This window comes from Mya arenaria, chromosome 10, assembly GCF_026914265.1.
Source record: "Mya arenaria isolate MELC-2E11 chromosome 10, ASM2691426v1".
NCBI lineage: Eukaryota > Metazoa > Mollusca > Bivalvia > Myida > Myidae > Mya > Mya arenaria.
Window position 1 is genome coordinate 5,375,352 of NC_069131.1, and position 144,179 is coordinate 5,519,530.

The 144,179-nt window shown below is 34.8% G+C and overlaps 5 protein-coding genes and 1 pseudogene across 7 annotated transcripts in view; all 6 read right to left on the reverse strand.

Moving 5' to 3' along the window:
- Positions 1-27,790: 27,790 nt before the first annotated feature.
- On the reverse strand, positions 27,791-31,112 carry LOC128206009 (receptor-type tyrosine-protein phosphatase S-like). The gene is made up of 6 exons (XM_052908128.1): positions 31,044-31,112; positions 30,400-30,531; positions 30,037-30,174; positions 29,658-29,806; positions 29,374-29,509; positions 27,791-27,862 (listed from the first exon to the last, which is right to left on the reverse strand). The coding sequence occupies exons 1-6, from the start codon at positions 31,110-31,112 to the stop codon at positions 27,791-27,793; spliced, it is 696 nt and encodes a 231-aa protein (XP_052764088.1).
- Positions 31,113-31,480: 368 nt separating this feature from the next.
- Positions 31,481-43,592, reverse strand: LOC128206315 (receptor-type tyrosine-protein phosphatase mu-like). Its single transcript, XM_052908691.1, has 14 exons — positions 43,458-43,592; positions 40,954-42,060; positions 40,588-40,729; positions 40,272-40,348; positions 39,424-39,558; positions 37,012-37,178; positions 36,728-36,815; positions 36,474-36,538; positions 36,320-36,356; positions 35,941-36,044; positions 35,482-35,607; positions 32,974-33,122; positions 31,998-32,133; positions 31,481-31,607 (listed from the first exon to the last, which is right to left on the reverse strand). The coding sequence occupies exons 1-14, from the start codon at positions 43,570-43,572 to the stop codon at positions 31,560-31,562; spliced, it is 2,496 nt and encodes an 831-aa protein (XP_052764651.1). The 5' UTR covers positions 43,573-43,592; the 3' UTR covers positions 31,481-31,559.
- A 2,248-nt stretch (positions 43,593-45,840) lies between these two features.
- On the reverse strand, positions 45,841-47,241 carry LOC128206010 (uncharacterized; annotated as a pseudogene).
- Positions 47,242-55,510: 8,269 nt separating this feature from the next.
- LOC128206316 (uncharacterized) lies at positions 55,511-71,326 on the reverse strand. Its single transcript, XM_052908692.1, has 3 exons — positions 71,193-71,326; positions 56,277-56,412; positions 55,511-55,720 (listed from the first exon to the last, which is right to left on the reverse strand). Exons 1-3 carry the CDS (start codon positions 71,263-71,265, stop codon positions 55,558-55,560), a joined length of 372 nt encoding a protein of 123 aa, XP_052764652.1. The 5' UTR covers positions 71,266-71,326; the 3' UTR covers positions 55,511-55,557.
- Positions 71,327-79,416: 8,090 nt separating this feature from the next.
- Positions 79,417-87,877, reverse strand: LOC128206318 (multiple epidermal growth factor-like domains protein 10). 2 transcript variants are annotated; one of them, XM_052908694.1, is made up of 5 exons: positions 87,748-87,877; positions 84,359-85,579; positions 81,964-82,096; positions 81,290-81,375; positions 79,417-80,764 (listed from the first exon to the last, which is right to left on the reverse strand). In XM_052908694.1, the coding sequence occupies exons 1-5, from the start codon at positions 87,818-87,820 to the stop codon at positions 80,637-80,639; spliced, it is 1,641 nt and encodes a 546-aa protein (XP_052764654.1). In that variant the 5' UTR covers positions 87,821-87,877; the 3' UTR covers positions 79,417-80,636. The 2 variants fall into 2 exon arrangements, with proteins under 2 accessions (XP_052764654.1, XP_052764653.1); XM_052908693.1 differs by having other exon boundaries at positions 81,964-82,099.
- Positions 87,878-133,054: 45,177 nt separating this feature from the next.
- LOC128206319 (receptor-type tyrosine-protein phosphatase kappa-like) overlaps positions 133,055-144,179 on the reverse strand; it is a 25,219-nt gene continuing 14,094 nt past the window's right edge. For both annotated transcript variants that reach the window (XM_052908697.1, XM_052908695.1), the window contains 16 exons: positions 141,726-141,892; positions 141,441-141,528; positions 141,186-141,250; positions 141,010-141,046; positions 140,636-140,739; positions 140,194-140,319; positions 137,749-137,897; positions 136,788-136,923; positions 136,265-136,393; positions 135,835-135,937; positions 135,545-135,621; positions 135,144-135,275; positions 134,806-134,943; positions 134,418-134,566; positions 134,136-134,271; positions 133,055-133,795 (listed from right to left, as the gene is read on the reverse strand). In XM_052908697.1, coding sequence (XP_052764657.1) covers positions 133,712-133,795; positions 134,136-134,271; positions 134,418-134,566; positions 134,806-134,943; positions 135,144-135,275; positions 135,545-135,621; positions 135,835-135,937; positions 136,265-136,393; positions 136,788-136,923; positions 137,749-137,897; positions 140,194-140,319; positions 140,636-140,739; positions 141,010-141,046; positions 141,186-141,250; positions 141,441-141,528; positions 141,726-141,892 — 1,820 coding nt within the window. In that variant the 3' untranslated portion in view covers positions 133,055-133,711. The remainder of the gene's footprint in view (positions 133,796-134,135; positions 134,272-134,417; positions 134,567-134,805; positions 134,944-135,143; positions 135,276-135,544; positions 135,622-135,834; positions 135,938-136,264; positions 136,394-136,787; positions 136,924-137,748; positions 137,898-140,193; positions 140,320-140,635; positions 140,740-141,009; positions 141,047-141,185; positions 141,251-141,440; positions 141,529-141,725; positions 141,893-144,179) is intronic.

Sequence of the window (144,179 nt, forward strand, 5' to 3'; positions counted from 1 at the left end):
TGCAGAAAGTTTACCAGGATAAGAATTTGTCGATTGTTTCTATACAATAATCATTTCAATAAATTAACTTAATTTTCAAACAGTTTTGACACAATGACAACAATTAATTTATATTTTGTCACAACTAAAACTGGTTCCAAGGTCAACCGCATTGTAAATGAAAAATAGGAGGTATGTGTTGACATACGCTCGAGCAACAATTTAACAAAATGGGTATGTCATGTACAACACTGATACAATGTTCTCAGTAGTGGTGACATTATGTCATAATAATTTTTGTCACAAATAGATTTTTAGAGTTGCCGATTGTTTTATTCAAACAGTAATTTCTCGTTTGAATTTTATGGAGAAGTGTGTTTTATACACATTCACAGTTAATGTGTAATTGCATGGTGTCAGTCATTGGTTTGCAGTTCATGTTACTTTGTAGTTTCTCACTTGTATTTTGTGACATATTCTTGACATGTAAAGATGGCAAATGTATGTGATGAATGTGAGAGATTAACATTGTTCATTGCACAATGTATTCACATATGTGCTTGTAAACCTCGTTCACTATTTTATTTCCCTCTGCATGTAACCAAAAATGACTTGTATATAAAATGTCCATGATTTATTTAAAATTCCATAATCATGGCAACTCGACTCAGTCTCTGCAATATTCAAGTGTAGATCAAGGGGCAATCCCCTGGCATTATCAATTATTAAGATATTTAATTTTACTCGTTTTAATCTTCGAAAAAAGGTGACGGCTCGTTCCACGGCGCTCCTTGTTTGTTTCTTTTTAGATTATTTTTGCTCTGAAACAAAATGATGACCCCCAATTCTTTTGCTTATAATTTTTTAATGAAATATATAAAATACATGTACTTAAACGTGAAATAAATTTGCCTTAAAAGGATGCTTTGTTTTACACTGATGGTGAAGATACAAAAAGTTCCTTCACGGAGTTCCACCTACAGAATGGAATGTATACAATGTATTGAGCGATCTATATAATGGACTTGAGGAACAAAATACTGCGTCATTATCTTGATGAAACCCTGAAGTGGCTTTAAGGGGGACAGGGAACCCGCTACTGGGAATTGGCTCTTTGTGCTCTAAATGGTAGCAAAAAGTTATACTATAAGCCAGTGGCCAACACTGTTCGGGTAACCGTTTAATATTGTGGTCAGTTTGAAACGTTTGGTGTGAAATAATGAAGATTTACATTAACAAGGGGACACATTTCAAAACCAAAAGAAATTTAGACGTTTTTTATGAAGTATATTTTTTCTCTAGCACCGCTTATTAGCAGTCAACCTACAAGTCCGAGTTTCCGAATGACAAATATGTCAAATTCTCATTCGGAACTCCTCGGCCATTTTATCGAAAACAACCTCGGATGTATGCCGGTACATCTGTTGAAGTAGTTCGTAAAATTTTGAATTATATCATTAGTTAAATGTAGTGTTTTAGAGTTGTATTTATTGATCTAAGTTTAAATTTATTGTCATTGAATTGTATTATAGCAAACATGATGAAGAATCCCAAGAGTTAAGTCACAAAGTTTAACTGCTAAATAAAATTACTACGCGATCTACTTGCAGCGGACTTAAACGTACCACTTTTTGAGTGTGTAAACCATCCAAATACATCCGAGGTTGTTTTCGATAAAATGGCCGAGGAGCTCCGAATGGTCAAATTCTCTTACTCAGTTATTTCCCTTGACAATAATATCAGACATTTCTTTTGCATCAGGCTTTTAGATTTGACAGCCAACAAATTATACGCAATGTGAATAATAAGATGAAAATAAGCTCCATGGGTGCACATAAGTATAAATAAAGGAAGAAACATAAACTTAGGCAAAACTATGCAGGTATCATTTTTAGTTTTAATTTTAATTTCGTCGGCTGTGTTTGGTTAGAATAAGGCAAAGGCCGATCAAGGGTTAAGTACAAAGCTCGTCTTTGTTAATTGTGATTAAGTTGATGAAAGCAACACTACTGGAACACGTGTTACATGTCTATCCGGTCTCCGGACAGGTGAACAGTTGGTTAAATCGAAGTCTCGATGTCAAAGTAGTCTGAGGTCCGCCGATAGAAAAGAGAAAACGATTTTAGACTCCTGGCGTCCATCATGTACCATTCCAAATGACATTAATGGTGCCGCTTGTTTTTACAATTTGGTTATGAGGTTGTGCGTACGCAAACTAATTAAACCCCAGTAAAATTACATTTTGCTGACGTTCCAAGGTATTAACCCAACAATCCTTGATAAACACCCCTAGTTTTATACATATATATGTTGTGTGTCGTTTGTGCATGTTTGTGTTGTTTTTCTGTGTTTCTGGCTTTAACCCTATGCCATTGTGTTTAAACTTTCGAGTACTGAACTTGTATCTGTACTTTCAAGTCAGTATTAATATACATCAATGTAGAAATGTTTGCTATGCACCTTTTAAGTCTCAAAATGCGTTTGATATAAGAGCAATAATCAACGATATCACGGCATTGTTCCCAGGTTTGAAGTATTAGTTTAGTTTATTTACTTATTTGTTTTTGCAACGATTGTGAAACAAAGTTGTTACGATTAATCACTCAAGATGTTACTCGATAGTGTGGTGTTGTGTTGTGCGGGAAACCTGAGTGCCAAGAGAAATACTACTAGTCCAGCTTGGTGACCACAAACCAAACCAACATGCGCCCAGGCTGGGAACCAAACCCGGGAGTGCGTTAACCGAACAACCTTAAAGGCCTAGTTTAAGCCTTCTATAAGTGCCCCCCCCAAAGTACCCAACCTCTGTTAATTGATCTTAATCTAAATGCCTAATTGGCTTATCAGATCTCCAATCTGAGTATCCTGTTGCGCAGTTTTCATTGTTTTATTATAAAAATTGACCCTAAATGGCCCTGAGCCAATAAACCAATGCACAGGATATTGGCCCCTACTGTGGAACCAGTGTGATAAGCAGGAGATGCACAGCAGGGGATTATCATGCCAAACATTCCTTAAACTAGGCCTTTAAGAACTAAAGAAAGCGGATTCTGACTGGTGCGGTTACGCCGCCTCATACGACAGTAACTGGAACAAATCATACACCATGATTGAATTTTGACAAGTTTCCGTGGCAGGAAACAAAACAACGCAGTCTGTTTAAATCTCATGGTGTGCGCTCTACCCACCCTCCTGGGCAAAACACGGATAGGTGCAAATATTTTTAGAGTCATCAAACAATTCTGAAAATAATGAAGCGGGAAGAAAAAAGCCGTGTCAAATGCAGCATAATACTTGTTCAAAGTCGTTAATGCCACACACAAAGTACACAAACGCAAAATGTTATGGTTAGATGACATGAAGTAAAATCTGTATGATAAAGAATGGGCGGAGCTTACGAATGCTAAATAAATAATAATAAGAAGAAGAAGGACACAAAAGGCCCAAGTGGGATAGATTGGGGTTTGCTCTGGAGGAAGAACACTTGAGGTAAAATCCTCCTAGGGATTAAAACTTCATGATGAGTGCTAGTAAATTCGAGAATTATTGTATGATTTAACACAACGATATTTTACCACGGTGAGTAAACACGTATTCACTGATCATCAACGTTATGAGTTAAAACAAGTATTCACTAATCATCAACATTATGAGGCAGTTGTGTGTAATATGCAAACGAGGAGATGACAGACACATGTCATACCATATATGGAGATGCCTCTAAATGATGTTGAAAAGCTGAAGAACAGACTATTGATGTTATTTGAATTCTCGACAGCAATTTACAATATATGCCCCATAGTGCTTTAATTATTCAAACTCGTCTCGTCGTTTTTTTATCTGTCTGCACCATCGCCGAAATGTCTGCTCCCTACGTCATTTATTTTCAGCTGCCGTCGACCAAAGCATCCTTTGTCTGCGTCGTTTGTTCACTCCGACGGTATTGTTTGATCTTCCGTCGCCGTTGTTTGGTATTCCTTATTGTGATCCCTATTATCGTCGCTATTACATCTCCTGTCAACTAGCTGTTCCGTCGCTGTCAGTTGATATCCCGCCATTAAAACTTTCATATATTAGTGTATAGTGTACGAAACGTAAGAAAATCAATAACGTTGTCGAATGTCATGCATATCTAATATTTACAACAAGCACAAGAAGCGCAAAAACTTTATTTTTTAATTCATTATTAAAGTATGGAAACTCAAACATTAAGTTTCTTCTATCAAAAAGACATAAACGGACATTAAAGATTGATAAAAATGCGTAGGTTATACGAAGGGCCTTAACACCAAGCGATGTCTGATTATTAATTGGTTCTTACTTTAACTGGCATCTGACGCCGGACATAATAAACTTTAAAATATCGACATTACTAGTAAATGTATTTTTATAGACCCCAAATGTCTATTCATATATCATGAAGGTGTTAGCAACTCCATATCATTGTCAAACTGATCTTCGTTCGCTTACAAATTATGTCTTATAGATACAGTACGCTATTTGGCTAAGCATAACATTTAGAGCATTATACTTTTTTTGGTCTATTTTATATCCCTTGACAATATATTTAATTTGTTTAAAAGTTTTGTTTAAAACACATTTTTTGAACACGTTATTTATAGAGTTCCAAAAAACAGACAGATAGGGAAAAGGTATGAAAAAATGTTCGTAATCTTCTATTCCAATACAACTGATACACAGAGGGAATTATATTCCAAGAAAATAAAATTAAGTTGGTCGGAACGAAAATATTAAGTAATTTTATTTTAAATTGTTTTACTTTGTTGTTAACGACTGATTTGTGTGTTATACAATACCAAGATTGCCAATAAATATTCTCACGTACGCCCTAATTCAAATAGGTGTGCATATAGGGCTTTTCAAAGTTGTGTTTTACATAAACGGACATTAAAGGTTGATAAAAATGCGTAGGTTATACGAAGGGCCTTAACACCAAGCGATGTCTGATTATTAATTGGTTCTTACTTTAACTGACATCTGACGCCGAACATAATAAACTTTAAAATATATTTCAACATTACTAGTAAATGTGTATTTTTATAGACCCCCAAATGTCTATTCATATATCATGAAGGTGATAGCAACTCCATATCATTGTCTGTTGATACTGGTATAAACGAAATAGTCATCACGGGTTAGAACAGTATCTCCCTAAACTGCTCCTGATTGCTGAAAATGCGTATAATCACTGCCCCCAAAATTTGTACATAAAGAGCAAAAAGTGTGCTTAACTTGATTAAGTTGTATGGAATTTAAGATTGTTTAAAAAATTGCGACGGTTGTGAGTCTGTTAGGTTAAGCTCTCGAAAATCGTTTGTGAACTCCACTGTTTTCACTGACCGTTACAATGAGGTTCTAAAGCAAAATAATTGATTAATTAATGGTCTTTTATTGTATGTTTGTTTAGTGTCTTTCTTGTTTTTGGGTCAGTGTCTGTTTCGTTTGTTTAGAGTTTAGTATTTAATTGGTTTGTTAAGTGTCTGTTTGATTTGTTCAGTTTATATTTAATTTGTTCAATGTATATTTGATTTGTTCAGTATGTATTTCGTTTGTTCAATGTATAACGTGTTTGTTTAGTGTCTATTTGTCTTTTTCAGTATATGTGTGGTTTGTTTATTATTGGCATGGTTTGTTCAGTGACTGTGTGGTTTGTTCAGCGTCTGTCTCGTTTATTTGTGTCTATATGGTTTGCTTGGCATCTTAAGTGTGTTAAGTTTTTGTATAGTTTGTTAAAGGTCTGTTTATTTGGTTAGTTTCTGTTGGGAATGTTCAGTAACTGTTAGTTTATTTTGTGTTAGCCGCGTTGGTACAGTGAGTGATTGGTTTGTTTGTTCAATGTTTATTTCATTTGTTGAGCGCATCTTGGGTTCGTTCGGTTCATCTTTGGTTCGTTCAGTGTGTGATTTGTTCAGTGTCTGTTCAATTGGCCTAATGTCAATTTGGCCTGCTCGGGTTTTTTTGGTTTCGTTTAATGGATGTTTGTGTTGTTCAGTGTATGTTTTGTTATGTCAGTGTGTGTTGGTTTTGTAAGTCCTTGTTTAGGTTGTTCAGCATCTGTTTGGATTATTCAGTGCCTGTGTGGTCTTCTCAGTGTCATTCAAATAGAACATTTGTTCTCGTTCTTTAACTTTAGTAAGTAGTGTTGAAAATGACAATTCAGTGTATTTGTGTTGCATTATTTTTATTTAATTTAGTTAATAGATCTAATATCATATAGCTAAATGTCACAACAAGAATTTACGTACTGTATAGATAAAACAATATTATCTTCGTAAAAGAAGCAAATTAATCTATTAACCTGTGCATTTATAATGACTATGATCACTTTTAACTCCTACATGTATGTTGCTTGTTAGAACAGTATTGCATTTCATTTAATACTGATATTTCATTGAGAGAAACATTATGGAAGTTATATCAATAATGATAATTCACTAAAATTGTATAAAATGTGATTTTTAATGGAGAAAGGAAGTAAACAGCAACATCCATTTGATCTAAACAGTCGACGTTTATTTTTGACTTTCGTTTCATTTTAGTTCATCTCCAAATGTGTTCATGGAGTTTAAGTTGAATGTGACACATATGTGACTCAATGAAGAGTACATATGGTAGACTAATCACCCTTATTGGGCACATGCTGTACATATTTGTAATGCTCCATTAGAATTTTTAATATTGACTTTTCTATGTGACTGTATATAAAATGCATTTCTCCTACAAGGAGGAAATAATGATATTGAATTAAATTGAACTGAACATGTTTTGTTTCCCTAAACTTGAGTTTTACAATAGATACTGCCTTTCTATTTTAACAAAACTCAGATGTTATTTATAAATAATTATTGTAATTCATTTAAAGTTTAGACATTAACTTATATCTACCTGAATCATACATTGAATTCAATTAATAATAATAATTAACTAATTTACTGTTATACTTGCTTTTATTGCTATGTTTTACCATGTTCCATGCATTTTTTTTTTATCTGATTTACAAGTATAAATTCTGTCAGTCGTCTGCTTCTGTGTTCATGTCGGAGGGCCCTTACTTAGGGGTCACGTGACACTGTATGCGTGGCCTTATCGTAATCGGCGTGGTGTCAATTGGTACAGTGTCTGTTTGGTTTGTTCAGTGTATTGTGTTCCTCAGTTTCTGTTGTATTTGTTTAGTATCTGTTTAGTTTGTTCAGTGTTTGCTTGGTTTGTTTAGTATATGTAGGTTGTTTATGTGTACGTTTCTTTTTATAGTGTGTTTGGCTAATTCAGAGTCTGTCTGGCTTATACAGTGTCTGTTTCGTTTGGTCAACGCATTTTACAGTTTATTCAGTGTCTGGCTTGTTTAATACTTCAGCGTATTTTTGATTTGTTTAGCATATTTTTGTTTTGTTCAATGTCTGGCTTGCTTAATGTCTGATATATTGTTTTTGTGCTTTTGGTGTTAGTGGGGTCAAGATCAAGGTCATTTTGACTAAATATAGCAATTGTTATCGCTCTTTCACTTTAGTAAGCAGTGTTGAATGGTAATGCAACTTAGTTTGTATGTAGCTTATGCTAAGGCATAGTTTTGGATTGATTTTGGATTTCTGGGGTAAAGGGCAAGATCATTATTACTAAAAGAATTAAAATGATTTCCGCACAGCTTAAGTGTGGATCTATGGATAGTGATGATGAAACATAGTGTATATGTAGCGTATGTGAAATCGTAACTCGGAATTGCTTTTGATGTTCGTCTAGGTCAATGTTACTAAAATCGAAATATGGTTTCAGCTCAATAACATAAGTTACCATCGATGGTCGCAGCTTTGGATTAGGGTTCATCCAAGTATTACATACTCATAAAACATAATTACATCTACACAAACAAATGAACGGGAATTTGTTTCTAAGGCAGCAGTATCGAAATAAATGTAATAGAGGTTGGATTAAATTATTTTTGGTCTAATCCAATATATAAAAACGTAGCGTGTTTTGTTTAAACAAACTGTACGAAATACTTTAGACACAAATTTACATTGAAAAAAATATATCGGATAGGATGAAGCAGATGCAGCAGTGCCTGAGTAACGGGACACTATTTTTATATAATCTGATCTCTATTTACATTATAATAGATTGCGTTTGTCGTGTTTGGGTTAAACTGTATTTAACCAACGGATAATGTACCTAGGCTAAGATTGGATAAAAGTGTTTTTAATGTGGATATGATTCAATACATTGTTGCATGAATGTAAAATCATAACTTCATGTGTTTTGGCGCATTTAAGTAGGATATAGAAAGGCAAAATTGAAACATGTAAGTGCGTCTTTATTAAGAAAATAATAAAAACATAGCTGACAGGCGATGAAATTAACATAGAAGTATCATCTTTATTAGTCACTTATACTGCGTTTTAACAAGTGACAAATAAGAAGGTGTGTTATGATAAAATATGTTTGTGTCCATGATATATCTTTTTACTTTATTAGCGTTTATACTTGAATAAAAAAACACCGTAAAAACTAATGGAAACTACAGTGACAAGCCGAGCAGACCAAATTGGAACCAACTTCATGTTTAAAGGCAGACGTAAAGCCCAATTACCATGGCAGGTTAAGTCAAAATGTAAGCTTACTTTGTTCACGAGATATAATAGCTTATATCAATACTTAAACAAACACTATTATTTGACACGTCACCTGAAACGTGCCTCCAATATATTGTTATGTGCGTCATATAGGAAATGACGTCATCCTTTTTTTCATATATTTTGTGTGCGCACTGAATTTGATATGCATAGGAAAGCTGGTAGCAGTAACAAAGTGGATTATAATTTATAGCTGACTGATACATTTCTTAAATACATATTTTACTTTTTTAACTTTCCATGTTGGATTTGCTTCAGTGTTGTTTCTGAGGGGAAATGTTAAAAACATTATTGTTAAATTTTACTTGACCAAAACTGATCAGAAAGAACTTGTAATGGTTTCCTCCGTATTTAAACAAACTTGCCATCACACGAATATGTAAGTAAGGTCAGATGATGATAAAAACAATCACTGCGATAGTTATCGGTATTTAATTTCTTTAATTGTATGCTGTTCATGAGTTCATAAGATATACGTTTGTACTTGACTTGTCTGTGTAACATTAGTTTGAACAGAAGCAATTTAAAATAAACATTACAATGCATTTCCTCGTTTAAAGATGCACTCTTATTCCCAAATAAGAATTACCACAATTAATTATATTGTTTTATTATTCAAACAAGGATGAATAAATGTCAAAAACAATGGTTCTTATGAAGGATACCGAGTTTAATTTGAAAGAAATGATCGTAGACACGGTATTTCTACCTTATGAAACTATAGTAGACCACAGTAAACGAATCATTTAATATTTTTGCGCTTTCTGCTATTAAATACACGGTAACAATCTTATTATCAGTAGTTAATATTTTCCATAAATGTATTATTTAGTAAGTAGTTAAAGGTTTATCAATCAAAATTGATGTTTGTTGTACATATTGTTTTGAATAAGAGTGTCACTTTAACTACATTTATTTGCGAACGTAGGCCCTTCAAAATGATATGCTATATGGTATCTTGCAAACAGTAATGATACACGCATAAATAACCAAACAATATTAGCTTCATGTACGCAGAAGCATTTTTATATTTTGTATTTTTGGTTTTAAATCGCCTCCTTGTAAGCACGTTTTGAGGATTTGACAGGAAAATGTCTTAACAATCTCACCAAAGTGACAATTGATAACGATACAGAACACTTTTATTTTTATTTTTTGTTTAAGTCCAGAAAAAAACACTACCACGTTACTTATTTGGGCATGGGAGATCTTGGGTTTAGCAATGGTAAACTGAAATATAATTTATTACGGGCTTGAAGACAAACGCGAAGCGTTTGTCTGTACAAGCCCTCTTACGGTTTGTACGTGTATGCAATGGACTACTTCTTTTTTGCCGGAGTGATAGGCATTAAAAAAATTGGGCACCACTGAACCGTGAAAATGAGAACCAGAAAAGCTCGTCATACATTGTTCATATAAAGCGCGTGCATGCCGCCAAGCAAATTGTACATGTTTAGGGCGGGGTTTGACCTCCGTTAACCAATGAAAATCAATACGGAAATACCCGAGGTACATGTACAATCCACCTTCGGCACTTCCATAAAATGAGTGGAGAACACATATTATGAATACACGTCTAAAGAGTACTTCTTTTGACCGGAAGTTATATTTCATAACTCTGCAATAACAATACAAAACGAACAGGGTTTGTCATAACAATTGTTTTTTACCTTACATCTTAAAAAATACCGTCTTAACCGGATATCTAAATAATTAAGATAAATGTATTTATGCGCATTTTGCGACACTTGATGTAAACAATGATTTGCATATATCAATATCATGATGCAAAAACACTGATTTAACGTTGTTTTCACGGTGATTTGAACTTAGAATTATACTTATTATTGTAAATTCAATCGTTCATACGTTGCTGTTTGGACACCATAATGACATAACGTTGGTTTTTACGTAATGAACAAGCTAAGTTCATGCAATCGATATCCACATCATCAATCGATATGACCTTCAAGTCATAATTTATGACTCATCACTATAGATGCCAAACTAACTGTTAACTGTGCGATTGTGTACTTCGTTTATTGTATTGTAAAATTAAAGTATTGATTAATAATGTTAAAACTTAAGTAGTGAAAACTAAATCTAAAAAAACATTCATTGTGCATGATTATGGTAAACCTGAGAAGAAAAGTGAGCCTGGTGTGGGGCTCAGACTCACGACCACAGGAACACTAGCACGGCGCTCTTGCCAACTGAGTTAAACGGGCAGATGGTTCCAACTCTAGTCCAAATAATTGTACGTTGACGGATTTTATTTCGATTTTTGCTATGGCAAATCCTTCAGGTTAGGGATTGGAAGAATCCCGTATAACACGTCTATTATTTTAGACAAGTTCCAACCCACACAGACTAGACTCGTCCGCCCATTAAAGGGGCTGTCTCACAGATGATAAAATAGCAAAAAAAAAAGAAAATTGTCGAAAAATATCATAAATTTGGCATCGATCTGTGACACAGTCCCTTTAAACATTTAGGCCGACATGTAGGCACTCCTGCTCTTTTACTGCTGCCACGATTGTGGGTAACCTGAGTGTAATTATGCCCAGTTTAAAAATAAAAAAAATGTTTATTAAATTAATATTTTTGTCATGGCGGAGTGGGGCAGATAACTCGCGAATACTTTCAGTAAAGATGTATGAATGAAATTACAGAAAAACCACTTCAGCACAAACAATGAAATCAAATGTTTAGATATTCATAATTTGATTTACAGGGGAGGGTTCGGGAGGGGTTTCCCCTCCCGACAACCATCAAATTTGGCATGTTTGACCTGGTTTCAACAAGCATTATAATGTGAGTTTTATAGATTATGAACCCGGGGGAGGTTTAGCATAAAAGGCAGTGTTTCTTTTTGGCAGAATTACATGATAACACTAGAGCTTACAGCGTCTTACCGGTGATTTTTTTAACAAAGTTTTCAGAAGGATACCTTTAGGCGAGATGAAATGTATTGACATGTGTCGCTTAAACTGGCACATATTTCCGCACAGAATTTCTTTAAGTTAACCTCTTTTCAAAATTATTCAACTGAAGGCATGCAAGACAGTTTTAGACAAACTCTTTCCTACAAAGTAAAAAATGACATTTAAGTAATTAATTATTTAAATGGGGTGGGTTCGGGAGGGGTTTCCCCTCCGGACAAGCAATGTTTATAACACTTTTTTTCTCCTGCATATAATCAGAAAATGCGGGGTCATCAGTTCAGCACAAAAAACAGTGGCGGTTTTTGCAATATTTTTCAGAAGTTTTTAACAATTGCTTGTAGATCAGTGATTTTTCTTTATGCAGTGTGCAATTTACTCTTCCTAACAGCTGTTTCGACTTGAGATAGAATATGGTCGAGAAATATTTTCTTCTGAATTTGTTCTTAAAACACAGTCTATATGAATTACTTAAAAAGGGATATTGTTTATGTAAAATTAACAAAACATTTACAATGCCAGCTCTAATATAGTAAAGCATAGCAAAATTCAAAACATTTTATTATATATGCTTTGTGGTGATTTATAGACATTTATAAACAATAAAAACAATATTTCACTGTTTCAAACATATTGAGATATTTTTACTGTTTGAAATTTCAGCCAGCTCTCAAATAAATATTGGATCCCATCAATTTAAACTGGTAGGCCAGAGATGTGTTTATTGAGTACGGGTATATTGTATATACTGCCACCCCGCCGAGCTGTACTTGGTGTATGCCAACATGCCGACATGCTAAAATTTGTTAGCACTTCAAGATCATATAATGAAAAATTGTATCCAAACTGAAGTATAAAGTTAGTCATATTAGCCCATTGATACTGTTTGTTCCATTCCTAAATGAATTTCTTTCATGTTGTTTGTCAATCATTTTCTGGTGCGGCTTTTATAATAATATTATTTTCTAATGAAACTGCTGACTTGTATTAGTCTTTGGTCTGTATTGTGCATCTATTTGCACATTTTGTTTGCTTTTTTAAGCAAACATTACATTAATTGCAAATTTTATAAGCAATTAATCAACACTTACTACACATTTGATGCAGAATGACGTTTTATTTTTGCACCAGTCAATTGTAACCACGCCCCCCAGGTCCGGGGAGTAGCCGGGACTTTGACTTTTAGTCCAGCCAACCCGGGGTAAAATCCCCGCGCTGGGGACGAACTGATGTTTAAACCCCGGCCAAATTCCCCCGCACCTCCGCTAAATTTGGCGCTATGGCAAAACCACCGCTGTCACCCGGCCGAGCTGGGCCAGACGACCTGGAAAGTTAAAACACGGCCCTTTTCCCCGGTAAACCCCCGGACCTGGGGGGGGGGGCGTGGGTACAATTGACTGAAGCATTAGTGTGCATATGATTTTCAGCTTATGGACAAGAAAACATCTACCTCAACAATCACAGCAACACAATGAGATCCCTATTTTAAAGAAATAATGCCACCTTTCATTAATTCATTCATTTATTCAGTTGATACATTGAAAAACTTGACATTTCTCAAGGCAAAAGAAATAAAAAATTGAGCAGCTTTCATAAAGATTAGAGCCTTTTCCCTTCATGCATTAAAAACAACCTTAATACATTATAAATGTCTTAAAACCCCTAATTTAATGCTTATTTCAATAGCCAGCCTGGTTGCTGTAGCCACAGAGGAATTTTCAAGGACAAGAACCAGTGCTGGTCAAAATGTGGTCTCGTGTGGTTTTCCATACCGGCTCTCGGCAAGGATTTCCGAGAAAGGAATACCGTCTCCAAGTAAGAAGAAATTCTAAGCATGTCTGGTTTTAATGCTTTCAAAATGCATCTGGGTACTCAATAAGATGAGATTAAACTTTGAGTTGTTAAAAACTGATTGCAAAATGTCCAAAAGACTATATATTTCATAAAATTTGTCCTGAAAATCCTTGAATTCATGAACTTTTCTGCATATTTATCACATTTTTGACTACATAAAAGGTTGTGTATGCCTCAAATGAGTGTTTACAGGCCTTTTTCAAATTTTAACAGTAGTAGCAGATAGTTTTATTAGTGTAAAACATTGCTTTTGTGTCTTGTTTGCAGATCATGATGTGCCAATAAGCTCCAGTAAGCTGCGGCTTTTCCCCCCGGCGGTAGTCCTGCAATCTGAATCCAGGAGGTGCAGCTCTGAATCCAATATTTCAGAAGAATGAAGATGTTAGTCAACTCTGTAGTACTTGTTTGTGTGTAAATGATTCCAAAGAGTGATATTTATAGCAAATAAGCAACTTATAGACAATGGTGAAGTGCTGTACTCTGAATTAAATGCCAAATCTAGCCTTCAAAGTAAAAAGTTTTTAAAAATGGACATAATAATGCTATCTCTGCATTTTCATGTAGCCACCTCAATAATGAAAACACTAGCAGTTGTCATGAATCTTTCAGTTTTGGTGTTTTTTTTTCCATTTCCTTTGTTGCACCATTTGTCCCAAAAGCAAACAATTTGGCATATAGTGGTGTATAGACTGTCTATAAACACATGATCACTAAATTTCTTTTGTTAAACTGAACAGTTCTGTTACCTTTGTATATAATTGGACCAGAAAAGAATTTTTTTGACAAGTTGAAGCATTTCAGTTTGGCTCTATGTCTTTTTGTATATAAAATACTAAGCCGATGAAGTGGAAAAACCTAATTTTGCTTAGAAAAAAACTCTTGAAGGAGTAGGCAGGCCATTTTTTGTGGTCTGTTCTATAGACACTATTTAAAGCTACAAGGAAAACTTTACTTTGTCAAATTATTCCAATATATAAGGAAATAATGGCTCTTCAAAGGTTTGCGGCTTCCCATTTGAGGGAAATGGCTGTTTGTGCTTTTTTATGAAAATACCACAGATGCTAATACTTATCTCATTCATTTAGTGTTTAATATATCATTGCCAAACTTTCAGTATGTGTTGCATATAGCCTTAAGTTAAACTGTAGGAGTTTTGAAGTCTGTTTCTGAAAAAATGTTGCTCAAGACCACAATTATCTGCCCCCCGTTGACCAAGATCCAGATGTGAATATAGAAAAGAGTGCTTGTGTTCAAGTATCATTATTTTATTAAAGTTGAATGAAAGAGAAGAAACAGGTGGCCTTTTTGCATAGAGCTTAACATAATTTGACACTGTATTGCAAAAACTGATAGTTTTCAGTGTAAACATTGGAAAAACCATTGCCTGTGGAACTTTGTAAATTGGTTGTTTGTAGCCTTATTCCGTCTTGACCTCAGGGTCATGTCTTACTACTCACTTTTGTGAGAAAACACAATAGTCCACCCTATGTTTTCTTGTTATTAAATTTTGTGTCTTGGATTGTTCTACAGCAGCCAGTTAATTTTTTTCAATTGGGACTGTAAGTAAGAAGGCAGGTTAGTGTCTAAATGAAACATATATTAAAAATAACTGTGGTCTCACGCCACATAGCATGCGCTTCTAAAAATAGGTGTTTGCCTTATTTCTAAACGACATTGGCAACAAAATGACAGCTATTAAATGTGAACAAACAATAATTACAGAATAAATTGATTAAACTTGAAAGTTGTGTTATGGTTAAAATCTTATATATGTATATAAACTTAACTGTGTTCGGTATAATAAAATAAATATTGCATGGCTTCCAGTGTGACAGTACATATTGTCAACATTCGGGTAAATATTTATATAATGACATATTTTGGGATATTACTCAGGACAAAAACATTGTACATATATGCTTAAGAAGACTTTATATCAAAGTAATAGCACTGTTTTTGTCATAGTTTAGGGATAGAGTTTCTATCCTATTTTTATCAGAAATTAAACAGCTTTTTATGTAATGTATTTTCTGACATGTGTGATACCTGTATTTTTTCATTTATTGTGATTTCTGATGTTAAAGCTGCACTCTCACAGATTGAACGTTTTGACAACTTTTTTTTATTTTTTGTCTTCAAACGAACACGTTTTTGAAAAAAAGTTGTCAAAACAGTAAATCTGTGAGTGTGCAGCTTTAAGTAACAGCAAAACTTTTACTGCATTTTGATATTTTCCTCCATAATCAAATGTGTGCAGAAATGACAACCTCAAATAAGTGGATTTTTCTTTATTTTATATCAATGCTTTAAAGGAAAACAATCAAAAGCACTTGCTTTAGTTCATGTACAAGCAGGAAAGTTATTAACAACTTCTAAACTTGACAATCATTTACATTACACTGCTTAATTAAGACCATGTAGTAGTAACTTTCAATCCATTCTTTTTCAATAGATTATCAGTTATTCTTAGTATAAGCCTTAAATATATTTTAAGCATTAACTTATTCATTCACTTATGTTGCCCTCCACATTCAAATGATAAAACATTTGAAACTTGTAAGGCTCACTTTTGTTTTCATTTTCAATTAAAAAAAATCATGCATTTTTACTGTTACTTTTTTATACATTTATTTTTTAATTACAGACTTATTCTACAATTATACTATAAACGAAACACTTATGTGATGGAAATATATTGCAGATATTGAAATATGCTTTAAAAAATATACTAGTTACTAGTTTTTGAAAATGGAAGTAAACCCCTTAAATATTTTGGTTTGAAAAAATGAAGTTTTAATAAAAGTTGGGTAATGTTCTTATGTTTGACCCTTCCCTCAATGGGCAATTTATTGCATTCATAATTTTTATAAAAAACTTCCTTAACTTTTATTTTATTTGTATATTTTTCTGTGTAAACAATATAGTTTTTTTTTTCAAATGTGATAATGCTTTTGACATGTGATATTAAAAATAATTGTTTTATTTACTGTTAATCAGGGATTATACTCATGCATTTGGTCAAAGGAATGTTTTACTGATGTTGCAGTTATATCAACATATTTTATGAAATGGATAGTGTTGAAGTTAAATCTTCAAATATATCATTATTGAATGTTATTGTTACAAGAATATATACTCATCTTTTACTCTTTTTTTAAATGTCTTCAGTATCAGCTGAATGCTTATGTTTTATCCTCATTATAATAACCTAGTTCTTGTTTATAATAATTGACAATTTGTCTACTGCAACATAACTGTATGCATTTCACATTACTCATTTACAATGGCCATGTGCATATTTATTTCATATTTTATAGCTTTAGTTTATAAATGTATGTAGATAGTGTATCTATGTAAATTAAGGACTCATAAATAAACTGTGAAATACTTACTGCTTGCTTTATGGAAGGTGTGAAAGACCAGTACTTATAAGGATTTACATCTGGTAATAGGAACCATTTCCTTCACACTACTTGGCCGATTTCTTTCACTATGGTCTTAATTATGCACCAGTCAATTGTAACCACGCCCACGCCCCCAGGTCCAGGGGTATACCGGGGATAGCCGGGAAAATGGGCCGTGTTTTTACCTTTCGGGTGTATTTGTTCAAAGGAATGTTTTACTAATGTTGCAGTTAAATCGACATATTTTATGAAATGGATACTATAGTCTTAATTATGCACCAGTCAATTGTAAGTATAATACCGGGGATAGCCCGGGAAATGGGCCGTGCTTTTACCGGGTGGTTCCGGAGAGCCGGTCCTTACATAGGGTTCCTGGGGTACGGGGGCATTTGGCGGGAATTTTACCATATGTTCGTACCCGCAAGGCGGGGATTTTAGCCAGGGTTGCCTGGACCAAAATTCAACCTCCCCGCTATTCCCCAGACCTAGGGGAGCCGTGGTTACAATTGACTGGTGCATTACTAATCAAAATACTAAGAGACCATGCAAAGTACAGTGTTTATATACTAGTGATGGGCAATCGGCTTGGATTTTCATAATCGATTAATCGGAGACCCTGATCGATCGATTATCGGATTAATCGGGTTTCACAAAAGCATCATTTTCTGATGTATATACCAATAAGGACCTTAGTTTTCACGTGTATTTCATTTTTTATGCTTCAGTCAGAAAACAGGTATTATTTCTGGCATATTGAATAATGGGGGGGGGGCTTGGTTACAATTGACTGGTGCATTAATTAAACCGGTTTTGAAAATTAAATTGAAAAAATGAGATATAACACAATGGCTTTGGATGGCATTAGCTATTAAAAATAACGAGTAATTGGAAATTAAATAAGCAAAACTTTTCTCACATATTTTCGGAGTTGGACGGCAAACATTTCCAATTCTTCAAACAGTTTTTACATTGATCTTGACGTTCATTTCAATATGTGAGCACAGCTGGGGTCGATCAAGCCTAGTTTCATAAGAATCTGGGCTTGAATGACCCTAACAATTTCGCTGGAATAATTTGCACTTGTCAAGCACCTTGACGACCGATATCCAGGGTAATCAAATATTTTTAGATCGATGTCCCCCCTGGCCGTCCGCCATCATAAAGCTATTTGAACGCAAAGAAAACTAAATGAAAGTACTGTTGAAACTCAAAGAATCGGTTACTTCGCTTAGCTCTGAGTTACTGCTCTATATAAAGTTGGAAATTTACTGGATTCAAGCAAACTTTTTTTTTCGATTATTCGATTATGGAACGATGAGGTCGCCGATCGCCAAATTACGAATGTCTGCCGATATAATCGAATATCGGCGATCATCGGCCCATCACTAGTATATACCACGTTATAAATTATGTTATATATATATATGTGTAACGGTCCGCTGTAGGCGGATGTGCGTTCATTATATTCCGTATAAAACGGAATTACGTTCGTAGTACGTATGTTAACTTGGTAATATGCAAATTATCAAAGCCCGGGATCTGTGAGAATAGAGAAGTGGACCCCTTCAGGGTCGAGCATGCTTTTCCCTGAAAGGATCTGTTGGTGCTTGTTTCATTGGCTCCCACGTTACAAATGGTGGCAGCGGTGGGATAATGACAACTGCCAGAACGGAGTTGCCCTTACCCATAAGAGTCCCAGACCAAGACACGGGACGTGTCTTCTCGGAGGGGAAAGTAATGTAACGGACCGCTGTAGGCGGATGTGCGTTCATAATATTCCGTATAAAACGGAAGTACGTTCGTAGTACGTATGTTAACTTGGTAATATGCAAATTAGCGAAGCCCGGGATCTGTGAGAATAAAGAAGTGGACCCCTTCAGGGTCGAGCATGCTTTTCCCTGAAGGGATCTGTTGGTGTTTGTCATTACGCCAGAAAGCTCGGCTATCTGGTGTTTGTTTGTTTGTTTGGCTCGCACGTTACATATGCTTCGTCGGAAGGCAAAATTGCTTAAAATGAAGACTTAAATCAAAGATAACTTTTCATTTACAACACCATTTGAAATGAAATAAAGGGCAGTCTATGTCGCTTAAAGACCCCAGCATTTGTTTTATTTTCGAAATTTTATGAGGTCATTAATTTTATCAAACACTTCGACAAACCTGTTTCCAAAATAATGTTTTGACAGTGCTCCGTCAGACGGCTATATTGTGAAAAGGTTTGTCGAAGTGTTTTAAGAAACTAAACTCGCAATCAAAATTTGGTTAAAGAACAAAGGTAGGGCTCCGTAATCGGCGTAGACTGCGCTATGTTTCATTTACAATGGTGAAGAAATAGTAAAGTTATCTTTGTTTAAAGTATTTTTTCGAATCAAAATATTGCATTCCGATGTAGCATTTATGACGCAATTTATCACGTGGTATACACACACTGATAGTATGGACTGTACTGGACTGTAGACCCGATATCAAAATAATTATACAGCTGAAAAGCACATTCAAAAAAGCCTCTTCGTTCTTGCCATATGAATATTCATAAATTAAGGTTCTGTGCTTAACTTGAAAGAACATGTACTGTAAAGTGCGACTTGTTTATATAAAACATCTAGTTGTTCTTGATGGCCCGAGAGGCCAAAAATGCCGACCGCGATGCATTGTACAACATGTGTCATAAAAAGAACTACGATTCCGGCAATAACAGTTCAAGCCCGTAGAGGCAGCGCCTTAGTTCATAATATTTATAGCTGCAGACGGCTTGGATAGAATTGTGCAACACACTAAATCCCTGAGGCATACCCGAGGTACAAGCAGACATGTCAAAACGCGCAACTTCTCAACCGAAAAATCCATAGACTCATTACAAAACGTGGGGTTTGAGATGACACGAATATTCAGGGATTTGAAGATGTCGTCATAAACGTGATATGTAAAGATCACAGTGACCTCGTCGACGTAAGAAAATTACCATATGAATCTGCCGATTTAAGCAGGATTTAAAGAAAAACGATTAACGTTGAAGAGTTCCAGCTTTAGAGAGGGTTTGAAGATACCTAGCATTTTCGTGGCTGATTATGAAACATTCACAGCTAATGCCTTTCCAAGCTTCTTTGGGCGCTTAATCATTATGGTAGCCGAAAACCTTATAGAGGATGAGAATCGATCAAAGGCAGATGACGTTCATATTTGATATCTCGACCAAGGAAAAGCTTGTAATCTCTAATTTGCTTGAAATGTACGCACGGAGACATATCCGAGAGGGAACAGACATTTTTTCAACAATGACCAGAGGATGTAATGAACAGCCGAACTACCCTGCCTTACAAAGGTGTTTAGGCGCGCAAACAATGCAATGAATAGTCCTGTTATCCATCCTTCGACTGTAAGAGGTGACCACCCTTCCGACCGAACCCGCAGGCAATGTACGTATTTTGATCGGAGAATATGACAGAAATGTGTGTATATTTAGCGTTTGCATCTATGTTTTAATGTAAATATGAGATTGCCAATTGTTCGGTAAACTTATGGAGAGACAATCAGTAGTAAGTATTTAGTTGGGTTTCATCCGAACAAATGTTTGAGGTATCGAGTTTACTTATGAATTTGAATTAAATACAAGTTATGTGAGCTTTAATTGTTTTAGCCAAACAAAGGTATTCAAATCTATCCTTTCGGTTATCCTTTCAGACAGCCGCGATTCCACTGTGGAGGAATATCTGACGGTTTCCAAGGAGGAACATGTCCGACTTGTTGACGGAAACAAGCAGTCAATAAGAGATTTACATGGTGAAATCATAGCTATGTATGGGCGAACTAACCTACCCGATAACGAAAAGCCCAAACCAAGGGATATTGACCATAAAGTCGACAAATGCGTAAGCAATTATAAATACGCATATGACATATTCCTTTTACTTGGTTTGATTCAGTAGTTATTATATAAAAGTGTTCGAAAGTGTGTGTCAGTGGCTTAAGTACGTCCAAGTTTTTTTGTTGACATGCAGAACTATATTAATATTAATATATTAATAATACCAATACGATATTTTGCACATTCAAATATTATTTCTCTTTCCTGAATGTATATGCTATTAAATGTTCATTTCAGATCGCTGATGCTATCGTACAGGAAATTGCAGGCATTGAAGGTATAGGCTACAGATTTGGGACTCTAAATTTCTATGCAAAAAGTAACATTTTGAACGACGAAGAAAAGCGAAAACTCCCTCTTGATATCAATGCAAGCTTACAAAGGTTAAACATTAATGTAGACAATTACGTTTTAAGGTTTGGGACACATTATGAAAGCTTTTCATCAAACTGCAGAGTAGGTAGCAATGTGTTTGCAATATAAGGCAGCTTTTATACGCTTGGTTTGCTGAAAAGACAAGAGAGGGCACTACTGATGTGTGCGTTTTAACCGCCAACCATATCGTTTCAAATACAGAGAACAACGTTTCGAAAATGGTCAGACCGCTAGGAAATTTAACCTTAGAAGAATTTTTGCCTCCCCAGGATAGCCTGAAACTTTCAAATCCCATTGACATATGTGCAACAAAAGTAAGTACTAAACTGTTGAAAATTTGTGAGACAAAACAGAAAAAATCGGATGGGAATGAAAGCGAGAGTTTTTGACTTTGAAACTGAACGAATAAGTGCATTTACAGGCGAACTTGTGTATATCTGGGGCGCCACGTCATCGCCTGGAAAAGGGAAAATGGCAATGCCCGAATATTTTGAAAGACATAGAAGACATCTAGTGGGAATTGAGGACGAAGATACATCTGACGAGGAGGGATACGCCGCGAGTGACAATACAACATTTGCAACAAAAGGCGATAGCGGCGCCATCATCTGTAAAGATGATATAAATTCAGTTCATAACAAAGTTGTGGCAATTTCTATGCTGATAGGAGAACAAACGAACACGCACAAACAAACCGTAACGCTGACAGAAAGTAAAACATTCCAGCAATAGGTGTCTAAGAGTTCCACTGGAAGTCAATCAAGTGCATCAGCTCAATGTTAAGCCGAGAATCAAGTCCCTAGAGTTGATTCAACAACGGGAGGTAAAAGAGTATACCTATCATTTTAACTCCATGCAGGCCTTCAACAACTCAATCAAGTTCATGAAAGCGAATTCAAGTTATGTTAACAATAGTTCGACATCATAATTTGTCAGAATTCAACGGTTTCGATAGTGAAACAAATAAAGACTTACCGCTTTAACATCGACATAAAACACACGTTACAATATTTATGAAGACAACTTGGCTAAGATAAAATCATGGTTATTGCTTTGGACAATCATTATTTATATAAGATTCGCAGATGCAGGCCAATCAAAATGCTCTACGAAATAACTTCTTGCAAATCACGCTGAAAAAAAATGCCGACGCGATTCGTTTGCCTATTTACCGTCAATTGGCGTACACTTTATCTACGCAAGCGACGTTCAACTGACATGAAGAAGTGATGTTCCGGTATTCGGAGGATAACCGGCCTGATACAGCCCTTCATGTGTTTGATTGATTGTATTAAAAACATTAAATTTACAGTTGTGTAAAAATATCAAATTAGTAAAGATTTTATTAATTGTACTATTATATTTCACACATTCATATTGTACAGTATTCATCATTTGAATCATAATTATGTTAGGTAAGATTGTTTTGTTTGATAATTTTTCTTGGAACGTTCATTTGCAATGATTGCTTTTCAAATCCGCTTGAGTTTCGTGTTCTCTAATAGTCATGAGTTCTGAGAAAAAGAGAGTCCAAGGAATAATTTGTTTGTACACAATAGTTTAAAATTGTTCATATTTCTGGTTAACATATAAGACTGAAGAGGTCTTCAGATTTTGTTCTACAATAGATCTCGGCTGCACGGTAAAATAAATCACTGGTTACATGAACAAGTGAATATTTTACAAAATGTTATACCTTTAATAGGAAATGGCAACAAATAGAAAATATAGTTTTTAATAGCAGTTCACTCTTACATACTAGTATGCTTTCAGGCTGGTGTATCTTTATGAAATATACACATACTACTGTCATTTATAATATGAATCTTCTTTTAAGCTAGTAATATTTAATTTTACCTTACTTCTAAAAGCACCTTTCCTCTATCTTGTTACACATAATCTATTCCATCTCTTTATTGTATGTTTGTTTATAATAAGTCCAAAATATCAACCTGTTTTGATCAATTAACTGTTGTTTAATGAACTGATTCAAATGTTTCAAATTAACGCTTTGTTTTGTATAACATAGAATGTTGTGTACTTGGTTGTATAAATGTCAATTCGGGCAACACAAACATAAACCAGGCCCAAAATTCTCGAATCATCTCAAATCTTTTATAACAGGATAAAGCTATTTCTGTGTTTGAATAATGCGTGTCATATGTTTATTCTGGAGACAATAAACTTATTTGTATTTAGAAATATCAAGATAAAGTAGGAAATGGAGATGAAATAATAAAATAAGCTACTGAAGAGTGTAATGGGTAAGAACTTTCGAGAAATTTGGGTATCACATTAAAACTCGAAATATAAGAGTTCCAGATGATTTCTGCCTTTTTGTCATTTTACACTGCTATTATTCCGTCCTTTGAGGTTGATTAATACTACGAATATGTTTGAATGATATAACAAACAGATGTCATTAAACGAAGATATCGCTTGGTTTTATTTTGGGTTTCATTTTAATACAAGTGTACAATGATTCATGCGTAATTGAATTTTGTACTGAATTCTACCCCATACCAGTGTACGAAATACGAATCTGAACATAATTGAACTATTATATGAGCAAGCTTAAAGCAAATTAAGACCGTTTTCTTGATATAATATTGATTTGATAAAATTGCCTTTGATCGACACAATGCAATCATCAGGCTTAACAGATCATTCAAAAATAAAGGTTGTCACTTTAAGAGCGTTATTATTCAATTTAAAGCTGAAACACTACTCAAGCAGTTAATGCCTTCCAATGAACAAAAAATATATATTTCAATAGGTTATTCAATTTTATTTCGTATTGGATCGGTGACAGAGCATTTGTTCCGGGTTTGTATAGGGTCTCTTATTACGTTATAGTAGTAGTCCCAACCGCTTGGGTACCGAGTATACCCTGGGAGTAGGATCAAAGAAATCATATGTTAAATCACACGACAGTCTGAATATGATAACAATGACTTGATCAATATCAATGCGCGCTTATTGAATTACAGAGGTGCGGTATCGAGTGAATACAGGTGTACCTTCACGAAAATCGTCATAACTTATAAATATGGCATTTTTACAATTTATACAGCGATACAAAGCTGAAGAAATTACCTTCCATATGATATAAAATAAAACACTATCAAAACAAACAATGGCATTGAAACAGCGAGTTAAAAAGCCGTTGAATGAAAATCGTCAATATTTGACAGCCAGTTCAAGTTTTAAAAATATGAGTGATCTTCCGAAAATCGTCATAACTTAATGACTACAATTGTTACTAATGCAATTGTTACACCCATATAAAGTAAGAATCATTATCTTTCATATGATATAGATTATATCGAAACAAAAAAAAGAGGCAGTAAAGCAGCGAGTTAAAAACAAAATGTTTAGTGTTAATCGGCAACAATGGACCGATTACAGTGCCGGTGCAGGTTAATAAAAAAGCAGCATTTTGTTTAATTATCTTCATTTAATTCAAACCGATGTGAAGATAAGAGAATTCTCTGCCGAAAATTTGAAAATTGAATCCGAAAATTATATTTTATATAATTCTTTTGCGCGTTCAAAGTATATGGAAAACAAAAAATGGTATCTACGGACTGCATTCAAAATCGATAGGCGTTATTAAGAAATTGATTGAAAGTTAAGACACTTGTTTTTCGTGTGTTTTAACTATAAATAGTGTAACTAGTTTCTTAATTTTACATACAGCGAGCTTTAAAAAACTTAGATGGAAAACTCGGACGTTGTTGTTTGTAAAACACGTCTATTGTATCCATTGTTTGCATGATCTCTTCACAAAACATGAATGATTTGAAAGATTAAGAATTGTGCTTTCGTTTGGTTAAATGTTGTATTTGAAGGTTTTGTTTTCAAAACATATCCTTAACTCTGGGTAACTATTGTGCCGAACAAAAATACAACAGATTAGTATTCGCATCTTTTTGTAAAAGAGGACTCAAATCTACTTAAACATAAAATCAGACATAATAACTCGAAGCTGAGAACATCAATAATTATCCTTTTCCCAGCTCGTATGAAAAAAGAAAGAAATTTAACTAAACTTCGATTATCATTTAAAAAAAGATTGAATCTCATTGACCATTAATTGTAATCGCTTAAATGACCCACCAGCTTCCCGTGCTTATATTCTTCTTGGAATGATTATGAAGATTCACAGAGTATTTATGTTTTCATTTCGGAAGAACAGCTTAATATAAATCCAGCAATGACAAAAAATCCATGAATTAAATATATCATAATATATGTAAAGTAATCAACAAATTCCATATATCAAGCGCAATTCTTGGAACCTTTTCATGTAATGATGCTGTAACATGTATGAACAGAATGTATTAAAAACTACATGGTACAGCTCAGAAAGATAATAATTGCCATTGAAATGTCACTCTTACTTCAATGTCGCTAGGAAAAACGAAACGAGCGTGGACGAAATCACTAGGAAAATGTATTACATTGCTTGACCAGAAAAAAAATTCGAAAAACAATTACAGTAACGTTATGTCTGTGAGTTATATAAAGATGGTCACCGAAGTAATGGTCCCCCCTTTTGCCAAGTTGTTTTTAAAATCAGTTCATTGAAGATGGTAAAACCTTTCATAACAACAAGCGAAATGTTCTTTGGAAATTTTGCTCCAGGTTTGACCAACTATATTCGGATAATTGTATGGGTTAATAGTGGGTTAATAGTGGTGTAATGTTACTATATTATCACATATATTGGTTGAGATATATACCTCAACATTTGATCATTTAAATATTGCCACAGATATGTATTATAACACATGAAATGAAATACATATGTCATTACACCATCCAGTCAGCACTCATCCGATGCCTATTTTGACAATGAATCAATGGCAAACTTCAAGTCACAAATTTAGCAATATTTTTACTTAGTAAATTATTACAAAAGAATGCATTAACATTTATTAGCATGCTACTTACAAAATGATGTCAAAACTATGATGAAAGTATATTGATATACATAAACAATTTGAATGAAAATACAATGTCACCAGTGTGACGCAGAGTTTTTAGAAAAGTATCACAATTTCCAAAAACAACCACATTTCAAATTATAATTGACAATTCATATTTAGATTAAATTTGTTAAAAAGTGTACAATAATGTCAAGCTTTGTCATATTTATACAATAACTCAGATAAGTTGCACATATTTATATTCGAATGTGGAAGTATATACAATCAACCTATAAAATTTTAGCATAGCCGATATTTTGAAGAAGACGAAGACTTACATTGTCTTAAAATATGTTTACAAACCTAGAAAAACTCAAAAGTTCTATGAAAAAATAAACATAAATACTTAGAGTATATACAGTTGATGTTTTTTCAGTGTACTAAAACATAATATGCGAAATCCTTGGCGAAATCATGAACATTTTCACGGCATATTTTGTTATCAGCACGATTCGTCAATGGAGGGTAATGTGCAATGCGCATGTGCGGAACAGCATTTTCAGCCATAACAGCTTGTTTTTAATCCCTTTGTTTTTGGCCCCACGTATGCCGTAATTTTAGAAGGGTTTCATATGATGGTCATCTAACAGGGTGGTTTGAGGGATTGGATAGACAAAATAAAGAAAATTGAACAAGTAATATGTTGTTTCGCGTCTTTTTATCAATCACGTTTTGTTTCACTGTTTAATCTGATTTTCTCGGCATCATTTTCCTCGACAGGCATGATTTTGTTGATCCACGATAATGCACTGGTGATCCGGAAACAATCGTTTGCCTAACCTATTTTTCGAGATATGTTTCTTTGATCACATAACTACTAAAGTAAACGCTTAATACGTGTAAACGTGCAAGTGAATGCACTTGATTGCTGAATACATGCACGTATTTATTCGAGGGTGTATCTAATCGGTGAACGTTTATCAAATAATAGACAATACACATCTTGCATGGTCTTGTCGTGTGAACATTTCTTAATGAATCATTAAATTTCAATTATATCATTTTTATAAGAACACCTCGTTCGGAGACTAACTAAACTATTAAGTCAGTTGTATTACCTATTATATAAGTATGTGTGTCATTGCAATGTCTATATAATGTTCTTTGGTTGTCTAAATTTCTTATGAATATTTTAAGGTATCATCATAAAGGTTTAAGAGTTGCTTCCAAAATTTGAGTAATTGAAATAGTTGATAACACTAGAAAAGCAAGTGTATGTCTTACAGCCCCATATCGTGCGTGGGATGCTGCTTATTTGTCAGTTTATATGACGTTGATATTACACAGGATGTTAATTTAAACATTTACCACAAGCACTGTTTTAACAAACAATAAAATGTATTGTGCTCAATAGTGTCCCTTTTTGACTATATTTGTTAAAAAAACATAGATGATTTTATCATCATATTATTTATTTGCTGAAGTTGTTTAAAAATTTTACGTTTGGATCCCATGACCGAGTGGTAACCTTTCTATTTCATTTGTTGTATAATTACAATATAAAGAGAATATGACGTTGGTCGGTTGAACTAACCCAATGTGTCAATTCGATTAGTTTTATACAATCCTTACCACAACAGTGCGCATGCTGATGCATTAACAAGTATCTTACACAACCAATATTAAGGTTTTTTATTCAGTACAACACTCATTCAAAGCAAATGCATCACAAAGCCAAATGTAATCAATAGAAAATAGCAAAACAAAGCGGCAGTTAATAGGCGGTTTTACATTACTTATTACAATACCAGAGCCTGTCATTTGTGCGGAACCAGTCCTTGGCGTATTCGACACTGTGAACGTCCTGGGTAGTTATGAGCAATACAGAAAAGTATCTCATCTCTTCAATATAGATACATTTGTCCAAATTTCAATTAACGAAGGAACCTAATTACATGTTGAAGTAGTTCTTAAACATTCTATTAAGTTTATACAAAAAGAAAACACGCTCAGATATTTAGAATTAGAATAAAGCAGATGAATGCAGAAACGTGTATATAACTATAACACATCTTTGAATAGATAAAGCCGATCTGGTAGGGTCATAACTACAGCTTAACCAAATCCAAATAAGAAACGTTCATATGATGTACAAACGAAACAATTTGTTTGATTTTACACGTAAAATAGTAGTAGTAGTAGTAGTAGTAGTAGTAGTAATAGTAGTAGCAGCAGCAGCAGCAGCAGCACCACCACCACCACCAGCAGCACCAGCAGCAGCAGTAGCAGTAGCTGTAGTAATAGTAGTAGTAGTAGTAGTAGTAGTAGTAGTAGTAGTAGTAGTAGTAGTAGTAGTAGTGGTGGTGGTGGTGGTGGTGGTGGTGGTGGTGGTAGTAGAAGTAGTAGCAGTAGTAGTAGCAGTAGTAGTAGTAGTAGTAGTAGTAGTAGTAGTAGTAGTAGTAGTAGTAGTAGTAGTAGTAGTAGTAGTAGTAGTAGTAGTAGTAGTAGCAGCAGCAGCAGCAGCAGCAGTAGCAGCAGCAGCAGCAGCAGCAGCAGCAGCAGCAGCAGTAGCAGTAGTAGTAGTAGTAGTAGTAGTTAATATACGTGTAGATATAACTAGATTTGAAACAGTATGTTCAGAATTTTGAGTAGATACCATTTTAGCTGTCCCAGTTGGTAACGAGTTAATAAAAACAATTTTAGTTCAAGCATAAATGTGGGCTTACTGGGAGCGGTGACCCCAAATATCTGTTGGAATTATATATTCTAAATATAGCCGAGACAATTGTGTTGGCTGTTTGAACTTGGAATAATTATATTGTAGGAACCGCTGAAATTGAAGTGCCCCGAACTTTACACAATGGTATCCAATTTAAAAACAAACACAGACATATAAACAATTGACGACAAGATAACAAATCAAGATAGTTTAGTATTGTTTTCCAATCCACATTTAATTTATATATCTTCGCTGAAATTGGAGTATGTTTTGAACGAGCGGACGAACTCCAAAACACAATCATGGCAGAAGTCGAACTGTGCCTACAAATAGAATATATCAAAACACATTGGTTATATGCAGTAGAGTAAGCTATGACTCACCGTTCTTTGCATTGTTTGTAAAGGATATTAAGTTGAATATATCATATCGAACACTACTTAATTGTATCGGGGTTGTCATCGTTATTCCCTGCGAATACGTAGCTTATAGTAAGCTTACTATTTGCCAAAGAAAGAGGGTTTTAAAGAAGACCAAACATATATGTACATATATATTTAATTTAATTATGTTGACTCTTTCGTTAATGGGCATAATGTGCACTTGTATTAAGCTCAGATATATGTTAATTAAAACCAATTAAATGGTTAGCTAACCTGATTGGCCATTGCGTTGGGTCTCCTGGCTTTGACCCTCCTGACGGCATTTACCACACTGACCTCGTGCTCTACTACCATTTTCTCCAAGAGGAATGCCATAACACAGAACAACCCGCTCCTACTACCACCATCCCTGATAAATATAGCATATTAGATTGATTAAAGAGAATATAAGTTCAAACGAAATCATATTTGGTCCAAAATCCCGCAATCCAGATAGTAAAAAAAGGGTATAAAATCCAACGAGAACGCATGGGTTACAAAGCTTGAATTTGTACTACCTGCAGTGGACAAGAACAGGCCCATTGGACGATGCAATTTTGACATCTCTCAGAAATGCGACATAGTTAGCAGGGCTGCATGGAACATTTCCAGTCTGGTTCCAGTCTGTAAACTCAAAGTGTCGCAATGTGCTCTTGTCACCTTTACCCTGTAACAAAAACCAAAGCTTCAATCATATATGAAAGCATACTTTCATTAAACAAAATCAATAAAATACATTAAACTGTTCAATAAAAGCAAAGTAAGTTTCAAAACCACTCTTTGTTCTTGATGGCATTTTTACGCCAAAATTACTTTATTGTTTAAAACCCCCCACAGATAATCTTCTTACAAACGATGTAAATTCTGTTACATGTATAAAATTGATATTAAACTAACCTGTGTGCTTCCCTTGAACTCAATAGTTAGCCATTTCTGGATACTGTACTCGTTCGTGACCTTATCCCTCCCACATGAAATAGACAGTTGACCTTTCTTGAGTTCTTGATTGTCCGCTGGATAATATTCACCTATATCCTAGTGGAAATAATGTCAAGTTCTTTTTATTGTAATTCCGTTAATAAGGATTTGATTAAGGCTTGTGCAAAGAACATCTTTTACAGTAGGAGATAGTTGAAATTTATCATGTTCTTCCGCCTTGAAATGAAACAGCAGCAAGAGAGAACTTCATGTTATTTCATCGAGTCGACTCATTACAGACTTTTAACAAAATGACAGGAATATATATTTTCTTATTCGTACCTTTTTGCCGTCACTTTGCTCAAAGCTGACAATGCATGAACAATTTTCTTGGTATGCCAAAGTAAGGAAATCCTGTACAGTATTTGGCATTGGAGACTGTGCGACAATGTATTTCCGTTTCGCCTGAAACGCCTGCAACATAAATTGAATGTACGTCGATGGACAAACACGATACACGAACATATTACTGCAGTTAAAGGTATCGGTATGAATGTTTTGATTTTAGCAATCGGAATAGAATTTTCAAACGAAGGTTCTCATAACGTAAATACTTAGCCAATGTTAAATGTAAAAATGTTTGAACTTGATTATGTTCTTTGAAAATGTTGAATAATAATATTTATAAACCCTTACATGAACAAAGACAGCGTTGACATAGTCTGAATCTCCATGTCTTATTCCCAAATAAAGTCGAGGGCGGTATTCATCGCCTGAAAGTTATAACCCTTTTATTATATTCCTTTTGAGTTAACATAATTTTACATTTTGATAGCGCACTATTTCATTACCGAATGTCATCGCGCAGTTATACTGGTTATGGTATTAGGTCAGCAGAACTGAAGCGTTACGTATGGCTTGTTGATATATGTTGGGTATTTCATAAAGTGGGTTATGAGTACGCGATATTCTTTAGAAGCGTGCACCTGGAATATCTGCTTCACTTCTGTTCCTTCCTTTCTCAGTCTTGTTTCGTTCAATAGCAACGACTTCATCGTCAGTGTGAACGTGGGAAGTGTCCTTTATTTTCTACAAAGGAGAAATACTTCACACTGCCATTTCGTTTGTGTTATGAGCATATATATATATATATATATATATATAAAAATATGCATTCTGGGCATACTATGCATTTACATCTGTTTCAAAGAAACATATTACTCTTTCATTTTGAATATAACTGTCAATTTTAGCCTAATCGGTGGGACAGTTACTTTCGTTTGACTGTTTGTTTCTGGATAAATACACTTTAAATACCAAGTGAACATCGTTATGTTATTATCAGTTTACCACTACTTATTGACAGCACTGAATATTCATAAGTATACTCACTTTGGGCAAATGCAAAAGTACTTTCCGTTACCTTTAACTGCCTGATAAGATCGCCTTTGCTGGTCTCTATCATGTAGTCCTGAAACTGTTTTCCTGGTATCTGCTCACAGTTAAAAGTCAGGGTGTGAACCAGCAAGATGCAGAAACTCGTACTGTTCCTTAAATCAGGAAAAACACTGATATACTCATGGTTCGTTTGTGTGTGAATTGGTTCTATGGAAACGCATATCAGAAGTCAAGCATAAACATTGTGTAATTCCAATATGACATGTAAACGTAGAAAAACAAAATTGCAAGAAGAAAATAGACAACCGATAAGCCATTAAGGCTGCAAAGAGGACAGGAAATATCCAGCAATTATGCAATAGATATATCTTATAGACGTGCATAGCTGAGTTACAACTATATAGCACACAACTTTTAAGGTACGACAAAAAGTAAGAACGCAGTTTGTATTGATATTTTCTGAACCTTCATTTCTGCACTTCTCTATTACTTTTCACTCACGTTATGTTCTTTGTGCTTCAAGGATTCACATATCAACCTACCGCTGTCTGGACCATGGTTGGCCTGTTCTGTCTCATATTGATGATACATCCTGGAATTTCAACGGCCTTGTTCGAATTGCCTTCCTTTGTAAGAATATCTAACGCAATATATGTCCCTGTTCGACCGATTCCCGCACTAAAAGGAACATCCATATATGACATTTATCGATCATAACAAATGGTAAAAGGATATGCGTTATTAAGTAATTTATACAAATGTATTTTACACTCTATTATAAAGAGTGCTGAAAGCTGATATAAATCATTCTCGAGTCCGTTTGGAAACCAATACTGTGTGATCTGTGTCATATTTTATAGGCCAAGTAATGGTTCTGGTGGCGATCGAAAACAGGACCTCTTGTGTGAGAGGAGGACACCTTTATCACTAATTTTTACATGAGCTTTTTAAGCGACATGCAATAGAGCTTCAAATGTGTTTATTGCTGGTTCTGTTTCAACACGTACAAAGAAAACACTCACAGTATTTGTGATATCTTGCTCACTGTCTGACCTAATACTCGTGCACTTGAGAGCGATTTCAGTTCCCATAGTTCTGTGTTTTTCTTTGTAATTGTCCTTTGTAGCTTTACCAGTGTTGTAAAACATTCCCTTCAGGACAAATTCATTATAAGAACTTATAATTCATTATTTGCTTATATGCGACCAGCGTTGGTGGGACATCAACATGTACAGGGGCAATCAGTGAGTACCATCTTTCTTAACTGAATCCATGACGCTCTGGTCTTTGACGTTCATAACATGACAATTGCTCTTGAATATGCAATAAAAAAATCTCACACTTGCAATTACACGCAAACCCCGCGAGCTCGAACTAGCTTGGCTCGCATTCCTCGTTGGCACGAACTGGTACAAAGTGAGAACATATCTATATGCTTGGAATGCTCTGTAACGCTCTCAAATAGTACTTTTATAACAGGTGCAAAGGTTTAAAAAATGAACAATAAATAATCTACACCTGCAATGGACCAGTGTTAGACCTCCGGGATGAGCAGGAGAATTGAGCACTCTATGTCGGAACTCAATCAGCGCTGTGACGTCCTCTGGGATTCCCCTATCCGGCCAGGCCGTGAAGTGGAGGTGGTGCAGCTGCCTCTCAGATTCTCCCTGAAATAGTTTTTATTATGTTTTCTAGTTGATGGTCTTTGCCCCGATTATAAATAAATCATACTTGCATGTGGTATTTTGACACAAGTCAGATATTCCTATTTGTGAAATAACCTGCTTTTTGTGGACTCCATATTGTCATAATACTTTACGGAGCACCCCTCCGCTCCCGTCCTCCCTGTCTCTCTCTCTCTCTCTCTCTCTCTCTCTCTCTCTCTCTCTCTCTCTCTGTTTTCTGGTTTAATAATTACGGGCGTTCGCTTTACGCTGATTTCCATAGCATTTCGTTGTAACGCCATGAATCTGCTTTAATGAGATTGTCAAGATTGGTACATAGTTATGAATTGTATATACCTCAAACAATTGATCGTTGTTAGTGTACTTTAGTTGATGCCATGAAGCCATGATGCCGTAGTCAAGGGAAAGGCATATTGCTATCAAGTTTTAATTGATATAGGTCTTTACAATCTTATACATCACATACACCCTGACCGACCAAATTACCTGACTCCTTTTTGTTTATAAAAACTCCATTAAGTTGATTTTAACAATCTTTACATTTATGTATACTCCAAACAGAAGCATATAATTTAACTTCGTTCTTGACAGCCTTGATCCTTCTACAAAGAAAAAGTTTATGTAGAATGGTGTTGTGTAATATGTATTATTTATTTAATGCTTTATCTAGTTCACTTCTTTCTTAAGTTCGTATCAATTGTGGAAGTTTTAAAACAGCTACTCATAAGGAAGCATATAACGAGTAAAACCTGGTTATCTTTCCTTCTAAGGTTTAAACTGATATTAATATTAATAAGCAGAATCATTGGGTGCATCGATTTAAAAATGTATTATTAATACGTAAATGGAAAGAAAATACACATTTTATCGCTTCACTCTCAACTTAACGCAGGAGGATAAAAGCATTCTTCAATCAGTGTCTGTCGCTCCGTAAATCTTTAATGTTTATTCCGGTAGCGTGAAGTCAAAATAAACATTAGCATTCACGATCGCTTTAAGTTTAGTATTGCTTACTGTTTAAACTTCCGTGTATTTTGCCTATATTTCATTTAAACCTTGTCAAACTGTTAAGTTGAATGGTTATGACGTTAAAGTAATTGAACTATGTTTAAACATATCTGAATCATTGATTGATTTGATGGCTACGATTATGTGTCTTAAAATTTAAATTGGTCGTCTAAGCACACTGGTTAATATAGAAAAGACATAAGGTACACCATGGCTTAAATCTTTCATTTGCTAAAGAAAGTGTGTGGACGCAGCCCGAAAGTACCTTTTCATTGGTCAACAAATAATTGCTTACACTAAATTAATATTCTAATTCGAGTACCGAATTTTGATTCAGTTGCGTCAACGGAACTTTTATGTCATACTTCCTCGCTCTGACAGGTGCCCTTGACCGCGCTGTAGTTGACCGTAATATTTCAATTATTGTTAAGGTATGTTTTGTTTCATTAATTACCAATGTATTTTAAGAAATTTTCATAAGATACCGAGGTCATTGCTTTTAAACATTGTCCTTTAAGAGATGGACGATACTGTAGTGTGTTATTATACACAGGCACTGACATTTAGGGTTGCGGGTGTAATTTATTTAACCAAATTCTAATCGAATCGAGTACATATGTCAGTTGTCACTGTATGTTATAATTCGGTCAACTACCAAACTAAAAATAAATCTATATACAAATTAATGTGTGTTACCTTTGCAAAAAAAGTAATTGAGCAAAGGACTTTAAACGAAAATATGTAATGCTTTATATAGTATTGCTTGCACAGAAAAGGTAATGAATATTCTTCCATACAATTGCAATATTTTTGTGTTCTTTTGTGCTTATTCGTACAGCGTGAAGTGAGAATAATCATCAGCATTTACGGACGCTTTACATTTAGTTTTGAGTACTATTTAATCTTCCGGGTATTTTGCCTAATTTTCTCAAGTTATGGTGAATGTTTGTACAGTCAAGTGTTTGAATTGGAAAGTACATACATCCGACTCACTGATGTATGATAATGCATATGATAATAGTTGTTAAGATTCAAGTTCGTTAATAAGGAACAATATTTCATTCAGAAAAAATATATATGCATGGAAAACAAATATTTCAAATGCAGTCGCGGCAAAATGTTCTTATATTTCTTTTAATATATATGCAAAAAGCTACAGAAACATGCTCAGTAGCAAAAAGTTTAAACATAAACCCGGTTAAGTCACATGTGAAAACAATGCTTGATTTAGCTTGATTTAGGTACGCATTGAAATTTATATAAAATATATATAAAACAAATATTGTGTATGTCATAATAAATTTATGTTACAACAACATTGAAATACGCTTACATCATTTAGGAACAGCAATCTTCTCGTAAACTCTGCATACTCATCCTCGCTCTGACAGGTGACCTTCACCCCGCTGTAGGTTAAAGTGGTCCCAACATTGGGCCAGTACTGCTCGCATTTCTCCTTCTGAATGGTATGAAACAGGATTTAGATACCAATTATAAAATCTGTTTAAAATGGTGTTGTGTTGCCGTGTGTTATAATGTGATACTTTCAAAATCCAAACATTTTAGCGATTGCACTAATCGAATTTGACTAACAACTACTTGTATTTCGATGTCTGTTTATTTTAATGGTAGCAATGCAAATGTGCTATAAATTATAAATGACACTAACCGTTTTCAATTTATTGATAGTTTTCGAAATATTGGTGTATTTGAATATTTTAATTAAGGTTTTCCGTTTCATATACGTGTTCATATACCCGCGGGGATTAGTTTGGCAATAGTTTTTTTATACCCCTTCCTCCATTAGGTTGGTAACCATGACAATTTTCTCCACTTTCTGTTGCCAAATCATATTCCAGAACATGCCAAAATCTCCCATCTGTTTTGACATTGGACCTGGGGATAAAAAATCACCATAAAAACCGTAAGACTTGTGTTCAGTATGTTGTATATTGAATTCATGCATGCATATCATTGGTGTATTTCGTACTTTTATCTCTTTAAAGAAAGAGTGCTATAAAGTAGTCCGTCTTATTCAAAGAAATGGTACGCAGGTTACTGATTTGCAATGTTCCAGTACAATCAATTACGGCTGGATCAGTGCTAACAAAAAACGAAGGTTTCATTGACATGTAATTTCTAAACCATGTATGTGTAATGTAGTGTCTTACCAAGCGAAGCAATGTACGCATTTCTCTCATCGAATCCCTGCAAATAGAGTATCGTTTGTTTGTAAATTTTTAAAATTTCAGTTCATCACTACTTCAAAATACAAATATTTTAGTGAGCAAACTTTTAATCTTGTTTGAATATTTATTTACATACATCGATATAATTTGCATTGATGTAATCGGTATCAAAACCAGTCACTTTGACTCTTGTGGCATCATCTGGAAACACAATTAACATCGTATTACTATATACAGATGAGGTTCACAGAGCAACTGTGTATTCTTGATTACAGTTAAAAAAATAACGAATTTAAAAAAAACAACAACTACAGTATACTATATGTTAATTAGTATGAAATAAACATGTATCTGTGTATTTCGATAATCTGGCTTCAATAGTATTGTTACATGCATATAATCCCTTGTATCTGTTCTTCGCCCTGTTTTGTGGTAATTTGGCAGCGGCACAGCTCCTTGTGAGGCCGTCAGAGAATTTCTGCAGGAAAAACGGGGCAAATCAGCACAACAAAATTCGTGTCATGGTGAATATAATTTAAAAAGATTTTACAGCATTTAAAGGTATTAAATTTTGTTTAACTAGCGTAACTTATTTGGAGTATGACACTTGCAAAAATAAATGCCATTTTTAATGCTTTATATAATGTATAAATATGTAATGTACTAATATGTACATCGAATTCCTCCTCATAGTAATCCAGAGTCTTTCCAGCCACAAAAGCCGCCAATTCCTCCACTTTCACTTTCCGTTTCTCTATGTCCTGTATTCCGATGTAGTAAACGTTCTCCTCAACCTTCTTGGTCAGTTTCCTTTTCTGGGACCTACTCTCTTCGTCGAAATCTGTTATGTATTGATTTGTGGCTATATTTCAATGTGGTGTTGTCCGATTCATTTAAACAGTCACAGGTGCATGCACGAATGGTCACACGGACAATGAAACTGTCAAATGTGCATCATTACACGAGAAATAAAACTGTCACATATGCATTATTACACCGGCCATTTAACTGTCACTTGTGCATACTTACAGTGGCAATAAAACTGTCGCAGGTGCATAATTATACGGACAATTGAACTGCCACAGGTGCATTATTACGTGGGGGGGGGGGCAATGAAACTGTCACTGGTGAATATACGGGCGACAGTACTTTTACATGTACATAATTAAACGGTCAATGAGTTTGTCACATATGCTTTATTTTACGGGCAATGCAACTTAAGGCATATGCATTATTACACGGGTTATGAAACTACTTCATGTGCATTATTGCACGGGCAATAAAACAGTCACAGGTGCATGGTTACAAGAGCAAAGAAACTTTCATAGGTACATACTTACACGGGTAATGAAACTGCCAAAGGTACAAAACTGAACTGGTAATATAACTGTCACATGTGCATGACTACAAAGGCAGTTAAACGGTCACTAGTCATAAATATACGAGTGATGAACTGTCTCATATGTATTATTACACCGACAATTGAACTGTCACAGTTGCATAATTACACCAGCAATGTAACTGTAACATGTGTATAATCAAAACGGCAATTGAACCGTCACATGTGCATAATTACACGGACAATGAAACTGTCACAGATGCATTATTACCCTAGCAATAAAATTGTCATACAAGCATTAAGACAAAAAAACACACAATGGAACTGCCACTGGTGCAGAACTAAAATGGGGCAATGGAACTGTCTTAGGTGCATTTTTACACGGGTAATTCAACTGTCTAAGGTGCATAATTACAAGGGACAATTCAACTGTCTTAGGTACATTATTAAACGGGCAATTGAACTGTCTCAGGTGCAAAATGACAAGGGGTAAAGAAACTGTCTTAGGTGCATATATACACGTGCAATGAAATTGTTACACGTGCAGTATTATTCGGGCAAAGGAACTGTCTAAGGTGTATTATTACACGGGCAATTTAACTGCCACAGGTGCATTATTACACGGGCAACGGAACTGTCACACTTACATTATTACACAAGTAAAATGGAACAGTCACTGGTGCATATTTACACGGGACTGTTATAGGTGCATAATTACACTGTCAATGAAACTGTTACTGGTGTATAATTACACTGGCAATGAAACCTTAACATATGCATTATTACACGGACAATGAAACTGTTACTGGTCCATTATTACACTGGCATTGGAACTGTCACGTGTGCATAACTATAAGGGCAATAAAACTGTTACTGGTGCATAATAAAATGACAATTGAATTGCCATAGGTACATTATAACACGGGAAAATTAACTGTCAGATGTGCATAATTACACGGGCAATGAAACAGTAACTGGTGCATAATTACATTGGCAATGCTACTGTCACAGTTGTATGATTATACTGGCAATGAAACTGTTATAGTAGATAATTACACGGAAACTGCCGCAGTAGCATAGTTTTCCTGGAAACGCAATCGACATAGGCAGTGCAACTGTAACAGGTGCATAATTACACCGGCAATGTAACCGTTACAGGTGCATAATTACATGATCAATGGAACCGTTAGGGGTGCATAACTACACCGGCAATGTAACCGTTACAGGTGCATAATTACATGATCAATGGAACCGTTACAGGTGCATAACTACACCGGCAATGTAACCGTTACAGGTGCATAATTACATGATCAATGGAACCGTTACAGGTGCATAACTACACCGGCAATGTAACCGTTACAGGTGCATAATTACATGATCAATGGAACCGTTACAGGTGCAAACTTACAGGCAAATGAAACTGTCACAGGTGCACAATTACATAAAGATAGCAAGTGCACTGGCGGTGACAGTATGTACCTTTGACAGTTTAAATAAATCGACAAATGTCTTTTCAATTTCGGTAGTTTACATACAGCTGAACTCCAGCACAATATTTAACTTTGAACATACAATATAAGGCGTTAGATGCCAACAATACATTTCTATATTTATTCGGAAATATCAGCCTTTTTAAAATAGGAAACCAACTAGTAGTCGAAATTATAAAAATAAACCCCGTTCAATGGCACAGAGAAACGCCAATCACATAAAACAAAATATCATGTAAAATATGATTCAAACTAACCAATTTCTAGATCCTCATCATCCGGTGCTGTTTCAAAACCACCACCGATTATTATTGTATCCGACACGTGGTTGTAACTAGCATTTGATGTTCCTAATGAAGGGGCAGTTGCTGCTTTCGTGGAACCTTTCTCCCCTGAAATAACCGTATAACGATGTATCATAAAGATCATATAGAATGCTCGTTCGTTTTACATTTTTGTTATTTATTTATTCATCATAATTGTAGCGATTAAAACGTATTCTTTCAGCCTTTTCCAATTTAATCGAACACCATTAACAAAGAAAAGATAAGAACAATGGAATTGTTATTTCCTATATGTATGGTTTGTACACACGTATTTATGTTCAATTAGACAATTCCACAAAAGTCAGATTTTCAATGTGCTCAATCAGAAAAGTAAGGCAATTATCCTTAAGTGCTGCCTTTTCATTTGACCAACAGACATGGCTCTTGCACGCAGCCCACCGTCTTGCGATGGTTGAAATTTGTGGCAAGTTATACTAAAACCCCTCTAATGTACACACTTGGTTAACGCCATCGCGGCCACCCTTCCACACAACCGCTCTACGACAAATGTTATGACCTTGATTTACCTACCCAAGGCAGACATGGTTAAAAAAGTTAGATCAATAATATTAAGGGCGCACCATTTAGACTGATGCCATTTTTTTTTAAAAACATTATCATTCTTAACTCATTTGACTTAAATGATACTACCCCCGCCTTCCAAAAAAACCCATTTAACTTGTGTACAGTTCATTTTTACATCTGTACACACCTCATAAACCTTTTTGTATCGATCATTTAGTTAAACATGGCTAAATGTAAAGTAAATATATATTTACCTCCATGCAATGGCTCTATTGTGTGGTATTCATGATCAATTTCTTCAATTCGATCTTCATATGGCTTTCTATTTCTTCTAAATACAAATCGTTAAACTAATCACTACATAGTGAATCGAAGAAATAAAGTTAATTTCAATGATCGTCCGATCATTCTGCTAGTATACATGGTTTCACAGTAAATACTCGAGTTCACTTCTAAGTGAAGAACATATTTCAGAGCTACAAAATGAAATACACTTCCATTACCAATGATGTAAACTGAGTTTTAAATATTTACATGATATACAACTTAAGCACCTCTAGAACACCTCACCTCATTTTCAGGACAACAAAAACCAAAACGACGACCAAAGCCAACATAATCACTCCTCCCACACCTACTCCAATAGCAATGGCAGAGGTTCCTGGTTGTTCCGACATATGTTCATCACTTTTTTCGTTTTCCAATTCAGCTTCTAAAATACATTCAAACAGAAACTCACTTATCTTTTGGTACTTCTAAATGCTAGACTATATATCATATTAAATCGTTTAAACATCATGGCGGAAACTACAGGGACAATCCCAGGACCATAGCTGAAAACAAATGGAAAACAATATTTAAGCATATTCTCGTTATAACATTGTTATTTACCAATCTACTAATCTTCTGATATGCAACAAACAAATGAAAACTTACTCATTGAACAGGTATCGCCAATGAAGCCCTCAATACATCCGCTGCTGCACTTTCCTGTCGAGTCGCATTTTGAATCTGTTGTGGAATTGGCACAATTCTTAGAGCAGACATAGTCACATGTTGACCCATAATAATTAGGTAAACATCCAGTTGTGCAGTGACCGTTTATTTGTGAACACATTTGATCCTTGCAATTGGCATTGCATGACACATTACAAAGCTGTCCGAAGAAAGAGTCTTTGCATTTAGTGCATGATGCATTATCTGAACAACTTAAGCAGTTTGCAGGACAATTAAAGGTACATGATCCGTCATCCTGATTGCAGTTTGGAGTACATTTAGAAGTACATGTTAAGTTACAAAATGAGCCATAGAAACCTTGGTAGCACTTGTAGCATTCTCCGTTTTGTTTGCAATCATTATCATCACAATAATAACACTGTTGCTCACAGTTTGAACCGTAATTTGTCTTTGAACATGCATAACAAACGCCTGACGACTGGACACAACCCCCATTACAATTATTTGGACACTTGTAATCACATTTTGATCCGAACCAGCCAACAGTGCAGCCATTGCAGCGATCCTTGTTAACACATGATGTGCATGCATCTGGACACGTCGTAGCGATACAGTCACCCGTTATTATGTCACAGCCAGTCTTGTTGTTGCATTGACATACATTTTGAAAGGTTTTTCCAAATTTTCCAGACGGGCATACAGTGCAAGAAGAACCGTTAGTACATTCTTTACATGCCGAATAACATTTTGCATTACAAGTTGGTAAATAATGTCCGGCTGTACAATTGCAGTGACCATTGTCCAAGCATGTGTTACCCAAGCAGTCCTGTGAACATTGACCTTTGCATTCAGATCCATAAAATCCTTGTATGCATGTACATGACCCGTCCTTAAAATTACATTTACCATCATTACAACCAGCTCCACAGTCTTCGTTACACTTTGATCCCCATTTTCCAGGGATGCATTCGTCACATTGAAACGTATTGCTACAGCGTAAACAGTTAAGCCCAACGGTGGTACATGGAACACAGCCTCGGTTAAAGAAGAACTCTGATGAGTTGCAGTGGTACACGATATCATTTCCTGTCCAATATATATGCAAAAAGCTACAGAAACATGCTCAGTAGCAAAAAGTTTAAACATAAACTCGGTTTAGTGGCAATGGGCAACGCCAAAGACATAGAACACAAACTCACAAACAAGAAACATACAACAGCACATAACTCTACAAACAGCACAGTGTATATATATATATATATATATATATATATATATATATATATATATATATATATATATATATATATATATATATATATATATATATATATATATATATATATATATATATATATAATTGGTATGTTTATCAAGAATTGTTAAGAACCGCCTTGGAACGGTCAGTAAAATGTAAATTTACTGGGGGTTTAAACCAGTTTATGTGCACAAACCTCACTCTTATCCCAACAATTCTTAATAAAGATAAAACGCAAAACACCCTGTACACGATTCAGGACACTGGTTACCTTCGAGTGAAAAAAAAAGTATCAGTAGTATCAAACCTTTGTGCACACAGCTAATATATGCAACATTCCCAATGGGCAATCTTGATGAATACAAGTCATATTTATTTTAAAGTCATAATAACATAAACAAATATGAATATGCACGGTTTTGTATGCGTTTCAAAGACATTTCAAACATACATTGAAAGAACATCTATTGCATTTGTCAAGAGTTTTTTGTATCTCTGTCATCAATATTATGGTATTTATAACACTCGACTAAAATGTACATGATAAAATCAGTCCCGGTTCTATAGTCTGAAATTAATTAATACTTATAACTATGTTTGGATATACATAGTTTTACCATAGAACGCAGAATTGGTCAGAGATGATGAATCACATTATGTTTTTTATATAATGATTTATATCATAAACACCGCCTTTAAAAAAACTAGTGAAATACCATTTGAAGTTATAAACAAAAAGCGTAAGCAGTGAGGGCCCTATATGTCATTTTATTTTTTTCAGTTCTCTGCATTTATGATATTCACAGAATATCACATTCGTGCTCGATTAACAGTATTATGTTCAACTTGTTTAATCAATTCCGTTTTGAATAAGTGTTTATGTAATATCCTCTTATATACATAGCAGGAATGGGTCGCCATATTAAGTAATTTTAAAGAGTTATACATAATAAACAACTTTAATTTTAACCCATTAAACAGTAGTAATAAAACACGACACAGAAATCGAAATTATTTGCTGTTAAAACAACTGTTATAACAAGTTACCCAGCGGACCTGAATTATTTTTGTAAAGAAACAAAGTTCTGCTCTTCAATTTAAGAGTTTGGGCACTCAATAACTTTCGCGAAAACCATGTTATGATGTTTTGAATGTATTAATTCTTTATAATCACTTCTCAAACGACTTTATACAAAACTTATGTAGAAGAAAGAAAACCCCTTACCACCAGACATGCAAATATCCACAGTAAGGTGTAATGTAAAATTAAAAAACACAGTCCATTTAATGAGATTCATGTTTGAAAGAACACACAGTATATAAGCACATTGATAAAACATCCATTAGTTATTGAAGTCAACTCGAAGGTCCTTAACACGTAGAGAGAGTTAAACCAGGAAGTTAGGCCGTAACTTGTAAATTTTCCATGCTACACTGAATACTGGATAAGCTTAAATGAACAAAGGTTCGATACGTATAATAGGGATAATCTACTACAAACTACTTATACATACTTGTTTAACTTGCATAAAGGATTTTATCTGATACAACTCTATTTTAACTTACCGTGATTAGGCGATTCTATATATTATATCCTAGATAGAAGTCCTTCTTTTTACATACTACCATGGTACATATGACTCTCTGCCAGTGCATATTCAATGGCTTCCTTGTCAATATTTTTGATATTGTATAATGAAAGCTTGTGATAAATCATGAACATACTTCACCATTCCATTACAAGTAATCAAAAAATGTTCAATTTCATTACATGATAGCTATAAGGTTAATCGCTGCGCAAAGAAAATAACTACCCAAAAATAATGGCCCATGATTTATGGTACGTTTTCACAACAACGCACGGAATGGAGACGGAACACTTGTGTGTACGAATGGTGTTCTATATGCAATGCCCCAGTATTAAGGTCAACTGATTACATTATATTATATTGACACCTACACAAGGGTTAGGGCAAACATGTAATATAATTCCCATGCTATAAGCTGTTTAAGATAGGTCAACAAGGATATTTTATTACACAGATATTTCAATTCAAATGACACAAAGACACTGATTGATGGATGGCTTTATGTTCTTTTGCATAAAAGATTTATTGCTTCAGAACTTTTATATTTGTCAGGAACAAATGCCAGTCACATCCATCGACAAGAACATATTTTGAATTTTAACTAAAACACGAAAATTTAAAAACATCTACCTTTTTAATCACAATTGTATCAATTTCCGCGTAGGATGGAAGACTGAATATTTAACCGCTTTAAGGGAGCACCTGCGTGTTTCCGGCAAAAACCAGCAGAGGATCAAGGTTGAGGACGTTGTCCAGGTCCATAACGAGACACCGAGGTCCTCATGGAAACTAGCAGTTATGGAGGAGACCATTACCGGAAACGATGGGTTGGTTCGTGCAGCGCGGTTTCGGACACAAAATAGACATCACACTACCCGCCCTATCGTAAAACTGTATCCTCTAGAAGAGCTGTGTGACACCGTCAGTGAAAGAGACTTATATCATTCGCCGCCCCGGAGTGTCATGAATTGTTTTTGTATAACATTACGCGCGAACGTAACGTCGCGGCGTTAGGACTTAACGTCGATGTCATTTCCGTTGGTTTATATATATATATATATATATGATAGTTGAGTATAAGGATCGAACCTGACACGACGTGTTATTTATTTACTAAGTCTTACAAAGACAGGTATTTTAAAGGTGTCATCTTACTGATAAATTAAAACTGGGAAGTCTTGAGTAGAGCTTGCTTACCATTTCTGGTCATATTGCGACCTTAAAAATCTTTGTAGCCTTTGCACACAAGTCCTGAAACATATCAGAATCAAACAAAATGTGTTCAACATTTATATCAACCTCTGTCCAAACTACGAAATAACACATTTCACTTTTTGTAACTCCCATTTGTGTCTGTACCTGGTAGTAGTACTTATGTTTTGTGTCCAGACGCAAATGTCCATCCTCACATCTCACTAAATAATCGCACTCTTCAGTATGTTTATCTCTCAATGAATATGGACACTTGACCTCAACACAGCTTCTTCCACAGCAGTCACATGCGATGACTCCATCAGGGGATGCTGCTACATGGGGTAAATCAGTTGAAATACACAAATCACTGTCTTCAAGCTCTACATTTTCATGTGCACCAATAAGTATATTCAACAGTGTTGAGCGGGCTACTTTTTCCTTTGAAAGACCCTACCTTGTGGCCAAGTTTAATAATTTGTTTCTTTGAGGATAGCAAATCTCCATGGTCAGGCTCTGTGATGGGTTTGACGGGTCAGTGTGACATGCATGTATTTTATTTTTGAAGCTGTGATTCTACCTGCCCTGAAATCATACCAAAGATTTTCCTCGGATTGTTTTTTGGTAATCTTTTCAACATTGCTCACTTCTTCTTCTTTAGACACTTCAATGTTTAGGTCATTGCACCTTTTTTAAAAGTTCTGCAAAGGTGAGTGAAATAGCATCTTTTTCTCGAAGGTTAATAAGCAATATACGGTACTTTGTTGCCACAGTCTTTGGTGCATATACATTTGAATGTTCTTCACAATTGACAGTAGAGCCGGTTTCCTACCTGTTGAAGCTAAATTTGACGAACAAAAATGATTGTAACTCGTTATCAGTAGGTGCTGGAGTTTTACGTTTCATTGTTTTGGCAGATTGCGACAGAGGTGCAGTACTGACATTATCACAGTCAATGCTAAATCGCTTCTTTAAAGTCTTGGCAGCACTGAAGTCAATGTTTCGCACTTCATTATAAGTTACACCTTTCAGTGAAGTTGGTAACAGCCAATATGCAGGTTCCTGTGTTACTGTCCTTGAATTTCTTATCTGGACTGTTCCATTAACTGCAAATAGCAGGGCTGCCACATGTGTGCATGATTTGCCCAAGCCGGCCATGCAATCGCAGTGTGACGACAGCACCTTACCATTCCCTTCCGCGATGAACCTGGGGTTCAATGTTTTTTCACGAAGCCGCTGCGATTGGAGGACCTGTAAATAAATGATTGATTTCAGTAAAGATCAACTTAATTTTATTACACTTGACACAGAACCAATATATCCATCGCATGCCACACTCGATTGGTAAATAAATTGATATACAAGCAGGTCCATTATTTTCATGAATCTATGCCACAGTCAAGCATTGTAAGTTTAAAGCTGCACTCTCACATCTTGAACATTAGGACAACTTTGCTATTTTTTGTCTTGGAACGAGCCAACTTTTGCGAAAATCCATGGAAACCAATTATATAAGACTGCTGACAAAATTAGATCGCAGATTTTTATATTTAAGTTTAAAAAATGATGTTTTATGCATTTATCTGAAAATCTAAGATCTAGCTTATATCATTGGCTTGCAGATGTCCACACAAAGATTTGATCTTTCAAAGACAAAAAATAAAAATGTTGTAACATCTGGTAAATTTGTGAGAGTGCAGCTTTAAAAACAATCAAAATACCTATTTTAAAATTGTATGGCACACATGCCAACCATTGTGTAAATTGAGTATTTTGCCACCATTGTTTGTTTTAAGCAATTGAACAATAAAATCAAATTATAATTACAAACCTTTAATGAATGCATGCATTCAGATTTCCCCTATATCACTGTTCACAACAACAGACTTCAATGTAAGAGAATTTACAGGGTTCGTACCTTTGCCTTGACAACATGTTTCTTGTCGATGACTGCTGTTGAAATACCAGAAACCCATCCACAATTGAATTGGTTGTATGCTTCAAGGCCCTTGTAACATTTCAGGTCATCTAAAGTGTAGGCACTGGGAGAATACAAGGAAGTTAACAATGCCGGGATATGTCACCGCTGGTAGTAATTTAACGTCTGGCGACCATGTTGTCAGTGTGTATGTGTCCCGCTATTAGTTTCAACTTCTCGACGTATCTTGCACTTAAAACTGGCTCTAGAGTGTCTCTGTACGATATTTTCACTTGTTTTGATTTATCCATTTCCTTGTTTGACAGCCGTAACCTTTGACCTAATGGTTGAGTTTGTGAAAACTATGTGAGTCATCATTGCGTAATATGGGGAATACCTCCAAGATGGCCGTCGCGACGGTGTCATGGTAAAATCTCCCTCTGTTGCAAACGGTCTATACATATCTTTCCTATTAACAACATCAGTGTGACATGTATTTTCATTAAAAGTAATTAGAATTCTTATAATGTGATAATTGATATGTTATTTCATATAACAACAACATTACGTCGAGGAAATCCTTGTAAATGCGCTCAAGGATTTTATCAGAATAATTGTAATTCGTGCAGCGGTGGTCATGAGCGTAAGGCCTATACGATTTCGAGATAACATACCGTGTAGGACTGAAGAACGCCGAAGCAGATGGGATGAGTAAGGCGAACCATGGAGCATCTCCCTGACAAATAAATTGATATAGAAAGAACAATCGCCTAAAAATCTCGCACACTGTTTTGGGGGTGCCTAATCAAAGTACCGGAAATGCTTCTCTTTTACACCTTCTTTTCAATACTGAAAGTTTACATGCGTGTTCGGTCAGAGTAAAAAAATGACAATTGTGAACAAATGTTACATACATTTTGTATAGTATTAGTTATTTGTCCAGCGAAATGGGCAGGGTCAGTCAGGTTATTTCTAGATTAGATCGTCTCTGACCATACACACGTTCTGAAATGATCATTACATTTACTAATAGTGTAAACAAAAGAAATAACAAAGCACTTATGGTATGATTTAGTCTTAGTTTTTCCGCATAAATATTAGGTTTAAAATAAATGAAAACGTATCTCTTTAACATAAAGTTTATTTAAATTCTAGGTCGTTTACTGACATAGATAACCAGTTGTATGTTTCCGATTTTTTTTGAAAAGGTGTGTTCATCTTTTCAGTTTCTTATATGTTTTGTTTTGTTCTTGGCTTAGTTTATGCGTGTAGTTTAAAAAATTAATATGTAAGACAGGTGGGGCTTATCATTCCGGTTGCTATCCGCCATGACCTCCGACAATCTGCACTTATCAACCAGTTAAGACCAAAATAAATAAAACCATATCCAAATGACAGAGCTGTGGGACCACTCGAGAGGTCATTCATCGTAGGGTTTGAGGCATTTGGGATTCAAAATTACTAATTTGGCGATTATCCCACAAAAAGGTGGGTGTAAATCTCCCCCTTTGGCATCAAAAATATGTTTCAGTCACACTAGGGGATGTGAAGGGGTCAAGCCATAATGCAGCCACTATAGGGCGCGGGCAGACCTTTATAAATTCAACAACAACAACATTATCAACAGTAGTTTAATTACGCTTTTGTCTATACAAAAATGTTTCTCATAACCGAAACATAGTTAAGACAATTAAGGAAATCCCAAATGCTAACATTTAATACTTAATGCTGCTCAAATTATGCATTTCATTGTACTTGTTTGATAACAAAGTTAGCATTAAGTAGACATTTTAACCGTCCAGATGTATTAATAGTTAATGTAACCGTTGATATTATACGTATATTTTCGTTAGTCTTTAAATAGGAAATATCATTATAAGTTATCAGTACGTATTACTACGTAGTGTAAAATATTGACGATATCATGTAATTTATTTCTTTTTCTTTAGAAATTTGTCTCCTTTTTGTGCGTTAAATTTAAAATCCGAAGCATCTACATTTGCTTCTAACTTTGTATGGACATACTATTATCAGAAACGATAACTTGATTTAAGTTGCATAAAAACTAAAGATCAGAAAATGTATATACGAATAGAAAAAACAAAATATTAGTAAATAATGCAAATCGAATTTTAAACTTATATACGAATAAATAAAACAAAATATTTGTAAATGACGCAAATCGAATTTTAAACTTGGGATAATGACAATGTTAGAACAGTTTTGCATTTCATTAAATAAGGATACTTGTGAAATTTGATATTAATATTGGCCAAACGCATGTATTTACTGGTATTGCCAATAAACTGAAACAGAAACTGAATCTGATATTGATACATTGAGAGAAACATTAAGGTAGTTATATCAATATTTTGTCGGAGGTCCTTTACTAAGGAGTCACGTGACACTTTAGTCGTAGCCTTATCGCTATCGGCGTGGTGTCAATTCCCGAGGTAAGAAAATAGTTACACTCGGGCGATTCTCTAATAACCGGAAAAAAACGCCAATCGTTTAAGCTTTGGACACGTGTCCAATATGACATGTGTTTATATTTATTGATCTCGTATAGAATTTGTCTTTTCAAGTGTGATTCAATATTGCAACACACTCCCATCGACAATAGGTTATCTGAAATATACATATCAAATTGAGCCTTGAGCCATTTCTAGGGTTCGAGTTCGTGTATTTTGAGGTGAATAAGATATTTTCGAAGCAAATTGTTGTTTTAACCACCTTTTCAGGTCATATACAGTAATGTCTTAAACCGATACGGTGAATATTTATAAAAATACATTGGTATATTCACTCCATAACAAAGTATACAGTATTACAATTTAGAAAAAAAAACTAACAGAAATCGTCTATCAGGAGACTTGCAAACATCAGTAGTAAAGTACAATGTAAATGGAAAAAAAAATATTCATTAAAATCAAACTAGAACACTATTGATGAAACAAGAAGTCCGAGAGTTATTAACTTGTTTAAGGCAACTTAAATATCTTTAAAATTACACGAACCAGGAAGTGAATGTGTTACAGGTTAAACAGATTCAATGCTACAATCAATTTAACATCACTTAGATTATTAAACTATTAATACTTGTTTTGCATTTAAATGTTAAACCTTTGAAAGATATAATTTTCCATCTGACAAATAATATATTTTAAGGTATGTTGAGCTCTAAATTATAACGGGGTTGTCATCTGTAACCATTTCCTTAGTATGTATAAATACAAATTTAAATAAGCGATAGCTTGGTTTAAATCTTCGCAATGTACGAATGCATATATTATTTCCGTGCGAATAAACACTTATAATGCGGGATTTGTTATTACGCTTTTATTTACTATTACGGATAATTCCCATGGAATGAAAACATGTCATTCTGTTACCAAATTGAGTCACCAATGCAATATATCCTATTTGATATGTTAGTAAAGACTCCAGGTACACGACAGATAACTAACAGGACACTGATGACATCCGTGTGAAATACAAAGCTTTGAATATTTGTATAATTATTTTTGTTTCCAACACCATATGCATTATTCCAAATAGGCACACTTTGAATACGAATATATTATAATAGTTAATATAATAGATTTTCCCTTTTGATCAAATATCATTTTATTTTATCTTTGATATTTTGCAGGTCTCCTTATATATCATTCTTGGCACCTATTCGTGATATTAATTTTGTGTTTTGTCAAATGAACAACAGAAGTATTTCATAGTTGCAGATGATGCATACATACATAAAAGGATTTCCTCGCACACTTGAATGGTTTGCTGATGATGTTTTGTGCTTGTATACCCCTGTCGAACTTTGTTTCGCTTTCGATTCTGCGATTATCCGAAGACACTTCTCAAGAAAGGCGGAAAACGTAGTGGAACCAATGTTGCATTCATACACAGTACACATAAGTGGTACACTGGATGATAGAAAGACACATTTTCTTCGACTTAGGCAATTGTTTAAATGCTTCCATGTGAGTTAAAAAGTATATATAGCAATAGTTGGATGGCCACGCTTATTACTGGATATAAACAGTGGAGATATATACACGTACTCACAGGAATCTATATCTGTTTATTGATATGGTTGTATAAGGTCCAAATGTAAAAAAGAAAGAAATTGGAATTGAGGATCACACAACTCTCTGAAATTGTTCCAAAATCAAACAGATCGTGGGCTTTGCGTGTAAATACAGTACATAACATAAGAAATATGGGCATTTTTAAGCCTGTTACGCTTAGCTGCTCTTTAACACTGCTTTAATCTATGTTGAATTCCTACGTATTCATTGTCTGCTTTGTTAGTAGAGTTTGTTTCGTTCGAGTTGCGTTCAGTGTCCGTATGGTTTGTTAAGAGTCTATTTTGTATTTTAAGTTTGTTCAATATTTGTATGATTTGTTGAGTATCTATCTGGTTTGCCGAGTAAGTATTTGGTTTCGTAAGTGTCTGTATTATTGTTTAGTGTATGTTTGGTTTGTTCAGTATCAGCTTTGTATGATAAGTGAATATTGGTTTGTTCAGTGTATGTCTGTTGAATTACTTTATGTTTTAATGTCAGATTGGTTTGTTAAGTGCATGTTTAATTTGTTCAGCGTATAGTGTGTTCCGTATATGTTTGATTTGTTCTGTGTCTTGTTGACGTGTTCAGTGTCAGTTTGAACATAAAGTGTATGTTTGGTTCATTGTCGTTATGATTTTAGCGTCAGTTTGCTTTGCTTAGTACCGTAATTTATGTGGTGTTTTCCGTGTCCGTTTGGTTTGTTCTGTGTGTGATTTGTTTTAGTGTATATTTGGTTTGATTGATGTCAGTTTGAATATGGCAGTGGTGTCTGTACGTTTGATTTCTGTTTGTATGGATTGTTTAGTATAAATGTGGTTTAATCAATGTTAATTTGGTATGTTCAGTGTTGATTCGGCATTTTCAGCTCATATTCTTTTGTTTAGTTTGTGTTATTGTTTTCGGCGTCTGTTCATTTGTTTAATGTCTGTACGCTGTTTATTTGTTCAGTATCTCTATTTGTCTGTTCAGTGTATGTTTGGTTTCTTTAGTATATGTTTGGTTTGTTGCAGTGTATGTTTGGTTTGTTGCAGTGTATGTTTGGTTTGTTAAATGTATATTTGGTTTGTTCAAGGTAAGCTTTGATCACCGACCTTTTGCTTTTTTCAGTGATGTTTGGTTTGATCAGTGTCTGTTTGTTTTGTAGAATGCTTGTCTGTTTTTTTTCAGTAACTATAGTGTTCTTTCAGTACCAGTTCTGTTTGAGGTGTCTTTGATCGGTTAATACTCTGTTTGTTTTTTGTTAAGTGTAGGTTTGGTTTCTTCAGTGTCTCTTTGGTTTATTATCCTTCTATTGGGATAATTTAATGTAAGCTTAATTTTATTAGCGATTATTTGGTCCGTTCAGTGTTTGTTTTGTTCAGTGTTTGCTTGTTTTTTTTAATGTTGTTATGATTTGATTAGTTATTGCAGTGTTAAGTACCAGTTTTTTTCATTGTTTGACTGGTTAATCCTTTGTCTGTTTTGTTTGTTTATTGTTTGTTTGTTTGATTCAGTGTATGTTTGGAATGTTCAGTGTCTGCGAGTCTTATTTAGTGTATATCTGATTTGATTAGTGTCTGTTTTACGGTGTATGTTTATTTTTTAGTTAGTATCTGGAATGTCAAGTGATTGTGTGGTTTGTTCAGTGTCTGTTGCATGTGTTCAGTGTCTGTTTCATTCGTTCAGTGTCCGTTTGCTTTGTTTAGTGTATGTTTCGTTTGCTTAGTGTCTGTTTGGTTTGTTTAATGTATGTTTGGTTTATCCAGTGTCTGTCTCATTTGTCCGTGTCTGTTTCGTTTGCTCAGTGTCAGTTTATTTTGTTTATTGTATGTTTGTTCTCTTTTGTGTCTGTTTCGTATGTTTAGTGTCTATAAGTGTTTGGTCTGTTTCGTGTATTCATGGTTTGCTCAGTGTCGGTATGCTATATCCATTGTCTTTTATTCATGTAAACAGTTATTGTTCTAGTATATATTTGTGTACTTTTTATAAACCAACATATTAGTCAAACATAATATCATTTCATTTTCATTCTGACATGACCACCATATTGTAAAATGTTCGAAAAGTTAGCTATACATGAAACAAGCTTGGTATACATGTATATATATATACACCTCAACTTCCATTCCTTAAATGAACTGCCTTTCGGCAATATCGTTCATGAATCGATGAACGCAACATCTTCGGATATGTTCGGACCGCAATTCATTGCATAACAATATACAAGAAAAATATGATACTGTTATTGTATGTATTGTGTCAGCAGATACCGTAAAATAAAAACAACATTTTAGAAAGTATTTTGTTTTAAATTGTAATTGAATAGTCGCCTTTAGTGTTTGAGTTTTAGGTTTAAAAATGATTTCAAGTGGCTGATCTTTTCCCGCGTTATTGTGACGTCATTTGAAAAAAAAATGATTTCGGTTAAAGTGGGGTCGTTCTATTTACAGAATGGAAGGGAAGGAGTTACTGAAAGGTTTTCTTAAATGAAATGAAGTATTATTTTTACAATTATTGAATGAAATAATGAAGTATTGGTGTAAATATAAGTAATGAATTGCGGGCTTGATGTCATTATCGGGGATATGAACGCAATTGGGCTGGTCAAAGTACGCGTGGAGTCCTTCGGATTCAACACACTTTGACCAGTCCAATTGCTTTCATACCCCGATAATGACATCAAGCCCGCAATTCATTCCTTAATTAATCCCTAAACTTTGATACAATACAAACACAAGTAAAAAAAAAAGAATTCGTCTTCCACAATAAATTCACATTTTTGACAATAACTATATACTTGCTCGGCTTTATAATGCCTTCCCTTTTAAATAATTAGGTTATGACACGAACTTCTAAATTTAGCAAAACAATTTCCTATTTTTGTAATATCTTTGATACATATACAATTTTTGACTTCATAGTGATTCTTTTTTCACAATGAAACAATTTGCTATTTATGACACATTTTCAAACAAGGTTTTAATAATCTGGTCTTTAAACCGTTGAACATACTGATATGAAAACAGTTTTTTATGAACATCAATTGTATTGGTCCCATATATATCTAATCCCATTGGTATACAAATTATTTTTATGCTTGACACTCACGATCAAAAACGAATGTCATAATAGTACAAACTCATACTTTTAGGTCTTTAAACATATCTAGTATTCTTTATACTTAAAAGTTTTATCTAATATTTCATACAACGCATAGAAGACATAATATTCATAGGGTATATCTCTGAAGTCAGATAACACTGCACCATAAGAAACACTGGGATGATAAATACTATATATTATCTTACAAGCATCAACATCTACAGCTTCAATACATTGCATACATTTCAGTCCCCATATCTCGGCTCCATACAGAAGAATGAGACTATGTTTAGCATAAAACAAAGCATTAGGTATATAACACAAATGCTGTAACAAGACTAGTACTTAAATAAGTACACATTTTGCATTGATACGCACTTACTCTGCCATATTATACATTGATTATCTATTTGAAAAACATAAGAGAAGCCATTTAAAAGTTATAAGAGATAATTATCAAAGCACCATATTCACCTATTTGCAATCATACCGTCATTCTTAAAGACGATATTCAGTCTATATTTACGGTGAGATTCATATCGGAATAAGTTCTAAGAGTAATTTAATTTGCCTTTGTCTTAACAGTGAGTTTGCGGCTTCGATGTTTGATAATTTGTTTCATTTTAAGAAAATCAGAGTAGTATTTTGCATTAAAAAGACTGAATTTAACACCGTTTCCATTTTTGTTCTACGTACGTTCTTGTAGACTTATACAATTATTTTGATGACATGATACAATTTATAATTATACTGTGCAGCTTACATGGATTACCTCATAATGCATTTAAAAATTAACCAAACATAGTGTTGATATAAAAAGCAAGCGTTTGTATAAATGTACATCGCTGAAAACATACTACAAACAACTTGTTTGTGTACATTTTCATGTCTTATGAACATTTTCCCCGACATTCTTGTAGTAGGTCCTTTCATCATTGTAATACACCCGGTTGTCTTCACCTTCGATGGTCAGCTCGGACCTTGGCTCCGAGTCGGGTATTTCGTACTCGGATTTAACGGAAATGATTCTGATTATTAGCTGAACATCGAATACAATTTAATGTGGAATGACGCAAGTATGAACAATACTTGCGATCTCATACATTTTTGTATCTTTTCTCTGAATTTGTTTAATAATTATTTTCGATAGTAAGTACTACCGCGTATTTTGATAAGATTTTTTATATAATACTAGGAACTATTACCTATGCAATATAATCATTATTTTGTGTCCGAAACATTTTTGAATACTCTCTGTACTATTTTAAACAGAAAGATGCAGGCGCCAAAATGAGCACCTTCAAATCATCAATGTTACTGAACAATGTATATAAAAATGATGTTGCCTGTGATATTCGTAGGCAAGGCTTTGTTATATACCAAGAAACTCAACTGCAGTCACAGTTAGCATTGCTCTTGATATAAGTTCAAATAATAAGAAATAACATATTTTCACTGAAACACTTAGTACTATGATGTATTAATGGGACTCTGACAAATGGAACTCTGACAGTATAACAAAAATACAAGGAACAAAATGTGTATACTCGTGCTCGCAACAGCCAATGTTGTGTACGGTTCATCTTGGCTTCTTCCAGGTGATATATCCTCATAGGTATTCTTGCTCTCCTTCCTGTGTGGAAAAAGAACAGGAAGACGTTAAACTATCAATTGCAAGGGCATTCCGGCGTTTTTGCTCTCATTTGATATTCAACAACGATGAAATACAGAAAAGAGTAACGCTTCAAATTATTAAACAGCTTTTAACGCAAACCGTCGGCAACATGATAACGTTGTTCTAAAGAACTGAATACTCAATTTGCCTACACAAGAAAATGCAACTTGACAAATTCCGCCGCCATTAAGGCATGTGTTTAACATATTCACGTAGTATAAGTCCCAAGTAGTGTAGACGATACATATTGATTCCAGAACCAGAGGTAACGAGTTCACCGATTTGCCTTCTTTTTATTTGACTTTTGCACATCCGTATCCTTATATCATAAACAAATATTGATTCTTTACCGTCGAACCTAAACATATTTTAAAATTATTAGAAACAAGAAATAACACTCGTAAAATAAAAAATAAATGATTAAACACAGCGCTGTAGTTCAGTATTACGAGAAAAATAACATATTGTAATTCTTTATCGCTTCTACACTAACTTTTCATGAGGAAATATTTACCAAATAATCCCTTTTTCCTTCAATACCAGGACGACCACCACTAGCTCTACGACAGCACACACGCCAAGCACACCACCAACCGCTCCACCGATCACAGAATCAGAAGTAGTTTCTTCAGTGTGTTGGTTACGGCCGTCTAAAACCCATGATGAAATCATTAATAATCTAGAATAATGAGACGTTGTTATAACGTTTCCTGGTACAATGTAATCGACGGCTGCTGCAATGGAAGAATAATATTTGTTCTTAACATAACAGGTATTTTATACCCACCGCTACATCTTTACTATCCTAAACTGGTTTATACAAAGATACGTAATCGAATATGGATCAAGTGAGTAATAAAACGACCAATGCTGTGCTGGAAACATAATATGGGTGATAAGAGGTTTCCTTTTTTAAATAATTTCCATATAACGAATGTAAAGTGTCTATGACAAATGAACATAAAACATATTTTAGTATTGGTTTTCGTATTTTAACATGCGTAAATGCGACTTATAGAATACCACAATGCACGACAACTGCAGTCTGTTGCGTGAAAATGAGAACCGCTAAAATATATAAATGTAATACGCTTTGGCTAACTTCATGTAAAAACCACTGTCACAGTATTAGTTCGTCTACACGGAAATAAATCATCGCATGTTTTCTTTATTAACAATTGAATAAGAAATTAAATTAAGTTCCTTATTCCTTATATGAAGCGCCATATGTATAATTGCACGGTTAGACCCAAGTGACGCTTAAAAGGACTTGTGTAAACAGTCGGTGTAGATTAATGTTGCATAGTCATTTTGTCAAATATTGATGCATGTTTAAAGCACTCTAAACACTGAGCATTAATTTAATAGATAATGCATTCTTACAAAAGTTATGTGAAGATTAATGCTGCATAACTATTGTCAAAAAGTTAAAGAAAAAAAGAAAAAAGGAATGTTCACCGTTTATATTCATAGTTCGCGTATTGAATACGGAAAGAATAACCAGATCCTTATTCCTTATTCAGAGTTCGCTGCGTTAAGTAAACACTTTAAGAACTATACAACGCTTGGATAGAAAATGCCTTTGAGCAAACAATTTATGTTGCCCAATCTTGTGTAGTTTTCTCGTAAACAAAAAGGACATTGAAATCATGATGTCCATCATTTATGTCCATTATTCACCTTTGAATAAAGAATAAGGTAGTACGAGTAGTTCTATATCCCTATTTGGGCTTTTGCTATTTTCATTCCTTTGGATCAATGGCCCTGTGTGTTTAAAAAAAGAGGTTATACGTTTTTGCTTGTTTCAATTAATCCTTTTTCATTTTAAATGTCTTTAAACTCTTATCAAAAATGATTTACGGTTATAATTTATTTTTTTAGTTCTTAATTTCTTATTCTACTAGTTGTCTACTATATTTACTATTTTTGAAATTTTTGTATTCCATAAGTTGCCTAATTGCGTGTTTAAACATATATCAGTAATCAAGTACAATCTAAAGGAAACAACCGCTATTATTTGAATGCAATTCATCTTTTAAAAAGCAAAGCTAGAACACTTTATGAAACAAGAAGTTTGAATACATTATTTTTTTAAGGCAACTTTAAACTTAAACCAGGAAATCAAACTGAAACAGGTGAAACACAACCTACGCCACAGACAACTGCACAACGCTGAATTTAGACCAGTTAGATATTGAATTTTGTTTAGCATCTGATATATAATATAAGTTAAGTTGAGCTATAAATTATTAAGGGGTTGTCATTTGCAACCATTCAATGGTTATATATTCAAATTTAAAGCCGATACTTTCTTTTAAGCGCGAAATCCATATCCAAGAGTTTAAACCTTATAATTCGAAACTGTTACAAATTAGTTTTCTACCCTTTCATCAAGTAATGCGTTTTAAAACTTCTTAAACTCGCAGTGAACTAGGTCTTATTAGGTACGCCTTATATCACTTTGACGGTAATACCATTAAACGAATATATAAATGTTGTTACCAATAATGGCGTCTATATCGATATGTCCATTTTATTCTAGTTTTATATTTTATCAAAGTATAAACAATTCACCATTTTCGTCGTACACGGGATTAGAACCGATCCCGAAACACTATTAACAACTATTAGGACACTGGTTACCTCCGTATTAAATACAAAACATTGATAATTAACAAAATTACGTGTGTTTCCAACACTGCATGCAATATTCCAAATACGTACACATTGAGTAAGAATATAATTTATGGAATAGTCAATACATTACATGTTCCTTTTTATGCTTTTCAATCAGGTACCATGTTTTAGCACTGTGTTATTTTCCGTTCAGTGGATTTTGCAGTTTTGATATCTGTATTTTCGATATATTGCAAGTTAATTTTTTTTAACCAAATATTTGAAGTTTGTACCTGATTTGCATAGTTTGCCGAAGTATCCATCAGCGCATCCTCTTAGACATGATCCTTCTAGATCACATATTAATCCTGAACCATTTCGGCATCCTTTAGAACATTCCTGATCACATATTGTTCCAAAGTATCCATCTCTGCATCCGTTTGCAAAAATACTACTCTCTCGTTTACATTCGTTACCAAGACAAAACGGACTACATCTTTAATTACAAAACATTCCAAACACTGAGTTATTTTTACAGTCACTGCAAGCACCTGTGTATCTATCACATTTAGACAAATAACAATTATGACGGCACGTTAAATTGCAGTAACTACCAAAAGCAAATAACGCAGAACAATTGTAACGTACTCCTTTGATATTACACATTTTATCTGTAAACTCGTCGTTGCAAGATAAATGGCAGAATTGTCCATAACTTTAAACAGTTTTTTTCCATGTTGCAACAGCTACCATTGGTATAACAACGTGAATGAGCACATTTACCAGGACACGTTAAGTCGCAACATGGTCCGTGATAACCACGATTACATGAATAACATTTATGTAAATAATCATTACAGGTACCATTACAGTTTATTGGACAAGCCTCATTCAAACAGATGCCTTGAATTTGATCGCAGCCGAATGTGCAATTGCATCCAAATTGACATTGATGACCATAATACCCTGACTTACACGATTGACATTGCCCTTGAATGTCACACACATCATTGCAAGTAGATGAGCACGTATGCTCACATCGACTTCCATATTTTCCTCTTATACATGAAGTGCAATCGTTATTATTGCAAGACAAACAGTCTGTTCCACAAGGGAGACACATTCCGGTCACAATATCGCATTCTGCATTGACATCGCATTTACAATTAATATGACACGAACTACCTAACTTTCCAGTTTCACACAATGAGCATGACGTGGTATTTATACAATCGGCGCAATAATTCCCACATTGTGAGCGACACGCTGCCCCAAAATAACCTTGTTTACATACACAATAACCACTATCTCCAAAGCAAGTTGAAGGTTCGCAGTGGTCTGAACATTGTCCATCGTATTTATTTCCGTAATAGTTCGTAAGACAAGAACAAAAACCGTTAGTAGTATTGCATTTTCTATCAACACACCCTTCTGCACATTTTGCCTCACATTTTTCACCCAAAAAACCGTCTTTGCAGGAGTCACAATTTGACGCATTAAAACATGTTTTGCAATTTGGATAAGTACACTGATGACAATCAAACTTGATTGGATAGAAGCCGTCTCGGCAGTTACGACATGATCCAGAGGACTCACTGCTGTCACAGTCAGTGCAGTTGGAATTGCACTGGGTACCTTATGATAATATAAAACATAAGTATGACTTACAAAAGTCGAAACGAAAAATGTAAACAATTTAATTGTTTCAACGATATCAACCTTATATACTTAGGGGAAAATAAATAACAATAAGGTTAACTTACTATTTTATTTCATTAATTGCTTTTCTTTTCTTTTTTTTCTTCTGTTTGTAATTGCCAAGCATGATAATCCGTTTATTTATTACAAATAATCACAAAAGAAGTATGAATATACATAGATCACATGTCGTATCTCTAAATTAAATATGAAAAGTACCTTTAGTACATTTCACAAAATCATTCAAAATACGAGATGACACCTTTTTGTTTAAATAATGACTTTGAAGAACAATTAGATCGTAGTACAAATAATTTAGGACATTAACATCAACTGATCTTCGTTCGCTTACAAATTATGTCTTATAGATACAGTACGCTATTTGGCTAAGGACAACATTTAGAGCATTATACTCTTTTTGAACACGTCATTTATAGAGTTCCAAAAAACAGACAGGTAGGGCCCAGGTATGAATAAAATGTTCGTAATCTTCTACTCCAGTACAACTGATACACAGAGGGGATTCTTTTATATTCCAAGAAAATAATTTTATGTTGGTCGGAAAGAAAATAGTTAGTAATTTTATTTTAAATTGTTTTACTTTGTTGTCAACGACTGAATTATGTGTTATATACCAAGATTTCCAATTAATATTCTCAAGTATGACCTAATTCAAATAGGTGTGCTTTAAAGGCTTTTCAAAATTGTGTTTTATGTAGATCTGGTAAATGTCTTTATTCGTAATATCATTAAGTGGTATGTTTTTGCATGATAGTAATAATTTTGTATTTTTACTTTTGTATTTATTGATGTGTAAATTGTATGTATCTGCCTTGTAGGTCAAAAGTTGTGTATACAATATTAGTTTGTGATTCATTTTAATTAGTACTGAGCAACCTTTACTGTTCGAATTTTCTTAACAATTATTTAGTGTCCAATTGATAAAATCATGTTTAATAATTTGTTCAATATCTTCTGCAAAATGCGTTTCTTGTAAGAATGCAATGTCGGTTATCTGGGCTTTTAACCATTCAATTAAACATACACGTTTGTTTTTTCTCGTAATTCTTGAACATTAAGCCTTAACAAATGTACAGTATAAGCACGAATCATTTTAAATTAGTGATGCTGAATTATTATGTAGCCTTGTATAAAAAGAATGTCAATATAATGCCACTTTGCATTTTGAAAGAATTATAAAGTACTTATTGCGGTCTGTCCTATAGAAAAAATAAATGCTTCTTAATGATCATTAATTGGCCATTTAGTTCCCGGAGAGAGATTAACTTCAGCATGTATGTAACAGTATGCCTGGAAAGGAGAGAGTTATAATTATGCTGTAACCAAAGAAAAAATACAGTCGAGCTCAAGCTCAAGTGCTTTCGATTCTGGTAAACACATTTTGCATAATTTCAAAAAAATATTAGTCAATCTGGCGCGACCAAAAATGGTTTTCCAATAATATTCACATATTCACCAGTTTCCCATACTTTTGGAGAAAAGCCATTATAAAAGTACGGTATGTGCTTTCTTGTGGTGTAAGAAGAAAGTGAATGTGCTCTTGGGTGTATAAGTGTGGACTGTTTAGTCAGATGTGGTGTGGCGAAGAATAATTAAACAACTACTCTACGACACATTGATAACAGAACAACTTTTAATTTTAACATTTTTATTTTACCACTTTTTCTTTTTCCACAAGCAGTTTACACTTTTAACAATTACTCCGTTTTAATATTCCGTTATAACTTTCAATAACACATTTCATGTTAATACACCTTTCACTTTTTAGCTCCTCCAATAATATAACATTCAGCCTATTTATACTAAGCTAAGTTCCCGCCAATAAAAAGCATGAAACACGTGGCATACCTTATGTAAGTATTTTCCCGCCAATATCTGAACGGAGCATGCTTACATAAAGTTATTTGCCGCCAAAAGTAACGGAGAATGAAACAGTTTACTGACAAAGGAGTTTAAAGACTTATGTATCAATATCAACCAATCAAATGTTGACACATATGTAATCCAAGGCTAATCGTGCTTGCACGTGTTAGACTTAGAGCACTTATGCAATAACTTTGAGGCCCTGGAAGGGATATTAACAAATGAATAATGTTATTTGTATAATGCAAGATGTCAGCTATTACAAATAAGATTTCAATATAATGATAATATTTGTAGTAAATATAACTACTACAACAGTCTTTAAAACTCGTACATATATTTCAACAATTATCATATTCCAAAATCGTGAAGTTTCACGACACTCCCCACTTATTAACGGTTAGATATGTTCATTACTCATGAACTAAGGTAACTGTAATGTCACAAAAATATGAAATCAGTTTATCTTAATTGAGAAAAAATAAAGCAAATAGTTTATGAGTTTACCTTAACAGTATATAATGTTTCCGTTTAATTATTCTCCACCCACGAGTCATGTACTTTAAAGTCCTCTGTGGAAATGATTTCCTCATTTCGATAAACATAGGTACGTTCACACCTAAATGTTACATACTGTGTCACTCGAGAGATTTCAGAATCGGGTCTGGCGACTATATCATCATCACTGATATAAACAACACTGTCAACATCACTGTTAACTATACTTTTTGTATCACGAACACTGTCGACATCGTCAGGAATAACATCCTCACTTTCATGAACTTCACAACTTTCGGCAGATACACTTATATCATCAATCTCACCGATTTCACTTAACTCTGCAGAAATACTTACTTCACTACACTCACCAATTTCACTTATGTCTGCTGAAACACTAACTTCATCATGTATATCACTAAAATGAGCGTCTACACTGCTCACATCACTATACACAACATCACGTAATCCACAAGATACACTTTTACTGTTAGCATTTACATCATTGCTGCTACCACTGCTGCTGCTGACGTTGCTGACGTCATCACAACCGTTACTGATGACGTCATCTCTGTTGGTACTGCTGCAACTGCTTACGGAATCACTGCTGCTACTGCTACTACTGCTTACGGAATCACTGCTGCTACTGCTTTCAACGTCATTCATAGTCAGCAAGTCTAAAATCGAGTCGTCCTCACTCACATCATCATAATAACTTGCTGTAGCTTTATCATCATTGCCCCTTTTCGCCAACAAAGCCCGGCGTCTTGCAACGTTGCTGCCAAAACCATGGACTCGTTGTAGATGGGAATATAAATAACTCCTTCTTTTAAATGTCACTTTACATTTGTCAACTACACAGTTCCATAGTTCTATGTCTGAGTGTTTTTCTTCAATGTGTCTTTTTAAGTTTCTTTTATATTTGTAACTCCTGTTACAAATGTCACAAATGCAGGTCACCATTTTTACAACTCAAAAACACACGTCTTCTCTCAGTAAACTCTGGTTACGAAATGACACTACACACGTGGATTTGCTAATCCTTGCTGCACGAGAAAAGCGAAATAAAAGATACGATAATCCTTTGATCCGTCGGTGATAAACCGTGTAGTGTGTAGCACGTGGTCACAACACAGCTATTTAACTCTTTTAACCCTTTGCGGCGCTAAATTGTTATTTAATTACAGAAGTTAATACGTTTGGAGAATACAGTACTGATATTTAACATTTTATTTCAGACAGCATTCACAGCATACTTCCACACATTACACTAAAGTTTTTATCTTCCGCTTTGCAGCCTCCGCAGCTAGCCTAACAGGTCGTTTTGTACACTGTTTGGTTATCTTGTCTCTTTGCTCCGGTGGCCTATCTGTACCCGGTGTCTGCTTGAATATGTCGTTGCACTCAACTGGATACAGCAAATTCAAAGGTCTACCTAGAACTTTCTTTGACGATAACTGAACTTTTGCTGATCTGATTTCATTGTCTCTACTATGAACAAGTTCTTGTACTCTTCCAATTTTCCAACTACCTCTTGGTGTGTTGTCTTTTATTAACACTGTATCTCCTATTCTGGGTACATTGTGTGATACAACCCTCCCCGCCTTGAGAATCGTCTGGGTCCTCTCACGAAGACTACATAGATACTCATCTCTCCGAATTCTCCAAAAGTCATCTAGTAGCTTCTGACCTTTTTTCCATATATTCAACAATCTTTCACAAGAACTGTCATAAGGACTATAGTCTGTATCATCACTTTCAACACTTATTTCTGGTATTCCTGTTTTAGGATTAGGTGTTAAAAAATGACTGGGGGTAAGAGTGATATTTGAGCTCAGGTCATCTGTGATGTACACAAGTGGTCGGGAATTCACGACTGATTCTATTTCTTTTAACAAAGTTTGCAATTGAATTGTAGTGAGCAACTTTCGTCCAAGAGACTTTCTTAATGATCTTTTCACTAATCCGACAAGTCGCTCATAAAAACCACCCATCCAAGGTGCTAGTTCTACAAGGAAGTGCCAATTTATTCCTGAAGATGATGTATACGATTGAACTTCACTGCTGTTTGTCACATTCTTCCATATTTCATCGAGTGTTTTATTTGCAAGTTTGAATTGATTAGCGTTATCACTAAGAATTTCACTTGGAACATCACATTGAGACACAAATCGTTTGAGAGCAAGAAGAAATTCTTCTGTTGTCATATCTTGCACTAATTCCAAGTGAATAGCTCTTGTCACCATGCACGAAAAAAGACACACCCACACTTTCTTTGATCCTTCAGGAGCTTTCACGTACAGTGGTCCAAGATAGTCTACACCTGTTCTGGCAAAAGCATTTGACTCTTGAACTCTGGATGCAGGTAAAGGTGCCATTTTTGGCATTCTGTACGGTCCACCTTCATGTCGTCGACATACTTGACACAAACGTAAAACTAACTTTACTGTAGCACGACCATGTGGTATCCAATACTTGTACCTAAGTTTTGCAAGTGTCTGTGACACACCAGAATGTAATATATTTCTTTGTGTTTTTTCAATGATAAGTTGTGTGAACCGTTCTCTTGGTGGTAATAGAATAGGTCGTCTTGCTCCTTTTTCTAAATTTGAATTTTCCAGTCTGCCTGTACATCGAAGGAGGCCATCACCATCTACATACAACCCTAGTTGTCTTTCCAAGTTAGTTGCTTTGTTAGTCTTGAGGCCGTGTAGTTCTTTGGAATAAACTTTCCTCTGATCATAGTTTGTCCAAATCAATTCTGCCTCTTTGATATCATCACTGTTTAGATCAGAATCAACTTCTTTCCTCCTCAGTTTTCTGATGAATTTGTTAACATATGCTGTAACACGTAATAGTTTGGTAAGTGAGGAATATCTTTCACAATCCATTTCAAATGGAGCACAAATTTTCTTTTCACTATGACTGTCAGAACTCTGACTATTTTCTCGAGAACTTTCCTCTACTAAACAACTTTCCTCACACATCACTGTTGGGTTTTTACCTGACAATGACTGCTGACCAGTTATCCATGTGTTTGATGGGTCTCTCAGCCATGTTGGTCCATTCCACCATAGTTGATTCTCAGATAGCATGGCTGTAGTAGAACCTCTCGTTGCTATGTCAGCAGGGTTTTCCTTTGTGTTTATATAACTGATCTCTATGTCTTTGTTAACTTTAATTTCATCAACTCGGTTCTTCACAAAAACCGGTAACTTTTTATTACTGTTCAACCAACCAAGTACAACTTGTGAGTCACTCCACAAATAATCTTTTGATATTTCCATATTGAGTTGTTCTTTCACAAACTTCAGACATCTTACTCCGATCAACACAGCCATTAGTTCAAGCTTAGGTATAGTCATCTCTTTGACCGGAGCAAGTCTTGTCTTTGCAAATAACAGATCTGTTCTTGATTCTTGTTGACCCTCTTGATGAAGGTACACAGCTGCCGCATATGAAGATTTTGAAGCGTCACAGAAACACAAGAGACTGCAAGACATATTCTTTTGATCACTGTTTGCAAGGCACCGATTAACTTTGAACTTTGGAATGTCTTTCAACTCTGAATCTATTTCACTCCAACACTGTCTCACTTTTTCATCATCGATTGAATCATCCCAGTCAAACCCTCTAGACCACAATTCTTGAAGAAGCACTTTCCCTTGTAACACAACAGGAGAAAATAACCCCATAGGGTCAAACACAGACGCTACTCTTTTCAATATGTTGCGTTTGGTTGTGGGACAATCGTCGTCCATGACCTTTGGTTCTTTCACAGAAATTTTGTCAGATTTGTGATCCCAGATGTGACCGAGAACCTTCATTTCCTTTGGCTCTGCGAGATCGGCTGTTGGAATGCACTTATTGACTTCTTCACTGTTAGTAAGCCATTCGCGTAAATTCATGGACGCATCATTGAAAATTGACTTTGCTGTTTTGTATAGATCAATAGCCTCTTTGTCACTGTTTGCTCCGGTAACAATGTTGTCAACATATATGTCACCTTTCAATTTCTGTGACACGTCTGACTCATATGAATCCAGATGGTTTTCCACAGTAGCACCTAACATGAAAGGACTCGATATCACACCAAACGGTACTCTGCAGAAACGAAACACTTGTAGATTCTCAGATGTGACTTCTGGTTTTTGAACATCTTTTATCCAAAAGAATCGGGTAACATCTCTTTGGCTAGTCTGCAATCCCACTTGTAAAAATGCCTTTTCAATGTCAGATACCATTGCGACTTTGTGTAGACGAAATCTCATCAAAAGTCCACACAAATCATGAAGTAGAACAGGTCCTCTGTATAAACAATCGTTGAGGCTGTTGCTGTCTTTGGTAAGTTTTGCCGAAGCATCAAAAACGACTCTAACCTTTGTACTAGTTCTGTGTAGGCTGACAACAGCATGATGGGGTAAGTAGTGCTGAAGACCATCTGATTCGGCTTCCTCAACTTTCTCGATAATGCCTTTCTGAAATTGATCTTGGATGACAGAGTTATACTTCTGTAAAAAGTCTGGTTTTCCTTTCAGTTTCTTCACACATGATTTGAGTCGACCATATGCTAGCTTTCGGTTCTTCGGGAGTTCTTGAATTTCATTTTTCCATGGCCAAGTGACCTGATAGCGTCCATCCTGGAATTTGATGTTTTTCTTAAACATTTGCATGGCCGTATCATCATCTGAATAATCTGGCTTGTCCTTTACACCAATGGCTTCAATACTCCAGAAATCCTCCAATTCAGGTTTACTTTCAAGAACACTATCGACACATTGAAACACATTGGTTTTTGTGAACGTAGATCCATGTGTTGGAATTAACATATTTGATACACTGTCGTCTGTTTCTTCAGAGGTGGTACGTCCAGCTAGGATCCAACCAAGTTTTGAACTTAACAAATACAGTCCTGGTGTCACTTCCAACTTCTGAGAAAGTACAATATCCAGGTAATAGTCATTACCCAGAAGAAGTTCCACATTTGCCATTTCACAATTCCTCGGAATAGTATCTGCCAGTTCCACACTGTTCACTAAGTGATCTAAGTCACTCATGGCTTTAATGGTAAGTGTTTTCCTTTGAATGTTACCACTGATCACTGGGACAATGTTTGCTTTGATTTCAATGTACTGTCCATTCTTCAACTTCAAATACAATGTAGTCAACTCTGTTTTGATGTTCTTTGAATGAGTGCTACCAAATGTAACAACTTTTAATTCTTCAGTTTTCTTTGGCTTTAAACCGAGCTTATCTGCTAAACACTTGGTTATGTAAGTTCGTTGAGAGCCACAGTCTAGAAGAATTCTTGTTTTGACATAATCTGTGTTTGTAAGATCTTTTTTCACTTCTGTTGTTGCAGTTTGCATGAACACTGTTTCTCCGACAGAAACCATAACATTCTCTCCAGAATTTGTCATGTCCTCTACACAAGCTCCTACCTCTTCAGTAAGATTGACGTTGGTTTTTGTTGAAGCACCTTTTGTAGAGAACTTCTTGAGGCATAGGCTTCTATGATGTTGATTGAATTCACCACAGTACACGCACGCTTTACTTGTTTTACACTCATTGGCCATATGTGTTTAGATTTCAAACATTTGAAGCAACAACCTTTGATTTTTCTCTTTCTCTCGTCTACTGTTCTATATTCTGTGCACTCGTCGCTCCAATGTGACCTTGAACAATATTTACACACATATGGTTTATTTTCAGATTTCACTCTTTGTGCTTTTTCACTAGCAAACAATGACTCAGCTGAACTTTGTTTCATTACTGTGTTGGAATATCGATTCCCACCAGTAGTAGGAGGATAACGGTAAGGTGGTTTAAATCCATTCACATGGCTTAGAGGGTTCACTTTTGTAACACTTTGATACTCTACTTTTTTCTTATCTGCTCTTTCACAAGCAACAACATAGTTTTTCAACTGTTCTCTCAACTTCGTTAGTGTCCATTCAGCCTTTGCTTCTTTGTTGAACTCGAGTTGACGTAGTACTTCCTCCGGCAACTTGGTTCGAATCATAGACACAAACACGTGTTGATTGACATTTTCTCCAAGTACCTCTAAGCTTCTGAGGTGTTTTTCTGTGGTGTCTATGAAACTTCTAAGGCTCTCCACCTTATTCAAAGGAGAATGTACGTTCATCAGAGCTTTGTAATGTAAATCTACAATTTCTTGTTGATTTCCGTATCTCTCATGAAGGAGTCTCAATGCAATCTCATAGTTTTCGTTTGACCTTGCCAATCCAGCAACGGCACGTTTTGCTTCACCTCCAAGTTTGGTTTGAAGATAGCTGAATTTCTCCACGTTGGATAAATTAGAATTCGTATGCACGGTGCATTCAACGACATCCCAAAACTCACGCCACTGTAACTTGTTTCCATAAAACATGTATAATTCTATTTTTTGAAGTTTCACTGAGTTTGGGTTCACTTTCCCTTTACGGTCTAAATTCTTTAAAAGTTCCAGTTGTTGGTCTATTTGTGTACGCATCAGATCTTTCATTGATTCTTGAATATCTACATGCCTTGTTGCATTTGAAGGTTCATCTTGAGAGGCAGCTCGAACATCACTAGGACACAGGCTTTCATTAAACTGGTCCAGCTCTATTAAACAATCTTCAACTAAGAAATTTAATTGGCAATCTTCATCTAAAGCCTTTTCTAGAAAATCTGCTTCATCTTCATCTAATATCTGAGACAGCTTGTCAACTTGGAGCATTAACTTTTCGGAATATGTTTTCAACAAACATTTTGATTTTTGAATCTGTTTAAGCATGTCAGATAATTCAAATCTACTCACGTCTTGTTTCAGTAAATCCTTTGCGACTCCAGTTCCTTGTCCAAAGTATTCCTATACCTTGTCCTCACTCCTTTGGTGGATGCAACTGTCGCCATTTTGAAATTACACTGTGTCACAACAAGGCACTACACAAAAACACAACACACTTTTAAAACACTTCTTCTAAACATCCGGCTCACGGGACCATTTCAATGTGGCGAAGAATAATTAAACAACTACTCTACGACACATTGATAACAGAACAACTTTTAATTTTAACATTTTTATTTTACCACTTTTTCTTTTTCCACAAGCAGTTTACACTTTTAACAATTACTCCGTTTTAATACTCCGTTATAACTTTCAATAACTCATTTCATGTTAATACACCTTTCACTTTTTAGCTCCTCCAATAATATAACATTCAGCCTATTTATACTAAGCTAAGTTCCCGCCAATATGTGAACGGAGCATGCTTACATAAAGTTATTTGCCGCCAAAAGTAACGGAGAATGAAACAGTTTACTGACAAAGGAGTTTAAAGACTTATGTATCAATATCAACCAATCAAATGTTGACACATATGTAATCCAAGGCTAATCGTGCTTGCACGTGTTAGACTTAGAGCACTTATGCAATAACTTTGAGGCCCTGGAAGGGATATTAACAAATGAATAATGTTATTTGTATAATGCAAGATGTCAGCTATTACAAATAAGATTTCAATATAATGATAATATTTGTAGTAAATATAACTACTACAACAGTCTTTAAAACTCGTACATATATTTCAACAATTATTATATTCCAAAATTGTGAAGTTTCACGACATGTGGTATGTTCGTGTCTCAGCCCAACAATACGTCTGCAGGAAACAAAAGTAGTTTAACTATAGACGGCGACTTCGAAAATTCATAGATGATAACCTGAACAAATACTTGTTTAGAATGACAAAATTCACTATATAAAACCAGCATTTTCATTTTGATATAGGAATTTTTAATGGTTTATTACTGTGATGGTATATCCAATCGTGCTCAGTGTATCTCGGTATGATATAAAACAACCTAATAAAACACAGTCTGTAAAAACTTACGAAGCAGACGAAATATATTGTGTAATTGATATTGATCCATATTAGAATAAAACACAACAATGAATTAATATTTTTTTAAGATGAGCTCTATGTATAGTTAGATGAATAGAGTTAGGTTAAAAAATATCGGAATTTGATAACTGTGTTGGTTTAATCAAACTCGGTATGTTTTACATTAAGATTTTTATAAAAGACACCTTCCTTAAAGTTAATACACAAAGTATTAGCAGTAATGACGGAGTGAATTATTTATCCCTCCTGTGAAGCTCTGCCTTATTACCAAGCTAGAAAGTAAGCACAGAAAGAGAAGATGCCTGATATCAGAAGATGTAGAAAGAGACGAGGAAGAAATAGGACCTCGTGTTTTTATGGGGGTGATTTTTCGAGAGAGGATTAAAATAGTTACACCATTTTTTGCATTGACCACAATATATGTACACCGCTTTACACACGAGAATTCGTAGAAGAGCTATCATGAACTATGACTTAAACGAATCACTTGCAAAGGAATCATAGTAACATGAAAACATATCGTCAAAATACGTATTATTATCGAATAAACGTAACAAATAAGGAGTCACTGCCGCATAAGTAAATGCGTTAACATGTCATTAGACTTAGATGTACATCATGGGCATCTTTATATTGGCAGCAGAGCGATTGATAAGTAAATCACTGTTTACACTTTACCGAACTAAGTCAAAGAGATGACTGTCTGTGATATATAAGATGATTTAAAGATTACTTAAAGTGAAATTTCAACATACTATTAAAGTCTAAACATATCTATTAATTATAAAACCGATGGACAAATTGTATCAATTTTAAAATAATGTACAATATATTATTCAGCTTACCACCGCACAGATAAAATCCGAAGGAAACGAATGATACTATTTTCAAAAGGACGTTTTTAGCCTTTGACTCCATTATTCAGCTTTAAACTGAACACACTTTGTATAATTAATATGTCCATAATGTTAAATTCAAACCAGGAAGTTCGCTACAGCGTAGTTTAAATTAATGATGCGGGTGGCAATTAATTGATCCTAAATACTGGTTTGGTAAACGATACGCTTTAGTGATATTTACAATAATTTAAAGTTTTTGCAGCTACTAATTGATTGTATTACAAATATACACCGACAGGTCTTTATGTTCGACATGATGCGTTGAAAATTAATAAGTGAAATGACTTGTTCTATGTATTTTGTGCAATCCTGAAACGTCTTATTTGGGGCAACTACGGCAGAGGTTTACTTTCATGTACAGCAGCGGAGGATTAAACATTTAAATACTCCCGGTTTTATATTGCGGCAAAGTAATATGTCGGCCAGCTCCATACAAAAACAGCAATGAAGCGTGTCAAAACATAGCCACTGTTACGGAAGCAATTAAGGGGGTGGGGTGGGGGGGGGGCTTAGCAACGCCTGGACCAACAGTGGATACCCTGAGGTTCTCAGAAACGTTAAAACTAAAACTATTAACAATCAGTATGTGACTAATAGCATTTCAAATTCAAAAAAGAGGCGAATCCCTACTGTCCCCGTGACATAAATGCCACCCACAACAAGGCTTGTTACATGCAAAGACTGTGGACTGAAGAAGGGCGCCCAGGAAATATTCAGCATACATTTCTCCGCAACTAAATAGCCGCAAATAGTGACTGTTGACGAACACACAGAACAACGCGAAGATATTATAAAACGAAAGATGGTGATGGCTTACATTCTGCGGCTGAGCTTGATTAAAATTTATTCTGGAAGCTGCTGAGAAACAAAAGAACTATAACCCCAGATATTTGCAATGGGATTGTCGCGGTTTCAAATTCATTAAACCGCGGGATCTGCTTTTTCACATAATAAACCGGAACTCGTTGTAATATACTCGTTCACATTTATTCCATACAATCAAACAGTCAATCAGTCAGCATAACAGTACGTAATGGAACTCATCTTAACGCTATTGTACGTATAGGAACGTAAATGAACGCTAAGGAACGTATGAACGTATGAACGTATGAACGGTTATCTGAAATAACCCAAACACAATAATCAAGACACATACATCATATACACAATAATAATCCAAAGAATGCAATTAACATAGCAAATAGATGTTCACCGAGTATTTTCAGGACATTCAAAAATACTTATTTACGAAAATGCTCTGAAGTTTTGTAGCTATCAAAAATTGCCTTAACTAACCTTTCCGTTATATATTGTAGATTAACTTCATTTATAAAAAACAAAATGTTACAAAATATAACTTACTAAACATTGGTACGTATTCCGATTTATTTAACCAAAGCCCAAACATTCGTTCATGTCTTTTCACTCGCACCTCACTTACTGACCAAATTTACTTTTGCCCAGAGCCCTCGCAGCTGCCAGCCAATAAAAACACAAAACATTCTCATGGTAACCACGCTAAATATATTTTGTATACGTATCTTGCATATTCCAAGCAAATAATCTAAACAATGGGTCTGATTAATTTGTTCTATTATTACTACAATGAATCATACTCGTTAGCGACCTACAAAGCTGATGAATTTAATAAACATATTCCTAGCTGCGGCACATAGATGATAGTTAAAATGATAACATATTCGGATGAAAATCTCGTTCGCAAACTTTATTTTATGAAAGCCTTTATGCCGAATAATGATTCAATTACAGTGGAAGGGTTAAGACAGATATTTAAATTACTGTGATCAAAATAAAGATATCAATGACTGGACTACTATGCTGAGCAGGTACAGTGCGCGATCAAATCATTAAAGTGGGTTAAAGCCCGGGAATAGAAAAAAAAATAGAATGTAGTGCATGGCGGCGAGGGTATGTTATCTGCTCTACTTAATTTCATTCTGGAACAGGATAAGTATCCTGCTTATTGGAAAGCCAGTTTACTAATCCCGCTTTACAGGTAAGACGAAATTTAAAACCCAACCGCGTATCGATAGATCTGTCTCCTTATTGCCATATTTTAGTTCAATAATGGAAATGATCTATATAACCTTTTATCAGCAGTATTTCTTTTAAACCAATATACAGGGCTTTTAGATAAAATTAAGTTGTGACACTGCTGCATTGAACCTGCATGAGACAATTCATCATTGATTTATTAGAAGCAATAGCTATCATAAAATCCGTCATACAACGAGGAATGTTGTCAGCTGTATATAACCGTCTATTAACTGGACCATTGCAACCTAGGGTGCTCGGTCCTTTTAACCATGGGAGTTTATTCCTCATTTGCAGATGATATTTTACTTGTATCATTATCTCCCTCAAAACTTGCAATGCATGGTTGAAGTAGTGTATCACAACTGCATTGGGTGGAAAAATGACAATTATATCCACTTATTTGCATAAGGAAACAATTATGACATAGCCTCATATGGCATCGAATTGTTGAATTATATATCTTACCATGATTTTTTAATAACATTTTTTTTGTCAAAACGATACAAGGTTTTCATATAAGAGCGAAAGTTGGATTTGTGTTGTCATTACATGTAACTTTTCAAGTATATGCAAACCTCTGTGTACTTTTTGGTGGCCGAAATATCTGCTCCCTACGTCATTTCTGATCAAATGCCGTCGACGTCAACATCCCCAGTAGGCGTCATTTGTTCACTTTGCCGATTTTTATTAATTTCCCGTCGCTGTTGTTTGAACTTCATTATTGTAACCCTTGTAAATGTCATTATTACCGCTCTTGTCAACAAATACTGAATACCCGTCCCGTCGATATCCCGCCAATAAAACATTAAAATAACAGTCGATCTTTGCGCAGCCAATGATTTCACCGTGGTATAGAATAAGATGCAGACGAATATTATAAAGGTATCGGCAACGACCACCACCCCGACAGAACGGTGTGGCGTGGCACAAATGTACAACGATTTCAATTTTATGTAAGTGTTTGACAAATTTCTTTTTTCCTTGCAATGTTATCGTATGGTGTCTAGTCCCTTAAACCTTATTCCAATTGAACTGATAGTTATGTTTTTTTTCACTAAAGTGTATGAGTTTGTTAAAGGGTCGTATTGTTGTGATAGTTTGTTTCGATAAGTGTATGTCAAACTGATATGTTAAACTATCTCAATGTACCCAATGTGGATCCAACTGCCTTGACCATGACATTAACGCGGCCTTAGGATCATACCGTCAAAGCAATGACGGCTTCTATTCTAGCGGAATTTATTGTACACCATGTATAGAATATGCAAAACATGGCCTCACCCGTAACATTTTGTCACATGCCTGCCCGGTTGGGTTTTAGGGTGATATGTGTGGTGCAAGATGAGCAAATGGGTGTGTTAATGATAAATGTGCTTGTGAATTTCCGACTTGTTTTGGTGATATCGGTAAATATATACGCAAACAAGGCTCTTATGTGGCTTCAAATGTGGCAATTATTTTTCCGATTGTACTAAAAAAAACGTCATGCTCATTGTATGAAACTGGAAAGTTTGGTAGTTCGTGTGGATATGATTGTCAATGCGTAACAGGAGTGTGTCGCACGTTACGTGTTATATGTGAATATGAAAGTTGCTGTGAGTAAACGTGTTGTCCTACTTGCTTTGATATTTGTGGTCTTCAAGGGCATTCTCAGTTGTGTGTGTCAGGGTATTATGGTAATCAATGTCGTTCGATGCAATCAACCTCATGGCAAATGTTTGAATGAAGCTTGACTATTAAATTGTAATGGTACCTGTGATGATATTTTACATGCATGCTATTCATGTTATTGTGGGAAGGGAATTAAACATGCAATCACGATTGTTGTTTGTGTACTTGTGATAGCTACTCGATATAGGTGCCTGTAGTAGCTGTGAAAATAGCTCAGTGTTTGAAATGTTTTGTGATTGAACATGTTGTCCGTACTGTTCTGGTAACGAATGTAAACACGAGAGAGAGAGAGAGAGAGAGAGAGAGAGAGAGAGAGCGAGAGAGAGACGTTTGCTTAGAGATGCACACTTTCTCCCAAATAAGATTTACCACAATTAATACTATTATGAAGGATACCGAGTTGAGTTTGAAAGAAATGAGCGTTAAACATGTTTTTTTTCTACTTATGAGACTATAGCAGATCTCAGTAAATCTTTTAGCTTTCATCATTCATGTACTATTTTTACGCTTTCTGTTATTAAATACACGGCTACAATCTTGTTATCAGTAATTAATATTTTCAAAAAATGCATTATTTAGCAAGTAGTTAAAGGTTTATCAGTCAAAATTTATGTTTGATATACATGTGTATGTGTTGATTTTGAAGAAGAGAGTCACTTTAAACGGGTGCAGAGATGGTTTCGATTGAACAATATGTGTTCAGAAATGTTATCAAGGATGCCAAAATACTTAAGTATCAGCATGTGATATAGAATGTAAATGTTTTCGAGGCTGTGCTGGTAAATAATGCAAATTCGGTCGGTTTGATCAAAAAGGGAAATGTATTATATTAACTCAAACTTTTGTATTTCACACAGTGGTAACCAATGCCCCGATAGTAATCAATTGTTTACCGGGATCGAGTCTTCAATAAGATATCAAATTAGAATAGTATGGATATAGTGTATTGGTGAATTATATTGATATAGACACTATCTTTGGTAACAAACTCATATGTATTCGTTCAATGGAAGCTACCCGTCATAAGAAATAAAAGCGTAATAACAAAATCCCGCAAAATAAGTTTTTAATCACACGGAAATATATAACCAATATATGCATTCGCACATTACGAAGCTTTACAAAATAAAAAAAAAATAATAACATTGCTTGATTGAAGGTATTGAGTAAAAAGCTAGTTTTTTAAAAGCAAAGTTTCGAATTGAAGGCCTTAAAACTCTTCGATATAAATGTCACGCTTAAACAAAGGTTTCGGCAATTTAAATTTGTATTTATACTCAGAAAATGCTTACAGATGGCAATCCCATGATTTATAGCTCAAGTTACCTTAAAATATATTTTTATCAGATGATCAATTGTCAACATATCTTTCAAAGGTTTAACATTTAAATGCAATACAAGTATCCATAATGTACTCGTTTAAGCTAAGAGATGTGGATTTGGCTGTAGTATACACTTTGTTTCACCTGTAACTGCCTGACTTCCTGGTTCGTGTAATTTTAAAGATATCTAAGTTACCTTAAACACCTAAGTTATTCGGGCTTCTTGTTTATCATCAAATGTGTTCAAGTTGTATTTTAATAGATGAATTTTATCCATTTAATGGCGGTTGTTTCGTTTACATTGTACTTGACTACTGATGTGAGTAAGATTTATGGTAGACGTTTCCTCTATTTATTCTAAATTGTAAAACTGTATAACTCATAATGGAGTTAATATAAAATATATGTTTATAAATTTACACCGTAAGATTATAAGTAAAGAATAAGGAATATAATGGTATTAATAAGGTGATTTCATATTGGCCCCGTTATTTGTCCGATGTTAGCTGTATTTGCCTGAGCCCGAAAGACGAGGGCAAATACTGCTGACCGAGGACAAATAATTTGGCCAATATTAAATCAACTAATTTATTAGTGTTTTATTAATTAACTGTTAGGTACGGTACGGCATTCTGGTTATATATTTAAACTTAAGTTCATACTGCAGCTTATTTATCCCTTATTCATTCATTGTGTCAGCTCTTCTAGATGTGACTTTGCTGATTTTGACATGCATCCTTTTGTGACATTGCACATCCTTATGAATGAAGAACTATACTGTATAAGGAAGCCTGTGTTTCGTCTTTATTTCGTGAATCGTTTACCAAAAGTTTAATATTTTCCCTTTACACGGCCAGCTTGTCGGTTTTCAAAAAGATAATTATCATAATATCAACCAACAGGTCAAATGCTATTGTAATATCAAACCATACAAAGTAGTTAGAGTTTTTAAAAGGCTTGTAATTCCCAATATGTTTTAAAGGAGGCACACATTGTTCAAACCAGTCGGTATTTCTTATATTAGGGCGAGTTTCGACAGCCAATAAAGATGGTTCATTTCTCTTATCCTGTTTTTGGAAGGTTATGTAGCCAATCAAAGCGGCGGAAACTCATATTGGCCGACTTTAGTCGGTATTTGGCGAGTTTTGGCATATATTGTCGTCAATGATCTAGTATTAGTACTAGGATTTGATTGTCCCCGTATCGAGTCAAATACGTAATAGTTATTTAATAATAATTATAAATACACTGTTGTCCAAATTGTTGTCTAAATTGTCCATTTGTTTAGTGTCTGTATGCTGTTTGTTTGTATAGTATCTATTTTCTTCTGTTGAGTGTCTGTGTGGTTTATTCTGCTTGATTGTCTGTTTGTTTTGTTTGATGTATGTATGGTTAGTTCAGTTACTATAGAGTTTTCGTTCAATACCAGTTCTGTTTGTGCACTGTAACTGTTTTCCGTTTGATGTCTGTGTGGTTGGTTAAGTGTTTGTTTTGTCCATAAACTGTATATTTGGTTTTATCAGTTTATGCTTCCTTTGATCAGCGACAATTGGTTGGTTCAGTGTTTGTTTGGTTTGCTGAGTGTTTGCTTGTTGTTGTTTTACATTTTTTATGATTTGATCAGTAACTGTAATGATTGTTCAGTTCCAGCTTTGTTTCTCCATTATTTAATTGGTTAATTCATTGTCTGTTTTGCTTGTTTAGAGTTTGTTTCGTTTGTTTAGTGTCCGTTTGCTTTGTTCAATGTCAGTCTCATTTGATCAGTGTTTGTTTCGTTTGTTTAGTGTCTGTTTCATTTGTTCAGTGTATGTTTGGTTTGTTTATTGTTTGTTCGTTTGGTTCGTGTATGGTTCTTATGTTCAGTGTCTGTTTCGATTACTCATTGTCCGTTTGTTTTGTTTAGTGTCCGTTTGTTTCGTTCCGTGTCTGTTTCGTTTGTTCAGTGTCTGTTCGGTTTGTTCTGTGTCTATTTCGTTTGGTCAGTGTCTGTTTTGTTTGATCAGTGTCTGTTTGGTTTGTTCAATGTCCGTTTATTTTGTTCCGTATCTGTTTCATTTGTTCACTGCCTGTTTCGTTTGTTCAGTGTCTGTTTAGTTTGTTCAGTGTCCATTTGTTTTCTTCCGTGTTTGTTTCGTTTGTTCAGTGTCTGTTTTGTTTGATCAGTGTGTGTTTGGTTTGTTCATTGCCTGTTTAATTTGTTCAGTGTTATTTTGTTTTGCTCCGTTTCTGTTTCGTGTGTTTAGTCCCTGTTTGGTTTTTGCAGTGATTGTTTGGTATGTTCAGTGTTTATTTCGTTTGTTCAGTGTCCGTTTTGTTTGATCAGTGTCTTTTTAGTTTGTTCACTGCCTGTTTCGTTTGTTCAGTGTCCGTTTGTTTGGTTCCTTGTCTGTTTCGTTTGTTCAGTGTCTATTTGATTTGTTATGTGTCTTTTTCGTTTGGTCAGCGTCTGTTTTGTTTGATCAGTGTATGTTTAGTTTGTTCAGTGTCCGTTTGTTTTGTTTCGTGTCTGTTCCGTTTGTTCAGTGTCGTTTTTGATTGATTAGTGTCTGTTTAGTTTGTTCAGTGTCCGTTTTTTTATTCCGTTTCTGTTTCGTGTGTTCACTGCCTGTTTCGTGTGTTCAGTGCCTGTTTTGTTTGATCAGTGTCTGTTAAGTTTGTTCAGTGTCCGTTTTTTTTTTGTTCACTGTCTGTTTCGTGTGTTTACTGCCTGTTTCGTTTGTTCAGAGTCTGTTATGTTTGATCGGTGAATGTTTAGTTTGTTCAGTGACCGTTTGTTTTTTTCCGTGTCTGTTTCGTTTGTTCACTGCCTGTTGCTTCTGTTCACTGCCTGTTTCGTTTGTTCACTGCATGTTTCGTTTGTTCACTGCATGTTTCGTTTGTTCACTGTCTGTTTCGTTTGTTCACTGCCTGTTTCGTTTGTTCACTGCCTGTTTAATTTGTTCACTGTCTGTTTCGTTTGTTCACTGCCAGTTTGTTCAGTTTCCGTTTGTTTTGTTTCGTGTCTGTTCCGTTGTTCAGTGTCTGTTTCGATCGTTCAGTGTCTGTTTTTTTTAGTGTCTATATATGTTTGGGCTGTTTGGTTTATACATGTATTGCTTATTGTTGGTATGGTATATACACTGTCTTTTATTCATGTAAACAAGTATATGTTTATTATTATAATATATATTGCCCCGGCTTAATCATTTATAAAGAGCATACAACATTGTAACATGTATAACAGGTATAACAGGTTCGACAATATCAAAATTATGTACTTCAGGATAGAATACATAAACATAATGCAATTGTATAATATTGTTACCTTGATAAATGATTCTAGTACATATTTTATGTTATTCTAATATAAGAGAATATTAGTCAGATATATAATCGTTTCGCAAGTAAAATGCATAATAAACAAATAAAGCAGTGTTTTCAAATCAATTAATTCTGTCATGACAACAAATTGTTGAATGTTCGAAAAGTTCATATTTCAAGCTTGGTATATATGTATAACCCGTACGCGTCCATACAATTGACACACAGGTAAAACATGGAATTCGTCTTCAACAATAAATTCACAATATTGACAATACCGATATTCTCGGTAGATTTTATAATGCCTTCCCCTTAAAATGGCTAGGTACTGACTGGAACTTCTACCTTTGGCAAAACAAGTTCTAAATTTGATAATATCTATCATACCTTTGCACTTTCGACTTCATCGTTATTCTTAAGATTTTCATAATGAAAAAAATGGTATTTATGAAACATTTCCAACCAGGTCCGTTTAAACTGGTCTTATATTGATATGCAAACAGTTTTTATATAACAAACATTTTGTCTTTCCTATAGATATCCAAACCCATTGGTATACAAGTTATTTTTATGCTTGGCCATCACGATTAAAAAGCCAATGCTATCATAGTCAAACAACATATCTTAACGTTTTTAATATATCTATCATTCTTCATATTTATAATATTTGATATTAATAGGGTATCTGTCTAAGTCAGCTAAAACTGCATCGTTATAACCACTAGCAGGAACCAATAGATGTCTTGTTGAAGCATAAACATGCACAACTTCAATACTTTGAATTTTTGCATCAAAAACTTAAAAACACATAGCATGGGGTATATGATACAAATGTTGGAACGAGACGTTTTTGTAGACCTACAAAATTATTTTAATGACTCGAAACATTTTTATAATTTGTGCAGTGTTCATGGATACCCTCGTAATGCAGTTAAATCTGAACCAAACATAGCGCTGATGTAATTAGTAAGCAGTTGTAAAATGTACTCCGGTGGAAACATACTTTAGACACGTGTGCACTATCTGTTTGTGTACATTTTCATGTTTTATGAACATTTCCCCCGACGTTCTTGTAGTAGGCCCTCTCATCATTGTAATACACCCCGTTGTCTTCACCTTCGATGGTCAGCTCGGACCTTGGCTCCGAATCGGGTAGTTCGTACTCGGCTGTAACGGAAATGATGCAGGTTATTAAATAAGCATCTAAAACATTTAGTGTGGAATGATGCTATTATTAACAATGCTCTCGATCTCATATATTTTGGCCAACAAAAATAGTTTGAATTGGTTTAATATTTGTTTTTATTAGTTTGTACTACTGCGTAATTTGATTTAAGATTGGTTTATATAGAAACTATCATATATGCATATGGTCATTATTTTGTTGTCCACAACATTTTTGAATACTCTCTGTAACATTTTAACTTGAACAATTCAGGCGCCAAAATGAGCACCTTCAGATCATCAATGTATCTGAAAAAGGTATATAAAAATGATGTCTTGTTACCTGTGGTATTCGAAGGCAATGCTTTAAAATGTAGCAGGAAACTCAATTGTAGTCACAATGTGTATTGCTTTTGATAATTGTTAAATTATAAGGAATAACATGTTGTCACTAAAACACTTATTACTATGATGTATTAAATTTACACTGACAGTATGACAAAAATACAAGGAACAAAATAGGTATACTCGTGCTTGCAGCTGCCAATGTTGTGTAGGGTTCATCTTTGCTTCTTTCTGGTGTTATATCCTCATACGTCTTCTTGCTCTCCTTCCTGTATGGAAAATGAAAATGAAAACGTTAAACTATCAATGTCATTGGCATTCCGACTTATTCGCTCTCATTTGATATTTAAAAACGATGTAATACAGAAAAGGGTAAAATGGACCTGTTTAAAACACATCTAATTACCAAACAGCTTTTAACGGAAACCGCCGGCAACATGATAAATTTGTTCTAAAGTGCTGAAGATTCAATTTGCCTAAAAATAACGCAACGTTGACAAATTCCGCTGCCATTAATGCATGTGTTTATATTCTAATATCCACCTCGTTTAAGTCCCAAGTAGTATAGTCGATAAAGTTATTGACTCCAGAACCAGAGATAATGAGTTCAACGATTTGCTTTCTTTTCTATTTCAATTTTTCACATCCGTATGTTTATATCATACAAATATATTGATTCTTAAGTGTCGTACCTAAACATATTTTAAAACATTATTAGTAACAAGAACATAATAATAACAATCGTAAAATAAAATTGATAATAATACAGCGCATAAGTTCAAATTACGAGTTAAACATATTGTGATTATTTATTGTATTTAAGGTATCTATAGGTACGTTTATAAGGACAGATTTACCAAAGAATCCCTTTTTTCTTCAATACCAGGACAACCACCACTAGCGCTACGACAGCACACACGCCAAGCACACCACCAACCGCTCCACCGATCACAGAACCAGAGTTAGTTTCTTCAGTTTGTTGGCTACGGCCTTCTAAAACCCATGATGTATAATTATTTGTTTAGAATTATGAGACGTTGTATTCACGTTTCTATAAACAACGTGATCATTGACTGCTGCAAGGGATGCATAATTATTAAATTATTACTACAGTTATTCAATACTTACCAGTCTAGTCTTACTCGAGTGTGTTACAACTGAGTAATACAACGCCCTCTGCTGTTCTGGTAACTTAATATTCTACTGGTAATAATGTGTCCTTTTGCCTTTTTCCTTTTATGAATAAACTTCTTAAACCTCATTCAAAATTTACATTAGCAAGTGAACATGAAACCGGATATTAGTCAAATCAACAACAGCCTTTTGCATGAGAATTGAGCAATGCTTTAAGGGACTGTAAACCAGATTGGCACCAAAAAAAGTTTTTTTTCTGTAACGAATCTCAGGACAATTATTTAATAAAATGTTCTACTCTTTGATATCATAAATGTACAAAAATACCAAAATGTGAAAAAAGAGTCGGAGACCGGGTTCGAACTTGTGTCGCCAAAATTGCAGTCCAGTGTTGTATCTACTGTGCTACGAAGGCTTACCCAAAACAGTTGGAATATTTAAGCTATATACTTAACTTGGTAATATCACGTGATAACATCGACTAGCCAATCACGCATGAGGAATGAATTCTACTAGGTAGACATACCTAGTAATCTTTTTAAATGGAAAAATACGAAAAAACTGCGAAAAATAAATTAATTGTAAACCATGTGGTACTTCAGTAAGTTTCAACGCATTGTACACGTTGATTCAAAGTTTATGTCAGTTTTCGACAATATTTTTTTCGCTATTTCATCATACGGAGTACAATCCCTTTAAATATACAATTATACATTTGTGCTAACCTCATATGTGACGTCTTCACATAGCTATTTCGTCAAATTAAATAAATCAGCGTATTTATTCTGTATTCGCGTTTGAATAAAAAATCAATGCGAATCAGTGCGTTATCTCTTATAGGGAGCTTGATGCGTTTTTAAATCACGTTTAGAACAAGAACTGTTTGAAAATACAATCCATTTGTGCAGATGTTGAAGATCAGTGTTGCACAGTTGTTTCTTCAAAACATAATTAAATAAACATGCTGAAATTGTACGTTTGTTTCTGTTTTGTTTTCAGAGCATAATGCTTATTAAGCAATGTATGTACTGAGACCGCTTTAAGAGATAATGAATTTGTACAAACGTTCTGTGTAGACCAATGCTGCGTAGTTATTTTGTCAAAACACTTTACAAAAGGAACACAGGACATTTGACCGTTTATTTAAGCTATAAGCTATAAGCGTTTGAATAAGGAATAAAAGTTCCTTATTACATATTCGGAGCCTGGTGCGTTTGTTTAGCACTTTAGAAATAAGTAGCGCTTGAATAGAAAACGCGTTTGTGTAAACTGTTTGTTTAGAAACTTTGCATAGATATTGCGGCAACAATAGAAATTGAAACAAATGAATGTAGCTCCTAACTCCGTATTGAACTTTTGCTTTTTCTTTCCTTAAGATTGATGGCATTACTTTTTCTTTAAAAATTAAAGAGATTTCATGTTCACTTTCGATACCATATTTTGAATAATTATTAAAGAACCAGTTCCTTATTTAAGGAACCAGTTCCTTATTTAAGGAACCAGTTCCTTACTAGTTTTTTTATAGTCTTTGACTATACTTGACAGAAATTCAATTAGATGTTAGAAATAAGCTGTAATGCGTTGTTGGGACACTTTAAATACATAACAATTTTTAAGTCTTAATTTAAAATTTTGCGATCTTTGAAAAATAAAACGGGACTGGTTGCTTAATTCTTATTCGAATTTTGCTATTTTTGAACATTGTAGTATTCCATGAATTACCTAAATGCGTTTTGAAAGACCCAAAAATAATAATATTATATTTATTTGCAATAATTCATTTTTGAATAAGAAACCAACTTATTACCCATATATTGTCATCCTTTCAAGTTGATAACCAGTTATGAGAGTACTCCCCATTCAAGGTATCTATGAAACAAGCCAGAAACTAACACAAAATATTTCAAGTTCATAAACAAAATTTATCTCTTTTGTAGAAAAGCGAGCTTCTAGTCTATATCATAAATGCATACTTAAGTGATAATGTATAGTATGTGAATACGGATCCTGCTAATTTTGTATGGAAGATAAAGGTTAAGTAATATATAGAGAATATAGTGGAAATCTGACAGACATAGATGAAACACGTTAATACACACATGCAAATTCTGTACATACCAGTTGTACACGTATCGCCAGTAAACCCATCAATACATCCGCTAATGCACTTTCCCTTTGAGTCACATTTTGATTCTGTTGTGGAATTTGCACAATTTTCAGAGCAGACGTTTTCACACGTTGACCCATAATAATTAGGTATACATCCAAAACAGCTACCAGTTTGTCTTTCGCATCCATTTGTTGAACATGCAGAGCTACAGGTTGTGTTGCAAAAGTCGCCGTAGTACGATGACGAAGAGCATTCCATACAACGCCCTGATTGTATGTCACACTTTCCCTCTTCACATGTAGTGCTACACGCTGAACTACAGTAATGTCCGTAGTATCCGTCTTTGCATTTAGTGCATGCTGTTTTATCTGAACACCTTATGCAATTCGAAGGACATGTTAAAGTACATGATCCGTCTGTTTGATTGCAATTTGCAGAACATGTAGAAGAACATGTTAAATTACAAAATGTACCATAATATCCTGGGTAGCAATTGTTACATTCTCCATTTTGTGTACAATCACTTTCACCACAATAGTTACATGCTTGTTCACAATTTGATCCGTAATATCCCCGTGGACATGCGTTACAAACACCTGACGACTGGATACAGCCACCGAAACAGTTAGCGGAGCACTTGTTGTTACAGGTTGATCCAAATCTGCCAACATTGCAGCCATTACAGTGTTCACTGTCAACACATGATGTGCATGCCTGTGGACAGTTCATATCAATACAATCCTTAATCATTATGTCACAGCTCTTATCACAAAACTGTCCAAATTTTCCAGACGGACATAAAGAGCAGGAACTACTGTTCGTGCATTCTTTACAAGCGGAGTAACATTTTGCAGTACACATTGGTAAATAATATCCTGAGGTGCAATTGCAGTGGCCATTGTTCAGGCAAGTGTTACCCAGGCAATATGATGAACATTGAGATTTGCAGTCATACCCGGTATATCCTTGAATGCAAGTACACGATCCGTCTAAAGAATTGCATATTCCATCTTTACAACCCGCTCCACAGTCCTGGTAACACCGTAAACCCCATTTCCCAATATCGCATTCTTCACACCGAGACACATTGCTACAGCTTGTACAGTTTATCCCAACAATACGACATTGAGCACACGCGTCGTTAAAATAAAACTCTCCTGATTTGCAATAGCACACTAGGTTACTTCCGACCCCGTTACATGATTCGCAAAATACAGGACAGTGGCTGTCTACATGAAAAACAAAACAAAACAAAATTGTAATAAAACATGCTTATTTCTTAATGAGTACACATCTCTTTTTCTCATTTTATTGGTTTATTGGTGGTGATATGCTCATTTGTGATTTAACTTTAATTTGTATACCGGAGCCAGTCATTATTTATAATATTAATGTTAATAACTCTTCGACTTTAGGTGGACAATCTTTTCACGGCAATCAAATTTCATTACATAAGATAGTCTGGAAGAAATAAGAATCAAGTTCATTTAGCCTGTATGCAATATGATGCCAGTAAATAATGCATTTAAGGCGGTTAATTAAACCAGGAGAAAGTAACACGACGTCAGGGTATAAAGCCTTTTTGTATTAAAACAACATGTTATTAAGCTTAGAAGTAATCAGGCGCCAGGCTTTATGAAATGGTTTCGTATTACATCAAGGCTTTAAAATCTTGCTTCTTTTAACTTACTTATTACATGTATGCCGACGTATTAAGCAAAGTAGTATTAAGAAACCATGTTATAAGGCCTGTAAGTGAAAAGCCAGGTTATAAATACAATAAGAATTAGAAATCAAGGTTATAAAGCCCGTAAGTTATAAGAAGCCAAGTTATATAGACTGTAAGTATTAGAAAGCAAGGTTATAAAGTATGTAAGTAATGAAAAGTCAGGTTATATAGACTGTAAGTACTACAGAGCCAGGTTATAAGGCATGTAAGTAATAAGAAACCAGGTTCTTTAGACTGTAAGTAATCAGAGACAGGGTTATAAAGCATATAAGTATTAGGAAGCCAGTTAACAAAGCCTTGAAGTAAAAGAAATCTAGCTTATAAAGCCTGTAAGTAAATATAAGCCACGTTACGAGTACAAAGTAACTGTGCGGAACTGAATCATAGTTTTTAGTTGAACATTTTAACTTTATCCCTTGTGTCTTCTTTAACGCTTTTAAGTAGTTTATACGAAGCGCGAATTTCTTTTCTACGCGCTGCCGTTTTTAAGGAATCTGGTCTACGTTCTGCCCGTTGTATGGTTGCTTTTATCATTGAGATAACCATACACGTGTTAATTCTCATTGATCAAAATTAACCAAGCAAACTGGAGGCCTTGGCTTGGCAACGTAACTTTCAATACCATTTTCTTTTGTTAACTTTCAATTTACAGGTATCATTTGAAGACTACGATCGATTAATCAGAATCCATATGTTTTACTCGTTATAACCCATGTCAGAGGACGGAAAACCTCGGAAAATTAATGTCTGTTACTGAATAGTCTAAACTACGTGGACACGAAAGTTGAGTTTTTAATTGACTGGCTTCCGCTGCATCGCCATTTTCTATTTTAATACCGAAAGCTAGTACCAAGGGAAGCAACTTCAACGAGAATAACAACGCCAAGGGAAACAAATCAGTCGTGTGTTTTGGAAAATGCGGAACATGGACTGGTTTGTAACAAAACTACCAGCTCATTAAAATGATTTGTTTTTAATATCTATAGTGTATTAAATTAAAAGTTATCAATATTTTACATCCTTATGTCATTATTAGATGTCAAATATGATTCAGTTCTAATAATGTACATTTAGAATGAGTCTCATTTTACAAAAAATGCTGAGGTCTGATGTGTACGTATATCACTAAATATTAAAAGTTAATCATAGAAATATGGTGTTGTTCCAAGTTGAGATACTGTTTATGATATATCAATATGATGCACTTTTGTCATCCTTTCGATATATTCATATAAATTTGAAAAAAAAATACCTAAGAAAGTTTGCAGTTTATTAATAACTAATTCGTGTTTATTTATATAAAAATGACTAACGGTATAAGTTTTCAGCATTTAAATGACTGAATTGTGTTTCAAATAAGAGCATAAAACCATAAAATTGAACTGCGACAGGTATACCTTATCAAGGTGGTTTAAAAGTTTACCTTTAAGATCATGATCGTCATTTTATCCTTAGACCCTTATTAAGGTATTGCATAAATATCCGATTAACAATAATGTATATCATCATACCTTAGTTATCTAAATTTTGTTTTAAGTGGAACAGTCGAGACGTTATTTTTAATAATTCCTTATAAATATTTAGAAATGTAATTAAAACGATTAGTTATTAAGAGATTTTCGCTCCATGACTAGCTTATACTATCGTAGTAAAAAGAAAAGTTCTTACCAGTAGACTCGCAAACATCCAACGGCAGATATAATGTAACAAAAAAGAACACCGTGAGTAAAATGATATTCATATTATAGACGAAAGAAAAATAATTATAAGACACATACAGTCCCAAAATATTCCTTCTTGCAAGTAGCTTATAGATAATTTAAGGCGACCTGAACAAGGAAGTTCACTAAAGTATTTGCTATGCTACACTGCATTCGTTTAAACGGGTGAAGGCTCTCACGTCAGAAAGAATACCGCGATCCACACGATATTATTTTAACTATTTGAGCAACCGATTCTTACAAAAATAAATGAAATATTTCAAGGGACTGTCCCACAGATGATAAAATAGCGATTTTTTTTTGTCGAATAATGACATAAACTTGGCATCGATAAGTACAATGCATTGAAACTTACTAATTGAAGTATCACATAGTTTACAATTTATTTTAGTTTTGCAGTTATTTCGTATTTTTCCATAAAAAAAGATAATGTCTAAGGTATGTCTACCAGGTAGATTTCATTCCTTATGCGTGATTAGCTAGTCGGTGTTATCACGTGTTATAACCGAGGTAGGTTTATAGCTTAACTATGTCACCCGTATAGTGTAAGCCTAGCTCAGTAAGGAAGACGCTGGACTTCAATTTTGGCGACGCGGATTCGAACAGGTCTCCGACACAATCTTTTTTTACATTTGAAACATCAAAGCGTAACACATTCTTTTAGATAAATGTCCTAAGATTCGTAACAGAAAACAACTTTTTTTGGTGCAACTCTGTGACACAGTCCCTTTAACCTTCGATAATTTGAGGCTATGGATCTGATAGTACCTCCCCAAACACACTCAAGGGGCATTCTCATCTTTAAACTGAAATTACTACGTTTGCTAAATATTTTTTTTAAATATTTGGCCGTCAATTATTTAATAAAACCTAGCGCGTATCATATCTTACTACTTGATTTCAAAACTTAAAAATCAGTTTTGCTGTTTACATTTGTAAATTCCTTAACTGATACTGTGTACTTGTCTGTATTGTTGTAGACTGACTGTACGTTACCATGCGTTTTACACGTTTGGATATAATCGATGTTACTGGATTTTTTAATTACTTTAAAGTTATTTGTGTTTTCAATCTATTTTCAGTCTTGTTTTATTGTTATATACAAAGTGTTTATTTGTCTTTCACACACATCATGTTTGTATCGTAACGTTTGATATTGTTTTGATGGGAAATGTGTAGTGCGCATTCGTGTATATAACATTTAGATTATAATTAGGTCGCCGAAATAACTACGCCGGTGATTCGTTAGGGGCTTGCTGCCAAAATGAAGGTTACTTTATTTGAATAGGGAAGGACCAGATAATAAATATTATAGTTTTAAAATTGTCTGAAATAAGTTAAGACAAATTTGCCTTATTGAAGATCAACACATTTTTGTTTTAATTCTTATAATATAATACCATTTTATATTCAATTTGCATTTTGCTACTAGAATAGACATTAAAAAAAGAAACTATCGGGATTGCAAACGAACCCATTCTAAACATAACCATACCGTTACCGTTGGCAATATATTTGTCAATATTTTATGTCATTATATCAACCTTTCTTCACCTTTCATCGACTAGAATAATGCCCATCGCTTGAAATCATGACTATACTATGTATCGCTGTCGCAATGCTTTGTTAACCGTTAGGAGACCCTTCGGTAGACCCTCCTTTATGCAGTCCGTTTGACATTTTCCTTGTCCTCAATAGCTAGGATGGAATACATGCTAACAATGTTAAATGGAAACGGGTATATGAATTAATGTTTTGATTGAAAAAAAATACTTATCAATAATTCATTTCTTTCAATTTTCCTTAATTATTCTAGTAAAGAAAGTCAGAAAGACAGCCGTCCACGCTATTTGGAGAGCTGCAGAGAGGGCATCCAGTTGGCTCTGGCTACGACGCAGTTATTCAGTACGACTTTGAATCCAACATGGACGAGGTAGTGACCGACCATCACAACATACCCCGTCATATAGAGGGTGTACCGAGATAAAGGGCGAAACACCCAATGGCAGATGGACACACTGCTAAGGACGGCTGTGTTAAGCAGAACAGCTGTATCTGCACAACAATAAAGGTATCGTTTGATGTCTGTGGATAGTTAAACAATCGATATATAACATGTTTTATGTAGAAATGTAAGAAAGACGGCTATAACGTAATCTACAAACACTGTCTTTTCATTTATAAAATTCGCTGGTCAGACGCAATAGATATTTCCCTTTACCATAGGCAAACACTTCCCTTGAAAAATCGCAATTTATTCACACGCTTAACTATCGGAAATGTTAGCGATTAGAAACACAGGGTCTACGCCCTAAGTTTACCACATTGCTACGATGATTTAAACCGGGCCATTACGCAAATACATCATAATGAAGACTGTGTTCATATGTGTTTAGATAATATGAAATAAGGCACTGCCTTAGACGGGCTCTAGGTATGTTATCAACTGCAGGAACTGCTAATGCAGTACATTTTTTCTTAGGTAAACAAGTGTCAAAGGCAAAATTCATTTTATATGACATACTATGACTTTGACTACACCAGTTAGATTATTAAGGTGCATAACAAGTAAGGTTAAGGCAATGCAAAGCAAATTTAATATTTTAATGTTTGAAAAAACTCATAATAACAAACACAAGTATAATATACCTAATACTGAATATCATACAAGCATTTACAGTACAAATAAATGATTCCTACTTTAAACATAAAAAGGTAAACGAAACAGATTGAGTTTACTTACAACTATTTATTACAGTTATCTGACGATTAACCTGTACTAAACTATTTTAATATGTAAAACAGCATTGTGTATATTTTAGAGTTTTAAGGTTCTGCAAATAACCTGGAAAATGGTTTGACCACCTCAGCAGTTTAAAATGAATATAAATTCCCTGTAGCTGATGTTGTTAGCACCATTCCATCATTGAATATAACGATGTATGCAGAAAGTATGAAAATATTTAATTATTTAAAGTATGAGTCTTTAAACTGAATTATACATCTATAACAGTTAAAAAACAAGAGGGCCCTGAAGGCCCTGTATCGCTCATCTAATCCAAACAGATCCTCAAGAATAACAATCTGATCAAGTTCCATGAACATATGGTCATAAATGTGGCCTCTAGAGTGTTAACATGCTTTTCCTATTACTTTGCCTGGTGACCTAGTTTTTGACTGCACATGACCAAGATCGAACTTGGCCTAGAGCGAATCAATATAAACATTCTGACCATCTTTCAGGAATAAAAAGTCGTAAATGAGACCTCAGGCCTCAATTTCTCGAAACTTCTTAAGTCCCTTATAACCGGATTAAGCTAAACTCACTAGTTTTGGTTTTCAATAATTTGGATAATATTTACTTCTTTAAGAGTTTTTATACTTTAGATAGGAATTATCTATATGTTAGTTAAATTAAACCATTTTTCATTTATCAAAATTCCATTCAAGTATGCATTTTGAGTTATTGAAATATTAAAAGCTACTTAAGCCTGTTAAGCTTAAGAAGTATCGAGAAATTGCGGCCAGGAGTATTAACAAGCTTTTCGTTCAATTTGAACAGGTGACCGAGTTTTTGATCACACTTGACCCAGATTCGAACTTGACCTAGAGATTATCAAAATTAACATTCTGACCAAGTTTCCTGAAGATACAGTCATACATGTGACTTCTATAGTGTTAACAAGCTTTCCTTTAATTTGACCGGGTGACCTAGTTTTTAACCCCAGCTGACCCAATATCGAACTCGTCCAAGATTTTATTGAGAGTAACATTCTGACCAAGTTTCATTAAGATATTGCCCAAACTGTGACCTCTAGAGTGTTAACAGTCAAATTGTTGACGACGGACGACAACAGACGACTACGACGGATGACGGACACAGGGCGATCACAATAGCTCACCTTGAGCACTTTGTGCTCAGGTGAGCTAAAAACAAGCACATAGATTATTCAACAAAACATTAGTTCTTGTTATTGATATATATATATTTATGTTGTAACCTTGTAATATATGCACAATAAAGCAATTTAACTGTTCACAACATCGGAACAAAAATGTACTATAATTATGCTTACATTAGCTCATTCATAAGCTCATTCAGTTTAAAACTACAAAAAAGTATATACTTTGCCAATACACTTAGTTGTTCAGAACATATTAGGCTTTGTTTTAATTTTAACAATGTCACTGTATTTTAGACATAGTAAATTGCCTCCTCCCCCCCCCCCAGCAAGAGTTTAGCAGCCTACTGACAAGATTACTGTAATAAACTATGATGTATTGATCTATTGATAGGGGAATACTCTCCAAGAAAATTGACACATTTCTCTGCATTTGATACATATGCAATTCTTGTCTCTTATTTCAATTGTTCATGATGATTACAGTACTGCAGTCATTGATCCAAGATACATAATGCACTCTGGTATAGGGTAGTGAAGTGATTATCCCATATGCCAACTCTGGTATCCTGGATGGAATGTTACTGGTGAATACAGTACTGAAGTGATCAAATCCTGATGCCACTCTGGTATCCTGGATAAAACGTTACTGGTGAATCCAACCTACTGAAGAGATCCATCCCAGATGCCACTCTGGTATCCTGGATAAAACCTTACTGGTGAATACGGTACTATAGTGATGAATTCCGATCTGAAACAGATTAACACCTATTTTAAACTCAGAATATAATAAACAAGGGTCAATTTGTTTTGCATTGACGCAGATGAAGAGACTATCACACTAACAAATGAAGTCACCGTTGTTAAAAATATGTAAGTATGGCCTAAGACCACAGTTATTCTAACTATATGTTTCATATAGACACTAACCAAGCATACACTGTATCTCTTCAAAACAGTATTTTCATATAATATTTTTGCAAAAACAGACTTCAAAACTCCTATAGTTCAATTTCAGGCTGTATGCAACACATATACTGAAAGTTTGGCAATGATATATTAAACACTTTTAGAATGAGTATAAGCACCAGTGGTGTTTTCATAAAAAGCAGAAATAGCCATTTCCATCAATCGGTAAGCCGCAAACTTTTAAGGAGCCATTATTTCCTCATGCATTGGATTAATCTGACCAAGTAAGGTTTTTATATATATACACACACACATTTGTGGTCATATCAATCCAGAGCATGTATGTATGGGTAAAAGGCAACAGACATATAGTTTATGTTTTGTGTTTGGGTTACTTGAAAACGTAGCACGTTCAACATCTGAGCCCAGAAAGTATTGTAAGCAGATTAGTTGCATGAACTATTTTAATATGTGCCAAGTAAAAGTCATCTGACAAAAATACTTTCAAACTGTACTCATAGTAAAAATTTCTGTAGTTCTCAAAGTTAAAAAAAGTTGGTGAAAAGGTCAAAGTCAAGGGCATCCTAGGACAACATTGATCAATTTGAACAAACATTCACAATCAATTGTGCTGAGATGGATGCACGAACACACAAAATATTTTCAAACCTTTCCAGATTTATGTTTACCAAACCTGTGAACCCTGGGTGTGGCCAGTAATGACACCAGGTGCATAACTTAAACATCCACAGCCAATTTTGTTAAGATGAATGCGCAAACTACAGAACTTAAAGCTAAAAAATGGCCTTTGGGCTTTCAACAAGAACAAGGCAGAGTAATTCACAAAATCAAATGCAGAAGCAAAAAGCAAATTGTCTCTCAAAATCCTAGACTTGCAAATTGTCTCCCTTAACTCTAGACTTGAATTTACATGTACATGTAAACTTGGCTAAAAATAGAATTCGCTCATGCAGACCTGGCTAAAAATAGAAAGTATTTCTTTAAAACTTTCATGGCCCATAATCTAGGCATTCATGGGCGGATCTTGCTGGTTTTCGAACGGAATGGAGCTCTAATGGATATCTAGATACTGTACAAGTTTCATCTTCAACTGAAGACTGTATCGTGTTCACAAGCAATTGTTTACAGACGCACGACCGCACGGACGCACGACCGCACGGACGCACGGATGCACATACTACGTACACATTACCATCGCATAAGCTCTTCTGGCCTTTGGCCAGTAGAGCTAAAAATGACATACAGCCAAACTGAAATGCTTCCAGGGACAAATGGCGCAGCAAAGGAAATGGTAAAAAAAACACCAAAACTGAAAGATTCATGACAACTGCTAATGTTTTAATGTATGAGATGACTACATGATGTAGAAAATGCAGTGATAGCATAATTATGCTAAGTTTAAAAAAAAATGCTTAAAGTATCTGTTTTGAAGGATAGATTTGCCTTAAAATTAAGATTACAGCTCTTAATCAGTGTCTATAAGTTGCTTAATTACACCCGATAAGTATAAATCTCACTCTTTGGAATCATTTACACACAAACAAGTACTACAAAGTTAACTTACATCTTCATTTTGAAATATTAGATTCAGAGCTGCAACTCCTGGATCTAGATTGCAGGACCACTGCCATGGGCGAAAAGCCGCAGCAAACTAGAGCTTATTGGCATATCATATTCTGCAAGCAAGACACAAAATCAATGTCTGACACAGAATAAGACTATCTTCTTCTACTGTAAAAGTATGAAAAATGCCTTTAATGACTCATTTGAGACATACATAACCTTTTTTGTAGGAATTATGCTCCAGTTAATTGTAAACACCACTCAAGCCCGGGGAATAGCGGGGACTTTGACTTTCAGTCCAGGCAACCCAGGGTAAAATCCCCGCCCTGCAGGGAAGAAATGATGTTAAATACCCACCAAATGCCCCCCACACTGCTATATTTTGCACCAAGACAAAACCGCATTCATCCGGCACTGCAGTGACACCTGAATGGTAAAAACACAGCCTTTTTCCCCGGCTATCCCCGGTTTACCACTGGACCTGGAGGGTCCAAGGTTACAACTGACTGGTGCATTAATGCGATAAATGTGCAGAAAAGTTCATTTATTCCAAAATATTTATAACCAAAAATATCAAATATATAGTCTTTTGGACGATTTGCAATAACTTTTTAACAACTCAAAGGTTAATCTTTACTAATCGAGTACCCAGATGCATTTTGAAAGCCTTTAAACCAGACTTTCTTAGAAATCTTTCTTACTTGCAAACAATATTCCTTTCTAAAAAATCCTTGCCAAGAACGGGTATGGAATTCCATCACTAGACCATGTTTTGATCAGCATTGGTTCTTGTCCTTGAAAATACCTCTGTGCCTTCAGCAACCAGGATGGCTATATTTAATAAACAATAAATTAGTGTTTTAATTTATTAAAGCTGCACTCTCACATATTGAACGTTTTGATCAAATTTTATGAAACAATTGTACCGAGATTCGCTACAGAAAAAAATTATTTTTGGTGCCAATCTGGTGTACCCTTTAAGGCATTTTGAGTGTATTTAGGTTTTTTCTTTAATGCATAAAGGGAAAAGGTACTTATCTCAATCCCCCTGCTCACTTTTTATTGCTTTTGCCATCAGAGTTGAGATGCAATTTTTTTCAATGTATTAACTTCAAGTAAATGAATATATTCATGAATGATTGACAGTATGAATGAATGAAAAGTAGCAATATTTCTTTAAATAGGGATCTCATTGTGTTGCTGTGATTGTTTAAGTAGATGTTTTTCATCTTCATAAGCTAAAAATCATATGCACACTAAATGAAACATAATTCTGCATCATGTATAGTATTGTGATACTTGTTTGCAATTAATGCAATGTTTGCTTAAAAGAGCAAACAAAATGTGCGAATCAAACACATGCACATTTTAAAATACTGTGGTGCTTTTATTGCTACTGGGTATATGGTGATAATCACTGGAGAAATTCAGGCGGTCTATATAATTGTTATCATTGCATAAGCCATTGTTACTTAAACCATTCCTTTAATGTATGGTTTTGGTCATATGTAAACCGAACTGGATACATACATGCAATTTACATAATAATAATGTCAATAACATATTCTTTGGTTGTTTAAATATCTATATTTACACGGTATTATCATACTTTTTAGTGGTGTTTTGGAAGTACTACGTAATTGAAATAGTAGTTTAAACAAGAAAAGCAAGTGTATGTCTTAAAACCTCATATCGTGCATTGGATGCGGCTCATTTAAATGTTAGAATGGCGCACTCATACGATCGAAATGTTATTCATTTAACATTACATAGGGTGTTACCCAACATTCCTAACCGCAAAAACATTTGAAACAAGCAATAAAATGTATTTGTTAAAAAAACATCTGATGAAAGTGTTTAAATTGTTTACGTTTGGATCCGACCTACAACCCATCAATTTCGTCTGTTGTATACTTACAATATAAAGTAAATATTATGTTGGTTGGTTGAACTAACTCATTGTATAACTTCTTTGAGATTTCATACAATCCATAACACACGAGTCTGCATGTTGATGTATTAAAAAATATAACAATACATATTTAGCTTTTTATTTAGTACACTACTCATTCAAATCATTTTTATCACAAAGCCATGTTTCATTTATAGAATAAGTCGAAACAAAGCAGCAGTTTATAGACATTCAGATTTTGACATTACATATTATTCCCCTGTGCGGAAGCAGTCTTTGACGTAATTGAAAGTATGCACGTCCTGGGTAGTTATGGACGACGATAGAAAAGTACCTCATCTCTTCAATATATACACAGTTGATCATATTCCAATTTACGAATAAACCCATCAACATGTTGCAGAAGTTCTTTAACATTGTATTAAGTTACACATTAAGACAACACGATTAGTTTTATAGAATTAGCATAAGGCTGATGTATGCAGTAGCGTGTTTATGAATATAACTCATTTGTGAACGAAGTAACAGATAAAGCTGTACTGGTAGAAGCATAACTACAGCTAAACAAAATTCAAATACGAAACGTTCATATGTTATACAAACGAAGCAATTTATTTGATTTTACATAAGTTCACCATAGTAAAAGCTTATATACGTGTATATATAATTAGATATGCAGAAGGTATGTTCACAGAAGTATTGTTTGAGTATAAACCATTTCAGCTGTCCCCATTTGTACCGAGTTAATAAAAATCATTTTAGTTCAGGAATAAGTCGGGGCCGAACTTAATGTTGGAATTGTATATTAAGTTATTGTGGTGGCTGTATGAACTTGGCTGTATGAAATGTATGAACCTTATAGCTTTTCGCATAAATATTGGTTTAATATGTTATCGTGGAAACTGTTAAAATTTCCCATACTTTACATAATGGTATGCAATTTATATCAAACAAAAATAAGCATCAAAGTGACTACAAATTCGGCAGTCAAGATAGTTAAGTATTGTTTTCAAAGGCACATTATACAGTTCCACCTAATTGGAGTATATTTTATACAAATGGACGAACTCCAGAAGACCATCATGGCAGAAGTTGAACTGTGCCTACAAATAAAAAACATCAAAACACTTAGGTTACACGCGATAAACTGTTACGTGTCACCGTTCTCTGCATTTAATCTAATGGATATTAGGTTGAATATGTTATATCATACATTACTTGAAGGTAGGGGGTTATCATCGTGACTCTCTGTAAGAGTAAACACTATTTTATCCTGTTTAACACATACAAATTGTGCTTATATGCCAATCCTAATAAGGAATGTACATATATTGGATTTATTTATTTGGAATACAGGTATAATGTGCAATTGTATTAAGCACATATACATGTTTATGCGATTTTAAAATCTAATCCTATTAAAATGGCTAGCGAACCTGAGTGGGTACGGCGTTTGGTCTCATGGCCTTGACCTTCCTTACGGCGTTAACCACATTGACCTCGTGCTCTACTTCCATCTTCTCCAAGAGGAATGCCATTACACAGAACAACCCGCTCCTACTACCCCCATCCCTGAAAAATATAGCATATTAGATTGATTAAAGTGAATGTAAGTTCCAAGGAAACCATATGTTGTCACAATGAAACCATATTTGGTCCAAAGTCTCGCAATCGAGATATGTATAAATAAGTTTTGGAATAAAATCCAACGACAATGCATGGATAAAAAAGCTTGAATTTGTACTACCTGCAGTGGACAAGCACAGGCCCATTGGACGATGACATTTTGACATCTCCCAGGAATGTAACATAGTAAGCAGGGCTGCGTGGAGCATTTCCAGTCTGGTTCCAGTCTGTTAACTCAAAGTGTCGCGACGTGCTTTTGCCACCTTCACTCTGTAACAAAATACAAAGCAACACTCATAAATAAACTATTTTGTTTTCATTTATGTCATAGAAATCCCCTGGTTTAAAACATAAACGAAATCAATAAAAGACATTATTCTGTTCATTGAAAGCAAAGCAAGTTTCAAAATTACGTTTTGTTCTTTATGACATCCCTATACATTTTATGTCGAAATTACCTTCTTGTTTTTAGAAAAAAAACTCATTTTCTTTCAAATGATGTTAATTCAGAAACATGTATAAGATCGATATTTAACTTACCTGTGTGCTTCCCTTGAACTCAATAGTTAGCCATTTCTGGATACTGTACTCGTTCTTGACTTTTTCCCTCCCACATGAGACAGACAGTTGACCTTTTTTTGAGTTCTTGATTGTCCGCTGGATAATATTCACCTATATCCTGGTGGAAATAATGTTAAGTTCGTTTTTAATGTAATTCTGTTAATTAGAATTTGATGATGACTTCTACATATTCTAAAGTATGCGATAAACGAAATGTATCATGTTTTTCTGTCTTGGAATAAAACAGCAGTAAAAGAGAACTGTGCATATCATGTTATTTCATCGAGTCGACTCATAACATACTTTTGACATATTGACAGGAACATATATTTTCTTAATCTTACGTTTTGCCGTCACTTTGCTCAAAGCTGACAATGCATGAGCAATTTTCTTGGTATGCCAATGTAAGGAAATCCTGTACCGTATTTGGCATCGGAGACTGGGAGACAATGTATTTCCGTTTCGCCTGAAACGCCTGCAAAACAAATTGAATGAACGGCGAGAGCGAACACGATGTACGAACATATTACTGCAGTTAAAGGTAACGGGATGAATGCATTGATCAAAGCAATCAGAATAGGATTTTTAAACAAATGTTTTCATGAAGTAAATATTAAGCAGCTTTTACTGTTTGTATATATTTGGATAAACTACCGTTAATTGGAACAAATGTTAAATCAGAGCCTTTTTGAACTTAATTATGGTCTTTGAAAAAGTGGAATAATAATATTTATATACGCTTACATGAACAAAGACAGCGTTGACATAGTCTGAATCTTCATGTCTTATTCCCAGATAAAGTCGAAGGCGGTATTCATCGCCTGAAAGAAATAACCCATTTATTATATATTTTTTGGTTAACATAATTTTACATTTTACATTTAAATAGCGCACTATTTCATTACCGAACGTCATTGCAACATCGAGCAGTTATACTGGCTATGACATTTGGTCAGCAGAGCTGAAGCGTACTTTGCGATACGTATGGCTTGTAGATACTTTGGGTATTTCATTAAGTGGGTAATGGTAACGCGATATTCTTTACCAACTTGTACCTGGAATATCTGCTCCACTTCTGTTCTTTCTTTTTTAGACTTGTTTCGTTCAATAGCAACAAGTTCATCGTCAGTGTGAACGTGGGGAGTGTCCGTTATTTTCTACAAAGGAGAAATACTTTACACTGCCATTTCGTTTGCGTTCTGAGTATATACATATGCGTTCTGGGCATATATGCATTTATAACAAACATATTACAAATACATTTTGAATATGACTATCAATTTGAGCCAAATCGGTGGAAAAATTACTTTCGTTTGAGCAAATATCACCTTCCGTTACCTCAAACTGCCTGATAAGATCGCCCTTGCTGGTCTCGATCATGTAGTCCTGAAACTGTTTTCCTGGTATCTGCTCACAGTCCAATATCAGGGTGTGAACCAGGGCAAGGTGTAGAAACTCGTACTGTTCCTGAAATCAGGACAAAAACACTGATATACTCATCGTTCATTTCCGTGTTCATTGGTACTATGGGAACGAATGTCAGAAGTCAAGCAAAAACAGTGTGTAGTTCAAATAGGACATGCAAACGTAAACAAACAAATATGCAAGAGAAACTATACAACTGATTAGCCATTGAGGCTGCAAAAGGGAACAGTATATTTCCAGCTATTGTACAATAAGCATATCTTAAAAACGTGAATAAATGAGCTACAAAAACTATAGGGCACACTTTCTATGGTACGATAAAAAGTATAAAAACACAAGTACAGTTTTATCGACATTTCCTGTACCTTCCTATATTTCTGCATATCTCTATTACTTTGTCACTCACGTTACGTTCTTTGTGGTTCAAGGATTTAATTATCAACCTACCGCTGTCTGGACCATGTTTGGCCTGTTTTGTCTCATATTGATGATGCATCCTGGAATCTCAACGGCCTTGTTCGAATTGCCTTCCTTTGTAAGAATATCTAACGCAATATATGTCCCTGTTCGACCGATACCCGCACTAAAAGGAACAGCCATACATGACATGTATCGATCGTAAGAAAAGGAAAAAGGCTATGCACTATTTAATAATTTATACAAATGTATTTTCGACTCCATTGTAAAGAGTGCTGAAAGATAATATAAATCACTATCCTGTCCGTTCGGAAACCAATACTGTGTCATATTTTGTAGGCCAAGTAAAGGTTCCACTGGTGGCGATTGTAAACAGGACCTCTTGAGTGAGAGGAAGACACCTTTACCGATACCTTTTACATGAGTTTTTTTTTAAATGAGATACAATAAAGGTTCAGATGTGTTTATTGCTGGTTCTGTTTAAACACGTACAAAACTCCCCACAGAACTACAAGTACAAAGTGTTTGTGATATCTTGCTCACTGTCTGACCTAATATTCGTGCACTTGAGAGCGATTTTAGTCCTCCTTGTTTTGTGTGTTTCTTTGAAAAGGTCCAGTAAAGTATTACAAGTGTTGTAAAACATTCCTTTCAGGACATATTCATTTAAAGAATGGTCTTTTTTGCTTATATGCAGCGTTGGGACATCAACATGTACAGCGGCAATCAGTCATGAGAACCATCTTTCTAAATTTAATCTGCAGCGTGACATTCTGATATTTGACGTTCATATCATGGCAAAGTCTCTTGAATATGCAATAAAAACCATCTCGCACTTGCAATAACAGTCGAACCCCGTTAGCTCGATCTGGCTTGGCTCGAATTCCTCGTTGGCAAGAACTAGCACAAAATTAGATCATATCTTTGTGCTTGGAATGCTCTATATTGCTCTCAAATAGTACATTTGTAACAGGTGCAAACGTTCAAAAAATGACGATAAATAAGCTACACCTGCAATGAACCAGCCTTGGACCGTCGAGATGAGCAGTAGAATTGAGCACTCTATGTCGGAACTCAATCAGCGCTGTGACTTCCTCTGGGATTCCCCTATCAGGCCAGGCCGTGAAGTGGAGGTGGTGCAGCTGCCTCTCATATTCGCCCTGAAATAGCTATTGTTATGTATTCCTGCTGATGGTCTTTGCCCCTATTATTAATTAAACAGACTAGCGTGTTGTACGTTGAATCAGGCCATATATTCCTGTTTGTGAAATAACCTGTTTTTGTGGACTCTATATTGACATTATAATTTTCGGACCCCTACCCTCTCCTCCCTTGCGCCCACTCTCCCTTACGCCCTCTCTCTGTCTGTCTCTCTCTCGCTACCAAGTTTCAATTGATACAGTTCTTTACCATCATATACACGCTGATCCTGACACCAAATTACCTGACTCTTTTTTCATAAAAACTCCATTACGGAAGTGAATTTTAACAATCTTTATATTTAAGTGTACTCCAGGTAGAAACACATAATTCAACTGCGTACTTAAGATCCTTCTACAATGTAAGCTTTTATGTCGGATAGTGTTTTGTAATGTATTATTTACTTAATGCTTTGACTAGTTCACTTTTTTCTACCTCTCAACATCATTATTATTATTGAATAAGTTTGTATTATTTGTGTAATATTTTAAACAGCAACTCATAAGGAAGCATATAACGAGTAATAGCTGGTTATCTTTCCTTGTCATGTTTATATTGATATTGATATCAATATGCAGAATAATTGGATACATCGGTTTTAAAATGTAATATAATACGTAAATAGAAAGAAAATACACATTTTATCGCTTCACTCTCAACTGAACGCAGGAGGTTAAAAGCTTCAATACAGTGTCTATCGCTCCGTAAATCTTTTGTGCTTATTCCGGTAGCGTGAAGTCGAACTTATCATTAGCATTTACGGGTGCTTTAAGTTTAGGGTTGCTTACTATTTAAACTTCCGTGTATTTTGCCTATATTTCCTTTAAGCCTTGTAAAACTACATAATGAATGGTTGAGACGTTCAAGGGTTAAACTAGTAGACGTATCCGAATCATTGATTGATTTGATGACTACGATTATGAATGTTAAGATTGAAATTGGTCGTCCAAGTACACTGGTTAATCTTTCATGCGCTAAAGAGTACTGCATTTTGATTCAGTCGCGTCAACTTAACTTTTAAGTCATAATTTCTCGCTCTGACAGGTGCCATTGACCGCGATGTAGCTGACCGTAATATTTCAATTATTGTTAAGGTGTGTTTTTTTTCATAAATAACCTATGTATTTAAGAAACTTTCATAAGATACTGAGGCCATTGCTTTTAACCATTGTCCTTTAAGAGATAGGCGGTACTGAAGTGTGTTATTATGGACAGGCACTAACATTTAGGGTTGTTGGCGAAAACAATACCACACTCTAATAAGATCGAGTATATATGTATGTTTCCACTATATGTTATAATTTGGTCAACTACCAAACTAAAAAGAAAGCTTGATACAAATTAAAGTTTGTTACCTTTGCTTGTAATGTTTATATTGATATCAGTATAAAAAGTATCATGTAATTGAGCAAATGATGCTATAGTAATGCTTGCACAGAGAATGTAATGAATATTCTTCCATATAATGATAATATTTTTATGTTCTTTTGTGCTTATTTGTATAGCGTGAAGTGAGAATAATTATCAACATGCACGGACGCTTTACAATCAGTTTTGAGTATAATTTAATCTTCCGTGTATTTTGCCTAATTTTCACAAATTATTGTGAAAGTTTGTAGCGTCAAGTGTTTGAATTGGAAAGTACATACATCCGACACACTGATTTATGTGAATGCATATGGTAATAGTTGTTACGATTCAAGTTCGTAAATAAGGAACAATATTTCATCAGAAAAAATATATAACATGCATTATTTTAAATGCAGTCGCGGCAAAATGTTCTTATATTTCCTTTAAGTCACATGTTAAAACAATATATCATACAGGTACGCATTGAAATTATTATTAAAATGTCATAATAAATTTATGTTACAACAACATTAAAATACGCTTACATCATTTAAGAGCAGCAACCTTCTCGTAAACTCTGCATACTCATCCTTGCTCTGACAGGTGACCTTCACCCCGATGTAGGTTAAAGTGGTCCCAATATTGGGCCAGTACTGCTCGCATTTCTCCTTCTGAACGATATAAAAAAGGACTTAGATACCAATGAAAGAATCTATTTTAAATGTTGTTGTGCTGACGTGTGTGATTGTGTGATAATTTTAATATCCGAACGCCGTAGCGATTGCACTAATTAAATTTGAATAACGCATATTTGTTTGTCGATTTCTGGTCATTCCAATGGTAACATTGCAACTATGTTATACATTAAAATGGCATTCAAAACAATCGAAAAAAGTGAATGAAACCTTTTTCAATATATTTATACTTTTCGAAATAGTGGTGCTGATAGTTTTAAAGTAGGTTTGCGTTTCATATAAGTGTACATATATTAACGGGGTTAAGTTTGGACAATCATTGTCTGTTGACCCCTTCTTCCATCAGGTTGGTAACCATGACAATCTTCTCCACCTTTTGTTGCCAAATCATATTTCAGAACATGCCAAAGTCTCCCATCTGTTTCGACATTGGACCTGGGGATAGAAACACCATGGAAACGGTAGCAATTCTGTTCAGTATGTTGTATCTTTCATTCATGCATGTTTATCATTGGTGTATTTCTTCTTTTTTTCTCTTAAAGAAAGTGTGTAATAAAGTAGTCCGTCTCATTCTTAGAAATAGTGCAAAGGTAACTTATTTTCAATATTCCAGTAAAATTAATTAGTGGAGGATCAACGCTAGCAAGAAATGAAGGTTTCACGGATATATTAATGTCGAAAATATGTATATATTCTTACCAAGCGAGGCAATATACGCATGTCCGTCCCTGCAAATAGAAGATCACGCTTAGTATAATAATATTTGTAAGTGTACTTGATACGTTTGTGATTTGTTTCATTTAAAGATCACTTCGACATCAAAATGAGTATTTGGTTCTTCATCGATGTAGTTAGCATTGATGTAATCCGTATCAAAACCATTTACTTTCACCCTTGTAGAATCATCTGGAAACACAATTAAATAAATAAATAAATAAATAAATAAATAAATAAATAAATAAATAAATAAATAAATAAATAAATAAATAAATAAATAAATAAATAAATAAATAAATATGTTAAATAAATAAATAAATAAATAAATAAATAAATAAATAAATAAATAAATAAATAAATAAATAGATAAATAAATAAATAAATAAATAAATAAATAAATAAATAAATAAATAAATAAATAAATAAAAAATATAAATAAAAAAAAATAAATAATAAAAATAATAATAGTAATGATAATAAATACAAGTTATTATTTAGAGATAAAACACTAGCTTTAAAACACATTTATAAATGAACTACTGTAAATGAATGCTAATTAGTAATCAATGCCAATGGATCGGTGAATTTTGATTATTTAACTTCTAAGGTATTGTTACATGCATATAGTCCCTTGTGTCTGTTTTTCGCCCTGTTTCGAGGTATTTTGGCAGCCTCACAACTCCTTGTGAGGCCGTCAGAGAATTTCTGCAGGAGAAAAAAGGCAAATATATTTGCTAAAATAGTTTGTATTACATTTAAAATGCTATAAATTGCTTTTAAAGTATTTTCTAAATTGTTTTACTAGCGTTACGTATTTGATATATACAAACAAGAACTATATGTATTCGTGATGCTAATGTGAATGATAAGAACATCAAATTCCTCCTCATAGTAATCCAGAGTCTTTCCAGCCACAAAAGCCGCCAGTTCCTCCACTTTCACTTTCCGTTTCTCGATATCCTGTGTCCCGATGTAGTAAACGTTCTCCTCAACTTTCCTGGTCATTTTCCTTTTCTGGGACCTACTCCCTTCGTCTAAATCTGTAAGATTTATATGTCGTTAGATATTACAATGTGGTATATTCCGATTTATCTAAAATGTCACAGGAAAACATTTTTACTTTTAGTTCACTAGTTTTAATTACAATTGGCAATCGTTGATACCGTCCGTATTTTGTTCGAAAATTAAACAAGTGTCTTTTATAATTCAGTGGTTTTATCAGAAAGCTTACATCTTAGAAGTTGAAATTGTTCTCAGTAAGGCATCAATAAGGCATCTATGTTGCCTGTCAACCAGAAAGTCTCAATATAATATTAAGAAATTTAGTTGTTGCTTCGGAAATTTCAAATATTTTATGAAGTCGTCTTTATATATGCGGTCGACCCAAAGCATCTTATTCATGGGGGTGATAAGCAGTATAATGAGATATCGGTTGAACACAAGCATATGTATTTCAAAAACCTAAAACATGCCTGAGCCAATCTTGCATCCGTTCAGATATAATTATGCATTAAATAACTGAATTATGAGGAGCTGTAAGATAACGTTAGTACCTGTTGCGTAATATAGAAATATAACCACTTTTTCATTACCTTTAAAGCAGAAGGTACCGGGATATATCGAATATATATTTACCAAAGGTGCAACTAAGAATACAACTGTGATTGTTTGAATAGATCGTACAATATATTTTCAGTATTTTACATAAAACTGAACTCAAACACAAGAATTCGCTTTATCCAATGACATGTTACACGCTGAAGGCAACGAAGGTATAACATTACATTTTCCAACCAGTACATACATTTATTTATTTGGAATTATTAGCGTTATAAAAGCTTAATGACACATACAAACCTTATTAATTTACTAGTTCCAATTCAAGTATGTACAATTTGTTTCAAACTAACCAAATTCTAGATCATCATCTTCCGTAGCTGTTTCCAAGCCACCACCGAGCATTAATGTGTCCAATACATGGTTGTAATTAACGTTTGATGTTCGTAACGAAGGTGCGATTGTTGCTTTGGTGGAAACGTGTTTGCCTGGAAATTCTGTATAACAACGCATACAAGCTAGGTCATATAAAATGTTAAAAAAAGGTTTTGAACCTTTTTGTACGTTTTAATGTTTAGTTGTGTATAATTTATTAAGATAAGCATTCGAAACAAATTGTTTCAGCCAACTCTAGTTTAATTGTCATTACATTATGAACATGATATGTGAAAAAGGATTAAAACAATGGAATTATTATATCCACCGACGTTATCAATTCTGAACTAGACCCGTCGCTATGCGAAGAAAACCTGGTTTTAAATTTACTATCTCAGAACGTTCAGTTTGAACGAATGATGGATCGGCATGCAGATGAAACACTGTTACTCTTTTTGCGCTGTTTATGCTTGAGCTTTGTCGAAATGTCAAGCCCGCCACTGAATAGATATAATAAAACAGTCCCGTGAAAGGTTGCTGGATAAAATATCAAAGTGAATTTATAAATATGGAACTCATGTTGTTTAATTGGTTTTGTTCAAGCGACAGGTTAACATTCGTTATTTTTTAATCCCAAACGAATGGCCAAGTTAAAGCCAGGACGAGCCAAAATGCAAAGAACCTTCCCTTACGTTTGAACTTGAACTCTGACCTACCTATTCTCGGCTTCTCATAATAAGTTATTTTTAAATCCCCCAATGCATGGCTTAATTACGGCCCAGACATACCATAAAAGAGGGAATCTTGACCAATGATACCTTAGTTTGACATTGACATATGACCAACTGAACGGGTCCGCATGCAAACGCTGGCTTTTCATAGTGAATATTGTTGCCAAAGTATTTTATAATCCTACAATGTATAGACATGTTTTAGGCAGACAAGCAAAACAGCAAGGATATTTTAAATCAATTTTCCTTATGCATGAGCTTGTTATTTAACCTGCCGATATATGTCTCGTAACACACACGCTGGATTCATATGGTGAAAATTGTTTTCAAAATTCCCGAAGAAGTGGCCAATTACAGCCCAGACCGGTAACATTCAAAGCAATGTTGACCATTAAGTGTGAGCATGACTCTTGGCCTCAAGAGGCCCGGTGCCCTCCGTAGTCAGAACACCCGTCGTAGTGATACTTCCAGCTGGAATAATAAAGAGGGACGTTCTTGGTTGTGCCCTAAGTATCAGCGTGGTGAGTGCAGTGATTCTAGTCCACACGCAGTGTACACATGAGGAGAGGAACATTCCATGAAGCACATTTGCGCGACATGCTACATCAAGGATAACGTTTCCCGGAAACATCCAGAAAAGTCCGATGAGTGTCCATATCATTCCAATGAGAAGGACTGCTAGAGAACAAAGGATCCTACCAAACATTTCAAAAATGACGATAAACTTTGTCACACTTCAGAACCCGCATATATTTTTGCTGAAGTGCCGTTCCATTCCAGCAGCCCGATCCACCGATTCCACTGATCACTGGATTCGCGTTCATGACTGATCGCTGTGTGGATCTATTATTTTTCAAAGTTTATTTTCATATTTTGTAACGTTTATGATAATAATATATCAAATAGTGTTAATTGTATAATTGAGTTCTAAATAATATGCGTTTAATTCCAATATCTTGTAATAACAGGTGCAGACGATTTTTTATAACTTGCTGGTGTAAAAGTCTGAGACAAAAATGATATCTCTGCTGGAGTAAAATTTCTGCTGTAAAGATCTGTTACAGACGACATGACATTACTTGCTTGTGAAAAGATCGGAGACAAACTAAAAGGTATTACTACTGGTGTTAAAATCAGAGACAGACGACATGTTATAACTTGCTGGTGTAAAGATCAGAGACATACATGTTATTACTGCTGGTGTAAAGATCAGAGACAGACATGTTATGACTGATGGTGTAAAGATCAGAGAAAGACAACATGATATAACTGCTGGTGTAAAGATCAGAGACAGTCATGTCATTAGTGTTGGTTTAAAAATCATAGACACACGACATGTTATAACGGCTTGTGTGAATATCAGAAACAGATTACATGTTTTTACTGCTGGTGTAAAGATCAATGACAGACTTCATATTTTAACTGCTCGTGTAAAAATCAGAGACAAGCTCCATGTTTTTTTACTGCTGGTGTAAAGATCAATGACAGACTACATCTTTTAACTGCTTGTGTAAAGATTAGAGACAGATAACAAGCTTTAACTGCTGGTGTTAAGATCAATGACAGACTAAATCTTTTAATTGATGGTGTAAATATCAATGACAGACTACAAAGTTTAACTTCTGGTGTAAAACACAGAGACAGACTACATGTTTCTTTTTTACTGCTGGTGTAATGACTAGAGACAGACTACATGTTTCACTACTGGTGTAATGACCAGAGGCAGAGTACGTGTTTTACTGCTGGTGTAATGACCAGATACAGACTACATGTTAACTGCTGGTGTAATGACCAGAGACAGACTGTATGTTTAACTGCTGGTGTAAAGACCAGAGACAGACTACATGTTTAACTGCTGGTGTAATGACCAGAGACAGACTACATGTTTAACTGCTGGTGTAAAACCCAGAGACAGACTACATATTTTTACTGCTGGTTTAAAGACCAGAGACAGACTACATGTTTAATTGCTGGTGTAATGACCAGAGGCAGACTATATGTTTAACTGCTGGTGTAAAAACCAGAGACAAACTACATGTTTAACTGTTGGTGTAAAAACCAGAGACAGACTGTATGTTTTACTGCTGGCGTTAAGACCAGAGACGGACTACATGTTTTACTGCTGGTGTAATGACCAGAGTCATACTACATGTTTACTGCTGCTTAAAGACCAGAGACATACTGCATGCGTTTTTTTTTGCTGGTGTAAAACCTAGAGACAATCGTCGTGTTTTACTGCTGGTGTAAAACCAGAGACAGGCTACATGTTTTACTGCTGTTGTAAAGACCAGAGACATGCTACACATTTTTTTGTTATTGGTTTAAAGACCAGAAACAAACTTCATGTTTTACTGCCGGCGTAATGACCAGAGACAGACTGTATGTTTTACTGCTGGTGTAAAGACCAGAGAAAGACTACATGCTTAACTGCTGGTGTAATGACAAGAGAGAGACTACATGTTTTTTGTTTTGTTTTTGTTTTACTGCTTGTTTAAAGACCAGAAACATACTACAAGTTTACTGCTGGTTTAAAGACCAGAGACATACTACATGTTTTTATTGCTGGTGTAAAACTTAGAGAGAGTCTTCATGTTTTACTGCTGGTGTAAAGACCAGAGACAGACTACATTTTTTGTTGTTGGTTTAAAGACCAGAGACAGACTTCATGTTTTACTGCTGGTGTAATCACCAGAGACAGACTACATATTTTTGTTGTTGGTTTAAAGACCAGCGACAGACTACATCTTTTACTGCTGGTTCAACTGCTGGTGTAAAGACTCGAGACAGACTACATGATTGTGTTTATTGCTTGTTTAAAGACCAGAGACAGACTACATGTTTTACTGCTGGTGTAAAGACCAGATACAGACTACATGTTTTACTGCTAGTGTAAATACCAGAGACAGACTACAAATTTTTATTGTTGGTTTAAAGACCAGAGACAGACTTCATGTTTTACTGCTAGTGTAATGACAAGAGACAGACTTCATGTTTTACTGCTGGTGTAATGACAAGAGACAGACTTCATGTTTAACTGCTGGTGTAATGACCAGAGACAGACTACATGTTTTACTACTAGTGTACCTGCTGGTGTAAAGACCAGATACAGACTACATGTTTTACTGATGGTGTAAAGACCAGAGACAGACCTCATATTTGTTGTTGTTGGTTTAAAGACCAGAGACACACTTCATCTTTTACTGCTGGTTCAATTGCTGGTGTAAAGACCAGAGACAGACTACATGTGTTTATTGCTTGTTTAAAGACCACAGACAGACTACATGTTTTTATTGCTGGTTTTAAGACCAAAGACAGCCTACATGTTTTACATGTTTAAGAACAGAGACAAACTATATATATGCATGTTATCACTTATAGTGTAAAGATCAGAGTGTCGACTTGTAATCACTGCTGGCATAAAGATCATAGGCGGTCGACATGTTTTTTACTGCTGGTGCAAATATTGTGTGAGACGAATTTCTTATTTTTAGTTACCTTTTCCGCTAGTGTATAGTTTACGCATTAAATCATTAACTCATTTGGTTAATTTTGGCCGTTTTGTTTGGCGTGTTTTGAAATTGCACGCATACAATATCTTTGTATAATTCACATTGCAGCCCCCTTTTTTCGGCCAAAATTTATTAAACAATTATTTTATTTCCTGGTCTCGTTTTTCTGTACTCCAGCTTAAATGTTTTGAGCGTCTATGATATTTTAAGAATTTAGACATAACTTCGATAATTATCAAGCGCTCTAAGACGTCACTCATTTCCCATTATTCTCTGATAGGTGGCGCTGTTTTAGCGCTCTCATTGGTAAGCGCGCCTCCAGCCGAGCGGTCATTGTTAAGATATTAAAGTTGAACCCGCCCTCCCTCCCAATTTATTTATCTAATTATTAGGTTTTGTCTCATTATTTTGTTTTTGAATGTACTTTAGAGGCTGTACTAATAATTGTGTGTCATGTTCATATGTTTTGAATATTCATGATTCGTTTTGTTTGTAATGTATCATCTCATTTTTCATTATTGTGATTAATATTTGTGTATTTCATGTTGTGTTTTGAGGCTGCATGTATACAATATCTTTGTATCATTAACATCGCAGTCCCCTTTTTTCGGCCAAAATTTATTAAACTATTATTTCTTTTCCTGGTTTTGTTTTTTTGTGCTCCAGCTTAAATGTTTTGAGCGTCTAGGATAATTAGTGATACAACGACCTCTGACCTCGTACGAATACTTCCTATATTTGATCTATTTCTACCGTGTTCGTGTATATGTGTAGTATTCTCTCTTACTAGTTGTTATCTTTATCTCTTGTGGTTTAAAGCAAACTTTACTTTAATACAAAAACTGCAATCATATATCAAGAGAATGAATTAGCATATCGTAGGAGATTTAGGAAAAGGCAGCAAATACATATTTGATTTATTAAGTTGTTCAGTAAATAACATTTTACCCAAGTTTAGATCACGTTTCAAAAGTAAAGGTGTTTTATTTAAATTAAAAGTGGTTGGTTGGATGGTTTAATTAATCTTACTGGAATACAATTTAGCCTGATGTAAGTTTAAAAAGAAAACATGTTTTTTTATCTTAGTAAAAACTATTTTTAAGGGCGCATTAACATATAATTGTTTGCAATCCCAGCAGATTTATTGCATGCTATACATTATTTCTGGTTTAATATAGCCATCAAGTATTTTTCTGTATTGTTCATGTGTAATATAACATTGCTCTATATCTTTTGGTAAAAATATATCAATCCACAAGTTTGTAAACAAATTAATTGGCAAACATATTTGGTTAATAGACAATAGCAAGTCATACTTTTAATTCTCATTTTATATTATGCTGAAGATGTATTTGAAAACAATTTCAGTATAAATCCTATCAGATATTTCGTCTTAATTTCGTTAAAATAAATTTTAAAGACTTATATTACTTAATGTGATTGGACAGGAAATGACGCCATGATAATATAAAAAATAAGGACGTTATATCACTGGATATGACGACACAATTCAAATCACAGCAAACATGGTTAAGGGATATTTTTTTTGGTTATTCTTTTTGGATATCACCATTCTATGCATTCTACTTATAAACAGAATTAGACAAAATGGGGTGTATCTGAGGTTTTAAATTATTCCGGATACTATATTTCTACAATGCATGTAGTGTTGGAAATTGCATTGGTTTGTTGTATTCGGCTCATCACTAGAGCAGGTAAAACATTTTTTACTGGAATACATATGATTAAAGGAATCAGACACACCTCATCTTATTTTTGAATTTGTTGAATAACATTGTGTATTATATGGCGACTCATTAATGTGTAACGTTTGACAGTTGTCAAAGACAAACAATTTTGTCACAGTCAGAGTGACAAGTATTCATCAATGATGCAGAGGAAAAGGGTTGAATAGGAATGGAAGCTGTCATCGAGTAGTTTAGAGATTAACAAAAGGCATGACTCGCAAAGTGTCAAATGGGTTGAAATATATTTGGATAAGCACAAATGAATTCAGAGCTTCCTTGTAGATAGTTAAATACAAAATCCGGTGTCCGGGTTAACTTATTCGTTTGATATTGGACGAAATATATCAAATTCAGTGGCGACCGCAAAATGCTTTTGATATGAGGCCAAAAAGATACTAAGCTTTGTATGTACATTTTAACCATATGACACACAATAGTTTAGCACGTTTGTATGCATAGAGCAGTATCTCTTAATATGTTTTATTCATATGTCTTATGTGTTTCACAGATGTGCAGATAAGGAAAGGCACCAACCACGTCCCTTTTAGAACATAAAGGGTACAATAGCGCTTTGGGTATGGGGCACTTTTTCATAACGTAATTTTAGACGCAATTTAACTGGTATGCAGTAAATTTATATACAGTATAATTTAATACTCATCATAAATCATACTACGATTTGTTTACTCTGGTTTTTGTTTTGTCGCAATAAACGTTTATAAAGTAGAGATGTCTGTTATTTCAAACTAACATATCAAGTCACAATATCCATATACTTATTTACATAATGAGATAAGCTGATATGAAAATAAACATACGCATTATGATGGCAGATATTTGCATAAAATATTGCAGGTTTTTAGCGACAGCTATTTCTCCCTGGTATCATATTAACACAAAACATACCAAACATCACAGTAATCCAGATGCCTAAGGCACGGATTGATGCAAACACGACCGAAACATTTGTTACAAATAGAACTAAGAAGTATGTCGAAAAACATTTTAGAAATTTCCATAATGAAATAAGGAAAAGTGTGCATTGTGACACAAATGCTTATGTAGAATGTGGCAAGTGCACCTTGCCTGAGCTGTTGGACAGTTCATTTACTTGTCCGCAACTGATATGCAACAAAAATAGGGACCACATCAAGTTAAGCCATAGACATACCAGTCCTTCATGGTCAAACACAACACCGCCAAACTGGTGCTATAGTCATTGGGAGATAGCGAAGTGTTTTCTGCTCGAATTCGATACTAGTGCCCGGACGACCAGCGCAGAGGATATGGAGTTATTGGAGCTGGTCGATTGTGTTTGCAATTGCAAGTATTTCGATCGTTTGATAGGAAAGTCAACAGCCAGTGAAAGCGTGCCTATTCAGGTATGTAGTATGTATTACTAATTTAATTAACATGTATACAATGTAGATTCAAATTGTCCTTAAAATTGAATGCAAACATATGTTTTACATCAAACAATGTTATGCCATATTTTCGTTTCTGCAGTTGCGAGACATTCTTATTCGAAAGAAGAAAGACAAGACTTTGCTCGATTCGGAGAAAAAATATCTGCGGTATCAGAAAACACTCGAAGAATTCTTGACTGTTATAACGCCACAAAACGACAACATACTTTGTCTGAGCTGGTATTTAGATTGTGCTTTCATTTTTTAAAGCAGGAAAACCTTAATTACATATTAACATAATATTTTTCTAAGTTTGTTTATTTATAGTATAATTGAAAATATATTTATCGACAAAAAAAAACAAAATTCAGTGAGTCAAGTTTGAACATCAACATTCTTAACCAAATATATAATGAAACTTTGAAAACTGCTAGACATGCGAACAAGTTAGTTGTTTAATGATGTATATTGTATAAGTGGTTTCCTTTTTATCTTTTAGATACAACTTGCAAAACAATATCCGAAATTGAGTAGGTCACTTTCTACACAATCAAGTGATGTCTTCAAAGATTTCATTAAGACTAAAACTACGTACGATTCAATAGAATGTATTCTTCCGAAACCCATTTATAGACGACAAAACTCCGATGAAGATGCGCCTATTGCATCGACGTCTATTGAATTACCAAGGACAAGCATATCGTTACCCGCGGTTGAAAAAGTAGATATAAAGGAAGGAGTTCGTCTTCAGAAAAGGCACCTACAAGTCGCACTTCCTACCAGTATGTTTACAAATTTTACAAACTTGTTTTTGTATATTTTGTCCTGGCTTCTTGGGCCCCCAACACGAAAACACAATTAATTAGGGATGCAAACGAATATTCGAATATTCGATCGAACGTTTGGTATTCGAATGTCAAATCGGTATTCGAATATTCGATGTTTTGTTGTTAAAATAGTACAATAATAAACCGTGTACCGACTACAACTCTGTTGTTATGTATATGGTTCGTTTGTCTTGTTTTTACAACGAGTAGCCCATACCGCCAGATGTGTATATGTGATGACAATGAACTATACACGCTTCATATGTCATTTAGGGACATATCGTCGGGTACTATAAACAGTCCCCGTAATAAAATAACTGGCTATTAATCAAGTGACATCAAGAATTATTTTTGGTAAATTTAAATGCCTTTGCCAAGTAAGGATTTAAGGAATCGGCCTGCACGCCAACTTGTTGTTTTGGCTTAAAATTAAGCTGTGCAACATTGCTCAAATCGCCGTGATGATATAAATAATGTGTGCTACAATAATGCAGTTACATATATTAACATGCTTTAAACTGTTTTTTTCTTCATGTTTCGAGATTATGTTCGAGCTCTGAAATGTATCTGTATAGTTCAACGTTTGAGGATATATTTACTCTATTGATGTACAATAGAACAGTCAAAACCAACATATGTTTTAGTTTTATTATTTTACTAGTTCCCGAGTTGGTTTGGTTTTTCAATAGTTATATTTAGTAGAGGTCAATCCCAGAACGAGGCTGCTTGTCCTACGGGAAGACCCTCCATTGGCGCATAACGCCATTTGACCAGGAATCCATCTAAGTTCACATTGTTTACTAATATGAAGGCAGTGGAATTTAAATTAAAAGATTCTGTTTTTGTTTGTTTATAATGTATTGCTTTTCGTCTTTCTGAAAATGTGGAATTTCAGAGGCCCATTTTGGGAAATTCAAGGTCCGCCCGTGTACAGGCTACGACAAAGTAGGGTTAAAATGGCGCGGCTATTTCTTTAGCGAACAATAATAATAGTTCACTACACCTTTAAGAAAGAAGTATTTTGGTATTCGAATATTCGATCGAAAGAATTACCGAATATTCGAATATCAATTTTGCCTTTCGTTTGCATCCCTACAATTAACAAATAAGAAAGCATTCAAGACAGTACCTATAATTCAGCACACAAATGACAGCACACACACGACAGCAATAACACACTCAATTTGATTTTTAAAAGCACCATTTTGTTTCACCCGGATGTCAGATTCTAAAACACACATTAATAGTATAGTGCTTCTTTAATTCATTGTTCATTTTAGGATTCAGCGGTCATTATTGACAATAGATATTCGAAACGATATTATATTGTAGTTATAGCCTATGACTGCATATAGAGATTATAAACAGTATTTGATTCGCTTGCTCGAACATAACCATTCACTTTTTATCAATAATATGTTTTACAGACATACACAGGGAAAAGCAAAGGCAAGAATGGCTTGACATCCTTTATGAAGGAAATCGTAACGCTTTTCAAAAAGAATGCAACCAAAGTTGTCAAGATATAAAATCGTCTAGTCCTAATATACTCGATGTTTATGCAGCAAAATTTGATCGTCCAGACAAATCAAGACAAACATCATTTGTTGCCACTGTCAGTAAGGATCAAGAAAATAGTATTACTTATTCTAATCACAACATTGTTATGAAGGTAAGGAACCGATACGAAGCTGAAGGAAAGATAGTAGCTAACTCAGAAATCACAAGACGAAATCGTCTATCTGCCAGTGATCAGTCAAAACTAAAACAACATATATCCGAACTTTCACCGCTGTTTATGCAGAAGCATAAATACCTTAACATGATAACTGCAAGTGGCGTTAGATCAAGGGGTTTTGGAAAAGCTCACACGATTGAACCAGAGGTTTGCATTGTCCTGTATGTTCATACCAAAGGATATATTCCTACAGACGAAATGGCATTTGAAAGAAGTTATCATGACATACCTGTCGACGTTAGAGGAGGATTTTGGGGCTTTAATAAAACCGTTCGTATTGGCGATGGAATATTTCGTGATGGCGTCGGTTTGGCAGGAAGTTTAGGTGTTTTTTTTGAACATCTTTCGCTTGGACTTTGTGGACTAACTTCAGCACACGCTGTACTCAAACCAGAGGAACTACAACATTGCATGGAAGATGGACGTTTTCCTGCAAACAAGGAGGGTGAAATATATCAAATTAAAACATGCAACGATCTTTTCGATATTGGTCGTCTAGTAATGGCAATATATGCCGAAGGAAATGACCAAGATGCAGGTGTAGAACTTTCCGTCTTTGTCATTGATAGTAGTTTGCCATCCGAACAGGTATCTGTGTCTTTTGAAGGAATAAATCGCCAAGGTATTTACTATTTAATTGCTTAAATGGACCATTAACAATTTTGTAATCGGCATTATAAATCATTTAACTGAAATTTCAACGACATTAATAATGATAGGTAATTTATTTACATGTTAAATGTTTGTAAATTTTAGGTCAACCAGCTACATTTTCATTTGAAACAGGAAAATCACTAGGAAGTACATACTTTTACCCAGACTATCATTGTTGCAAATATGGAAGCGCGACTACCTTTACTTCTGGCGAAATTAGTATTGATTTTGATAACTATGGCCTCCTTAGCATTAAGGAAATGAAATTTGATAAGTTAAAACCTATCGTTTTACATAAACAATACGAAATTGCATCTTTGTCGGAGAACATGCCATTTGCAGATTTCGGCGATTCTGGAGCTTTTGTCTACTGTTGGCGTTCGACGTGCGATTTAGTATGCGTTGGAATGATAGTTGGTGGCACATCAAATGGCACAACTGTTGTCACTCCTTTTAACTCAATTTTGAAACAGCTCGGCGTTCCAAAATTAAAGAATATTAAAAAGCTAAAAATGAGCAGTTGCTAAAACATTTAGATGCTAAAGTTGACCGACTTGAGTCCAAATTCGACACTATGCAGTCTGGTATAAATCAGCTTTTGCATCGTTTAAATCAGAGTTCCAAGACAGGACCAACTGATTGTTAAAAACCACAACTCGACGATTTAAGTGAAGCAATGACATAATACTATATTTGGGTTGTTCGGAAAAACAATGTGATACTTATTCAATTAAAAATATCATGTTCCTCAATCGTATTGGAATCACTGACATTGTCAAGCCCAAACCATTACAATTAAAAAGTTAGGTGTATCTGAAATTACAAAACAAATCCATTTTGACATCACGCATTTGTTTAATTATAAAGATATTTACATGCTCCCTACATGTACTCGTATCGGTATTAATTTAATTTCGCAAATTAATTCAGTCTTTGATACCAATGTATGCAATGTACACATGTAAAATGAACAACACATTTTAATGAAATAGTATGGCATTGTTATCACTTTGAAAGACTGGTTGCTATGAAAACATGTGTAAATATTTTTCATAAACATTATTGAAAGAGTGGTACTAATTTATCAAATAAAATGTTTAAGAATATCTTGAGGACAACAAATTTGTCAAGAAGCGAAACATTGTATAAGATTCGATTATGTCGTGATTACTTTGGTTGGCTGTGCATCACTTGTCTAATTTTACGTATTATCGCAACAGGTGAATAATTCACTATGATCAAATTTTGTGTATATGGAAATTGAAAAGGTTTTATTAAAATTAATAGTGTTTTAAACACAATTTGTCAAGACTGAGAATAGAGTTTCAATAAGGTGGTTGCAATCCACTATACGTACTTTTTGATGACTAACATCTCTATAATACAATGGTATATTTTAACTGAGTATAACTATTTTGTTCATTAACACAATTTTGAACGAATATTTATTTTCTTCCAAAACACGTCTCAATTGCAAGCTGAAAACGATATTGTTTACAACGATTGCGAGCAAGGTAATGACTTAAATATATAGAGCATAATATCGCTCTTTGATTCTAACGATTGAAGTACCAATGACGGCCGTATAAATCGCCCCGTGTCTTGTCCGAGATACATTAACACGAATATACACCAACACCTAGAAACCAAACAGAGGCTCGTTATTTTTTGGAGTTATTCAGTTACTACTGTCGCTTCTTAATTAACTTCTCTAAAATCACCAAACCACTGTTAAGGCTCACGGAAAAGAATGTAAAATACATTTGGACGCTTGATTGTGAAAACACATTAACAGCACTAAAACGAATGTGAGTGACGGCTCCTATATTTGCCCACCGTGAGTTCGAATTGCCAATCATTCTCTACACAGATGCGAGCGACTGTGCAATTGGTGGTGTTATGTCTCAGAAAATGAACGAAGTTGAGCAAGCGATTGCTTATGTAAGCAGAACGTTTTCAGAGACAGAAAGACAGTATTGTATAACGAGAAAAGTTCGTTCTGATCTACCGACACTACTTGTATGCACGAAAGTTCTTGTTACTGATAGATAATGGGTCTCTCAGAATGCTTATAATTTTCAAAAATCCTGCAGGACAGGTACCTCGCTGGAAATATTGACAACAATTCAGATGAACATTAAGAATACACCAGACAGACAACATAGTAATGCTTATGAATTGAGCCGTAAACCGTGTCTTCAGTGTGTAATTTTGAACCAAGATAAAAACGTTGTACCAGTACAGTTACTGTTAAGTTTGGAAAGAAAGACATCCGCTGATGCAGAGCAGTGCAATGATAGTGATTTGACATAAGTGCGGAACTGGGTCCGGGATAAAATCCTTGGTTTAAAAACATAGGTTCCGCTAGTTGCCAGGTTAAGTCTCTATGGAACTAGTTTGAAATGCTTGAAATACACGACTAAAGGCTAGTTCGTAAGTTGGAAGACAATTGTACAATTTTGAGTTTACACCAGGTGAGTTTACCTCTCAAATGTTGCAGAATTCTATTGTTTGTGACACATGATGCAAAACCATCTGCACATATATGCATGAGGAAAGCCATGATAGCCAAATTTAGACAAATATTTTATTGGCCTGGATTGTGTAGTGATGTGGGTGGTTGTGAGACTTTTAAAAGAAAGACAGGACAACAAAGGCTCCTATGGAAAAAGGCAGATCAGGAAATCCTATTGAGAGACTAGCTTTGGAAATTTTGGTGCCTCTACCGGAAATAGAACAGAGACCTCTGTATATATTGGTCACCGGGTACTATTTTTCAACTTGGACAGAAATTTTTCGCCATGAGAAACAAGAAAGCAGAAACTGTAGCAAGGTTGTTAGTGGAGGAAGTAGTAGCACGATTTGGTGTTTTGAACAAAATTTCATTCTGACCAGGGAACACAATTCGAGGGAAAAGTAAATTTTGAGATGTGCACACTTCTTTCCATCGAAAAAAACTCGAACTACATCATATCACCTACAGTCAGGCGGATTGATAGAACGGTTTAACAGGACTATTGTCACTATGTTAATCCAATATGTGATTGAGCATCATCGAAACTGGTATATACAAATACGTAGAGCACGAACCGACAAACATGAATCCAAACATTCTTATACGGGGAAGAGAGGTGTCAACGCCACTTGAATTGGTTATGAATTGCCAACGGGTATACAACAAATCCCGGATAGTGTTTGGATTTTACAAGAACCTCAGAGCACACAGGACAAGACCAAATCACTAATGGTAAACAGTACTAAGGCCATTGGAAAGGTGACGCTGGTTGCAGGGAAGGAAAGTTGAAGATTCATAGAATAGAGAAGGCCAATAAAGGGCAGAAGCTTCCGAAAACACAGTATGTGCAACCAAAAAGAAGTACAACGATGAACCTGCCAGCTCTTCGCCAAACAAGCTCTGTTTTCAGGCGAGAACGTCTACAACTGAAGTTCAGACAGCTCTGGTAATGATAAAGAGGCAGTCATAGGATCAGGAGATGCAGACGGAAAAATCTCAGAGAATCCCATAGATCAGAAGAAGCAATTTCTTTGTGAATATTGTGTACAGTTTAGGGACTCTTTCATGAATCAAACATTGAAATGCATCAATTAGGGGCAAGATCAGAAGAAGTTTCTTAATTTTACATACAGCGAGCTATAAAATGTCGGTTCACGAATAAATATATAACTTAGATGGAAAACTCGGACGGTGTTGTTTGTAAAACACGTCTATTGTATCCATTGTTTGCATGATCTCTTCACAAAACATGAATGATTTGAAAGATAAAGAATTTTGCTTTCGTTTGGTTAAATGTTGAATTTGAAGGTTTTGTTTTCAAAACATATCCTTAACTCTGGGTAACTATTGTGCCGAACAAAAATACAACAGATTAGTATTCGCATCTTTTTGTAAAAGAGTACTCAAATCTACTTAAACATAAAATCAGACATAATTACTCGAAGCTGAGAACATCAATAATTATCTTTTTCCCAGCTCGTATGAATTTTTTTTAACTAAACTTATCGATTATCATTTAAAGAAAAGATTGAATTTGATTTAAAATTAATTGTAGTCGCTTAAATGTCCCACCAGCTTCACGTGCTTATATTCTTCTTGGAATGATTTAATCATTCCAAGAAGAATATAAGCACGTGAAGCTGGTGGGACATTTAAGCGACTACAATTAATTTTCAATCAGATTCAATCTTTTTTTTAAATGATAATCGATAAGTTTAGTTAATTTTCTTTTCTTTTTCATACGAGTTGGGAAAAAGATAATTATTGATGTTCTCAGCTTCGAGTAATTATGTCTGATTTTATGTTTAAGTAGATTTGAGTACTCTTTTACAAAAAGATCCGAATACTAATCTGTTGTATTTTTGTTCAGCACAATAGTTACCCAGAGTTAAGGATATGTTTTGAAAACAAAACCTTCAAATTCAACATTTAACCAAACGAAAGCAAAATTATTTATCTTTCAAATGTTTTGTGAAGAGATCATGCAAACAATGGATACAATAGATGTGTTTTACAAACAACACCGTCCGAGTTTTCCATCTAAGTTATATATTTATTCGTGAACCGACATTTTATAACTCCCTGTATGTAAAATTAAGAAACTTCTTCTGATCTTGCCCCTAATTGATGCATTTCAATGTTTCATTCATGAAAGAGTCCCTAAACTGTACACAATATTCACAAAGAAATTGTTTCTTCTGATCTATGGGATTCTCTGAGATTTTTCCGTCTGCATCTCCTGATCCTATGATTGCCCCTTTATCATTACCAGAGCTGTCTGAACTTCAGTTGTAGACGTTCTCGCCTGAAAACAGAGCTTGTTTGGCGAAGAGCTGGCAGGTTCATCGTTGTACTTCTTTTTGGTTGCACATACTGTGTTTTCGGAAGCTTCTGCCCTTTATTGGCCTTCTCTATTCTATGAATCTTCAACTTTCCTTCCCTGCAACCAGCGTCACCTTTCCAATGGCCTTAGTACTGTTTACCATTAGTGTCATTGGTCTTGTCCTGTGTGCTCTGAGGTTCTTGTAAAATCCAAACACTATCCGGGATTTGTTTTATACCCGTTGGCAATTCATAACCAATTCAAGTGGCGTTGACACCTTCCTTCCCAGTATAAGAATGTTTGGATCCATGTTTGTCGGTTCGTGCTCTGCGTATTTACCAGTCTAGATGATGCTCAATCACATATTGGCTTAACATAGTGACAATAGTCCTGTTAAACCGTTCTATCAATCCGCCGGACTGTAGGTGATATGATGTAGTTCGAGTTTTTTTCGATGGCAAGAAGTGTGCACATCTCAAGATTTACTTTTCCCTCGAATTGTGTTCCCTGGTCAGAATGAAATTTTGTTCAAAACACCAAATCGTGCTACTACTTCCTCCAATAGCAACCTTGCTACAGTTTCTGCTTCCTTGTTTCTAGTGGCGAAACTTTCTGTCCAAGTTGTAAAATAGTCCCCGGTGACCAATATATACAGAGGTCTCTGTTCTATTTCCTGATCTGACTTTTTCCATAGGAGCCTGTGTTGTCCTGTCTTTTAAAAGTCTCACAACCACCCACATCACTACACAATCCAGGCCAATAAATTATTTGTCTAAAATTGGCTATCATGGCTTTCCTCATGCATATATGTGCAGATGGTTTTGCATCATGTGTCACAAACAATAGAATTCTGCAACATTTGAGAGGTAAACTCACCTGGTGTAAACTCAAAATTGTACAATTGTCTTCCAACTTACGAACTAGCCTTTAGCCGTGTATTTCAAGCATTTCAAACTGGTTCCATAGAGACTTAGCCTAGCGGAACCTATGTTTTTAAACCAAGGTATTTATCCCGGACCCAGTTCCGCACTTATGTCAAATCACTATCATTGCACTGCTCTGCATCAGCGGATGTCTTTCTTTCCAAAGTTAACAGTAACTGTACTGGTACAACGTTTTTATCTTGGTTCAAAATTACACACTGAAGACACGGTTTACGGCTCAATTCATAAGCATTACTATGTTGTCTGTCTGGTGTATTCTTAATGTTCATCTGAATTGTTGTCAATATTTCCAGCGAGGTACCTATCCTGCAGGATTTTTGAAAATTATAAGCATTCTGAGAGACCCATTATCTATCAGTAACAAGAACTTTCGTGCATACAAGTAGTGTCGGTAGATCAAAACGAACTTTTCTCATTATACAATACTGTATTTCTGTCTCTGAAAACGTTCTGCTTACATAAGCAATCGCTTGCTCAACTTCGTTCATTTTCTGAGACATAACACCACCAATTGCACAGTCGCTCGCATCTGTGTAGAGAATGATTGGCAATTCGAACTCACGGTGGGCAAATATAGGAGCCGTCACTCACATTCGTGTTAGTGCTGTTAATGTGTTTTCACAATCAAGCGTCCAAATGTATTTTACACTCTTTTCCGTGAGCCTTAACAGTGGTTTGGTGATTTTAGATAAGTTAATTAAGAAGCGACAGAAGTAGCTGAATAACTCCAAAAAATAACGAGCCTCTGTTTGGTTTCTAGGTGTTAGTGTATATTCGTGTAAATGTAATTCGGACAAGACACGGGGCGATTTATACGGCCGTCATTTGTACTTCAATCATTAGAATCAAAGAGCAAAATTATGCTCTATATATTTAAGTCATTACCTTGTTCGCAATCGTTGTAAACAATATCGTTTTCAGCTTGCAATTGAGACGTGTTTTGGAAGAAAATAAATCTTCGTTCAAAATTGTGTTAATGAACAAAATAGTTTTACTCAGTTAAAATATACCATTGCATTACAGAGATGTTAGTCATCAAAAAGTACGTATAGTGGATTGCAACTACCTTATTGAAACTCTATTCTCAGTCTTGACAAATTGTGTTTAAAACAATATTAATTTTAATAAAATCTTTTCAATTTCCATATACACAAAATTTGATCATAGTGAATTAATCACCTGTTGCGATAATACGTAAAATTAGACAAGTGATGCACAGCCAACCAAAGTAATCACGATATAATTGAATCTTATACAATGTCTCGCTTATTGACAAATTTGTTGTCCTCGAGATATTCTTGAACATTTTATTTGATAAATTAGTACCACTCTTTCAATAATGTTTATGAAAAATAGTTACAATATGTTTTCATAGCAAGCAGTCTTTCAAAGTGATAACAATGCCATACTATTTCATTAAAATGTGTTGTTCATATTACATGTGTACATTGTACACATTGGTATCAAAGACTGAATTAATTTGCGAAATTAAATTAATACCGATACGAGTACATGTAGGGAGCATGTAAATATCTTTATAATTAAACCAATGCGTGATGTCAAAATGGATTTGTTTTGTAAGTTCAGATACACCTAACTTTTCAATTGTAATGGTTTGGGCTTGACAATGTCAGTGATTCCAATACGATTGAGGAACATGATATTTTAATTGAATAAGTATCACATTGTTTTTCCGAACAACCCAAATATAGTATTATGTCATTGCTTCACTTAAATCGTCGAGTTGTGGTTTTTAACAATCAGTTGGTCCTGTCTTGGAACTCTGATTTAAACGATGCAAAAGCTGATTTATACCAGACTGCATATTGTCGAATTTGGACTCAAGTCGGTCAACTTTAGCATCTAAATGTTTTAGCAACTGCTCATTTTTTAGCTTTTTAAAATTCTTTAATTTTGGAACGCCGAGCTGTTTCAAAATTGAGTTAATAGGAGTGACAACAGTTGTGCCATTTGATGTTCCACCAACTATCATTCCAACGCATACTAAATCGCACGTCGAACGCCAACAGTAGACAAAAGCTCCAGAATCGCCGACATCTGCAAATGGTATGTTCTCCGACAAAGGTGCAATTTCGTATTGTCTATGTAAAACGATAGGTTTTAACTCATCAAATTTCATTTCCTTAATGCTAAGGAGGCCAAAGTTATCAAAATCAATACTAATTTCGCCAGAAGTAAAGGAAGTTCCGCTTCCATATTTGCAACAATGATAGTCTGGGTAAAAGTATGCACTTCCTAGTGATTTTCCTGTTTCAAATGAAAATGTAGCTGGTTGACCTAAAATATACAAACATTTAACATGTAAATAAATGAGCTATTATTATTAATGTCGATTAAATTTCAGTTAAATGATTTATAATGCCGATTACAAAATTGTTAATGGTCCATTTAAGCAATTAAATAGTAAATACCTTGGCGATTTATTCCTTCAAAAGACACAGATACCTGTTCGGATGGCAAATTACTATCAATGACAAAGACGGCAAGTTCTACACCTGCATCTTGGTCATTTCCTTCGGCATATATTGCCATTACTAGACGACCAATATCGAAAAGATCGTTGCATGTTTTAATTTGATATATTTCACCCTCTTTGTTTGCAGGAAAACGTCCATCTTCCATGCACTGTTTTAGTTCGTCTGGTTTGAGTACAGCGTGTGCTGAAGTTATTCCACAAAGTCCAAGCGAAGGATGTTCAAAAAACCCACCTAAACTTCCTGCCAAACCGACGCCATCACGAAATATTCCATCGCCAATACGAACGGTATTATTAAAGCCCCAAAATTTTTAAAGTTTTATTATTGTCGAAAAAAGACTAATCGAAAGTGTTTGACTCTAAAAGAACGTGTCGAGTGTATAAAGTTATTAGAAAACGGCCGTAGTGCAAGAAGTGTTGCCAATGAATTTAACTGTGGACGGACTCAAATCAATTTCTTACTATCGCGTAAGCATGAAATTGTGGAGGAATATGAAAGCAATGGAAATCCAAATGCAAAAAGACAGAGGAAAATTACAGGAAATGTGTATGCACATGTAGTTTTGTAAATGTGTAGACTGATTTGTGGTGTGTTTTATTTATGCTATGCTATGCATCAACATTTATTTAATGTACGGACTACTTTAAAAAGTGAACTAAAATTGTGAATGTACATGTAGATGTGTAAATGTGTAGACTGATATGTAGTGTGTTTTGTTTATGCCTTGTATTAATATTTATCTAATGTATTTTATTTATTAATTTGAAATAAAGTTATTTTATCTATACAAATGTATTTGTATTCAATCTTCTTCAATAATATTGATACAGATGTTATTGATTGTGGTGTGAGGTGGTGGTGGTTAAGATACATACTCCATCTCTGAATAAAGCTAAAGTGGCAGAAATGTCAAACCCGGATTAAGTGGCCACCTGTCTTAAGCCGCCACTATGATCATTTCCCAAGGGTGGCCACTTAATACAGGTTTGACTGTATATCATAATATATATAAAGTAATCAACAAATTCCATATATCAAGCGCAATTCTTGAAACCTTTTCATGTAATGATGCTGTAACATTTATGAACAGAATATATTAAAAAATATAATATAATAATTGCCATTGAAATGTCACTCTTACTTCAATGTCGCTAGGAAAAACGAAACGAGCGTGGACGAAATCACTAGGAAAATGTATAACATTGCTTGACCAGAAAGGAAAATCGAAAAACAATTACAGTAACGTTATGTCTGTGAGATATATAAAGGTGGTCACCGAAGTAATGGTTCCCCCTTTCGCCAAGTTGTTTTTAAAATCAGTTCATTGAAGATGGTAACAGCTTTCATAACAAAAAACGAAATGTTCTTTGGAAATTTTGCTTCCGGTTTGACCAAATATATTCGGATAATTGTATGGGTTAATAGTGGTATAATGTTACTATATTATCACATATATTGGTCCAGATATATACCTCAGCATTTTATCATTTAAATATTGCCACATATATGTATTATAACACATGAAATGAAATACAAATGTCATCATCCAGGCAGCAATCATCCGATGCCTATTTTGACAATGAATAAATGGTAAACTTCAAGTCACAAATTTAGCAATATTTTTACTTAGTAAAAGAATGCATTAACATTTATTAGCATGCTACTTACAAAATGATGTCAAAACTATGATGAAAGTATATTAATATACATAAACAATTTGAATGAAAATACAATGTCACCAGTGTGGCGCAGAGTTTTTAGAAAAGTATCACAATTTCCAAAACCAACCACATTTCAAATCATAATTGACAGTTCATATTTAGATTAATTTTGTTAAAATGTGTACAATAATGTCAAGCTTTGTCATATTTATGCCATAACTCAGATAAGTTGCACATATTTATATTCGAATTTGGAAGTATATACAATATACAATCAGCCTTTAAACTTTTAGCAAAGACGATATTTTGAAGAAGACGAAGACTTACATTGTCTTAAAATATGTTTACAAACCTAGAAAAACTCAAAAGTTCTATGAATAAATAAACACAAATACTTACAGTATATACAGTTGATGTTTTTTCAGTGTACTAAAACATAATATGCGAAATCTTTGGCGAAATCATGAACATTTTCACGGCATATTTTGTTATTAGCACGATTCGTCAATAGAGGGTAATGTGCAATGCGCATGTGCGGAACAGCATTTTCAGCCATAACGGCTTGTTTTTAATTCCTTTGTTTTTGGTCCCACGTATATCGGGGATTAAATATGGCGGACAGTACACATCGAAAATTTTACCTGTAGTGAAAAAATGGATTTTGAATGATTGATTAATTAAATAAATGGATCTAAATCAGGTTGTTTGAAAGTGAGATATAATCTAAGGCAATGGAATTCAGTGAATTACTATCAGATTTGACACAAGACCAGGAGAGCCAGGATTTATTTTCAAGCGCGGGAGAAAGAGGAGAACAATGGAGGGTCGTCGGCGGCAAGAGGGATCCGAAGCGTAAACGGGCTGATACAGGTAGTGTCAAACTGGACTCTTTCCAAACCATGAGCACAGATAGTAAGCTAAATGTTTTATTTACTAAAATTGACACAGTGGAAAAAGCTCAAAGCTCTGTGATACAGGTAGAGGCCAGCCTTGAGCAAGTAAAACACAAAATTGAGTAGCATGACGATAAAATAACAACGTTAACATATAAGCTCATAGATCTACAAGCAAGGGAGAAACGTTGTAATTTGGTTATTTATGGGCTAGAAGATGATCAGAGGAAAGAAATTTACGATCTAGTCAGTGATTTTCTCTATGACATGAACCTAGACCCTGACGAGTTTTATATTGAACATGCAGAAAGATTGGGTTCCCCACAGCGCCCCGGTCAGCGTAGAGCTCGTCCGCTTATAGTGACGTTCCGTTCACAAACGGAAGTGGACGCGGTCATGCGCAATGCAAGATATTTGGCTGGGTCGAGATGCGCCGTGGATAGGGACTATCAAATAGAGATACCAAATGCAAGGAAAATATTATGGCCAAAGTTTAAGGAATGCAAATCAAATCGTGCCAATAGAGTGCAACTAAAGTACCCCGCCGAACTCGTGGTAAATAACCGAACGATTATTAATGAATTCCCGAACTGGCATACTTTACTAGCAAAACCCATACCCCGACGTTCTACGCCATATATAACTAGTGAAACCGCGCCGACACGAGATCCGTCGGCGTTTCAAGCAGTGAGTGGCGTTTTGGGTTCGACATCCAGCGACAAAGTTGTGTCAGGTGAGGATGTGCCACTGAGCACGACGGGATCTGCCGAGCCAACGCTTACACAGCAACAGAACAGTAGCAGGCCTTTTCCGGAACATGTGCCACCTAAGCTGACGACTGGTGACATCAATAATCTGACATATTCGCCGACATTATCGCAGTCATTGATTTCAGGTACTCCGATTAACAGTGCTATTGTTGATAAACAAAGTGATCGCAGCAGACCGAGATCAGCTAGTGCTAAACCAGCGACTATCACGTCACGAAAAAAGACACAGCCGACCAATCAGAGCGGAGTATCAAATAGTGAACCGCCTATTGGGGTTAATACCTGGGACAGTTGTAGTACTACCGGTGTTTACATAGACAATGTAAATAGCACAGTTAAATTTGCTTTATTGAACATTCAGGGATTAAAACTTAAGCGTATAAACAAACTTGAAAGCAATGATTTACGATTTATATTTGATAAGAATTATATTATATGTTTAACGGAGACTTGGGGAAGTGATGATCTAGATTTTACAGTTGGTGGATTTCAACATGTAGTCTTAAATAGAAAAGAGAAACTTAAAGGCAGTACTCGAAATTCAGGTGGAATAATTTTATATATTAGAGATAAACTAGCAAGTCCAGATATGTGTGTTTTGCAACAAAATGAGTCTCATTTTTGGGTTAAATCAGATGGAAAACATTTTAATCTTATGACTGATTTGCTGATTTGTGTATGTTATATCATATCGGCTAACTCCAGCAGAAATGCACTTGTAGAAAATAGTATTTTTGACAATATTTTAGACAATATCGCCAATTTTCAGAGCGCAGGGGGAGATGATAAATATACGTTCATGATTTTAGGCGATTTTAATTCACGCACAGGAACTTTACACGATTTTGTCGAAGATGATAATGTTGAATTATCAAATCTAAATATTTTACCTGATGATTACATTGCCGATAGATTTTTGGCCAGAAATAATAAAGATTTAAATGTTAATTCGAATGGACGACTGTTGATTGATTTTTTAAAACAGTCAGGGATGAGAATCGCTAACGGGCGTGTATGCGGTGATTGTGGTGACTTTACTTATGTTGGCAGTAATGGGTCAAGCGTGGTAGATTACTGTATTGTGAGCGAACATTTATTAAATGTTTTTCAGTGTTTTGTCAATCATGGACCAAATATTTTATCTGATCATTGTCTAATAGAATTTTCATTGTTAAATAATGTTAACCAAAACGATAATAATATAGATTGTGATCAAAATGAAAGTGCGCCTGGGTTAAACATGAATACATATTATTAGTGGAACAAAGAACATAAAGATGTCTATATGAAAAGCATTAATGATATTGACTTTATAAACCATGTACAACAACTAAATAGTGATATAAGTAATATTGCTTCAAATAGTGACATAGACTTATGTATAGAGACATTGTTATATCATATTGATAGTGTTTGTAAACCATTATTTGAGAAACATTCTAAAACATTTTTTGACTGTCATGATTTGCATAGAAATGTTAAAGGTGGTGACGCCTTATTTTCAGATATATGTATTGAAATAATCCTGAGTGTAGATTTTTTCAGGCTGATGAAGATGTACTATTTTTTAATAATAAATTGCTAGGGAGTGAAATGAAAACTATGTTTGCAGAATTAGACATACCATTTACTATCGTTGATATAGATAAAGGCATATCAGAATTGAATCTGGGAAAAAGTGGAGGCCCTGATAGAATAATTAATGCATTCTTGTATTATGGTAAGAATATATTTACTCTAGTATTAACAAACCTTTTTAATAAAATATTAGAAGTAGGCTATTTTCCTAAATCATGGGGAGAAGGCCATATAGTGCCTATACATAATAAAGGAAAAGTTAGTGAAGTTAGTAATTTTAGAGGAGTAACCTTATTAAGTGTAATAGGAAAACTGTTCACCAAAATTATTAATACTCGCTTGAAAAGATGGGCTGAGAATTATTATGTGTAGGTCGAAGCTCAAGCCGGTTTTAGAGCAAAGATCGGCACTGTTGACAATGTTTTTGTTCTGAACGCATTAATAAATCATTGCTTAAATAATAATGACAAGCTATATTGTTTATTTGTGGATTATTCCAATGCATTCGATTATATTGTTAGGCCAAATATTTGGCAAAAGATATATAGACTAGGTATAAGAGGTAAATTATTTAATATTATAAAGTCAATGTATAATACTGTTAGCTCACGTGTTAAATTACTAGGTAAAACAGGTGATGCCTTTGAATGTTTACTCGGTGTCAGGCAAGGTGAAAGTTTGAGTCCATTTGTATTTGCAATGTATCTAAACGATTTAGAGGAAGAGTTTATGACAAAAGGTGCGAATGGCATTGATGTAAACACACTAAAAATATTCCTGTTGACGTATGCAGACGCTATTGTTATTTTTTCCACTTCACCAGCAGATATGCAATCAAATTTAGATATTCTGGAGCAATATTGTAAACGTTGGAAATTAGTTATTAGTTGAGATAAAACAAAGATAGTTGTGTTTAGGAAAGGCGGTAGACTGCCTAATGATTTGAACTTCCGTTATGAGGGTGGAAATATTGAGATTGTTATCTGGGTATTGTTTTCACGCCTGGTGGTTCGTTTCAAAATACATGCAAGACATTAGCTGGCCAAGCTCAAAAAGCCATTTTTAAGTTGAAGAGATACTTATTTCATTTCACTAATATTTCCGTAGAACATATTTTAGATCTTTTTGATAAGCTGGTTAAGCCTATCTTATTTTATGGAAGTGAGGTTTGGGGATTTACAGATGCATTGTGCGTAGAACGCGTACATACTTTATTTTGCAAATCAATATTGAAAGTCAAGACATCAACGCAGAACGATTTTGTATATAACGAGTTGGGACGCTTAGACTTTGTTCATCTTCGTTATGTATCTATTCTTAAATACTGGCTTAAAGTGATAGAGTATTCGGATAGAAAATTTATGAACAATGTGTATAAAATGATGTTAAGAGACATTGATATTAGACCAAGAAAAAAGAACTGGGCCGCTAGTGTAAGAGACATGCTGTGTAATTTTGGGTTCAATGAGGTATGGTTAACACAAGGTGTTGGTGACATAAATCTATTTATCAGCTTGTTTAAGCAAAGAGTCAAAGATAATTTTATTCAAAATTTTAATAGTCGGATAAATGATTCATCTAGAGCAACGTTTTATAGGTCTTTCGGTGGATTTGAATACCAAGCATACTTGAACATTGTTAATGTAGGAAAATATAGAATTGCTATGTCACGGTTAAGACTTAGTTCTCATCGTTTGCTTATAGAAACTGGACGATGGTCAAATGTACCAAGAGAAGATAGGATCTGGAATTTATGCCAGGTACTTGAAGATGAATACCATTTTTTGATGGAATGTAATCTTTATAATACTATTAGAGATAAATATATAAAACGATATTATAGACTTAGGCCTAGTATGCATAAGACTGTACAACTTTTGCAGTCTGAAAACGTTAATACTGTAAGAAACTTATCAGCATACATATATCATGCTTTTGAAATAAGAAAATTAAGTGTGAGCGTAAACACGACTTAGTGTACGGTTACATTGTATTTGAATAACGGTACTCTTTATGCTAGAAGTACAGTGTATATATGAAATACAACCTATTAATAAATTATTCGAAATACGTTGACACACATTAACCAGATAGTTTCGATGCCAACTATGCACATTTGTACGTACAAGCCTGATTTTTGTATTCCATAGATTATCTTTATGTTAAAACCTTAGTCCAAACTAGCAAAACATTACTGAAGTTATCTGTACATAATGAGTATAGTAGTAACGTGTATTGCTAATCAAAATTCACGATATCATTGTAGTGTTGTGCATAAGCCATGCGATTGATAGACATACAGTTAAGTCATAACTCATAATCGGTAAAGGCAATTATATTCAATTGTATGAATAAAGTTGTTAAATCTGTGAACCTATAGATATAGTTAATCAATCTGTTCCGCCATACATGTATATATATTAGTGATTGTATTACATTGATTTGATCACGGGTCACGTTGTCCTTTTTCAAATATGTATTGTGTGATATATTTCTTTGAATAAACTTTATTTCTTTTTTGTATGCCGTAATTTTAGAAGGGTTTCATATGATGGTCATCTAACAGGGTGGTTTGAGGGATTGGATAGACAACACAAAGAAAATTGAACAAGTAATATGTTGTTTCGCGTCTTTTTATCAATCACGTTTTGTTTCACTGTTTTATCTGATTTTCTCGCCATCATTTTCCTCGACAGGTATGATTTTGTTGATCCACGATAATGCTCCCGTGATCGGGAAACAAGCGTTTGCCTAACCTATGTTTCGACGTATGTTTTGTTGATCACATAACTACTAAATTAAACGCTTAATACGTGTTGCAAGTGAATGTGGGATGCTGCTTATTTGTCAGTTTATATGACGCATTGATACGATGTAAATGTGATTCATTGAACATTACACAGGATGTTAATTTAAACATTTACCACAAACACTGTTTTAACAAACAATAAAATGTATTGTGCTCAATAGTGTCCGTTTTTGACAATATTTGTTAAAAAACATAGATGATTTTATTATTATATTATTCATTTGAAGTTGTTTAAAGTTGTTACGTTTGGAGCCGATGACCGAGTGGTAACCTTTCTATTTCATTTGTTGTATAATTACAATATAAAGAGAATATGACGTTGGTCGGTTGAACTAACCCAATGTGTCAATTCGATTAGTTTCATACAATCCATAGCACAACAGTTCGCATGTTGATGCATTAACAAGTATCTTACACAACCAATATTAAGGTTTTTTATTCAGTACAACACTCGTTCAAAGCAAATGCATCATAAAGGCAAATGTTATCAATATAAAATAGCAAAACAAAGTAGTAGTAGTAGTAGTAGTAGTAGTAGTGGTGGTGGTGGTGGTGGTGGTGGTGGTGATGGTGGTGGTGGTGGTGGTGGTGGTGGTGGTGGTGGTAGTAGTAGTAGTAGTAGTAGTAGTAGTAGTAGTAGTAGTAGTAGTAGCAGCAGCAGCAGCACCAGCACCAGTAGCAGCACCAGCAGCAGCAGCAACAGCAACAGCAGCAGCAGCAGCAGCAGCAGCAGTAGCAGTAGCAGTTGTAGTAGTAGTAGTAGTAGTAGTAGTAGTAGTAGTAGTAGAAGTAGTAGTAGTAGTAGTAGTAGTAGTAGTAGTAGTAGTAGTAGTAGTAGTAGTAGTAGTAGTAGTAGTAGTAGTGGTAATAGTAGTAGTAGTAGTAGTAGTAGTAGTTGTAGTAGTAGTAGTAGTAGTTTGAACTTGGAATAATTATATTGTAGGAACCGCTAAAATTGAAGTGCCCCGAACTTTACACAATGGTATGCAATTTAAAAACAAACACAGACATATGAACAATTGACGACAAGATAACAAATCAAGATAGTTTAATATTGTTTTCCAATCCACATTTAATTTATATATCTTCGCTGAAATTGGAGTATGTTTTGAACGAGCGGACGAACTCCAGAACACAATCATGGCAGAAGTCGAACTGTGCCTACAAATAGAAAATATCAAAGCACATTGGTTACATGCAGTAGAGTAAGCTATGACTCACCGTTCTTTGCATTGTTTGTAAAGGGTATCAAGTTGAATATATCATATCGTACACTACTTAATTGTATCGGGGTTGTCATCGTTATTCCCTGCGAATACGTAGCTTATAGTAAGCTTACTATTTGCCAAAGAAAGAGGGTTTTAAAGAAGACCAAACATATATGTACATACATATTTAATTTAATTATGTTGACTCTTTCGTTAATGGGCATAATACGCACTTGTATTAAGCTCAGATATATGTTAATTCGAAATCAAAACCAATTAAATGGTTAGCTAACCTGATTGGCCACTGCGTTGGGTCTCCTGGCTTTGACCCTCCTGACGGCATTTACCACACTGACCTCGTGCTCTACTACCATTTTCTCTAAGAGGAATGCCATAACACAGAACAGCCCGCTCTTACTACCACCATCCCTGATGAATATAGCATATTAGATTGATTTAAGTGAATGTTAGTTCAAATGAAATCATATTTGGTCCAAATCCCGCAATCGAGATAGTAAAAAAGTGTATAAAATCCAACGAGAACGCATGGGTTACAAAGCTTGAATTTGTACTACCTGCAGTGGACAAGAACAGGCCCATTGGACGATGCCATTTTGACATCTCTCAGAAATGCGACATAGTTAGCAGGGCTGCATGGAACATTTCCAGTCTGGTTCCAGTCTGTAAACTCAAAGTGTCGCAATGTGCTCTTGCCACCTTCACTCTGTAACAAAAACCAAAACTACAATCATATATGAAAGCATACTTTTATTAAACGAAATCAATAAAATACATTAAACTGTTCAATAAAAGCAAAGAAAGTTTCAAAACTACTCTTTGTTCTTGATGGCATCCCTTACATTTTTACGCCGAAATTACTTTATTGTTTTAAAACCCCCACAAATAATCTTCTTACAAATGATGAAAATTCAGTTACATGTATGCGATTGATATTAAACTAACCTGTGTGCTTCCCTTGAACTCAATAGTTAGCCATTTCTGGATGTTGTACTCGTTCGTGACCTTATCCCTCCCACATGAAATAGTCAGTTGACCTTTCTTGAGTTCTTGATTGTCCGCTGGATAATATTCACCTATATCCTAGTGGAAATAATGTCAAGTTCTTTTTAATGAAGGCTTGTGCAAAGAACATCTTCTTCAGTAGGAGATAGTTGAAATTTATCATGTTCTTTCGTCTTGAAATGAAACAGCAGCAAGAGAGAACTTCATGTTATTTCATCGAGTCGACTCATTACATACTTTTGACAAAATGACAGGAATATATATTTTCTTATTCATACCTTTTTGCCGTCACTTTGCTCAAAGCTGACAATGCATGAACAATTTTCTTGGTATGCAAAAGTAAGGAAATCCTGTACAGTATTTGGCATTGGAGACTGTGCGACAATGTATTTCCGTTTCGCTTGAAACGCCTGCAACATAAATTGAATGTACGTCGATGGACGAACACGATATGCGATCATATTACTGCAGTTAAAGTTATCGGTATGAATGTATTGATTTAAGCAATCGGAATAGAATTTTCAAACGAAGGTTCTCATAACGTCAATACTTAGCAGCTTTAACTGGCTGTATATGTTTGGAGAAACTACCGTTTATTAGAGCAAATGTTAAATGTAAAAATGTTTGAACTTGATTATGTTCTTTGAAAATGTTGAATAATAATATTATATACCCTTACATGAACAAAGACAGCGTTGACATAGTCTGAATCTCCATGTCTTATTCCCAAATAAAGTCGAGGGCGGTATTTATCGCCTGAAAGTAATAACTCTTTTAATATATTCCTTTTGAGTTAACATCATTTTACATTTTGATAGCGCACTATTTCATTACCGAATGTCATCGCGCAGTTATACTGGTTATGGTATTAGGTCAGCAGAGCTGAAGCGTTACGTATGGCTTGTAGATATATGTTGGGTATTTCATAAAGTGGGTAATGAGTACGCGATATTCTTTACAAGCGTGCACCTGGAATATCTGCTTCACTTCTGTTCCTTCCTTTCTCAGTCTTGTTTCGTTCAATAGCAACGACTTCATCGTCAGTGTGAACGTGGGGAGTGTCCTTTATTTTCTACAAAGGAGAAATACTGTCATTTCGTTTGTGTTATGAGCATATATATATATATATATATATATATATATATATATATATATATATATATATATATATATATATATATATATATATATATCTGGGCATAATATATATTTACATCTGTTTCAAAGAAACATATTACTCATTCAGTTATTTTCGTTTGACTGTTTGTATCTGGATAAATACACTTTAAATACCAAGTGAACATCGTTATGTAATTATCAGTTTACCACTAGTTATTGACCTCACTGAATATTGATTAGTATACTCACTTTGGGCAAATGCAAAAGCACATTCCATTACCTTTAACTGCCTGATAAGATCGCCTTTGCTGGTTTCTATCATGTAGTCCTGAAACTGTTTTCCTGGTATCTGCTCACAGTTAAAAGTCAGGGTGTGAACCAGGGCAAGGTGTAGAAACTCGTACTGTTCCTGAAATCAGGAAGAACACTGATATACTCATGGTTCGTTTGTGTGTGCATAGGTTCTATGGAAACGCATATCAGAAGTCAAGCATAAGTATTGTGTAATTCTAATATGACATGTAAACGTAGAAAAACAAAATTGCAAGAAGAAAATAGACAACTGATAGGCCATTGAGGCTGCAAAGAGGACAGAAAATATCCAGCAAGTATGCAATAGATATATCTTTTAGACGTGCATAGCTGAGTTACAACTATATAGCACACAACTTTTAAGGTACGACAAAAAGTAAGAACGCAGCTTGTATTGATATTTTCTGAACCTTCCTATATTTCTGCACTTCTCTATTACTTTTCACTCACGTAACGTTCTTTGTGGTTCAAGGATTCACATATCAACCTACCGCTGTCTGGACCATGTTTGGCCTGTTCTGTCTCATATTGATGATGCATCCTGGAATCTCAACGGCCTTGTTCGAATTGCCTTCCTTTGTTAGAATATCTAACGCAATATATGTCCCTGTTCGACCGATTCCCGCGCTAAAAGGAACATCCATATATGACATTTGTCGATGATAACAAATGGTAAAAGGATATGCGTTATTTATTAATTTATACAAATATATTTTACACTCTATTATAAAGAGTGCTGAAAGCTGGTATAAATCATTCTCGAGTCCGTTTGGAAACCAACTGTGTGATCTGTGTCATATTTTATAGGCCAAGTAATGGTTCTGGTGGCGATCGAAAACAGGACCTCTTGTGTGAGAGGAGGACACCTTTATCATTAATTTTTACATGAGCTTTTTAAGCGACATGCAATAGAGCTTCAAATGTGTTTATTGCTGGTTCTGTTTCAACACGTACAACGAAAACACTCACAGTATTTGTGATATCTTGCTCACTGTCTGACCTAATGCTCGTGCACTTGAGAGCGATTTCAGTTCCCCTAGTTCTGTGTTTTTCTTTGTAATGGTCCTTTAAAGCTTTACCAGTCCCTTTAGGACAATTTTATGATAAGAACTTATAATTCATTATTTGCTTATATGCGACCAGCGTTGGTGGGTCATCAGCATGTACAGGGGCAATCAGTGAGTACCATCTTTCTTAACTGAATCAATGACGCTCTGGTCTTTGACGTTCATAACATGACAATTGCTCTTGAATATGCAATAAAAAAATCTCACACTTGCAATTACAGTCGAATCCCGTGAGCTCGAGCTAGCTTGGCGCGCATTCCTCCTTGGCACGAACTGGTACAAAGTGAGAACATATCTATATGCTTGGAATGCTCTGTAACGCTCTCTAATAGTACTTTTATAACAGGTGCAAAGGTTTAAAAAATGAACAATAAATAATCTACACCTGCAATGGACCAGTGTTGGACCTCCGAGATGAGCAGGAGAATTGAGCACTCTATGTCGGAACTCAATCAGCGCTGTGACGTCCTCTGGGATTCCCCTATCCGGCCAGGCCGTGAAGTGAAGGTGGTGCAGCTGCCTCTCAGATTCTCCCTGAAATAGTTTTTATTTTGTTTTCTAGTTGATGGTCTTTGCCCCGATTATAAATAAAACATACTTGCATGTGGTATTTTGACACAAGTCAGATATTCCTATTTGTGAAATAACCTGCTTTTTGTGGACTCCATATTGTCATAATACTTTACGGAGCACCCCTCCTCTCCCCTCCTCCCTCTCTCTCTCTCTCTCTCTCTCTCTCTCTCTCTCTGTTTTCCGGTTTAATAATTTCGTGGCGTTCGCTTTACGCTGATTTCCATAGCATTTCGTTGTAACGCCATGAATCTGCTTTAATGAGATTGTCAAGATTGGTACATAGTTATGAATTGTATATACTCAAACAATTGGTCGTTGTTAGTGTACTTTAGTTGATGCCATGCATCCATGATGTCGTAGTCAAGGGGAAGGCATATTGCTATCAAGTTTTAATTGATATAGTTCTTTACAATCTTATACATCACATACACCCTGACCGACCAAATTACCTGACTCCTTTTTGTTTAAAAAAACACCATTAAGGAAGTGGATTTTAACAATCTTTACATTTATGTATACTCCACACAGAAACATATAATTCAACTTCGTTCTTGACAGCCTTGATCCTTCTACAAAGAAAACGTTTATGTGGGATGGTGTTGTGTAATATGTATTATTTATTTAATGCTTTAACTAGTTCACTTCTTTCTACCGTTCAGCAACATTATTATTAATATTGTATAAGTTCGTATCAATTGTGGAAGTTTTTAAACAGCTACTCATAAGGAAGCATATAACGAGTAAAACCTGGTTATCTTTCCTTCTAAGGTTTATACTGATATTAATATTAATAAGCAGAATCATTAGGTGCATCTATTTAAAAATGTATTATTAATACGTAAATGGAAAGAAAATACACATTTTATCGCTTCACTTTCAACTTAACGCAGGAGGTTAAAATCATTCTTCAATCAGTGTCTGTCGCACCGTAAATCTTTTGTGTTTATTCCGGTAGCGTGAAGTCAAAATAAACATTAGCATTCACGAGCGCTTGAAGTTTAGTATTGCTTACTGTTTAAACTTCCGTGTATTTTGCCTATATTTCATTTAAACCTTGTCAAACTGTTAAGTTGAATGGTTATGACGTTAAAGTATTTGAACTATGTTTAAACATATCTGAATCATTGATTGATTTGATGACTACGATTATGTGTCTTAAAATTTAAATTGGTCGTCTAAGCACACTGGTTAATATAGAAAAGACATAAGGTACACCATGGCTTAAATATTTCATGCGCTAAAAAACGTGTGTGGACGCAGCCCGAAAGTACCTTTTCATTGGTCAACAAATAGTTGCTTACACTAAATTAATATTCTAATTCGAGTACTGCATTTTGATTCAGTCGCGCAACGGAACTTTTATGTCATACTTCCTCGCTCTGACAGGTGCCCTTGACCGCGCTGTAGTTGACCGTAATATTTTAATTATTGTAAAGGTGTGTTTTGTTTCATTAATTACCTATGTATTTTAAGAAATTTTCATAATATACCGAGGTCATTGCTTTTAAACATTGTCCTTTAAGAGATGGACGATACTGTAGTGTGTTAATATGCACAGGCACTGACATTTAGGGTTGTGGGTGTAATTCTTTTAACCAAAATCTAATAAGATCGAGAACGTATGTCAGTTTTCACTGTATGTTTTAATTCGGTCAACTACCAAACTAAAAATAAATCTATATACAAATTAATGTGTGTTACCTTTGCAAAAAAAGTAATTGTAACTTTAAACGAACATATTTAATGCTTTATAATTATAGTATTGCTTGCACAGAGAAGTTAATGAATATTCTTCCATACAATGACAATATTTTGTGTTCTTTTGTGCTTATTCATGAAGCGTGAAGTGAGAATAATCATCAGCATTTACGGACGCTTTACATTTAGTTTTGAGTACTATTTAATCTTCCGGGTATTTTGCCTAATTTTCACAAGTTATGGTGAATGTTTGAATCGTGAAGTGTTTAATTTGGAAAGTGCATACATCCAACTCACTGATTTATGTTAATGCATATGATAATAGTTGGTACGATTCAAGTTCGTAAATAAGGAACAATATTTCATTCAGAAAAAAAATATATATGCATGGAAAACAATTATTTTAAATGCAGTCGCGGCAAAATGTTCTTATATTTTTCCTTTAGGTTACATGTTAAAAATACTTGATTTAGGTACGCATTGAAATTTATATTAAAATGAACAAATATTGTGTATGTCATAAAACATTTATGTAAGAACAACATTGAAATACGCTTACATCATTTAGGAGCAGCAATCTTCTCGTAAACTCTGCATACTCATCCTCGCTCTGACAGATGACCTTCACCCCGCTGTAGGTTAAAGTGGTCCCGACATTGGGCCAGTACTGCTCGCATTTCTTTTTCTGAATGATATAAAAAGGACTTAGATACCAATGATATAATTTTGTTTTAAATGTTGTTGTGCTGACGTGTGTTTTTGTGTGATAATTTTAAAATCCGAACGCCTTAGCGATTGCAGTAATTGAATTTGACTAACACAAACTTGTTTGTCAATTTCTTGTCATTTCAATGGTAACAATGCAAATATGTTTTACATACAACTGTCATTTATAATTTTTGAAATATTGGTGTACATGAATGTTTTAATTAAGGTTTTCTGTTTAATATACGTGTTCATATATCCGCGGGGTTTAGTTTGGACAATAATTTTCTTTATACCCCTTCCTCCATCAGGTTGGTAACCATGACAATTTTCTCCACCTTCTGTTGCCAAATCATATTCCAGAACATGCCAAAGTCTCCCATTTGTTTTGACATTGGACCTGGGGATAAAAATATCACCATAGAAACCGTAAGACTTGTGTTCAGTTGTATCTTGAATTCATGCATATATATTATAGGTGTATCTCGTACTTTTATCTCTTTAAAAAAGAGTGCAATAAACTAGTCTGTCTCACTCAAAGAAATAGTACACAGGTCACTGATTGGAAATGTTTCAGTACAATCAATTACGGTAGGATCAGAGCTAGCAAAAACGAAGATTTCATTGACATGTAACTTCTAAACCGTGTTTATGTAATGTATAGTCTTACCAAGCGAAGCAATGTAGGCATTTCTCTCATTGAAACCCTGCAAATAGAGAATCGCAGTAAGTGTAAAAATTGTACTTAATATGTTTGTAAACTTTTAAAATTTCAGGTCATCACTACTTCCCAAAACATATATTTTAGTGGACAAACTTTCTTTGTTTGAATATAAGTTTACATACATCGATGTAGTTTGCATTGATGTAATCGGTATCAAAACCAGTAACTTTGACTCTTGTGGCATCATCTGGAAACACAATAAACATCGTATTACTATATACAGATAAGGCTTCCACAGCAACTGTGTATTCTTGATTACAGTTCAAAATAGCTTCAAAACGAATTTAAGAATAAAGTACAGTTTATTATATGTTAATTGGTATAAAATACACATGGATCTGTTCATTTCAATAATCTAGATTCAATGGTATTGTTACATGCATATAATCCCTTGTATCTGTTCCTCGCCCTGTTTTGAGGTAATTTGGCAGCGCCACAGCTCCTTGTGAGGCCGTCAGAGAATTTCTTCAGGAGAAAAGGGGCAAATCAGCCCAACGAAATTCATGTCATAGTTAAAATATTTTAAAATGATTCTGCAGCATTTTAAGGTATTACATTTTGTTTTACTAGCGTAACTTATTTGGAGTATTACACTTACAAAAAATAAATGTAATGCTTAATGCTTTATATAATGTATAAATATGTAATATACTAATATGTACATCGAATTCCTCCTCATAGTAATCCAGAGTCTTTCCAGCCACAAAAGCCGCCAGTTCCTCCACTTTAACTTTCCGTTTCTCTATGTCCTGTATTCCGATGTAGTAAACGTTCTCCTCAACCTTCTTGGTCAGTTTCCTTTTCTGGGACCTACTCTCTTCGTCGAAATCTGTTATGTATTGATTTGGGTTATACTACAATCTGCTGTTGTCCTGTTCATTTAAACAGTCACAGGTGCATGCACGAATGGACAAGAACTAATTATGTCCTAGGTGTATATCTTCACGGGCAATGCAACTGTCACATGTGCATAATCACACGCACAATGGAACTGTCACAGGTGCATATGCAAACGAGCAAGAAACCTGTCACATATGCATTATCATACGGGCAATGACATTGTCAAAGGTGCATATGCATACGAGCAAGGAAACTGTTACAGGTGCATAATTACACGGGCAATGACATTGTCACAGGTGCATAATTACACTAGCAATGAACATGTCAAAGGTGCATACTAACACGGGCTATAAAACTGTAACATGTGCATGAGCACAAGAACAATTGAACTGTCACATGTGCATAATTACAAGGTCAATGAAAATGTCACAGGTGCATAATTACACCGGCAATGGAACTGTCACATGTGCATTATTACACGGGCAATGAACTGTCATATGTGCATTATTTCACGGACAATGAAACTGCCACAGGTGCATTATTACACGGGCAATGAAACTGCCACATGTGCATTATTACACGGGCAATGAACTGTCACATGTGCATTATTACACGAGCAATAAAACTGTCACATGTGCATAATTACACGGGCAATGAAACTGCCACATGTGCATAATTACACGGGCAATGAACTGTCACATGTGCATTATTATACGGGCAATAAAATTGCCACAAGTGCATAATCACACAGGCAATGAACTGTCACAGGTGCATTATTTCAAGAGCAATGAACTGTCACATGTGCATAATTACACGGGCAATGAAACTGCCACATGTGCATAATTACACGGGCAATGAATTGTCATATGTGCATAATAACACGGGCAATGAACTGTCACATGTGCATAATTACACGGGCAATGAACTGTCACATGTGCAAAATTACACGGGCAATGAAACTGCCACATGTGCATAATTACACGGGCAATAAACTGTTACATGTGCATTATTATACGGGCAATGAAACTGCCACATGTGCATAATCACACAGGTAATAAACTGTCACAGGTGCATTATTTCACGGGCAATGAAACTGCCACATGCGCATAATTACACGGGCAATGAACTGTCACATGTGCATTATTACACGGGCAATGATCTGTTACATATGCATTATTACACGGGCAATGAAACTGTCACATATGCATAATTACACGGGCAATGAAACTGCCACATGTGCATAGTTACACGGGCAATGAACTGTCACATGTGCATAATTACACGGGCAATGAACTGTCACATGTACATTATCACACCGGCAATGGAACTGTCCCAAGTGTATAATTATACGGGCAATTGAACTGTCACATGTGCATAATCACACGGGCAATGATATTGTTAAAGGTTCATATGCACACGAGCAAGGAAACTGTTACAGGTGCATAAATACACGGGCAATACCATTGTCACATGTGCATAATTACACGGGCAATGAAACTGCCACAGGTGCATAAATACAGGGGCAATGACATTGTCACAAGTGCATAATTACACGGTCAATGACAATGTCAAAAGTTCATGATCACAAGGACAATTGAACTGCCACAGGTGAATAATTACACGGGCAATTATACGTGCAATGGAACTGTCACATGTGCATAATCACACGGACAATGTCATTGTCAGAGGTGAATATGAACACGAGCAATGAAACTGTCACATGTGCATAATTACACAGACAATGAAACTGTCACATGTGCATAATTACACGAGCAATGAAACTGTCACAGGAACATAATTGCACGGGCAATGAAACTGTCACATGTGCATAATTACACGGACAATGAAACTGTCACATATGCTTAATTACACAGACAATGAAACTGTCACATGTGCATAATTACACGGACAATGAAAATGTCACATGTGCATAATTACACGGGCAATGAAACTGTCACATGTGCATAATTACACGGACAATGAAACTGTCACATGTGCATTATTACACGGACAATGAAACTGTTACATGTGCATAATTACACGGACAATGAAACTATCACAATTGCATAATTACAAGGGCAATGAAACTGTCACATGTGCATAATTACACGGACAATGAAACTGTCACATGTGCATAATTACACAGACAATGAAACAATCAAAATTTCTATATTACATTGGCAATCGAACTGCCACATGTGAATCATTACACGGACAATGAACAGTCACATGTGCATAATTACACGGGCAATAAAACTGTCACATGTGCATTATTA

Bases quoted from the DNA above. Each gene is read 5' to 3' on its own strand.
- LOC128206318 (XM_052908693.1), bottom strand. From the start codon at position 87,820: ATGAATATCATTTTACTCACGGTGTTCTTTTTTGTTACATTATATCTG. The intron at 81,376-81,963 runs GTAAATCTGTCC...TTTTCCATACAG, and splicing joins AAGAAAAAAGGGATTCTTTG to GAAGGAGAGCAAGAAGACGT. The intron at 80,765-81,289 runs GTATACCTATTT...TTTCCGTTACAG, and splicing joins ATTGGCAGCTGCAAGCACGA to CCGAGTACGAACTACCCGAT.
- LOC128206009 (XM_052908128.1), bottom strand. From the start codon at position 31,112: ATGAAGTCGTTGCTATTGAACGAAACAAGACTGAGAAAGGAAGGAACA. The intron at 29,510-29,657 runs GTAGTACAAATT...TATATTTATCAG, and splicing joins CCTGTTCTTGTCCACTGCAG to GGATGGTGGTAGTAGGAGCG. The intron at 27,863-29,373 runs GTTAGCTAACCA...ATAACTACCCAG, and splicing joins CCAACGCAATGGCCAATCAG to GACGTTCACAGTGTCGAATA.
- LOC128206316 (XM_052908692.1), bottom strand. From the start codon at position 71,265: ATGGAGTCAAAGGCTAAAAACGTCCTTTTGAAAATAGTATCATTCGTT. The intron at 56,413-71,192 runs GTAAGCTGAATA...CATGGGTTTTAG, and splicing joins CGGATTTTATCTGTGCGGTG to ACGGCCGTAACCAACACACT. The intron at 55,721-56,276 runs GTAAATATTTCC...TTTTCCACACAG, and splicing joins AAGGAAAAAGGGATTATTTG to GAAGGAGAGCAAGAATACCT.
- LOC128206315 (XM_052908691.1), bottom strand. From the start codon at position 43,572: ATGTTTTATCAATGTGCTTATATACTGTGTGTTCTTTCAAACATGAAT. The intron at 33,123-35,481 runs GTAAGCGTATTT...AAACTATTTCAG, and splicing joins GATTGCTGTTCCTAAATGAT to GGAGAATCTGAGAGGCAGCT. The intron at 31,608-31,997 runs GTAGGTTGATAT...TCCTGATTTAAG, and splicing joins CAACCATGGTCCAGACAGCG to GAACAGTACGAGTTTCTGCA.